Genomic DNA, 137,579 nt, shown 5'->3' on the forward strand with positions numbered 1-137,579 from the left:
GGCTTGCTGTAAGGCAGACATTGCAATACAGGATAATAATCCTGATTTTTTAAAAAAGTGTTCCATCTGTCTGGTTTCACCACCTCCGTCTGGTTTCACCATCTTATCTTGGTCCCAGCCTGTATATGCATAAAATACATATGACTGACAAAGACCCATGCTCTGTGCCTTTTGCTGTGCTAGAATGTAGCTTCAGGCCCTTTATAATCTGACACTACTCAGGAAGGAGGGACTAATATAAAGTTTAATTGTGGGTAAAGCCTATAGTAAATATTTGCAGTGTTCTTTAACTCCCTTCCCACAGCTCTGTACAACACACAAAATCTTGGCAACATCAAGTTTCAAACCAGAAAACAAAAGCACTGTTGCTGAGATAAGTTAAATGTTATGTGTACCTAACATAGTGTCACCAGGGTGAAATTCTCTGGTTTACAGAGAGATGGCAAATTTTCAATTTACTCTTCTGTTACCAGAATCAGAATTTGCTATCCCAGTGACCCTGAAGGAAGAAGGGTTCAGCTGCCCTGACTTGATTCTCTATTATCATGAGACCTGGCAAAACTGTTACCTCAAGTCCTCATATGAGATGCTTCAGTCTTTGAAGAAACTATTCAGCACCTTTGGGGGCAAACACAGGCATGGTTTTTGACAGCTAGGTGGAGAAGCAGCACATGTATTAGGAACATATGGCCTTGGCAGGTTCGTATTTAACCATTTTTACTTCCCAGAAATACAAGATTAACTGAGTTGGTAGAGCAGTGAGTTGTTCTCTCTCTTTTTTTATTTTGACAGACCAGGAGAGATCCATATTTTTTACTCTCTGGAGGTATTTTTAGTCACACTTAGAAGCCCCAAATAACACAGGAATCTCATTCTAGATCAAGATATACAGTTAAATGTGTGAAAGGATATTCACATCACAGTCAAGGCCTGCAGTCTTGTGCCCACAGTCTGGAAATGTCTGTGTGTGTGTCACCACACTGAAGTTAATGAGGCAGCTGCCCTAACAATGTTATGGACATGCATTTGAGCCTGACTCACCTCTCTGATAGAGTAGTAGGCAGGAAAAAATGTCCTGCGTAAATAACTCAAAAGGCTTTAGAGTCAAAGGCTGCGGGCCAGCCCATCCTGCAGGCCCTCCTTCTCTTTGGAAAGCTGTCATCATTAATTACAGAGGGGCACAAGGAGATTTGTCTGAACGGGCACAGCCCCTGATGAGAGAGGCTGGGACTGGTACCTGGCAGGGCAAAACAGGGATGTTGCAATTGCGTCAGTCATCGGGAGAGAATTGGTGAGTGGAGAAGAGAAGAGGCAGCGTGAAGGCTTTTTGTGCTGTTTTGGACACACACATGGCTCTTTCTCATCACTTAAACTCAGGCTCAGATTGGAATCTTATCTTTATAATTTCACCTTTATAATCTCACCTTTACAATCTCAAATACCTTTTAGGCTGAAACGTCCTACAATGCATTTCATTTAATAAAAGCCTCAATAAATATTAATTTCTTATTGTATTTTCTTGAGCCTTCCTAAATACAAGGAATGTGGTTGGAAATGCTCACAAAAAAAGTTTTACATCACATTTGCATAAAAGCTTCCTTTGTTCATCAAATATCATATGCCTTACTAAAAAAAACCCCAACATATTGTGTGGGATTTTTCAGGGGGAGATATTAAGTGATTGTTAAAGTCTGTTTATGAACCCCTAATTTTCCTTTAAGACAGCCAATTTATATACACCGTACAGGAACAGGAGATTCCTGTGTGTTTTGTAGTGAGCGGATTCTCATTTTGTGGGTGTTTCTATGGACACAATGCAGAAAACAAAGCTCTGGTGATTTATTAAATGTTTTCTGGGTATGAAGATCTCTTGCCACTCCCTTCCTCTGCTTCCTCTGGCCGGGCAAAGGTCAGGAGGAAAGCAGGCATGTAGTGGAAGAAGGAACTGTGGCAGTATTGGCGGGATCCTCAAACAATGGCAGAAACACTACAGTTGGCCTCAAAAGTCCAAAATAAAGTCAGCTCCCCCTCAGATACGCTTCCTCAGCACCCTCCATGCTAGTAGCATGAGGAGTGTCGTCCAGCCATGGCTCAAAGGGCAGAAAGGGTGCATATTTCATTAAGAAAAAGAAGTTTATTCACTTCCAAGAAAAAAGCTACCATTTTAAGCATTCCATTAGGACACCATTTTCCCACTGAGAGCGTGAGAATGCGTCATTCCCACACCCAGGTTGCCCAGGTACTTACTCATACTCATACAAGTTCATGTCTGTCCCATGATATTAGTAGATAATAGAAGGGTGAAAAAAACCAGACAGCCAGACAAATCCCAGTTTAGCAAGCAAGTGTTTAATGCTCAGGTGATTAAGCCATCAAAGCAAAACAGGTGATATAAACACCCTCCTGCAAGGCGCAAGGAAAAGATTTTGGTGAAAACTATTAATTTCAGTCAAAACCTATGTAATTCTTGGGATTAAAAACAAACATTAGACACTGATTCTAAAGTTGACTTATGGGAAATTTAAAAAGGGAGAACAACATGTTGCTTTCCCACAGTAGCAAGCAGTCCCTCCCACATTTGCTGTACTGGGAGGTCACACAGTGCTGCCAGAGGGGCAGAAATCTGTGCTAAAATGTGAAAGCTTTCAGGGATGGACATCTTCCATGCAGCAGTCGGTCCATGCGTGACTTTGGGGAGCTGATTTTGATGGGATACATGACAGAGTTCCTTCTCTGGCTGATAAGCTGCACACACCAACACAACTGGAAGCTCTCCTGAGCTGTCATTTTGAAGAAAAATGGAAAGGTCATCAATGGCCCAGAAATGCTTTCTGTGAGCCATTGTTGTTTATGTTGGGCTGTTCTCTCCAGGAGTTATTTTGGAATGTGTTTGCGCTGGGGTTTGAGGTTTTTCAGAAGAAAAATGCTGGTTTATATTTATGTTTAAAATATACTTCCAAGGAAGAAAAGGCAGAATCCTTTGTTTCATACATTTATCCAAGATGCACGTTATAGTTAAATTTTTAGTTCCTTATCCTTCTCTCCTGTATCTTTTTGTTGAAGTCTTTGACCTAAAACATAAGGTCCAAGCCACTGAAATATTCTCTTTGTCCTTTTCCTACCTCACCTTCTGCTGCCCTTTTGCCCCCTGCCAAATAAATAACAGAGAAGTTATTTTGTCTTGAGCAAAGTTCCTAATCTCAAGGAAACGATAAGATAGTATGATAAAGCCCCAGCCACCTACAGAATTTGTTTGGATCAAAATACTTTGGAAAACAGTGAAATCAAGAATCCAAACAAGTTTATTAGGTAAAGTTATTTTAAATTCCATGAAAATGTTTGTAACCTTTAAAATTGTAATGCCATTTACCCAAGAGTTTATACATCCCACTTCTCCAGCAGTAAGGGAGCTGTTTAACCCATGGGCTGCAGTGTTAAGTGTAGCTCTCTTAGTAAATAGTAATGGAATCAGTGGGCTGTGATTCAATAGAAATGTATGGTATTGTATATCAACAATAAGTAGAAGACTTTTTAGCCACTCTACAGCTTCTGATTCCCTATGAAATAATTTTATCCATATATAAATTCCATTTACTAATGGAAACAAAATTTTGACTCTAATACTCATGAATTAATATATCTAACGACCGTATGTAAAGGCTAACAGAATAATGAAAATAGTCTTAAGAATCTAAGTAATTACAGGAGACTTATAATGAAATAACATGTCTACCAAATGCTTCACTTTTCTACTTAAAACTGAGAAAATGCGAGGGTTAAATCTGCTATACTACAGCTTCTGTAGCATTTCTGGTGCTGCAAAGGAGCAAAATCCCAGACAAAGAAGAAGGAGCACAATACCTCTGTGCTGCCCACTCGAGAGACCCAGTATAGAAGGCCTGCAATGATGATGCTTATGGAAGGTCCAATGTATGGGAGATTCTTCTGCTTCAACATCTTCTGGAGAAAAAAAAAGTGAAGCAAAATTTTAGCAGAGTCCTGAATAAAGATATACTTACCTATACTATGGGCAAAATAAGGTGGATTAAGTAGACAAGAATATTCTTTCTTTCTAAATCCTCCTCCACTTTTAGACAAAAAATGGTTTGGCCAGAGCAAACCATCAGGGTTGGTGTGTGCTTCTATTTTGACACAAAACATCATGGCCCATTTAAGCTTAGGAAAAGATATTGCATTCAGATGGATTTTTAGCACAGACCACAGAGAGGCTATTCTGTACTTTAAATTAAAAAGAACATGCATTCCAAGTCATGCTCTGAAGGGGATCTGGCTTTGGTGGGGAGGAGAGGTTTGTTGCTCCCACAATAACGACTTATGAAACATTTTAATAAACAATAAGGCTTTGTCTGAAGAGAGAGCCTTGACATCCAGTTTGCAGTATATGCACAATACATCCAAACTGAACCCCTGTTGTATTCAGAGAACCATGGCAGACTAGTGGATGAAATCCTTATTTGCACAATCGTGCACTTATTGAAGTGGCCTTTCCCAAAGTACTTTCACAGGGGGTTTAACTCCATGCCAGTCATGTTTTCTCCTGTCTTCTATCCTGACGTGAGCATTTTTCACTCTCTGAGTAACAAGGGATCTTGTGTGGGAAAATGTTTTCCCTTTATACTTTACAAAGAAAAGTCCTTTCACTCCGAAAAATTATGTTGTTAATTGCGTTAATCCCATGTTCTGTGTGTATGCTTATTCCAAGGAATTCTCTCAAAATTTTATGGACCATAGTTTTTCTTTGTTCAGGTTACTGAAAAGCTACTTAGGAAACATTTAGAGTATAAAAACTATGATTTTTGCTTCTAGTTCTTTTTATACAAGAGAAATCAATGGAGGAAATTGTAGTTTTGCCAGACCTCTGCACAATTCTAGGCTTTGAACATCCACATCTCTGACCATACAGGAGAAACATGAGGCTCAAAAAGGCAGGAATGTAGACTCAGAGTTTTGGGTACAAGAGCTTGGGCCTTTGCTTAAGGGTTCACATATGTGAGTGTGCTACACAACTGCTCTCCATCTCAGCACTGCTGGAAAAGAAAGAATTCAGAAGTTCTGCTTTGTACATTTACATGGAGACTGAAGGATGTGGAGACTGCAGGAGCTTGATTCCAGATTTCATGACTCACTAATGGCAATGCTTTCATCTCGTTTTCCAAACTCTCGTTGTTTACTTCCAGTAAAATTACAGGCAACATTTCCATTGACTTCAGAGGAAGTTGGATGGCGCCAGTGAGGTTCTCATAGTTTTAGAAAGCTATCCAAATTTGTCACTAACTTCAAGAATTTGGTCTGAAAAGTCCTTTTATATGTGGCCTAATTACTGTGGGAATAGATACAGCCTCTGTATGTACCAAGATATTTTAGTTTCCCTTCATACTGTAATTATATGTATTATCTTACATCACTAATTAAGTTCAAATGTTCTTTTCTTAGCACTGTCATTAATAAATTGTAAAAAATATCTCCAGAACAAAACTAAATTAAAAATCCACTTTACAGACCACTTACAAGAGAGCAATCTGGTTGGGTTTTTTTAACCACTGGCTTTCAGATACAGCCTCAGGGACTCCATTTGGGTGGTCAAGTAATTCTGTCTGATGAGTAATAAACAAATAATTCTACACCCAATTCTGTTTTATTCCCACTGAGTGGTAGCTCCTTATGCAAGTAGTTCCCCTTCAGTATTTAGGCATGCACTTAATCCCAGCTATTTATATGGCTAAACACCACTCCCTGAAATAAGGGATACAGTATTAGGCCATGTGTAAAAAGCAGACGATTGCCCAATAAAATGCAAAAAATCATATATTGAAAAGAAAGACATTATATTCAGGACTCAGTCATCAAATTAATTATAATTTTCAGTTAAAAATAAAGCTTCTCAACACCATATCTTAATGGATATTTTTCCACAAATTTGAGATGAGCATTCACGAGATGAGCATTCATAAGTTTCACATACCTGGTTTTTGAGTGGCAGTGATTTTTTTAATAAGTGGAACATCCCTGCTCTCTTCATCTTTTACATAGTCAGTGCTAATGTTAACAATAGTTATTTTGGTACTAAGAATATTCCACTGAATGTTAAGTGTTGTTTTATACTATCTTTGAATAGCAGCTGTCAGGTTTTTCAGTTTCAAGGGAAGAAGACTGTTTATTTGAAAAAAAAAAGAGGGAAAAAAAGACATCACAGTACCTTCTGGGCACCCACACCAAAACTCTTGCATGGAAAATATAGAACTATTTTCTTTATTAAAGGTTTAACTGAAAACAGAATTTGGCAGCTAATCTTCTAAACATCTAAACCTCATCAATTACTTTCCTCTGTTGTTAGAGCAAAAGTATGCCATTCTTTGGAGAGCAATATTCAGGATGTGAAATATGTATGCATACATTTTTGTATATATGCCTACTCTGGCAAAGATTTTAATAGAAAAATGTCACCACAGCTCAAGCTCAATAAAGAACTGAGCAGTCCAGTCTATAGATTTTATGTTTTAGCCTTTAGGGGTGGGATTCTGACCCCTTTATTCAAGCTAATAATCAGAATTTTCAGTGAGGTTTATTGAGTATTGGTGAAAGCTGCAGCAGCCAACAGAGGCCTGTGAGTCAAAACACCATGGAATATAGGCAGCTATCGTGGTTTTTTACCCTTGTAAGTTTGTTGTGTTATAACTGCAGGTAGAAAACACAGTCAACCTCACTTTAAATTAATATTTAAGCATCATAGAAAGTGCTACACCTGAGGATTATTTCCAAACTCTTCTCCATTTCATAGCACAGGCAGGCATTAGCTCATACACAGCTACATGCCCGTGTGCAATGATACACAGCACAGACTCAAAGGGTCCTCCTGTAAATCTCCTTCTATCTACAAGAACACCTGTATTATTTGTTTTTCAGATTTCTGTTCAGTCGAATCAAAGAGAAATTATTTAAGGAACAAAGAGCCTTACTGACACTTCTGGCAGATTAGGGAACAGCATCTTAAACTCAGATTTCACAAACAGCATAAAGGCCTGATTCAGGCAGCTGCCTGTCTTACTGAACTTCAGCAACTACATTCTCCTCTGCCTATTCACAAGTCCTTTAAAAATTAAATTCAGAAAGGCTCATGAAGCTGTGCCTGGCGCAGTTTTGGCTCTGCACTGTAAGGGTGAGTGCTTGGGCATGTTGTCTTGGTTGCTTCAAATCAAAAAATTCCCAGAAGAAATCTCAAAAACTGACAGCAAGTACAATATAAAAACAAAATGTATAAAAGCAATGATATAAAAGGAAATGAAGTATGTTTTTCTATGCTTTAAGGTAACTTTCCATCAGTAAATTTTTTAATATTCTTCTATGTTTTAGGTTGGCAGAAACTTCTGAAAAATATATTATTTTTAATCTTAATAATTCATAACTATAATTTAAAAAATCTTACAAATAAAAATTAGAAATGACAATTTTAAGTCAAATAGGAGAAGGATAATTCCTAGGATGCAAATGTATTTGAGGACAACTGTAGTACCTGGCACCTCTGCAGTAGCTCTAGAGATGCCCTACTTGCCACAGAAAACACACATTAAAGAATTGATGAAGAACCTCTTAAATATTGCAATAATAAGAGAAGATAAAGTAAACCAGTGACTCTCCATTGCTTCTGGACAGGCACTCTCTTTCTGTAGCATAATTCTACAGAAAAACATTTTTTCATCTGACAAACTTAATGGGAGATGGGAGAGCACAGCTACCATGCTCTGACACACGCAAGACAAATTCCCTGGTTTGGGAATCTGGCCAACAGCACCTTAAACTCTTGTCCTGAGACTTCTGCAGTTAGCTTATCCAGTGTGATTTTTATTATATATTTAGTTGAAGCACAGATTATGAGTTATCTTGGGGAAATTTTTTGCTCTGGAGTGTGAGCTGAGAATGGGTGTGGGAAAAATCTTTTCTTCTCTGGTGCTCTGTTTTCTTTCTGAATTTACTGGGAACAGCAGAAGTTTAGAAACAGTGAAAAAAAGCCTCTGTTATTTATTCCACCTAAAGTGTTGCAACTCTGAATCTTGCTGTCAAAGTGCATTAATTCAAATTAACATAACAAATTATATGTTTTGTGGTTTGGATCAAAAGAGCCTTAAAGCCTATTTTGCCTATGGATTTCTCAGATGCTATTACAGTTTGCTTTCTGCTAAGCAGTCTATGAATAGAACAAGATTGAGAATTGTTTGACTATTAGCAGAAGAATATAATACAAAGCACTAAAAATGCTCACGTCCTCTCTCACCTCCACTAAGGGTTTCTTCTTTGTTTTTTCCCTCATTCAAGAAGGAAATACTCTGGAGCCAGCACCCACAGCCTGCCTGCAAATATATTTGCTGTTTCTTTTAAGAAACAGCAAATACATTTATAGGCAGGCTGTGGTGCTTTTTTACCAGATATAAGCATAAATCTCAGTAGAACATAAGAAAGACTTTTTACCCAGATATAAGCATAAATCTCAGTAGAACACATCTCTTCCAGCTCACTGTGACACAAGGCTGGTTTTTGAATTTCATTTGTTTCTTTGAAATCATCTGAGCAGGGAAGGGATTTGGACATAGCTGTGCCCTCTGATGTATCCCATTTTTTTAGAGCTCTGAAGGTTTCCTTGCAGAGTGTGAGAACCAGGCACAGCCCTCTTCTGTTCATTTCAGATGATGCTATTTCTTTTAAAGATGCTACTAACCTCTTGACCATCTATTATTTTTCCTAAAGGAAAAGGTACAAGGCATGAAATTATCTGAATTTTGATGCCCACACTTCTTATACAGTGCTGCTGCCCTTTCCAATAGGAATGTACCTGTTTTAACCACTCTATTCTACAAAAGACTGGCAGCTCTGCTTTGATGTCAAGATACAGGAACACAAAAGCATGGCTGTACTAAAGAAATAATGCCCCACAGTCAAATCAAACCAACACAGTTAAACAAGAGGTACCATGGAGCATTTTCTTCTTCTGGAAATTCACTTGAAGTTCCTCTGGAAAATAAAACATCTCATGATATGGGTACTAATGGAACAGGATGAATGAGACTTGGAGAGATGCACAGACCCTTGAACAAGCAGGGTAAAATCCATAATTAGGCACCCAGCAAGGCAGGTGATATGTCATAATGTTCTTCTTTAACAAACAGCAAAGAAACAATTTGCAGCACATTACTACAGACAGTCCTGCTGGGTTGCCTATCCAGGGAAGTGGAAATGTACAGTGTTAAAAGTTCACTTAACTATTACACACCTTCTTAACACAAAGTGTTATACTTACACAGAGGTGTCCAAAAACAAAGATGAAGGAAACATTTGTTCAGACACTCAGATGATCTGTATACTTGATAAGGAAGAATAATTTTCTATCCTTCATGTAAATAAATAAATAAATGAATAAGCATTACAATCCACCACCTAAAATTCTGTCAAAATTTTAAATATTTTATCCAAAAATATTTCAAAATGGGTGGTGTTGCATCTAAAAATACAAAACACATGGGATTTTATTTCAATGAGACATGGAAACATTATTAAAGACATTAAATTAAATGTAGAAAATAATTTTGGGAATCTGGTTCAGTTAGAAAAACATCAAAGCGCTTATTACTGTATCTTGAGTTAAGTAAGCATGTTGTCACTCTAACAGACTGGTTTTAATTTGTTCAAACCACTCTGTTGGGATGATTTATATCCCAATATTTCTGGCAAACACATTAAGGAGAGTTAATTATCTTTTCTGAAAGGCACAACAGGTTTTCGTTGACTCAACTGTGGTGCAGAATATCAACACACAAATTCAATAACTTTGAACAGGCTGTTAAAATTCAGTGTTCTAATTAAGCAACTCCAATTCAAATTAAACCATACTACTTTCAGTTTAAAAAAGGCTTTCTAACTTTCTTTTTTTATGATATTCTTAGTTCTGGGGACAATTTATGGGATGAAATTTATGGGATGAAATGAGAGCCGCGGTGACCCCAAAGGAACTCTGCAGTAGTTCACTACCCCTTCAGCCACACCAGAACAGCCCTTTACGGGAAGACGGATTTTGATTTGGGATTTTCTGGGGGTTGCTTGTTTTGTTTTGCTCATGTCAGTAATTCAGCTCACTGAGTAGCCCCATATGCTGCTATTCTTGTGCAATGGGGATGAGTTTTCTCAACAGCTAAAACCAACTTTGCCACCAACACCCCGTCTCTCCCTTGCCATCTCCACCCCTCTGCTGCTGGCACTGGCAGCTCCCAGTGGCTCAGAGCTGGATCAAAGGGCTTCACAGAAAGCTACCAGAAACTTCTGTGGGCTGGCACTCTGCTGCCAGGAGCAGTGCAAGAGAGGAGGGGAGGGACACAGAGCAAAGTGTGAAGATGGGACCATGATTGTGCTGACTCACCTTTGTTTAATTTGTCACAGAAGGGTGACCTGAGGGTATGGGTATATCACCAGCAAGGAGATAAAAAGGACCAGGGCAGAAGGAGTGACTGGAAACTTCCAAAACTAACCTTTCCAGCAATGCCAAAGTCTTGAGTAATTTCAGCCAGAGGGCTGAGATTGACACAGATGGATCCTGCGCTCACAGCATGCCCTGGCACAGCTGGCCCCACTTCAGTCCCTGTGCTGCTGACTACTGGAGGGGAGGGAGGGGTGGGAAGCAGAGAATCAGCAGATCTAACACAGCTAGGAGGCTGTTCCCTGAAGGAAGTGTCTACAGGCCATATTCAAACAGCTTTTCAATTCTTACCCTCTTTCAAGTAAAACAATTATTAAATGCACTGCCTGTTATATCACTTTGCAACTTGGGTTGATGTTTATCTTTTTACTCTTCCAGTCTTTGCATCTTCTGTATTAACAAGCATTAATAGTTTATGAGTGTAAACAAGCATTATAGCTAATTCTATTGCTTGGATTCTTTCTTTGGGTGATTTCTCACCAGGATCATTTTTGTGTCTTTTGTGAACAGAACTGCAGACCAGAGGGAATACTTGCAACCCACATTCCCTAGTAAAGTGAATTCATGTTGAAGAAGAGAAAACACAATCAGGTCTGCAAGGATAATGTCATGCCTGGTTAGAGGAGGAAGCCCATATGCTCCCCTTAAGCTCATAGCCCCATTAGAAGAGATGCACAATGAGGTTTCTAAATTTTCTTTTAAGCACAGCATGTAAAAACAGAGATTGCCCCATACACTGAATTTATGCCTTCAAGGGAGAGTGATTTGAGCATTTTAGTATTGGAAGGGATTCTCAAAAATTTTCTAGCCATCTCATCAGGGAGAAAATCAGCAGTATCACTGAGGGATTCAATTGTGTTCCATATAAATTAAAAGTATAGGGAAGAGAAAGAAAAAAAAATCTGGCACTTATAAGTTGTTTGTTTTGGCAAGCATCCTGCTCTATGCAATTCCATAGAAACTGCCAGAGAGTTTATGGAAGGTTCAACATTTTTATTTAAATCTTTTGGCGCATTTGAGAGGACAGTGACCTGTGGGAAAATTTATACATGCTTACTCAGAAAAATATCTGAAATACCGCTGTAGACTCCAGCTGTTCAAATGAGAAGGAAGAATGATTTAACTGCTGGCCATGACCAAACTTGGATGACAATAGTTAATGTGGGATTCCCATCTCAGTAGACATTTACTTCAGCATCTGCGACATTCAACAATAGCAGGAAACAGTGGGAACCAACAGCAGGATTTCCTTTGAAAATTCACTTTTATTCCTTCTTCCCTTAAATCCCTTTATTCTTGCCTAGTAAAAATTGTATACATAGTAGGAGCTGGAGGGAATGCAAGGTCAAGCCCACTTCAATCCATCAGCAGAGAGGTGTGGCAGCTGGTCAGCACTGCCTGGCAGGAAGGAAGCTGCAGCCTTCGCTTTGAGTCACGAGAAGCAGCCAAGGATGGAGGCATCCATGCTCAAATCGTGGATGTGCCTGGGTCAGGCTCTGGAGGAAAATTGTGCACAGAAAACACTGTCAAGCAAAGCTGCTCTGTCATCAGTTTACAGCACATGCCAAAGTATATCTATGTTCACAACAAGAAACTGGGATCTGTCTGTGTCTGCCTTGGCAGGTGATGGATTGTAATAGAAGCTGACCTTTAGAGAGACAAAGCTGTTCCTGAAGAGCCAGATTCTTCACTTTTACAGAGGATTTTACAGCAGGTTATTTCTAGTCTGGCCCAATTGGCCAGAAGGGTGTAAGCACACCAGGAGCCAGCTGGATCTCTTCTCAGTGAAAGCTCTCCAGTTTGGTCAAACCGTGTAATGTTGTCCTGGAGTGAACAAACTGCACAATGTGGGCATAACAGGGGACTTGTTTCAGAAGCAGCCTTACAGCAGCTGGTTTTCCTCTGCTTCACTAGTGAGTGAGTTTTGAGATCAACATCCTGATAGCAGAAAGGAGATGGACTGGAATTACCAGCAATGATCCTTGGAAGGACAGGCCCTATCACTCCCCCTGGGGTCACATCAGAGGGATGGCTTCTGGTCAGGAGCTCTGAGATCACAGCAGATCCACTGCTGGGAATACTCAAGCAGCTACAGCATAACACAAGCTCTCCATTACAACCGAAACCACCTGTGTGAGAGGGTATATAGTTTAACCACATGATAAATCTCCCTTGAAAGTCTCTCCTATCCATCACCTTTACAAGCTTTTTGAAGTTTCTTAAGAACAAAAGCTAAAAAAATTTTAGCCACACAAGAATATCATGTTTAGAGTTCGTGAGCACTCTTTCTGTTCCCTTTCTTTTTCAGACTTTTTATGGCACTGTGTAGTTGCACAAGCACAATGAACAATGCTTGGTGGCACAAGGTGGTTGAGGGAACTGAATCAGCTCTTGGTTGGCTGCCTGGCTTCCTCTGGGTTGGCAGCAGGCTCCCAAGGAAATGCCTTGAGGAGCTCAGAAAGACCACTCTGAAGAAAATTATTGTATGCAATAGTGTCTTCTAACCCCTGCTGCACAGCAATAAGCACAAACCTTTGGAAATGTACGTGGTTTATCTTCAGAAGATACAGGAGAAGCAGTGCTTTTTGGAAGATACATGGACAAACATGGGCTCTCATATTGGGCCCATTCTGCTGACAGATGCCATATATGAAACAAAAAGGAAGAGAAGCTGATCTCATTACACTCCGACTACTTGACTCAGATTGAGTTTTGACTATTTTTATCTTGAGTTTTGATTATTTGTATCTACTTTAACTCTTTGTGTCAGAGTACATTCTGGGTATTTGACTACATGCTGAACAAAACGTAGTCAAAGACAGAAAAGATACAAAACCCAATGTGAGTGTTCTTTCTTTTATACATACAGGCACTAGAAATCAAGAATTATGGCTGAAACTCCAGCATCAACTCATACTCAAAGACTTCTGTGAAAAGACAGGGATATTTATATATTTAGAAATATGTGGACCCAGTTAATGATAAGAAATCCATCTAAACCTGCTTTTCCCTATTGAGCAAACTCCTACAGTTGCAGGTGTTTTTAATTTAATTTTTGAGTGATTTTGCTCAGATTATCACCTGACTAACATCAGGGGATTTGCTACTGTTATGAGTTCTTCAATGAATGCATAAAAATACAGATTTAATTCTTCATACATTACACACTGGGGGTAAAAAGTAGAGAAAGAAAAATCCGAGGATCAACTGAATTAATGATTAATGTGAATTTATATGAAACCACATTGATTTTATCAGAGCTGAAATTATCCACTGGTCTAACAGCAGAGCAGGGAATGAGACCAGGTCTTTCTTTTAGTATTTTCTTTCCATCTTGTCATGCCAATATCTTGTTATTTGACAAGTGTTATCGACTGTTGTTAGTGTCTAATATTGTTTAACTAACATGACATTCATTATCATAAAATTAATAATTTTAAGAGATTTAAAAATATTTTATTTATTATTATTCTAACTATAAATTTAATGAAATATCCATTTTGCATTGTCTATTAAATTGTATCATGGTTCCCTGGCCCTTGGCAAAACTTGAATGACCATTCTCCCTAATTCTAAACAAGAAATCTTTCTCTGTAATGTCAAAGAGCTTGCTTTTGATCATTTCTACAAATGATGACTTCTGAAAATTTTCAAAGTAGGATTGAGAAACAAAAATCAGTGAACTTTTGGTTTCAATATCTACTAAAAGACAAGTCCTAATGTCTCATCAGCTTCAATCTTTAGAACAGAAGGAGATGTTCTTGGGTTGAGAGGAAAAGCACAGGGAAACACTGGGTCTGAAACAGGGGTGTGAGCACTGAGCACACGCTTCACTGCTAAGTCATCATCTGCATCCTAAATTTGAGTAAAGACAACTATTTTCTTCTATCAGTGATCAAAGCTTCCATTAAAACTGAGTGGCTTTGTGTAGGATTGGATGAAATCACAATTTGTAGCCTCAAAGGAAGCCTCCAAAGGCGTGTGTGTGTGCGCACATTCACACCTATCAGCACCTGCCAAAGCACTTCCAGCTCGCTGATTCCAGAGTGGATCTGAGGCTGCCTCAAATCTGATATGATTGCACTGAAATTGGACACTTCATAAAAGGGCTTAGAATGAGCAAATGGAAACATGTGGCCTAACTCTCCTCTCACACTCACATCAGGGCAAATTAAGGCTAACACTGGATTAGTCTTTTTGACAAGCTGCAGAAGCTGTATGAAAGCTTCTGGGAAACCCGAGGCTTTTGCAAATTTGTGTTTAGCCTGACCAAACATTTCTAATAAAAAAGGGGTTTTTTTGCATTTTGATGAGAAATTATTTTCATTTTGAAGCTAATTTTTTAACATAAAGTGTTAAATTAATCAAAAATAAAATGTATGGATTATTTCTTTGTATTTTCTGCAAATGGGAAAATCTCACGTGAAGTTGTAACTTCCATTCCTGTGGTGAAAAGAAGTGAAGGCAAACAGTTCAATATAGTGCACAAGTGAATTCATCATGTGACTACAAAAAGTAATAATGCACTCTCCTTCCATGGAAAAATTTCGCTCAAACACTAAAATCAATTAAAATTTTCAGACTGCTTCATTACAGAAAATTTGATCAATTCCTTAAATATTTCTCTCATTTAAACAGAGGAAATTTCAAGGAGCTTTACAGAAAAATTATACTCCTGAGTCTCAATTAAAGATAACAGATTCCCACTTGCAGAGAATACTCTTTTCACTGTTCGGAAAAAAGTAGCAATGTGAGGTGTACTCCGTTCACTCCAATCTATTTTCACTTTAATTTTCCATGTCCCTTAAGGAAAGGTTCTAAAGGATCTTAAAATAAACTTTAAATCTAAGTTATACTGACTTAAAACTTCTTTTGATATTATGGCAATGATAGTTTTGTAGCAGGTAGAGTTCAGAACACTTAGCCAGACCCTATTGGCTCCAGCTTTGACACCGCCTAGTGCTTCACATCTGGCCAAAAGGGTATGAAAATGACAATCCTTGCACTAACTCCTTGTGATTTGGAATGGCAGTGCCTCTTCTCTCCTCAAGAACAGAAGCAGATTCCTCTACTGAAAACTGTTGGCTATCAGGGCAGATTTTGTGATGAGTTCCTCTCTGCAACTACCTTACTACTTAAAATTCAGGTTTTTATTCAATGTTGACAGCTTCCAGAACTTTTCAGTCTAATCCTAATTTGAATTGTTAACAAAATTAAACTGCTGGGTATTTAGTTTTTTCCAACCAAGATTTTTTAAAACTTCACAAGACATGCATACATTTATGCCCAGTTTGCCTTGTGTAATCTTCAAAACTATTGTAAATATTTATCAGTATCACTTGACAGTCTAGACTGCAAGATGTGGCCAGAGGCCTGATCTAGTCTCCTCAACAGTCAAGAGAAATCTTCCCACTCTTTGAAGGTTAACTTCTTGATTTCTTTTTTTCTTTGTAAAGTATTTGGAACTTTATTTTCTGTTCTCAGTCTTCATTGAAAGACAGAATTCTAAAGGTTAAATACCCCCTTGAACTATAACATGGACTTCTGTCTGGGATGCTTTGAAGACTGCTAAAATAACTCCTTCAGTTTCTTAATTATATATCAATCTACATATCTAGGTGTTGCAGGGAAAGGGTTAAAAGCAGAAGATATGGCAAGAGAGGAAAGTAGAGCAATCTTCTTTCAAGATGACCTTGCAGCTGGGAGACACCAAGAATATCCAGTGTGGAAAATTTTGTGTATTGTGCTTGCTTTGGGTTGTTTTCTGTCTGTCTTGAGAGGTGGAGTTTTTGTAGAGGATTACAGAAAGCTGTCAAAGGCTTGGGGCACTCTTCACGGGCAGGCTTGGAGCAGAGATGAGGAGCTGGGGTTTATGGAAAGCATGCGGAGAGCACAGCACTGTGAGGTACAGCGCGTGCCCCGGGCCCTTGGGAATGCTGAGGGTGGGAATGTTCTCCCAGCTTTCTGCCCCTGCTAACACAGATTGAGCATTGCAGTGCATGTATTTCCTCTTGTTTTTGGGGTCATCCAGCCAGCAGGGTGGTGGAACAAATAAATCTACTCTGCACCTCAGCTGTGGGTCGTGGTGGCCTGGGTTACTTGCATCCATCAAAGCGCACACGAGGTTAGACTGATAGGTGATTATCCAGATTAGACAAGTACATGCCTAGGACAGAGGGAAGGAGAGGGTAAAATTAGCAGTCTAGATGGATGTAGTGCACTATATTTTTGGATAACTCTTTATTTGGGGCACAAAAAAACCCCTTCAAAACCGTCTCTGTGTTTTATGGGAAAATTGAAGAATGCACACAGCTTCAAGATGCTACTTGACTCTTATGAGGCAAAATGCCCTTTGAGTGTTGTTGTCACATAGATAAGGTGCTGGAGAAAAGCAGGAGTGAAGTCATAAGGATGAGTTATGGAGTGCCAGCCCTCACAGGAGAGAAAGGATATTGCCAGGCCAGCACCATGAACAAGTTCTCAGACCTTCCCTGCATGCTGTGAAGGACTAAGGCATTGTGTTGGGGCTGCAGTGCATTTCCTTCCCAAACCTGAGGCAGGAAATGGGAGTGCAAGGAAACAAAAGAAGAAAGAGAAGTCCAGAGATAGTTCCATTATAACCACATGTGACACTGCAAAATACTTCCTCTCTTCTATAAGAAAAAAAAAATCTAAATTAAACTGATCTATGAACCTGGACAATAAATGGTCTTCAGTCCTCCTCTTACACTCCCCATGTTCAAATTTTGTCGCATGAGTGGCATTACTTATTCTTTGCTTTCCTGCCCAGCAAAATGCTTTAAGTGCCTGACTAGTCAACCAGAAAAAAGACAGTAAGAGAGACCCCTAAGTTACCAGAAAACCCTCCTGATTACCCCCCTCTCAGTTTAAAAGGGATTGAATTATATTTTTTTGCTTAAAAATATAATCCTTTTTTTTAATTGCTTTTCTTTTCTTCCTTTTCCCTGAGCAAAGTATTACTGTTCACTTTTTCCTGGAAAGATATCTACTCTAGTCTAGCAACTGAAAATTAATAAGTCACTGTTATTGCTAAATCAAAAGCACTGGAGGAATGCTTGCTCTCCAAGCCTTCATTGACTCCAGGAAACTTTGTACTGAAACCTCTAGGGGAAACATAATATGAGACTAAACAGGTTTTCCAGTAATCGTATTTATTCATTCTTCCTAATGCAATAAGATACACCCAAAGTTACTCCATGTTAACCAAGAACATTTTTATACTTCCAAATATATTTTGCACTGTTAAATGCAAAGATAAACAGCTTGAGGATACAGTTTAATAGTTCCTCTCTGTATTAATCGTCAAAACACACACACACAAAAAATAGTATTCATACTTCCACTGAAATAGTTAAACGCTGAAATTTTAAAAAGATCTTTCTGTAACAGGATTGGGAATATTACCTCTGGGCTAATGTGCACAGTAAAGGAAATTAAAAGAGGCTGCAAAGCAAAAGTAAAAGTAGAGCTGGCCTTTACTGAAGTCAGTGACAAAATCCCTTTAAACTGCAGCAAGACAAGAACAAGCCCCAGCAGACTGGACTGACTACAAAGCCAAGGGAGATTTTAACACATGAGTAATAAGAAGAAGGAACAGTACAACAATTATTAATACTAAGAAATTAGGAATCATGCCTTTTAATATTTAAAACAGCTCTCCAAATACGCATTTTAATTCACCTTTGCGATTAGTACAATGTTGTCAATTAAAAAAAGAAAGGATCTATCGTCTTAGTCTAATTGGGTTGGTTTTCCCTTCACAGTATACATGCAGTGTAAATGCATTGATATTTCTGTATATCTTTACCATGTGTGCCTGCAGAGAGGGAAGGACCATAGTTACATGGGCAGGAAACAGAAAATGTTCCATTTTCCAAGCTTATCCTTGCCTTCAAATCATTACAATGCCAGATTTTATCAGGAACGCTGCTTTAAAAAAAATAAAGAGAATTTCAGTTCCAGATGGAGCCTACAGTGATGTTACAAAGATAATATAAGAAACAGAAAGTGGAAACAGATGTGTCATTTTTAAGGAGATGGATTCCATTAGTGTAAAACTCTCCAAATGTTCTGTGAGCTGTGACATCTGCAGCAGTATTTTCAAACCTGGGTAGTTCTCTCCCCTTCCCGCTATGAGTTTCCTGGTTTGGATGGTCCTTTCTTCCTTTATAACTTCATAGATTGTAAGGGACCATCTAGCCTGACCCTCTCAAAGGCTGCAGGACTTCCCACAATTAAGTCCTAAAAGAAAAAGTTGCCTTGAATAGCAGCAGGAGACAAACTATGACAATACTTGCCAGCTATACTAATGAATTTTTGTAGATAGAAAAGCAGAAACCAAATGTCTCAGGACAGCCATCCTCTAATCCTAATCACAGGATTGCCACCTCTTGCCCTCAGTTATTATCTCCTCTGTTGCATTGCTACTAATGTTTTATACTTTGATGAATAACCTTCCCATACAAAAATAAATTATTCTCTTTCTTTCTGCATTGACACATCATAGGACAGGAATCACCTGCCCTCTGACAGTTGCCAGAAATGGTTAAAATGTGAGCTATCCCAATGGGGTTTTAGTCTATGTTATATTACTAATTGCCCCTTTCATGTCTTAACCAGAATTCCAAATGAAGAACACTTCACTGTTGTCTTTAACAACCAAACATGTCAATTTATTCAAAACAAGATAGTAAAAGCTGTTTGCTTCAAACCTATGTGTCAATTGATGGTGACACTACGACCTTCCTTTCATTTTTTCTGTAGAAGTTCTGCAGCAGCTTCCCACAAATCCTCCACCAAGTGCAGTCGCTATCTTGTTCCTTTAAAGCACTGGTACAGTATTAATTTTCCCAGCTTTAGATTAGAATAAATGTTTACAGGGAGGCTTATCACACTAATTAAGTTTTAAAAATCTGACTTGAACAGTATGTGTTTGATGTCCTTAAATACTAGATGACATGGTTACTTACAGAGCAGTTCTGCCTCTCTGGGTTATTATAGACAATAATAGCACTTTCTTTTAGCAATGGAACAATATAATTGCAACTTTTCTTAGCATATTTTAAAACTTCCCTCTTACACTCTACATGTCCTGTCTCTGTGGGGCTTTTTTTCCCTTAACAACTGTTGAAAAATTCCCACCTTCTGTAAGGTCCCTTCCAGCCCAAACCATTCTGTGATTCTGCAATTCTGACCTGTACCACTATCAAATTTGCCTTTCTTCCATTTTTGTATAAGTTTTCATTCTTCCTGGGTTTATTATGTTTGTTTGTTTCATATCTGTTTCCACTTTCCCTTTGAGCCAGGGTTTCGCTTTGTTTTTGTTTTGTTTTGTTTTGTTTGGGTGGTATTATTTTTTTTAAACCAATATGGCCTTCTTCTCATTTGTGGTTTTTGAAGCGTTTGGTAAAATATTCCTAAGCAGTTCACAATTATCATTCACATTTTTCTGTTTAAAAGCTTTTTCCCCAAAGATTTCGCTCCTAATTGTTTTCAGCTTTATGAAGCTGCTCTTTCAAAGCAGAAAGAGAGGGGGAATGTGAAGTTGTTTTTGACATTTTTTGCTTGTTTGAACACTCTTTAGCTTTGATATGCCTAATATAATTTTGCTAAAGATGTATGGCTAAGCATTAACAGTGGCATTAACACTAAGTTTGAAATTCCCTTTTACCTAACAAGGTGGGTTCAGTAAAGGGCTGAGCATTCCAGAAACATTTTGTGATCCAACAAACAGGTAAGAAGAAATTCCTATAACTTTTTTAATGTTTATAATAGCTATTTAAAGGATCAATTGTCATGGTCTGTTCTGTTACTTTGTGCTGCAATATTCTTAGAAAAGCAAAGTTAAAAGCAGAATTTGATTCATCATTTGGTACTAGGTAAATAGAAAAATATTCTTCCTGCAAGACTGGTCAGATTTCAAGAGACACACTCACTACTGCACTTCAGATTTTCACCATTCCTCTTAAATGTTCCTCAAGTGTCTTGACTTTTGCTGAATTCTTGGTGAGGAGTGATACAGGCTTTTCAGTAGAAAAACCACTAGAGGACAGGGGAATGGGGTTTCAGAGAGAAACCATACATCTGTTTCTATATTAAAAAGCAATGAACTTTATATATTTGATTAAAAAAATGCAACTAAATTTTGAGTTTTTGAATGCACTAAGAACTGGACTACATCTATGAGCAGGTGAATAATTGCACTGTCATCCCTCTAAGTTAGCAGACCCTTCATTTGCTCAGAAGAATTACAACTGGGTGACAGTTTTTTTAGAACCCATCCAATCCAAAAATGTTTAACTAATTCAGAAGTGACATGGGCAAAAATGAGAATCAGTGACAGAGAATAACATCTTTCTTTATACTTGTATTCAAAGTTTAATACATATATTAATTAATATATTTATTAATATATTAATTAATAAATATATTAATTAATATATATTCATTGCTGACCCACTGAAATAATCACAGAAGTTTTTCTGCAGTGTTACAAAATTCAGTTATTGTTTAATGATTCAGAGCAGAATTTAGATAATTTTTTCCAATGAGCTCCTTAACTAAATAATCACTATTCTCTTCTTAACAGGATTAAAAGATATGTAGCAACTCTTATGAATTACAAGAGCATTAGTGGCGGTAGTCATTTGAAGAGATCCAGTGTGGAATAGGCAGAAGTAATTTGGATGCCAAGATCAATTTCCTTATTACTGTAAGAGAGCTTATGCTTCCAAAACCAATGAATTGAAAGTCAGTCAAGATCACACTGCAAAATCTTTTAAAAAATTTAGTTGGAAGGGATTAGGGGTGGTCAATTACAAGAGATTCAAAGACAAGTAGTCTTCAGGTTTAGTGATACATCAAAACTGTTTCCAGACAACATTTAGGTATGTAGTTTGACTTGTCCCTTTGGCATAATCAGCTCCATCTCTCAGTGCTGACTTTTCTGTGTCTGGTCAGTAAGGAAGATCCAGAAGGTACCTGGGTAGTTGGGGCAGGGAGAGTTTTATTTCCAGTGTAAACATAGAGACATTTATTCCTGAGTGGCAACACACATTGTCACATCAACCACAGTGCTGAATGTTCCCCTTTGAGAACTATTTAAAGAATAAGAGCAGACTTTGGTCTACTTGTGTACCAGAAGAAAGGACCAGGTTTTTTCAAAGCAGTCAGTCTTTGCTTCACTTACTATGTCCACAAAGTGAGTGATTTAAGCAGGTAATCAGAAAAGCTTGATAACTGGTTTGAATAAAATGGAACAGAATTATTAGAAATAAAAATACTGGTTTGGCTTTAAGAAAAAAACTTTTCAAAGAAGGTGTCATAGACTGAAAGAAAATTTTGATTTGGATAGTACACCCCCCAAAGTGTCTATAGTAAGAGTCTTTGAAACAAAACCTACATTTTAAAATGATTAAGTCTTTCTCTGAATAGTCAAAAATAAAATCAAAAAAAGTTTAAAGCTGTAGGGACTTTAGTTCCATTTTTTAAGGAGTTTTAAATCAACATAATCTAGTTCCTGAACAGGTTATAGACTGGTTTTGAGGGTACCCTCAAACTCCTATTGCTCTTCCTCACTTCGTATTAAAACTCAGGACAATAATTGGAAATAATCACAGGTTTGAAATTTGTTTTCCAATGTCCTAAGGCAAAGAAGAAAATTTTGAGGCTAGAAAGCAATTTTTTCTGTGCTCCAAAAAATATTCTGATAACTTGCATAAAGCAAAACTCCACTGATAAAATGGGTCTGGCTTTATCAGGATACTTAGACAAGATCGCTAGAGCACTCTTTTACGTCTGCAGTGCTGTTAAAAACCTCTTGAGTTGAAATAGAAATCTTCCACTTTCTGAAAATGTACTCTGCCTGTTATTCAAAAGGCTGCTCAGCACACACACAATGTATTATGATGAATCCTTTATGATCACTATGTATTAGGAGCCCCAGAAATCACACAACTAGAAACAAAACTTTCTGAGAACTAAGGCAAGAACAAGTCTAATTTCTTGACCCCAAACCTCATTAAGCAGAAGGCAGGCTACTGACAGGACTTTACTCAAACCAGATGAGCTTCTGGTGCACACTCCAGTCACCAGCTGAAGAGACTGAGATTGTCCTTCTCCAGTCTTTTCTGGGAGCTGTTGCATCAGGTATGCTCTTGGGAACTTCATCATATTTCCAGTTCTCCATCTTCTACACATGCACCAAAATGGCAGCTTTCCTTCTACTGCAAATCTTGCTCACCATGTACTTATTTACAGCTTTGGAGTTATCAAAGCAATCACCTGCATGCACAGATGGGCTCAGAAAGGCCCAGTAAAACCATTCAATACCCTTCCAGGCTCTGCTCAATTTCCATGCCCCAGGTGTCCACTGGAGTCCCACCTTATGCTGAGTCTCCCCTCTGAGGCCAAGTACAATGTTTGGTGGTCTTCTCATCCTCTGACGCTCACATTGTTCACACCAGCTCAGGAATTGTGCTTTACACTGTCCATTTCCATTCCATAGGTATTACTGTCTGGTGAATTACCTTCCTTCCATAGCAGCTGCATGATAGGTGGAGGTACTAAGGAACTCAGTTTTTTCCAAATGAAAGGAGTAAAATTATGACCTTAAACATATATTTGAGGTTCTAGTCACTTCCTCAGTATGAAGGAGCAGAAGCATGGACAAGCTCATAGGGGAGGGAAGGGAATGAAGACTTCCAATAATGGAGAGATTACAAAGAGCTAAAGAAAAAAACATATACACACATACAGATATACATAAGCAAATAGAAATGGAAACCACTATGAAGACAAAACAAACTACAATGGAAGGAGGATTCTAAGAAATGGTGGTGCAAAAGAGAAAAAAACCAACAAAGTATTTAAAAAACCCCCTCCAATCAACCATATTTTTATGAAATTAAATGTGAAAAAACCCAACATTTTCAATTAAAAATTCTGTTTAGAAAATGCTTGTATTGGGGAAAAAAAATTACATGACGAATCTTTATTTTTGTTGCACTTAAAAGAAATACGTGTTTCTTTTCCTTCTACCTTTATCAATGAGTATTACAGTATATCTGTTGGCACCAAAAAAATTTCTTAGCTCCACTGAAGTGAACAGGAAAACTGTGTATGACAATTTAAGTACAGAAATGGTATCCATGCTTTTACAAAAGATACAAGCACAACATTTCTAACCTGATCAGGCCACTAAACTTGAAAAGTTATAACCAAAAGGGAAAAAAATATGACTGCTTGAAAGAGTTTAATTAGGAGATCCTACTGAATTGTGTCAGCTTTCCTTCTATTCAGAATTTAATCTGGTGTAAATCTGAAGCTGACATGGATAGAGTAATAATGATTAGGGAGAAACATAAAGCAAAAGCCCTTCTCACTTAATTCTAATTCATGCATTGTTATGTTACTCAGCTGGCTCTCAAGCTGGGCAGAGGGAATGATTTAAGAGAAGTAGCAACTCATCTGAATGCCAGCAGTTTTCCAGAAGAAAGAGGAAAATGCATTATTTTTTTTTGCAAAAAGACTCAGCTGCTTCAACGTGGCAGAATATGTCTGCAAGAAAAAAACATCTATGGTGATTATAGATAGGAGACTGAAATTTTGCAGTTGAAAAAGGCTCCCTTCTAAATGGATGAGACGTATGGGAGATCTCTTTCCTGGGCTGGTAATGGGCACAGACAGCAGTGCAGCGTCACAGCTGCCCCTCTCCCCATGCCACTGACAGCACTGATGAAAATGAGATTTCCCTGGGTGCACACAGTGTCCGAAAACAAATAGGAAGAGACAGTGTCAATGAGTTTTTTTATTAATCATAGGAATGCTGAGGAGATTGTCAGTGAAATGAGGGTTATGAGGAGAAAGACTGCACTGAAAACTGAAGGTGATGTCTTGAAATTTTAGAGTGAAAGGCAAAACTTCTCCTGGCATCTAGGGCCAGGAGCTCATCTTCTGTGTGTAGAACAGTGAATGCAAAACTTTCTAAAGGGAATAAATCATTTCCACCTCAAAAACGTTCTGTTAGGGATTCACTCTCCCTGATGAACATACCATGATGGTTTAAAAGCAAATCTTTACATTGTCTACAAATGATGTTATAAATTAAGCTTAAAATGACCACGAGAAAGAAACTTCTAAAATTATTGTATGCTTGATACACCAGCATGTTAAGTTGAGACAAGATTCACAATACTTCTCCCAAGGCTGAAAAACTTTAATAAACTTCAGAGCACAGCAGAGGTATGTCAGTTCTGGTATATCAAGGGAGTTATTTTGAAAACCTCTGTACACACCCAGGCACCAGCACGATCTTCCTAAGATCCAACACAATTGAATAATGTGACTGTAGCCAGCCTTGGTCATAATACATGTATTAATCATCTTTTTTTTATCTAGAAACAGGAGAAATATTACTAATGAAATGAAACATTAGAAACACCAATAACCCAGAGGAGAATTAGCCTGGATGAGAAGCTTACATCCTGGTTTCCAAAATCTAAAATCTTCCCCAGCTCCTTCTCTCTCTGCTCATTTTCCTCTGCTGAAAAGTGACAGTGATTGATATCTTCTCCCACCCTAAGTATGCTGTGGTTATTTCTCCTTATGGTTGGAATTAAGCTAACAGCCCAGCTCAAACACTCACCCATTTAGATGAAGTATTTATTAGCCACGAATCCTTCTGTTCTTACACCACCTCAAAGTTCTTGTGTACGTCACTGAGGAGCACAAAGGGAAGGATTCTGGCATTCAGCACCAAACCCTCTAACAAGGCGAGCAGGCATGGAACGGCTCCCAAAGCCCAGATGTTTAAACCATATGAAGCTGCAGAAGAAAATAAAGAGCAGCTGAATTACAAAGGAGGGGAGGATACAATGTTTGTGTATGGTTAAACTACTGTAAACTTTGAAATCTGTATTATGGAATCCATTAGGAAACCCATAACTTTGATTTAAAAGTAATAGTCGTAAGATTCTTACTTTGCCATTATTTGTGGTATAATGAGAAGGTACGTTACTAGAATCCCACAAACTAAATAGATGGATTTCATTAAAACTGTCCTGATGAAGAGCAAAATCGAAGGAAAAAGGAAACAACAACTTTTATTTGATGCCAATTTATTTTCATAGGCTGCTTTGCACAGCAGAAACCTAGGAAGATAAAAAGACAAGGAAAACTTTTCCCTCTCTTCCATAACAGAGAGGAACTTTTTAATGGTATTTGAAGGGCGGAAATGACCTACTTCCAGTGGCTTCTATATTAAGAATCTGGCTACATATCCAAGAGTTGCCTGAAGAATCAAAGCAGTGTACAAATTCAAATCAGGATTTATTTGTCAACACATTGGTTAAATAGAAAATTTGTTGCTAAAGAATGTGCTGTAAAAATGAAAGCTTGAAAGTCTGCCCCAGTGGGGTCCTTCAGGGACATAACTCCAACATTTGCCTTGCCTCCCCTCCAGCTTTCTCCTGCTCTCCCTTCCTCTCTCCACTCTGATGACTGTCCTGGGGAAGCAGAAATCACAGGAACATCATGAGCTTTATGCCCACCTCTCAGGTCAGCTTTTTACTCCAAAGGACCCACAAACCAAGTCTGCACAAAGTGCAACCAGGACTGTTGTGGTATCCACTGGGGATTTTTTGCAGAGATCCCCTTCCCACTCAATGAAGCCCCAGGAGTTCACCAATCCCCCCCTGCCCCAAAACTGTTCCTGCTACAGGGTTTTTTCACAAGACAGAGCTCCTCCAGGAAAACTGCCAAGACCAAAGTTGCTGTCCTGTCTCATGGATTCCATTTTAAATAAGCAACTGGTGAAGGAGACTGGCAGAAGACTGGAGGGCTCATGCTGGTAAACCAGCACAGCACCGATATCTGTGCGGGGTGTGCACAGAAAGGCTGCTCTCCTCTTCCTCCTCCCCAAGAGCAGCCCACAAAGGTTTATGTTCGGGACGGTGTGAAACAGATGACAGGTCACAGAACATCACATCTGGGGCTGCACCCATCCCCTGCTGGGAGGAAGAGGAATGAATGATCCAGCATTTGCATATTATTATCTTGTGAGGAAGCAGGAAGGACAACACAGGCAACTCCAGAACTGTTACCTTTAGTCTTGAGTTATAATTATGGACATCATATAATCTACAGTCAATTTTACAGTATTCAAAGGGTATGTCCACAAAATCTATTTACTTGTCTACTTTACAGCTCAAAAGGCCACTATCCCCCAACCAGTCCGTGCTGCCACGTTCCCACACCCTGGGTTGTGTTTCTGGCTGCTGCAGTTGGCCCCCAGGCATGCCAGTGCTCTTTGCATTCCAGCCCACACTCACCACCTCCCAAGGCCAGGGACTAGAGCTGGGTGCAGCATTCTAGGTGAGCGCTCAGCCAGCCTCAGGTCAGAGGTGCTAAAGCTCCTCCAGCTTCACTGGAAACTCTTCCCCTTGATTCTACACCTGGACTATAGATATAGATATTCCAGTGTGACTTGAGCCTTCTTCTCATCTCTTCACTTGTAGCCTGCAGACAAACTTTTGGCTTGTTCTTCTTAAGTCTGAGCCTTTGCATTCCATTTTAATATATGTATCACCTTCAGATGGCTGGAGACCTCAGGTTCATTTACTCTTCTAGTGCTACCCTCCACTTCTTCTACCCACAACAGCATCCTTCCAGATCTGTATGGGTCCCAGGGTGTTGTTCTGAGCCCCCAAGATCAGTGGAAGCTGAAACCAGCAGGCAAACCACATCACTCAATACCTGGAAAAATAAATATTTTTGTTTCCAGCTTTTTTTTATGAAGTTATATCCACTGGTGTACACATGTGCTCCTCAGATGTACCCCTGTGTGCACACACATAATATGAACATTAAAAGAGCAGGCTTTAAAACTGCTCAGTCATTTTGGTACTTTTGCAATCTCAGCTATTGAACTAACAGCCTGAGCAGCTGAATTTTGTTTGGGATGATAAAAGAGACAGGTTGTAAATTCAAACTATGGAAACTTTGACACTCCCAATTTCTGTTCTTATTCTAATGTTTTAAACTATTCTTGTTGATTTATTAGGAGTTAAATAATAATCATTGCAAGAAAATCAGAGCCATTAAGTGCTTCTCACTCATTTAATTTTAAATATACACTTTTGACCATCACTGCCTTACAGTGACACCTTCTGGAAAATCTTGGAGGAGAGGGAAAACTGCTCCATAAAGAGAGAGTGTGTAGGGGACAGATGTGAATCAATGCAGATCAGCCTTGGAGCACTTATTTCTGACAGACTTTGGATGTTCAAATACATATATAGTGCTGTTACAGACACCCTACAGTTCAGCTCTTTCTAAGAAAACAAACCTATTGCTGTATCTTTAATCTGGTCGTGTTTGTTTTCTTCCATAAATGGTGTTAAAGTGTAGGGTAGTCATAGTATCATTCTTCTTAGCATCTCACAGTGATAAAAATATAAAACTAGAAGTACTTAATTTTGCTGGATTAGAATTTATTCCGTTTGAAACACTGTCTAAAAATACTTCTATATGCTAAAAGAGACATTTTTGTTAATACCAAGTCTTTAAGGGACAACAATAGCTGCAGCCCAGAGGTTCAGCTGATTAGGCAGCTTGCTTGATCAGGCAAGAAAAGCAGGGGGAAACCCCCTCAAAATTCACTAGAGAAGACTAGCAGAAGATGTGAAAACATAGTTTGCACTTCTAGAGAGCAGTTCAGCTGCTGGCAACTACTGTCATGGCAGAGCTTCCAGTTTCTGGGAAGCTCCCTCACTGTCTAACACACAAAGTTACACTGGCATCAGCAGTAGTTTCTGAGACCACTCTCAGTACACTGTCAAAAGAGTGGCTCTGTTGTGTCTCACCAGACTTAGAGAAAAGGAAGCCTTTGAGGCTGGCTGCCATTAAGCAAATGAAAGTTTTACAAGGAAGATCTGAGATCTGGGGATGGCCACGTTTGGTTCATTAGCAGAGTTACACTGATGAACAGCTTGTGCAAGAATGGTGTAGGAGTATAGACAGTTTATTATAAAAAGCTGAAATCTAACTGAAAACAGAGCTGCTAGGCCCCCACAAAAAGTATGGCAGGGTGATTTTCCAAATTTGCAACTCTTGACATCACAAGAACCAACTCCAAAATGTCTCAACATCCTTACTCACGTTGTCTCTGATGACCCTTGTGCCATGAGTCTCCATCCCTTTGTATAAGAGTGCTCGCTGTAAATTTCCAGCTCATTAGTTATATATGCAAGCATGAAATCAGCACAGCCATGATGATTTAAACCAGATGAGGGTTGACCTTTAGTTTGGACAGAGGACCATGTGGGAGAGGAAATTGTATTTCATGGGAAAGAGTCATTACAATGACCAAAATAATTCAGGTGAGCTCGGCTGTCCTCACAGGAGACAGACCCTTGTGCCCAAAGCCACCAGGGCTGGCTGGCACTGGCCCAGCCCAGAGCAAAGCACACCTGGGTGCTGCAGTTGGCCAAGCTCTCCTCTGAGGGATGGAGCAGCTGGAAGTGTGGTTGGACCTGCCACCCAGCAGACAGGCTGTACCTGAGGTACCTGACAGGGGCACATCCCACATTTCCTCCTCCAAAGCAACTCAGCCTGCACATTTCCTCTGTCTGGTCCCAACGGGATACCAGCATGTGGACAAAACCTGCATTCAGTCTCAAGAAACCGAAAATTGTCCCAGTGCTGCCAGCAAAGAGGACTTCAGTCTTCAGGAGTTGGAGGACTTTACAAGAGAGATCTTTCCAATGCAGATTAGCTCAATTTTTCATTTATTTCTAAAGATTTCTGTTATCCTTTGTCTACTGGTAGTTTCTTTATTTGATTACATCAGAAAGGGCAGTTAATGATTCCCAAATAAAAATATTGTATTTAACATCACAAAAAGGGGACTTTGTTATGGAGACACAGTTTCCAGAGGAGAAGAGGAGAAAAATCCACTGAGCAACAAAAAAAGTTATCATATATTCAGGACTGATCAATCCAAACAGATTTTGTTTAAAATCCATGAAGTTTCCAAATTTGTGTCTACCAAGCCCTAGAATTTATTTAGTTAAATCCTCCAGCTTCAACCAGGTGAGTTCTTTAGGCAGACAAACCTGCAGCAGCTGGGGCTTAGAAAATACCGCATACTGTAGGATTTTCAATAAAGCAAAGACTGAGTCAACCCTAATTGTATTTCTATATAAATGAAATCTCTTTTTGTCCATCTTGTTATTCCAAAGGCTGTGCTGTTTTGTAGCAACACACTACAAAGGAGGCCAGAAAGTGGTGCACAATAGGTGTAGTATGGAGAGAGCAAGATGGAAGGAAACAACAGCCAGACTCACTGGAATTCATGGGAGCAGAAAGGGAAAGGAGGATTATCTGCAGGTATGAGCTATACCCAGTGAAGAGACTTCACCACAGTAACATAATTTAAAGGGGCTTAGTACTGGAATGCAAACTGGTGGCTCTTAAAATTTAATTTCTTTTTTTAAAAAAAGGGGAGTCAAATTTGTCCCAATAAGCTCAGAACAGCTTACAATAGCTGCCCCCACTGAGGCTCTAGAAACACCACTGCAATAGAAGCATGAGAAGAAAAGGCTTTTGCAAGGAACAGCCTAAGACAGTGACTATGAGGTCTTTTTCCTCAAGACCTGCTGAATTATAAAGAAAAATTATTACAAGGTGCGCATGCATTTTTCATTGATAACTATGACAGTCACATAGCTATAACAAGGAGTTATTTCAGCCTGGATGCAAGCCACTGGTCTTGAAATTTCAATCATGAAATGAAGGAGAGAAAGAGAGAAGGAGACTGAGACACAGAAAGAAAAAGCCTGTGTTTTTACAAAAGGACACAATATGCTGCCAGGTAACCAGACAGGGAACCTTCTGTGCTGTCAATGTAGCTACTATAAACTGATCCTGAGAAAATATTTAAATGTACATTTCTTTTCAAGAAAAAACCTTCAAAAAGAGCACTTTTACTTTAATAGTAATCCATGTTAATTTACTGCAACAATAACCAGAAGTCAGTTTAGCAGTTGAAATTTTGCTTTTACTATAAAGCTTGAAATGGAAACTGTGGCCTTGATGAAAACTGTAAAATTCCAGTAAATGGGATTAGTCATCCTTTTGTGTGCCCCAGTTCCACATATCACATAACAAGCAGTGACACCCTCAGCTAGCAAGTGGAAGTAAATATACTTCAAAAAGGGGAAAAAAAGCCACAGAGAGGATGAGTAACATTTGACATTTTCATGTACGGAATTTCTGTAGATGTCTCTCTCCCAGAGGAGAAATCTCTTCCAAAATATTTAGTCCATTGTGGTATTTCTCCTTGATAGAGTACTATGAAATCCAGAGCATTGAAATCCTTAAAGAAAACATTGTAATATTTAACTCTTTGCAACCTGGGATCATTTAAGACTTTTCAAATCAAGATTAGTATAACAAGTGGCAAAGAGGAATGGATTTCAATCTTTGAGATTCCTGCAGATTGTGGAAAACTTCACTGCCAGATCTCTCTCCATCCAATGCTGTGAGCCTTTAATTCCACCTTCAAGAGAAGAATTCCATTGAAGAAATAACTACTCCATTGAGCAAGCAGATATTTCTCACACTAATACTGTATGTCTAATCACTTTGGTTTTGATGGAATATGGTTATTATTTCCCTCCCAGAGCTCACTGTCCTCAGCAGAAACCTCATATATTCACTTTCTGCTGCCCTTTGTTACACAGTGTGTTTTGTCAAAGCATGAAGCATGCTGCTGCTTGCACAAGTAAGGAAATCCCATTGGAAAAGTTGCATTTATTAAGTTTCTGGGTTAATTGACTGTTGCTATTGAGTAAAGCATCTGATTGTTATAAGAATTTAGCATACTGAATGGATCTTAAATAGATTTCCTGTCCAAACATGCTGTCAAGTGCATGGAATAATAGGTATAATTCTTTTGATCCATAGTCAAATTACAGGACAATAAAAATCCATTAAAGTTATCTATAAATTTCAGTAATTGACAAAAATTCAAAACAACTCTAGCAAACCCAAATTCTTGCAAGCGCTTACTGTTTTTGTCATTCTAACTTCATGTCATGGATCAGAAATTAAAGTCCTTACAGAATGCCTCACCAGCATTGCTTAAAAACTCACAATTCCTGGAAGCTGTGCAGCTTTGGAAACACCCTAAGTAATTTCTCTCCATCTTGCAAGAAAGCCATGCTCCACAGCAATCCCAGCCTTCAGCCCAATAGAAAAGGGTCTTTCTCCAGAAACTCAGGCCTGGATGTCTTCCCTTGTCAGGGTTAGTATGAAAGTCAGAGTGGGAGAGCTCCAACACCCAGGATATCCATGGCCCATCTCTAAATGGACAGGTGAAGGTCAGAGTGGAATCTCTTCTGCAGTGGCAGGATATCACAACAAAGGGCCACATCCCAGTCCTGTCACCCTGGCCAGCTGGCCTGTCAGTGGTGTACAGGTGAAGAAAGGACTGAAGTCATCAAAAAACCCACCTGCTTGGCTTCTCTTGGACACCTGCAGATTTACACCTCAAAATGCTTTGTTTTAAATAATAGTCCCAAAAAGGAAAGGATCTTTTGTTTATGGCTGTTATAAACATCATTTGTGTCACATTCCTATTTGAAAGAATGGAAATTTACCTTGCCTTTTAAAAAGGGGATAATCCGTACTGCACAACTGGGCAATTCTTTGCACATTGCATTTTGTGAACTTCAGTTTGGGATCTACAGTATTTCAGTGTTTAGTTTTCATAAGTTAATGTCTTGCCTTTGATAGCAGCTTTTTACCAAAGTTGAATGAAGACAAATATAGCACCTTTCACTACAATCACTGCAGGCCATGGCAAGCAATGCCTGTAGATAGATGAAAGAACAGCTGACACAGGCTGGCCAAGGAAGTTTATATAACAGTGGGAAAAGGCTGTGCTCTGCAGGCTCACAGGAATTGCAGCAGTTAGGGCACACATATGCTGCACAAAGCCCAGCAAACCCAAGTGGGGCTGCAGGCAGAGCTGGCCTTGATGCCAGCAGAAAATCACAAACGCCATCAAAATTCTCCTTTTAAGCTGCAGCTGGCTGCCAACTGTTTAGCAGCTGCAGAGGAAAGGAGGAGAAACAGGGAAATTTTACAGTTTAACAGCATATAGCTTTGGTACAAATAATTTCAAGGAAAAACAGAAGAAAAAAGCAAACACATTAAACATACATTCCCCCCTTGCCCCCACCATTTTAAAAGGAAGTAAGAGACTTGCAGGGAAATGACAGAGAAATTACATGGCCATTTACAGACACCAAATTTCTGTACCAGCTGAGAGATCAATGATAACAGAACAGAACAGATTATACCCTTAGTTAGATAGGAGAAAGGCTGGAGTTTAACTGCTCTACAAATATCTAAAGGAGACCCCTCTAAGTCTACAAAATACAAATTCACAAAATGCACAAATTTTGACATTAAAGAAAGCTAAGGAAGGTGAAGAGACGACTCAGGACCCTTGAATCAGAGCATGATTACCACGTGAGACACAAGGCACACCAGTGTACTGCTCCAGGCTCATAACATCCGCTGATGAGAAGATGCATCACCCACTTAGCTAAAAAAAGATGCACAAAGGAAGAGTGGCTTCTGGGAAAGAATTTCCAGTAAAGCCACCCCTGCATGAGTAGCACAGACCACATAGTCAAATACAGCAGACCCACCACAGAATAAAAATTAATGTCAGAGCTACATATTTCCTTAGGCTGCCTGTTAAAGAGGACCAGTAGGAGACCCTAGGGAGAAAATTCATAGAAAAGCAGCATAGGAGACCAATAGGAGACTACAGAGGAGAAAACTTGGAGTAACATGTTGCTGTTTTTCCAAACATATTGATATGGGAGATTTAAACTCGTATGCTAATTATGTTCTCATTAGAAGAGTGTGGTTGCACTATTTGCAGACTAAGTTACTAGTCAGAATGGGCATTTTGTCCCCAGTCTGTCCCTTAGTGGGGACATATTGATACACACTCCCTCATATGGAACACATTAGACATTAAGTATAAAAGCTGTTTTTGTTTTTATATAACTTCACACACAGAGAAAATAATATCCCACAGACTATATATTAATCATGTTTACTGATCTCTGCGGAGTATTAGTACACTTTGAAGTCAGCCTGCTGTGCCAAACCTCTGTCAGCTGAAGCCATAAATTTTCTGCTTTACTCCTTGTGTAACTTTTCCTTTCTCTCCCCACCCCAGCCCTCAATGAGGCAAGATTAGTTTTGAGCTAGATGCATTTCTATGTTAGCCAAATCATATGAGATGTGTGAATGGATGACTTCAATTTGAAGGTACATGTTCGAGTACCCAAGTCATCTTTTCCACCCAGTAAACTTCTCAAACAGTCATTCTACTTGAATTGTTCTGCAACAGAATGAAAGCTTTCCAAAAACTCTGCCCATCAGCCCACTGTTAGTTAACCACGTTTCAAACCTAATGCTGCAAGTTACCTTTAGAAAGCAGTGATTATAAATAAATCATCTGAGATATGGTTTCTCCCATATTGTGAACCATAGCAATAACACATCTTTAACTGAATAGGTATTTTGCATCAGAATACAAAAACACGTTCCATTTTGGAAAAAACCCCAAACCAACAACAACCACAAAACCAGATGCTAAAACAAAGTGAAAAGATGTGCTGATAAAACTAAGCACAGAGTTGTGCAGAGCTTTCTGCCCTAAGACACGAGGCTGTCTAGCAGGGGAAAAGGAGTTATCATCTTTCAGCCATCAGCAGTGTAGGCATGCACAGACATGCATCCACAGGATAAAGGAATGAGCCAGTGGCTGATGTTCCCAGCACCTCTCTGCAAATCCTGGTCCATTAGGAATAGCTCTTGAGAGCCTCTCAGCAAGAATCACTGACAATTATAATGAAGTGCAAGTGTATGTATCCAGGCACTTACTGGATGCCAAAGCAGAAGCATTACTTGATAAGAGCAGCTCAGGAAAATCAGGCTAATCTTTACATGTTTCCACCATTAGCACCAGCTTCAGCAGGGCAAACTGTACTGCAAAATGCAGTACTACAAAAATAATAATTCTGTTCCTTCACTAAGAATAGAAACACAGAGTGCATATAAACAAGAAAGACATACAGAAATCTTGGCTCTAGCTGGCATACAAGTCGAAGTTAAGGAAGCAAGACTAATGTTCCCTGGAGTCCCATCAGCACGGGTGATTGTTTGTGGCTATGCATTGTTAATATCTGTATCTATCTGCATTGCATTTGAAAGTCTAGGCTTCTGATTTTGACCCTCTGAGAGTATGAAGCAAGCTGCCTACAGTAGCCTGAAACCAGTGGTGAATATACATGATCTTCAGTATATTTTTCATAGTAAAAATTATTTCAGTCCCTAGTTGCCATTTGACTACAGATGTTAAGGACTAAAGAGAGCTATCTCAGCTGGCAAGGACAAAAATTAAATGGTCTTGAGATCTTATTGACAGTCTCCTTCTTTTTCTTCCAAAAACACAGACCTTACACAGCTAACCAAACAGAAGCTGACAAAGTACACAGAAAGCTGAGGTGCCTCTGAAACTACTGCTAGCATCAAAAGTAGCAAAACTAGTAAAATACAGCAGAGCACCTCAAACATATTAATTTACTTCATTTAGTAATTGATTGATATAGTGATTTTGGTGCTAAGTGGACTTAATGCAGGGCCAATGTTAAAAGCCAAGCTGCTGCTCTGGTGAGTGAACCTGTTCCTCCAGGATGGAGCCAGAGCAGCAAGCAGGGAAAGAAAAACGTGCCACCACTTTGGGTGGGGGAATCATGAAGGAACGTGTACTTGCCAAGTGATGTCTCTCTGCAGCCATGATGAGAAGCTGTTCAAACACCATTGTTCTTGATGGTTGACAGGGTAAGAATGGGAGCATGCAAAAGGTGTTTAGGAACAGGGATGCAACACAAGATTCTCTTGCTAGCTCTGGGAAATTGTCATTAATTCAACAACACCTGGAAAACCATGGGTTTGGCTCATCAATGGACAAGTGAATGTCCATTTTCTGACTATGCAGCCAAACAAATACAGTCTCACTGCGAATCTGAGCTGTGTAATCCCACACCAAGGCCTGTGCTGACTCTCAGTAAGAACAGGCTTGAAAGGAGTCTGTCTCCATCCCATTGGAGCTGCTTGTTCCATGCTTTGTGTATAAACATTAAGTGCCAGCACCTTTCCCCAGCCTGAGATCCTCACCATTTTCTACTTTGCTTGTTTCTGGTATTGTCTGGGGACAAGAACCTCAGAGTTTAGTAAAGCATTGCTAAAATATTAAAGAAAAATGTTACATTCACATTGAAACTCTCAAAAAAACCTTAAGAGCTTGAACCCACTGTCTTCCTTTTGCACCCTAAAAATACACAAGTTGAAGAAGAAAAATTACATGATGATTACAGTATCATCAAATATATTAGTAGGTGAGGCTAGTCAGTGTTACATGATTATGCCATGAAAGATTCTGACATTAAAACAAATGCACATTATTCACAAGGGAGTTATTCAAGAAACAATAAGACTCTAAATTCCCACTTTTTAGTTTTATATCTGAAATTTAACCTCATAGGAATTTGATTCAGTGCATTAAATAGGATGGCCTTCTTGAAAAAAAGTCCCTGCCAGCACACTCATTGCATCCCTGTTCATAGCATGCCCAGAGTGCACACACTCTTTTCACCACAGTATGGATAATGATAAAAGATCAGAGGTTCTTTTGAATGTTTTAGAATTTGCTTCTGCTCTGAAAGAGTTAGTTATCAGGGCTGTGATACAATTCAGAGGCAGTTTTCTGACAAAGCTGAAATGGCCACTCTCCAGGAATGGGAAAGGATGTTACTGCAAGGGTTCCATTAGTCACCAAAGCATTTTTCTCTTAAATGTGCCAGTTTTTGACCTTGGAGGTCAGCAAAAGACTGTGCATCTGTTGTCGGTTGGTTTTCCTGAAGACTCATATCTAAGAGCTCGGGCTGATGTTTCCCTAATTGCATTTCCTTTCCACAACAATTTGCCATGGCCCCATTCACAAAGGGATTCATCCAGCCTGGAAGTGCTTTTTGAGGCACCTGAGGACAGGGTTCCATCATTTCCAAGCAGAGCAATCACAAACCTTTACAACCTTGTAAAGTTAACCAAAGGGTTCTATTCAGAGCAGGGGAGAGGGAAAAACCAAAAATAATATACAACTAAATCCGAGCTATCCCACCACAGTGAGATACAAGGAAGCCAAAAAGGAACTTTTATTTGCAATCAGCTACAGGCAGGGAGCTCCTAGGATATGGACAACAGCATGAGGAGAAATGACAGCAAATTTTACCAAAATAAACAAAAAATGCAGGAATGAAATACAGACATTTTTTCCCCAAATAATGCAAACAAGTAGATGAAAACTACAAAAAACTTTTCTTCTTTAAGAATTTCTCTACTTGCAAAAGACAAATAGCTCAAAGCAGGAAACAAACACCGTGACACATCAACGTTATTGATGGCAAATGTTCTTGTTTCCAGTAAGAATTTAGTGTGTTTCAGATGGCTTAAATGGAATTTAAAAATTACGGAAAATACTTCTGCCAAATACAAAAGGCCATCTTTTTTCTTGCTTTTCTTTCCCTGTTACTTGAATTGCTTCCTTTTTTCTTTACATATTTTGAAGCAAACACCTTTTAAAATCTGTTTGCATTCACCCAAGTAGTGATATACAAGAAAGACCAAACACTAAGTATCCTAAGCATCCTTCCTATATGACTTCTCTCTGTGTAAGACCAAATATTTACAGCACATATCTCAGTGAAAAGTTCCACAAAGCAGAAAGCAATCACCATGGGATTGACAGGCATGAAAATATGGATTAATATTGCAAATCAAAATCTAACATCTGAGAGTTCCCCTTTCAAAAAAAAAAAATCCAAAGAAACAACCAAATCTGCAGCACAAAAAATAAATAAACAAGCAACCTAAAACAAAAAACAAACCCTCCCAATTAATTAAAGAGAAAACTAGTTATTCTGCTCTTGATTTCTTGATGTCATATCCTTAAATCCCAGTTAAAATGTCACTTAGGAACAATATTAAATGTTCAAGATACCCCTGTGACCAGGATTGAGCATAAAACAAGTTTACACAGACACAGCATGGGAAAACTTTCAAGAGGTCACCAAAAAAAAAAAAAAAAGCCAAACTAGCCCAGGCTTTCTGGGAAATCACATATCTGGGAAAAGTCCATTACATGATAAATATCACCTACTGGCAACACTTTATCAAGTAGGCAAATCTTTTCACAAGGCTAAATACAACGTGTATTTAATGTGCAAACATTTCAAGCTTGGAATTCAATGAAAGTGTATTTACTCTCAAAGCTGCTGTAACTTCATGACATATTTGTAAAAAATAAATGCATTTAGTAGAGGGTTGTATAAGGTGGCAAATTCTTCCCTGTTCACTAGGTGGCACTATAAGTCCACCAGATATTTTAAAGCCCATCAGTATTTTCTATTCTAGTTGTTGCAAATGTCTGTCTGAAAAAGCTATATTATCTTTTTAAGCCTTCTTTAAGAGCTCTTCTGGGGGTTAACTTGACATGTTTTGTCCTGTTAAGCAGGAAAGCAATTTTTCCATAAGATATTAAGGCCACAAAATGCACCATGTAAATCACTTTATATTTATATTGTTCTGAATGATGTTTAAACTTCATAAACTGAAAGATCCAGCAAGGAGGGAGGAAGAAACAAAAAAATTATGCCTTAGGCTTGACATTTCTAAATGTTTAGATAGAGAATTTGAGCTGCAATAATAGTAATAATAGATGGTGCTTATTTTGTTTTTATTTATTTACTTACTGATTACAAAAACTTAAACTAATAGTCCATGTAGTAGTCTTGCTGATTTTTATTGAGGAAAAAAAAGTGAAAATTATGGGAATTGAAGTTAGAGCCTGACTTTTCTTAACCTGAAGAACTAATAACTTGGGACACAACATCCAGTGCTTTCCAGTGGAGGTGACACATCTTCAGGGAGGATGGATGTGCCAGCCCAAGGGTTTGTCACAAAAGCCTGCAGCAGGACTGATGGCACAGGAAAACACACTGAAACCTGCTCTGGTCCCCAGCACTGGTTTGGCCAGCAGGCCAATGATTCGCTAGGCTGGTTAACAAGGGAAAGGGGGAAAGAAAAGCCAATTTTGTTGTGATAGCAAAGGAAAGCAGCAGGCCCTGCTGTGGGCCTGTGCTGTTTCTCCAGTGCTCTTGCTGGGTTACTTTTCCTGGATACCCACCCAGCCTGTCTGTCCATGGGCTGCGGATGCAGTGGGTGCAGCCAGGAGCTGGCATGGTCCGTGTCCAGCACCAGCCCATGGGGAGGAAAAGCAAAGAAAAAGCAAAGCCAAAATAAGGAGCAGCTGTGGCACTGCTCTGTCCAAGTGAAGACCCAGTGGTTGCCCATGGAAGGCCAGAGCCCACTTCCCTTGGGCTCTTCTCCCTGATGTAAAGGTCGTGTCCATCAGAGCAACACTTTCAAGCGGTCGTCTGTGGTCTAGCTACAGAACAGAGCTAATGGCAGCCATGGATGTGAGACAGGAAAGGAGGGGCCAGGATGCCAGGGCAGGTCTGGCAGGTGCCCAGGACACAGGGCAGAGGTGCACAGCCTCTTGCAAGGCCACTGCTCCTCTCTCAAGGCCACGGTTCCTGTCTCACTTGTGTGCCACAGAAAAGAAAGGCCCATTCACATGTGTGTCCCAGCCTTTCTACAGGACAAATTCCAGCCTTGCTCAGAGGGTAAATCATACACTGGGTTTCCAAATGACCAGGAGCCCTTTAGAATTATGTTTTCAAATACACTTACCAGTTTCACTACATCTGAAAATCTGGATCTCAGGTGATGAAATAAGGGATGGGGCAGATCTGACTCTTAGAAGGTGTCAAAACCATAAATAGGAAAGAAGAAAATCCCTCCCTCCTAAATCAACCCTTCTGTATTGAGCATATCTTCAATGTTCCCAAGGCAGGATATTTTTTAAAGATCTCATATATTACTATTCACAGGAACATGGGCATATGAGTAATTCCTGGGGTCCTTTAAAAGTATTTATTTGAATGGTTTTCTTCTTCCAGTTTGTCACTTGCTTGCATATCAAAAGTTCAGAAAAGGCACAGAGCACCACTGTGCTCCCAAGCAGCTCCCTGAATAGTCCTTTGGCAGCTGTAACTCAGCAGGAAAGCTCAGGGGCTTGGATGTGTTAATTAGCTGGCAGCTCTCCTCAAATTTTCAGCAGCAATGCTCAGTGCTGTAGCTCTGTCTCCAGGCATACACTTTCATTTTGCTGTTTCACCAAGCGAACCCTGAAAAAGGAAGAACAAGTGCTGAATTTAATAGGAGTTAATGCATTACTTTGCAAGTGCTTCGTGGCTGAGAGTCTCAAGTCTTCCTCCCAGCAATGTGACTGAGACAGCTGCAAATCTCCAAGGGATGACCTCTGCTAAGTGACTCAGTTCAGGCCAGCTCCCAGCAGATAAATGACACCCTATATCTCCCTTCAGCTCTTTACCCAGGCTTGGGGAGGGAGCAGGGCGTGTGAGCCCTGTGCTGCTGTGGCTGCACACAACCAGCTGTGAGGTTCACCCTGCAACTGGGACCTTGCAGCCACTCTGGGACTGGATGTTCCTGCCACACAAAACACCCAGGAGCATCAGCAGCCTCCAACACCCAGCTTAAACACATTTTAGAGCATTGTGCTCAGTTCCTCAACACCAAGGGTTCTGTCAGATAGCACATTACCTGGCACCTCACACACTGCAGGAGGATATTTCAATTTCCAGAAAAAAGTCCTGGACAAATCAGATTCACCTCTGAGCACTGGAAGGGCCCAGTTTTCAAAAGCTTGGGAATTCTTTTCTCCTCTGTTTCAGCAATAAGCAATAATAAGTAATTAGCACCCTCAGTATTACTTCAACATCCATTTTCTGGACCCCATTTAACAAAGTGCACACTGAAAAAGTTTCTCTCATGGGTAAGTTTTCTTCTGCAGCTTTTCCTTAGGCAACAATGTAAGATAATTTCAGTAGACTGTAGGGACTAGAGACAAGCTCAGTTAATCTGAAAAGAGGTATTGTAATCTACAGGCATATACCAAATTAAATACATGAGGTTAAAATAGAGCACAATATATTTAACATATTTAGAGGGGGGTAAAGGTAAATGGAGTTTACCTAGTTTTGTTTGGATAATAAAGCATTTAACCACTGTTCATACTCTTTGGATAAGTGGATTTATCCTTAGTTTGGATGCATGCCTATCCAACTTCCATACACTCTTCCTTCACAGTTGAGAAAAGGTCAAGGAAATAACTTCAGACTTCATAAATAATTTTAAATTATGGTGTTCTAGCAAATGTTCCATTTCAGATGCCATTTGTGAGGCAGAAATTTTGGCCCGTTGAGACGACAGGGCAAAAAGACAAGTTGTATTTTAATGAAAATGGTGGTGAAAAGAGCCACGAGTGCTGCTTGTCTCTGTTATTAGTGTCCAGACAGGGAGAACCAGTATCCAGGAGCCAGCACACACATCACTGGGCAGCTGGGGAGAGCACTGGCCACTGCCACCCCTGCACGGGGACAGGCAAAGGCACCTGCCAGGAGAGGGGACCCACAGCAGGGCTCTCCACCCACAGTGACCCCAGCCAGACAGTCCTGAAAAACACTCCCTTTGAAATCATTAGGGATATAGTTTGTTCATAAAATATTGTGTCTTAAGGTCCAGAGCTTCTGTTTGTTTAGACTGACTTAACCACAGTTAAATATATGTCTTTAAAAATAGTATGTGGAGTACGAATGTAAATGTAAGGTTACTTGTTCCACTAGAAAAATACCAGATCAGTGAAGTGATCAGTTTTGATATTGCAGTTCCTGCTTGTTAAGGAAACCATTCTTGGTTTGGAGCTCAATAAGCCTGCAAATGGTTATCCATACCATTGTAAATTAAATATGGAGATATTTAACAGTGATTAAAACAATATTTGTTAGCTTCATTTCCAGACATCAAATTGGGGAATTAGTAAAAAATTCTGAAAATAAAGTGCTACTTTGGTAAACATCCCACCACTGTTTGTTTCCAAGAGATAATTTAAAGAGGTCTAGTATTTAAATATTTGCCTTGTCTTGTCACCACAGGAATATCTCAGGCACTACAATTATTTTTCCATTTTTAATGCAGAAAAGACAGCTCTAACTGGTTGGATTCCCACAGCTATAATTACCTAATATCTCTAAATTTTTCATTTTTTGTTCCCCCCTGGATTCTGGGGCTTAAAAGGGGCCACGACTGACTAAAGGCAATAAACATGACTGTGGTGGTTTCCCTGTGTGACACCCTCTCCCAGGGATCCTGACTCATCACCGTCCTTGACCAGGCATGCAGTTAGCAGAAAAGCAGGCATTAATATTGTCACATTAAATCTGCTTAAATTTGTTGCCGTCCATCCAACTCAGCTCAGTTTCCAGCCAGGAGGTGGCAATCTTGTTTCATACTTGTGCTGTTTTCAGCCAGACTCCAGCATCAGGACTTGGACCTGTGTGTGCCTGAAGAATAAATAATGAAAACCAACTCAATTTTAAATTGGCAGCTACATATTATTATAGGCACAACCTCAAAAGAGAAAAAAACCCTGTGAAGATATATTAAAGTTGAGCATTCTAAAGGGAAATAACAATTTTTAAAAGTTGTTATTGGTAGGTAGAATAATTTTGCAACAAGTCTCTTATTTTTGATTATATTTAGGGTGGAGAAACTGATCATGGGCTTATTTCAGAGGCAGGACTCTTAGAGTGAAAGTAGATTCAATGGAAAACTCTTTCTTTACAGAGGGTGGGATTCACCTTCCTCACAAAATAGCAACAGATGAGCTCGGTATTGGAAAGATGTTGTAAATTTGGCTTCCTGGAAGAGCCTGGAGTAAAATAAAAAACTGATAGGTATCTGAACATACAAAAATTATATTTGAATAGATACTAAAAAAAAAAAAAAAGCATACACTACAAAGTAATTCAGCCCTGGTCTGCAGAAAAAAATGAAAACAATTTCCTATAAATAAAGATGATAAAGATGAAGGAGCTACTTCTTACACAGGGCCTGATCCCACCCACCAACACTTTACCTAGCAAACTCTGTGATCACTATTGAACGGGAGGAAATACAAGTCTGGGATGATTTTTTCACTCTCTGAGCTGTACGCTGCTGCCATAGCATTTCTGTCATTTTGGGAAAGTTTGGCCATTCCACCTTTTCAAGGTCCTGGGTGTAGACAGAGACACATCAAGAGACAGAGATGAATCATAGAGAACAATTTTGCTGGGAACTTGCACAGGCATCCGAGCTGGGCTTCTGCTCTCCAGAGGGATTGCTGTAACACAGGCAACATAACATAACCTGGTATTTTTCATTTCTTGAAACAGAAATGTTTCAAGTTCTGTGTTTGGAGAAAAGACCATCATCTTGCAAGCTGTGTGAAAAACCAAGAGATCAGCCTCTACAAAGGTCTACCATTAGTAACAAACCATTTCATTTCGTGCGTTGCAGATTACAAAACATCCAACACTAAGGGAAGAGCTTGTTCACAGAGAGCACTAGGAGCTGGGGCTTCTCAGCAGTGTCCCATGACATGCTCAATATCAGGATCCCCACCACTGCCAGGTCAGGTGCTTGGTGCACCAATGCATGGCTGCACCTCCCAGACCAGCACCTGAAATGGGCTCTTTCCTCTGGCACTCAGCTGTGCCTTGCAGCAGATGCTTTTTCATCATCACGTACATTTTTTCAAAGAACCATCCTGATAACTCTAAGCAGTCCTGTATTAGAAGAGCACACAAGAGTGGAATTAAAGAATTTCTGGTTCTTTGAGCCACCATCCATTCAAGCCATGCTGTGGCTGCAGAGGCCCAGGGCTCCTCATCCCTGCTTCCCATAGTTCATGGATTTGTGGGTCTGTGCCTGTTACAGCATCACCCACTCTGTCCTCTGCAAGAGGCTGCTGTTCTCTGTTCTGGGCACCAGCACAGCACAGTGACTGTAAAGGACAGAAAGCAAGAATTAGGTCAATAAATTATAAGTTTCAAAGCACCACAATCATTATGTTGTGCACAGGCATTTGCAGTTCATTTAATGAAATGAGAGTTGAGGCCCCAAGACCAGAGGGTGTGGAAACCTTCAATTCACAGACGTATACTAGCTGCATACCAATGCAACATCAGACCAAAATAAATCACTAAGATAAGAGAAGATTTTTCCTGGAGACTGAAAAACACTGTAACATCTGGAATGAAAAAAAATTTAGTTCAATATGTGTTTTGGATGCTTTGTAGGAAAAATATCTGCAAGAGACTGTCTTGTCTTTAAACAGTGAACACTGAGAGCCAGGATGTTTCCTGGGGATTAATGACTACCTAGGAGAGTTAATGACCCAGAGAAAAGCTGAGGGTCATTAAAACCAGTCAGTCACCAGGTCATTGGGAAATTCTCTCTGCTCAAGTTTGTTATGGTTGCTGACAGTGCTCCTCCTTCTTGGTAAATATAAGAAAAGAAAAAAGCAGCAGCATACTTCTTTCTGCAGCCATCTCCCTGTTGGGGGAAATGTTGGGAGGACACCACCACTGTGCTAAACCTTGTAAAAAACCAAATATAATTTCTCCCCTTGAATTTAGATAATATTGCTATATTACAGTGTGTTTAGATTAGGCATAGTTGCACATGAAAAATCTAGGTCACCTTTCAATAAATATATCCATCAGTTTGAGTATTACTTAAGAATTTTTTACTTAAAAGATTAACTTTTTTAATAAATACAGTAATTAGCTGCATTTTTATCTCAATAGATTTCTGCCTAAGACACCCAAATGTTACCAGTGATTAAATCCTGATTTGCCAATGAACGTTGGGAGAAACACACTGCTCTGAACATTTCATTAGTCTGAGAGCTTGTCAGTAACAAGAGAAGTACAAGACAGGCAACAACTACAGTCATGTATTTCCTGCCTTAGTTACACACCACGATACTGGCACAGGAGTCAGCAGCCAAAAGCAAAGTCACAATTACCCTGGAAAAGATGTTCTTTCAGGGAAACCTGCATCTGTGTTCATGTCAGGCTGGTCAGCCATAAAAACCAGAGGCAGGAAAGTTTCCTTTATTGAGTAAATTTGATAGTGAAGCACATCTAACCTAAAATGTGTGCTTACAAAACCCAAACAGAAAGAGGCAGGGGGGCACAATCAACAAAGGTAGCTTGAACAAACAGCAGCTCTCAATTATTAGGTACTGCCACCAAAAGATCTTAAACACCAATTTCAATGCAAAAGGATGCAGGTGAACACAGATGGCTGAATCAGTGAAATATTGCAGGCCTGGAGTCCTTCAGGCAGAAACCAATGAGGGAATGCCCAGGCCATGTCCCTCCAGATTTAGCAGAGAATCATGGAATCATTTAGATAGAAAAAGATTTTTAACATCACAGAGTTCAACCATTAACCAAGTTCACCACTAAACCATGTCCCTGTGTGCCACATCTACGCTTCATTTAAATACCCCCAGGAATGGCAGCTCCACCACTTCCCTGGGCAGCCTGTGTCAGTGCTTGACAACATGCTTGGGTAATACATTTTTCCTAATATCCATCTGAACCCCCTCTGGTGCAACTTGAGGTCATTGCCTCTTGTCCTGTCACTTGAAACAAAAGGCTGACCCTCACCTCACTGCAAGCTCCTTTCAGGCATTTGTTGTGAGCCCTAAGGTCTCTCTCCCCTGAGCCTCCTTTTCTCCAGGGTAAGCAATCCCAGCTCCCTCCTCATGAGACTTGTGCTGCAGACCCTTCCCCAGCTCTGTAGCTCTTCTTTTGCTACACAGCAGCAGGTTTACTGCCTTCTTCCCCACTGTGCAGGGCTGGGAGTGGAGCTGTATGTGGGCAATTTAAGAGACACAGGACAAGAGTTGTTCAGGTCTGACAGAAAAGTCATATAAACACTACAGTATCCATAAAACAGGGACCTTCTGAAACAGGTAATAATTTTAAAAGTCTAATTTCATCAATTTGAGTCAATTATTCAGAGCTGATAAAATAAATCTCTCTCTTTTCTTCTGTAGAGAATCTTGCTGCGCTTTCAGCCAGGAAACCTTCTCTTGACTGAACATCAGCTCCTTTCAAGAGAAGCCTCTTCCTCCTTGCAGGAAAAGGATGCACCACTTCTCCTTACAGACTTTGTTTTGTTGTTGCTCCTCATCACTTTTCAAGATGTGCTGGGCCTGAAATACTCAGAATAACAACTTTTACTGCAGGAAAAGTGGAATATTTAAGTGGTCCTACTTTAAAGCCAAGTGCCTTAGCCTTTGTTTTATTGTTAGGGAATTTCTCTGCACTTAGAAAAATAGAAGTTTACCAGAACCCAGAAGGATCTTAGGAAGTTCAATCCAGCCTTTTCCCACAAGGCATAATTAGGCAAATTCCCAGTGTTTACTTCTCTTCCAAGCTTCACTTTTTCCCTATCTCAGTGTGACAGTTTTAGGCAGCAGTAATCCTTCCTTAGAGAGAATGAAAGAGAAATTCAGCAGCTTCTACAGATTAACCTGAAAATGCTCAAGTTTAACCTGACATTTCTGCCATCAGCAACAGGCACAGCACACAAGTAATATTGTTTGCCATATCAGACCTATGATACCTACTTGAAAAGTCAGGGTTCAAATAAAGATGGAAAAGTGAGGCAAGAGAGAGGGAAGACTGCCAGCAAGTCAGAAATCTCTTCCAACATTTCATAAAAATCTTCTACTTTCTGAGTTTATCTGGAAATCTGTGAAAATCAGGTATTGCCATCTGCACGTTTTTTACTCAAAGCAGTGGCAATCAGCACAAAATAAAAGTAAATATAGGCAAAAAAAGGAGAGCCTAATAATTTTATTATGGCAAACCTGCAGACTGGGAGAGATGAAAAAGAAAGATGGAAATTCAAAACAGAGACACTTCCAATTTCTACGGCATAATTTTGCTGAATATCAGGCACAACAAGGAGAACAAACATCAGAAAAATCAAGAAAAATTAATCTCTGTCACTCAGTGGATGTCTCTATCTCATGCATTGCACCAGGGTGATTGGGAAGGTGACCCAGGTCTCCTACCAGTTGCAGAAGCAGCCACCACACTGGACCTGGGCATCAGACTCCTCACATATGCTCAAAGTTATTTGCTGTGCACAGGAAGCAGGTCTATGGGAACTATAAAGTAGTACAGCTGGGACAGTTTCTTGGGGAGGGAAAAGAAAGGACTATTACAAATCAAAATGGGCATGCGGAGGTTTTTAAAAATATAATTTGCCAAAAACTGCCAATGTGTACTACTCTGACTTTGTAATGGGATCTTCCTGCAGCTTAATTTTTCCTGTTGCTGCTCCTACAGGTTCTGGGGCACTAAAAGATCATGTACTCTGAAAACAGCTACAGCAGGAAAAGCAGAAAATTATAATAGCTCCTGTTAAAAATACAATCTTTGTGGCAGTCCTCTGGAGAGGTAAGATTGCCCTTGTCAAGGCTGGGGGACAAAGCAAGCTGCAATAACCTATATGATGATAGCCTCAACATGTGTTAAGTTTCAAGCTTCAAGCAGTCACCAGCTGTGACAAGAGTGACTTTTCCAAAAATTCCTCTTTAGTCATCATGTGCAAGCAGCGACTTACTAAAAATCAAAACCTGTAGACTGAAAGATTGTTTCTTCTCAAATATCCATCCCACATCCATGAAATACATGCAGAATGGGGGTAACATTTCAATAGATGTCAGACCCTTTGCCCACCAGGAGCTTTTACACAAAGCCAAGAAAATGATAGAGAAGGGCAACAGAGAATGACCTGCTGAAATGCAATTCAATATTGGGTCATCCTTAATACAATGCAATTATTTGGGGTTTGAGAAAATTGAAAGTACTTTCTAGAACCTCATTAAACAGTCTCTGTGAGCTGGCAGTGCTGACAACCACTCCCACCAAGGTCTTTGCCCACTCCACCTCCAGGACCATGTGTCTGATGCCTGCCCTGCCAATACCACCTGTAACCACAGCCTGTGCTGACCAAACTGCACCTAAATAAAAGATTTTCCAAATTTTTTTTCCATCCAAATCCACCAACCCCCTCCCCCCAAAATCAACAACAGACAAACTAAACAAACAAACAAAAACTGCCAACAAAAAACCCTTTACACATCTCTTCTGTTTAGAACCCATTTTCAGAAATACATTTTCAATCTGACTACTTATTCAAAGACAACTGCTAATGTTGGAACTCTGGAACAACATATGGAGATGAAAAGAAGCAGTATCATTTAATATAGGGACAACACTACTATACAAGACTTTCCCAAATTAAAATGGGAGAAATTGCTAAAAGTAGTCAGAGAAATTGTGTCAATGATTATTGGAAAAAAAAAAAAAGAAGAGCTTATCAGGATGGAAGTAACCTTAGCTAGCAGATTCCAGTGGTAGTCAGACTTGGTAACAGATTAGCATCTCTACAACAAATTAACAGCCCATTTAATAATATGCACTACAACATACACACACGATAATTTTTAGAAACTCAGAGTTGACAAAAGACAAGAAACATTTGCTCAGGGAGAACAGGGCTGGGCAATTTCCTTTTCTCTTGACCTGGAATGCCAAGATCTACACAAAGAGAAGCTCTGGCTTCTGTATCTTACAAATTCATCATCTCTCAGTCTGTCTGTTAATTTTGCAGACAGTCATGCATCTTATTTTTGAAGATAGCTGTTTTGGAGAGGAAGGATTAAGCTATCATAGCCTGAGGTCCAAGAAATTAAATTTGCTACTTCTCTGAACGTCACTCTGGGACTGCCTTAAACTTTTCTGGGGCTTGGGGGTGGGATGTTGGTTTTCTCCAGCCCTGCTGTTTTTCATGTGCTTTCACACGGGAGAGAAGGAGAATGCAGCCCTGACACGTGACACACTCAGAGTGCAACTGCCAGGCAGCCTACCCTTCTGCAAATGCCATTAGGAACCTTCCTCTTCAAAAAAAAACAAACTTAAATCAACATTAGCACCACAATTATTGCAAAGCTGATGAATGGGCCACTCTGTTACCTAAAGTCCATTTTAATCCCAAAACAACATAGTTAGGATGGGAAAGACTTTTTAAAGGTATTTGAAATATGCATATTCCATTTCAGGTCCAGGGAATCAAGTTACCAGCCTGTAAGTGAGATAAGGCAGCGAGAGAGCACCCAGGTCCTGGATGGCTGCGGGACTTGTGTGATTTGCTCAGCTCAGTCCTCAGGCTGAGCAAAGCCCCCGATAACACCAGCTGGAACGTGTGCCCTGCAGCCCTGGACAGCTGGAAGGAGAAAAGGCTAGCCACAAATTAAATTAAGAGGTGTAATATGGTGTGAGAAGAAAAACAAATTGAGATTGTGAAAACAGGTGCCAACTGACATTTACTCAATACTCAGTCACACTTTCCTTTCTCTCTCTGTGATTAGCAGCTAAGCTGAATTAGGATACATTTCATGCTTCTGTGACCTTCTAGAACCCCCTTAGAGAAAAAGAAAAACACCTGTAGCAAGAAAGTTTTTTTTCCTCACGGGTAAAAGTGCCAACTACTGTGAAGCTGGGCTGGCCAAGACCAATACACCAAAGCAAAAATATAGTGGTGTAACCAGTTAAATTCTATTTTTTAATAAAAGAGCATTAAAAACAGGGCTTTAAAGTAGTGATGCCTTTAGTTTTAGCTTTCATATTTTCCAGATTCCGTACTGCATTTGGATACAACTCTGAACTTCATATAAAGTGTTGGCAAGTTCTCTTCACAGTTTAGTTAGACAAATCCTTTTTCAGCCCAAGAACCAAGGACACTGTTGCAGCTTCAGGTCCAAAAAGTGCAAACAGGGAATTGAGGAGAGCAATCTGGGAGGACGGGACTTCATAACCTGAAGCTGTAATTGGACAATCAACCCCAGTATGTAAATGGATCAAAACTTATAAAAATGGGAGAACTCGTAACCTTGTACTGCCCAAGGTGTATCCTTTGAAGGCCTTTTTAATTAGTAACTACTCTATTCCTTTAACACTGTCTAGCCTCAGTTCTAGGCATGATGCATCTCAAGGCATCAGAAGCACCAGGCAGGAAAAGTCATGGATTTATTTATCTGCATTATTCAAGGCTACCCTACTAGTTATCATTCAGAGAATAAGCTGAAACCCATGAGCACCACCCTGAAGCTCCTGGGAAGACCTAAAATGAAAAGCAATGGACGCAATTTTTCCCTGCAGAGCCCTGTGTTCTTTCTGTGCCCCTGAAAGCAGAGCCATAATTTTGTATAGGCTCAATCTGGGGCTCCATGAAAGAAAGGCTTTACCTGTGAGGGTGCAGGATATCACCCCAATGCCACTGTACATGAATGACATTCCTCTGGTCACACCACATTTTGGGGTGCAAAACTCTTCTTCCACTGCCTGGGTAGTCTCTCCTGTTCAGACATGGAGGCTCCCATGGGCTCAGTGCTGAGCCTGGCCCATCTCAGCTGGCCGACTCTCCAGATGTTCCTCAAGGCTTCTGCTCAGTGCAGGCTCCATACAACACCTTCCTCAACTCTAAGTTTCTTTCCTAGGAAGGAAACTATGGCAGATTTTCATCAAATGGACCTGCAAGCACATGACTTAGATGCTAAGGAGATCCCTGACTTTTGGCTAGGCAAGGTGATATAGAAGATACGCCATATCCAACTGCTGAAGCCAGAACAACCCCCTTGCACACCCACAGCCCATATAATTTCAGAAACGCCTCTTCTGACACAAAAAGATCAGCAGGTCTGTGGGAACAGAGAACTTCAGAAGTGCAGCTTTCAAAGCAGACCTTTCCCTCTTCCCAAAAGCACCAGAATTATCAGAACAAAAGGTTTCAGTGGAACTTACCTCTGTCTGTGTGAGGCTGTGCCCATCTGGCACCACACCTGGCTGTAGCAAATATTCACCTCTATCCTGCAGGGCTCACAAACTCCTGTGCTCCTCAAACCAAAGTTCAAAGCATGATTGCACTCACAAACAATCCCAAATGTGGTACAATGCACAAAGACCAAGTGCTTTGGAAGAAAATACTTCAAATGACACCTTCCACTAATTTTTAAGATTACAGACTTTTGTGCAATAACATGAAGTTTTGGGACTCTATCAAAGACAGCAGCACTGAATTAACATTTTTTTCTAAAACCCTCCACAGCTGCACAGATGATGGCAAGCGTGTACCATAAGAACACTTTATGAAAATGTCAGGGGTCTTAGAAATAGTTGACATTCTCTGGCCTTCAGTTTCATGATCTTTATCATAGTAAAATGGTTTTCCTTACTCCTTGCACACCTGCTGTGTGTCAGTTTTCCCCCAGTGGAGCTCCCTTACTGCATGCACTGATCATACTGACATACATAACCATTTTCTTTATACCAAGAAGATCTCAGGCACTATTGGACCATCACACACTGGTAAAAACAGAAATAAAACTCATTGTGAAGAAAGAGGAATGTAGATCAGGAGCATGGCTCACGGTTAGAATAAATGAGAACAGAGGCCTGGAATGAGCTGCCATGAAGCTTTGGATGAAAATTCATAAATATTTCTGAAGTATTTATTTTCATCTCATACAACCAATTATTCTCATGAAATGTCAGCAGTAAATCAGGCCAGGAGACAAGCTTCTTGAATTTTGAAGCCATAAAGCATAACCAAAACACTGCAGGGAGTGGGAAGGGTGGACAAGAGGAAGGAATATAGATCCAAGAACTTCAGTGCCTGACCTCTTTTTAACCTCTACAGTTCAAGAGAGTTTCAGCTCCTCTACTCCACTTTTAACTGAGCTCAGTAACTTTGCTGCCTGCCCAAAAGTACCTTGTCACATGCATCATTCAGCTCTACATATGCACTGTGCAATCTCCGTCAAAATACATGTGCCTTTAGAAACATACTATCCCGTGCTTGTACTTTACAACAAAACAGCTTGAGGAACAGCAACAACAACAAAAATGGTGATTTTTGACTACAGAGTTGAAAAAGAACAAATTTTAAAAAGTGTTCTAGCAGGTTTAATTGTATTTGGAAATATTTTACAATTTTTGTGAGTTTACATTTGTTTAACAAAAACCAGTCTTTCAAACTTATTCTACAGTGAGTAAACAGTTGTTGATGTAAAGCCTACTGAGCACAAACAATATTAGAATTGTGTGGTTTACTTCAAATATAATTAAATTAAAAAATAAAGAGTAGAATATTTTTAACTTGATGTGTTAGGACAATACACTCTGGAAGTATGGAAAATCTCAGGTAATTATCCTTGCACAATTTTTTATTAGGACTTGTAAATTGAAATTACCTAAAAGGTGCAGTAGGCTGTTAAGAATGAAATTTAGCTTACATGCGGAATTGTTAATAGGAGAGAGAAGATTCATTTAAATGAAATTATTCCAGGCCCATAAAAAATAGGCACAGAAACAGAAGTCCTAACTGTGGTTTCTCTCTTATTTAATGTAGAGGAATGGCCACCATGTAGAAGGCAAAAGCATTGGTCAAAACATTGCTCATACAGCAATTAATGAATCATACAAAAAAAAAAGGCATTAAGATTGGCATATCTTATATTTGAATTTTAAAAAAGCATAATTTTTCATTTCCTCATATTTGATTTTAAAACTGCACAGTTCCCCCAAAAGGGTCAGGAGGGTGGGAGTTAGTTCTATACTTTGCAACACACAACATACACCTATGTATATATATATAACCTAATGTTAGACTACGTATCCTATATATAACCTACATGCTAGACTTCCTTGATTTAGGTTTCCTTGTAAGAAAGAACATGAGATTTGCTCATTGATAAAAAATATTCAGAAGTAACAAACATTATCTCTGGCAATTCCTAGTAGTAGCACTTAGTATTTTTTGTCTTTTAAAAAAAGAGAAGTATTTTCTAGCTGAAAAAATTTTGATGTATCTACCAAAGCAATTTGCAAAGGCTAGGCAGTTTATTTGGAGAGCGCTTCCCTTCATCTGTGACAAAACCCTACAAGCAGCTAATGGGAAAGAAAACAAGTGTTGCAGGTGTACTAATATTTTTCTGATGTGAAATGCTCAATACAAAATGTGTAAGTCTCAGAAGCACAAACGCACACAATATTAGAGATACACAAAACCCCAATTATGCTGCAAACTTCAATCAATTTCTGTCTAATTTGTATTACCAGTGTAAAAGCTTAAAATATTGGAATGAGATGTCAATAGAGGCTTTAAGTTTTCAAAATAAATCTGAAGTTGAAAGATCTTTCTGACCTACCAATCTTTCTTCTGCAGTGCTCTCTTCTCAGATTATTCAATTCTCTCTCAAGTTAATTAACTGAGAATATTGTACTGTTGCTAAATGACTACAAAATATTGCTGTTGCTAAATGAGTACAAAATTTTATTGTTTGTTTTCTAGGAAATGGGTGAGTAGACACACTACGAAAGCCACATCTTTCTCAGTTAGGTAAGTAATCACTTGACGTGGCATTGAGTAAATAAATAATCAGTAAAAAATTTTCCAGTTAAAATAATTTTAAGTTATTATTCTTAATAATTAATTGTATTTATCATTTTATTTATTTTTTATTACTGCTTCTTATGGATTCTTTTCAGCTGTAGTCCAAAATACTAGGAGAAAAGTATTATGACTGTCAAACCAAGAGTCCACCTACCCAAAGAGTCCTCTATCCAGTATTAGTACACCCTCTAGAGACACAATATTCTTGGCAACAGCAATACCATTGACTACCATTGGAAGTAAAAAAGGATGGATTTTACAGCAAGTAGAACAGCACAAATGTTTCTGTGTGGAATCACTCGGTATCACTCAGGTGCTTCAGCGAGTTCTCTCAGTGCTGACAGCCCCATGTGCTGGTTCTACAGAACTCCAGTCAGTTCTACAGATTTCTACAGGCTGCACTTCCCTCATGAGCAGAACAGTGAGGCTCCGACACATTCAGAGGCACTTACCTCACCACTAGCCTCAGCAACACTTAGAGCCCACATGCAACAAGAAGAAAACGAAAATACTTTTCCTTGACATCCACAGGAGAACCATGAGTCCATGTTTTCTTTACATGGCACTGTAAAGTCAGCAAAACTGGTGAATTTCCAAATGCATGACATCCCACTTTCACTTTTGCACTGATACAAGACAGAAGAACATTTCATGGAGGTCCTATCCCTTTTTTCCCCCCAGATGCCTGTGTTTTTACATTAGACATAAGCAGGTCTTGTTTCTTTGCAGAAATTATGTTTGGGATTAATGGGAAGCCAGTGTTTGAAATCAACATAGATAACATAAAATTGAGTAAGATGTGAAGCCAATTTTTTAAACAGACTATAAGGGAATGCTTTGTATGAAGTTCTTGATAACAAAACCATTGCCTTTGATAATCAAATTCCAACTTCACTGTCACATGGAAAAAAACAACAAACCTGTATGGGAGATATCTGCAAATTTTGTATTTACCCTAACACAGGCTGGCTGTTTTAAGAAAAAGAACAGAAAAAGTGAAAGTTCTGGCTATTCTGTGCAGGGAATTACCAGGTAACTTGCAGAACCATATTCCACATGCTCCAAATGAAGAAGAATGTTCCCAATTCAAACAATTTTTACAATCTCTTACCTAAAACTCCCAAAAGTCGGTAACAGAAAAATTTCATCATTATCTCTCATTTTAATTCAGAAGTAACATGTTTTCAGAGCTCAAGCTGAGAAAATTCCAGCACAAAAACCTCTAAAGACTACTTTGGACCTATGTTTAAAAGTGTTATGGTTAGAAACAAAAATACAGTTTTTGAAATCTACATTCCTTGTTTCCATTTAAGATGTCTTGATTGCCAAAAAATTCAATATAATCTTGTTCTTTAATTAAACCAAACCTCAGAATTAATTTGCAGACTAGTCCAATTTTAACGTGCCAAATGAGAATTCCAGTTAGCCCTTGCTGAACCAGGTTTTAAATTATTTAACTGACCCATGCAGATTATCCCAAGCCCAACATGCCATAGTAATTCAGAGACATGGCAAATATCTCAAATAACTGGGAAACAGTTATTTGAGACATCTGAATACAAAAGTAGTCAAACATATTTTGGGGAGGGATACACATGTAGTGGTGTACATGTTTCAAGTGTTTACTAAAGCTTAGTTTCCTTTGAAATACATAACAAAAGTGGACTAATTGTTTTCATGACATAATTTCCCTTCTTCCAAGGAAGAATTCCGAATTATGGAACTTGTAGTCATGTTTAGGAAAATTGACGCTGACTACTGAACTCCAAAAAAACTTTAGCAATCACACTGCATTAGACATCAAAACCAAAAATTAAATAATCTGATAGACTGAAGATTTAAATAAATCACAGAGACATGTAAGGCTCAGTTAGCAAAGGCCAAATAATTTTAAGATTTTTTCTAAAAATAAGCTTATTATGGAGTGTATTTTTGCCATGAAATTACCCTAGGATAACAGGTTCAACAAATAAGAACTTTCAATCAGCTAGTAAAATTCCTGATATGTGCCTATATCCTGCAGCAAAAGTGGTAAACACTTCACTCAAAGGTCAATGAACTAACATCTCTCTAGCTCAGGACATCTTTTTGATGAATGTGAAGCAGCTGGAATAAACAGATCAAGGGTAACAATTGTGATCCCATGGTAGACCCAGCTGCTGCAAAAATAAACCCAGGGGGAAAGAGCCGAAGATTTAAAAAACCTGCAATATAAACCCCTCTTACATCATACAATGCCATTGTTTCTGCTTCTTTTGAACACAGGACTCTCTGCAAACACTGGTCAAAAATGAATGTAGAGATTATTTTGTTGGAAGCAAACCCAGTTTATAAAACATTAAAAAAAATTCACAGAATGGTTGTTTTATTTAAACAGTAATAGTTTTATCTTTAGCGACCTTTCGTACCTGCTATGAGAAAGTTATTTGAAAAATAAATGGAGACTCACACTATTCCTGTTAATACTTTATTAGTGTAATTTTTTAGCTTTCTATTGGACAGAACATAAATGCAAACTCCAAAAAAAATTCAGAGTCCTCTGCCATTCAGTAGAAGTGACCATGGCAGTCCATTTCATGTTCATTCTTTGTTACAGAAACGAGAGGAGGGGGAGGGGAGGGGAAAAGCATCAATAGAACAATTAGGCACACAGCTGACACTTACTGTACAATGATATGCACAAGTAATTTATAACAGCTCTATGAGTTTATGAGATGTGTTCTTCAGATTCTTCCCTTGTAATACATGAGCTTTGCTCAGGAGAGCAAGGATCATTGAGAACAAAGGAATTAACAAAGGAGTAACAAGTAAGACTTTTAAAACAAGTCCTTAAATAAACTAAAGTAACAACAGAATGCAGAATTGTTCACCTGAGAAGACATTTTTAACCTAGACTTCAGAACATTAAAAATTCATTTATTTTACAGCTATTCAAATACACATGCATTAAATGAAAATATTGCACAAAATTAAAATTTAGATTGTGGAATTTATATAGTTTCATTTTGGTACACATTCTGGTAGCACTTAAAATTAACTGTTTTAGTTCTAGCAAACACCAGCAGCACAAGCTTGAGGATGAACCAAATGAAAAATTCAATTGCTTATTTTCTCTTAAAAATAATTAAGGCTAAAACAAGTGCATTTGTTGACAGTGGCACTATTTTCAGCGGCCAGTCACAGCACCTAAAGGCCAGAAGATACACCCAGACACTTAAGTGCTGTTTATTAACATTCAGTTTTGGAGACTTCCTAGGATAATAGGCTGCATGGGTTGACAGCGTGGGTACTTCAAATTGTCGACAGGAAAACCTTTTAAAGAAAGATACATACAAACTTGCTTTAATAAAAAGTGCTCATTTCTGATGGTTCTTGCCAGCCAACAGGCACCACTGAATTAGGAAGCCACATTCTGTAATTAAATACAGAAGACAAAACTTCAATACATATATACGTATGCACACATGCCTATATAAATGTGTGTATAGGTATATGTAATAAATTCATTAAATAAAACGTCTAGTAAGTATGGTGTATTATGTTTAGTTCACATTCCTAGAGATATTATTTTATTTTTGTACAGAGATGTACCAGATAATTAAATAATAACAAAAATCCAAATTTGTATATTATCACTATCCTGATGAAATTTTTCATGGTACCTACAGATAGATAAAAGGTTCCACAGATTTGACAAAACAGTATTTGAACTTCCCACTTTCATACTGCTTAACAAATTCAGTGACTTAAAAGACAGAAATTAAGAGTTGGTAGGATTAATGAGATATTTACTGTATCACCAAGAACAACTGCTGAATGATCTTTCATCAGTCAGATATCAGTTATGCATGAGCACCCTGACAGAGGAAGATACAGGCATGTAAACAATAGGAGCTGGCTATGTTGATTACTTCACACAGAACTCAAGAATTTTGTTAAATTCAAAAGCATTTAACCATCACACTTCCACAGAACCTGCAGAGAGGAAGGGAGAGGGGTTCTTCTATATTTACCAAGTTGTCTTCCTAAAGATTACAAAAGAAAGGGATTTAATTTACAGCATTTAGTTCTGCAATAAAGAAAAAAACAAGTGCACTTGAGCCCATGCATACTGTATGAGAATGTTAACAGTACAATATGATCATCATTAAGTAGTATGATAAAAGGCTACATTTCATTAATAGAGTCCGTGAGAAAAATCATCTATATAGAAGTGTCAGTCAATTTAACGAGGTCCTTTGAGAGCCTTCTATCTTGTCTCAGAACGCTTTCATCAAAGGTCTATGTTTCTCTCTTGCATAAAAGGACCATTTGCTCCCATTAAGACACAAATTACAACAAGGATCCTTGACCCATAACTGTGTTTACCCTGTGTTTAGTGTTCAGAAAAAAAAGGGACTCTAAAAGATTACCTTCTATTCACTCAAGATAGTGCTCAAACAGTCGGGGACTATGAAAAAGAAAACACAAACTGAGATATGCTGTGGCCAAACAGGATTATTCAAATGTTACTGTATTTTTAATCGGACAGAACTTCTTCCATGAAACTAAACAGATGGATGTGGGGCCTTGATGTCAAATTTTTATTAAAATTTTACACTATGCAAAAAATAAAAAAATTATTTAAAAAAATATTGTAGTTTTATTTCCTTTTTATTTTCATATATACACTGAGATGCATTCAGAGATTTCCAAGTGTTTGCATATGACTAATGAAATCTTTTACCTGTGAGGAACCAAGTAATTCTTAACATTTTTCCATACGAGGCTTACACACTAAAAGATAAGGAATCTTTCAATTAAGTAGGACATAGTTCTTTCACATCCCAAAAATGCTCCAGATTTTAGTGGGGAGTTGTGTGTAAACTGTGTCTTAGTGCAACTTCTCCTCTTCTAACACAATATCTATCCTCTTCGAAACATACACTCCTTTCCTTCTACAACTACCAACTGGACTTATGTTCCAATAGACCAATTGAACATAAATATGATGCTCCTTCTCCACTGAAGTTACATGCAAAATGTATGCCAGGTGCTGTAAGAGCAGCATATGGCCTTTAAACGCTACAGAATAATCAGAATAAAGGGTTTGTTTCTACTGCACCTCTGCTTTTACTAAAACTCCCATTAGGTATAAGGTTAGTTTAATTTTCAAAATATGAAAGGTGATGCAAATGTGGCATAAAAGCCACCTTACCTCCACTTTTATTCAATAAATGTACTTTTACGATGGGGCTCTAGCTATTCTCCCTGCTCCTACTAACCTGCTATTCCACAGACTGCTTTCCTGGTTAATTCAGCCTTTACAGGAATGTTAAGATAGCCCTACAGAGCCTCAACACTTGTAATGCCGAACAATTCCACCTGACTCTCACACATTGCACCATCTCCCAGTGCCAAAACACCCTTTTCTTCAATTGTATCACCATAGTTGTGCTTTACTTGAACAGTCTGGCACTTTGCATTGCTGGCAAAACATCGACTCAGGAACGGAAGGGATCAGCATTCTGATATACTGGGCCAGTTTTCTTCCCAATGTTGCATGAAGACGCACCAAATCATTTAAGACACACAAACCATTCTGGTCGTGGTTGAACTACAAGTGAAGATGAGAAGATCCACAGGTCTTACAGATGCATTAATAATCTATGTGACACTAAAAGACTGGTGCAGAAATGATGGCATGTGAGTTTGAAGCCCCAGAGAATCTGCCCAAGTAATTAATCCTGGACAAACAAACACCAGCTTAATGGATTTGAAGTGTCACCTTTTCTGTAAAGAAGGCGCTTGAGTAGAGTGTAGTCTCTGCTTATATCTCTGCATTTGCTTTGACCTTGAATGCAGTTTGTGGAACAGCTCAGGGAACTTATTTTGTGGAAATAAGGTTTCTAGGAATCTCTCCAGAAACACATACACCATTCTCTTATTCAGCTGGCTATGCTGGAACATTTCGAAGACCCGAAGAATGCCTTTCCGTGTAGTCTCAGCGCCTATGATGTGCTTCAGTTCATCTACAAAAACAGAAGTCACACAGAAGTTTAAGCTAAATTCTGCTTCCATGTTAACAACAAACTTAAACTGAATATTCAGTCTTTCAAACCATGCAGCCTGAAATTCGAGGTAACAGTACCTCTACACAACATGACTAAATGAGGAGCTCTCTTACAGAAGAGAGCATTTCTGAAAATGACTTCACTCTTACCCTATACATGTGGAAACCATGTTTGCAAGAAATCGTACTGGTTTGGAATATACCCACTTCAGGTACAACTTAATCCTCTAGAAACTTAATATTGGGGCAGCTCTAAGAGAATTATTGACAGTACACGTGAAAATGTCCGATGCTTTAATAATCAGAAACCTTTTTATTTAAATACAGTTCATATATCAAGGTTTCTTTACAGTACTTAAAACAACCAACAAGAATACTGACATTAATTTCAGTAACAATATATCATATGGATCATTAGGCTTTAATCCCAGAGTCACTTACCTGGCATTACCTCCAGCAATTTGGTTTTCCCTGCCACTCTTGTTCTCATTCTAATAGCTTTGTCCCTTCGTGGAACAGTTTCTGCTAAAATGCCGTTGGGCCAAAAAGCGTCTCTGTAATAAAAGCAAATCTGTCAAAATACATTAACATTATCAAGCGAAAAGCTCTTTTAAATCTCTCAAGGCTATCTCATAAAATAAATGTAAGAAAGTAATTTGCACAACCTAACACACACTTCAAATATCAGAAGAGAAAAAGAAAATGAAGACTGATAAAGACAATCAAGAAATCAAAAGCAAGTAGTACAATATACTCAACCTATCAGGAGGTACCATATACTTTTTTAGTATAGGGATCAGAAGAAATGACATTTTAATAAAACAATTCAAATCAAAACCGTTCAAAAACCACATAGTTCTAACATAAAATAAACCTAAGCCTTGCTTTTACCAGGCTTTATTGCTACTGAGATTCCAGGTCTATTAATTGCTTCATCAAAATTTTGACACCAGCAGTTAGCTTTTCAACAAGCTAAAGCTGAGAAGAAATAGTTTCAGTGTAGTCAAAAGTCCAATGCAAAAGACATGCCTCTGATAAGATATGCTGCCTTAGTGAAAGACATTTTCTTTTCTGAATAAAAAGTATGCATTACAGTTTAATCAAAGAATAACAGTACACTTTTAAAGTATGATCCTTTGGAGAATAAATTACCCTACTTTGACTTTCACCCCAGCAAAAAAAACCCCAAACTATACTGAAAGAAAAAAAAGTGTGTAACACTTTCTCAACACCAATTTAGAAGCCATTAAAACTTTTAGGAAATTGGTAGCTTCAAATTCAGACTTTAGTTCCATTGTATCTTTCCAAAGTGAAACATCATCTTGGAGCCAGGGCTCTTTTAGCACTAATTGTTTGCCTTTAAAAGCAAGGCACGTACATGCCTTCACTAAGGCAAATAAGACATTACATCACTACAGTGATAAATTATGAAATTTCTAAGCTCTTCCAGACGGGGTTGACAAATAAGTTTTTAAGGTAGATGAGAAGTCTTTAAAAGAGTTTTTAAGAAATGTCTTTTCCATGTGACAACTGCTTTCTCTCACTTTACATGTAAAAAGCAGTGTATGATCCAAATGCATTCTGAAGAATAATGATTTCCTCATGTAAGAGGAGAAGGAAGACATACAGATATTAGACATCAATTGGTGAGTGCTTTGTATTTAACATCTGGGATAAAAGACATACCTGAAGCGTTTTACTGCATCTGCTACTTGCTCAGGAGATGTCATCCAATCAACATGATCAACTATTTTTCTAAAACAAAAGCAACAAGTCTCTTGTTTAATTTTTAAAGCAGACAACCCATAAGTGAAGCATTTAATGAGCATTCTAGGGAAAACAAAGTATAATTTTAACTTTCTCCAACTCTGTAAGTAGGTTCTATAATACTGCACAATAGGAAGGCAAACACTGATTCTCAAGATAAAAATCTAAGCTCACTGATCACTCCCTAAAGCTAAAACTTTTTTCTTTTTTGGTAAATATACAATAATGAAGTTGGCTGCAAAGCTGCTGTTGCATCTCCCATCAGCCTTAGCTAACTGGTTTGCTTGGAGAGCACTCCACATTTTTCATGGAGTACTCTTAGGTTCTGCTTCCATAAGCAAAATCAGAATCTCAAAATACTTGCTGCAATATGTACTGTTACTTCACAATACTTAACAGGAAATACAGACTGATAATTCATCAGGCCTTCAGTCACCAACCCATGCTCTATATCCAAATCTAGGATGCTTACAGAAATGATATATGCATCTGTGTATCACCACAATCCCAGGACTTTTTCCCCAACCAAAATTTGAATTTAGTTTTCTAAGAAACAGAAAAAGATTATTTTTCTGCAGAATGCTACTAAATCCCAAGAACCTGCCAGGACAAGGTATGACTGCTGACCAGAAGAAGCCATGAGTACTGGAAATGGCTCTAAATGCAGAAGCAGACTAGTACTACACTACAGACATCTCTGCAATAAGGAAGCAGCAGCCTGTGCAGAAACTGTTGCTTATACTACAATCTGGAAAGAGTTGTTCAACAGGGCAGCATGTTCTTAGAAGTACAGTTCTCAAGACAGTTTTCAACTGGCCAAAAGGAATTACTTGAGAAAAACCCTGGGCTACTTTACCACATAGTTACCTCATTACTGCTACCACAAGTCTGTATGTTTAACAGTGATGATGAAAACATCACAAATATAATTGTGAAGGGTAAAAAGAAATGACACAGTGAGGAATGTCCTGAAAAAAAGTAATAGGAAGCTATTTCTCACCATCTAGAAATTAAATTTTTGATTCACGGTACTAAAGTAAAAGTAACAATGCAGTTCCAAACCTGTACCTAGAATTTGTTGTTGTTTATATTTTCTCACATTTCAGAAACAAATTATTAGGAGGCAAGCCTGGAAACTGTATATTTCTCAGCTGAGGGCAAGAAATATTACTTAATTAGCACCATTAACTGTCTTTGCATTTGCATGGATAAGTGTACATGTGAAGTACAAAGAACATGGAGCAGCCGAAACAGACTCCATAGGAATCCTTCTGCTTCCCCCCTTCCATCTTTTAAGTGTGAGAGCAAAAACTTTACACAGTAACTCAGTATGGTTCACATAATTTGAAAGTGTCAATGTATCATTTGTGGCATGAAAGAGATGTAAGCAGAAATAGTGCAAAAAGTAATAAATAATATTAATAAAAAAAGATATAGTGGTGAAACAGGGCAAAAAGCATAAATATTAAGTTACATTCACAGAAATATGAACTCCTACATGTGAAATCTGTTTTTTAAGTTCTCTGACTTTAAGAGTTACTGGAATTTTTCTTTCAATAATATTTTATGTTTATCTCCATTTTATATCACGTTTGCACTCAGTTAACTGATTTTCTCCAAGAAGAAATGCATGCAGATTTAAAGCACAATAGTTTAGTATTACCAAGAAGGATGTATAGACAGATACTGTACAGTCTCACATACATGATTGCTCTATAGAAGAAAAGCAGTACCTATTAATTGTGTCACCATATGTTGCTCTAATAAGTTGCTGAAGCAGATTTTTTATATTTCTTCTTAACCACTGATTTCTCTCCTTTAAATCAAAGACTTCATCCATAAGCAGAAGCATTACTCTCAGCGGAATATTGTCATCCACCTGATCGCCAAGTAAAAGAATAAACAGTAAACTTTTATTTCAGTTCAAGAAAGCTACAGTTTTAGAAGCTACTTCAGCTGTCAAACACTTCAGTATAAGCACAACAATGACAAACACTTTACTCTATATTTTACTGTAATATGAAATCTTCCCTAAATCCTCTGTAACATCATAGTAGCAAAGAAGGACTGAACATTAAATATAAAATCACATACACTGAATTTTTAAAATATGACAAGAAGCAGCTATATCAAAAGTCAACAGTTATTACAGAAGTTGAATAAAATTAGTATATGTAAGTATGTCCTAAAGAGAGACCTCATCCCTGATCTCTTCCTGGTTGCTGTGCTTCCAGCTGCCTTACACAAAAACTCAGGAAGGAGATTTTCTTGGGCACCATTTTCTTATGGATGCCAAAAACAGTGACATTTCACTGCAATGAACTGCTTTTTATTTAGACACCATTGTAACCGGCATCACTATCCTGTGCTTTTATGCTTGAAGATTAAGAAAAATATCATAATTTTACTTTTTTAGCAGATTATGTTACACAGATTGGTTTACAAAAAATATGTTGGAGGGAGAAGAGAAAAACGCCCAAAAAAATGAAACCCCCAGCCATAAAACACAGAAACAATAGCACATGCACTCTTCACAGTTATTCCAATGTTGTACAAACCATTCCAGTGCTAGCAAACATGGTAATTTTTAAGAGGAAGTGTGCAAATTTCTTTTTAAAAAGCTTAGAATTGCTTTGAAGTGCCTGGTATAGTGTCAGAAAAGAACAGAAGTGTAACTCAGTGCAGAATAAGTAACTCATTTGTTTGGTTTTAGAGGTGTCAGCTTTGAAAGGACAAATGTCAGACTCACGTTGTCATCAATTGGTGCTGCAACACGGCAATGGTCAGGATCTGAATAGGTTTTCTGCATCAGAGGTGGCACCTACAATAAAAAAGACTATGTTAATGAAAGAAAAAAATACTTTTGAGTATGAACAAATCAGAAAAAATTCATAAGCAGTCTGATTATGAAAATATAAAACAACAACATTTGGTCAAAAGTAACTGCAAACTAATATATACACAGCTGTGGATAAGTAACAGCAGCTCTTTCACCTTCCAAAACCAAAAACCAAGTCTGCATATATTTCTGTATAGCTACCAAAACTATCAACATCTTTAAGACTTTCACATCTAATTTGTCCAGTGCCTAGTGCTTCACCTGAAAAATACTTGAAAACTCTTATAAGAGACTGATATTTCTTTTGATATCTCTTCCTGATCTTAACTCCTGCCTAGTCACAGGATTCCCAGCAAGTACAGCTGCAACTCTTTTGCTAGTCACACACCAGGGAAGTTACTAGCAATGATCAAGTCCAGAGACAGTAATTTTGCCCTGCAAGTAATTAAGAAACCTCACATATCTCCCCAGGTCCCAATTTATTATTCCCTTTCATGATTTAAGGATTAATTCACCCATCTCAGTTGCAGTTCTACATCTGCCATATATAGCACAAGATGGAACAACCCCTGATCACAGACCCTACAGCTACACACAGAAAGAGGAACACCAGAGAAACGAAGGGAAGATGAACATGGTCTGAACATAACTATTTAACTATTTTCATAGGACTTCCAAACTGCACATCAAGGTACTCCTCACCCCTAAAGTATTATGTTTTATAAATGTAAGAAATAAGGGAAGATGGCAGTAAAGACAGGGAAAAAAAATTAATTCAAACCAGAATTCAGCAAGGAATAGGCAGAAAAGAGGCTATCTCCTTATTCTAAGCTTCAAAATATATGGGTTTTTTTTCCCTAGCAAAAACAGCAGATGCAGGAAATTAGCTGACTGAGAACAGTTAGTTAAAAAATAAGCCATGAATCTCATGTTCTTCTCAAGTTACTTCACTGAACTAAGTGGAGAACTGTAGCAGTCTGTAGATGCCATCTTAAAACATGTTACTTAATTGCAAAGACCTCCATTTTTGCAGTAAAATCACTGCTTAACCTTATTAAAAGGTGCAGGTACAAAACAGATTGGTCTTCTGTTTAATGACTTGATTCTATATAACATTAGTTTCAGCGAGCCAATAGTGACTCTTCTGTTAATTTACTAGTATGTATTAACCACCAGTATTTTCTTACCTTGAAAAATGATTGCTTTATGTCTTGTCCCAATCTCTCTGACATTTTACCCATGTTGTCTGACATTTTAGTCATTCCCTCTGCCAGGCTGTCAGGGATAGACTTGACTGCATTTGATACGTTTCTCATAGAGTTACGCAGTGGATTTACAAACGTATCCATCTGAAGGGGAAGATGTTTAACCAGAATTGTATAATCTATGAGGACACCAGCATATTATTAAACTATGAGAAACATGACACAGAGAGCAATAACATAATAGTTGTTCTTACAACTCAAATTACTTAGCTTCATTACAGAACGCAGAATACAGCTCTAATTTTACTTCCATTTCTATTTCTCATTTGTTACAGCCCTACTGCAGCTATTTACATCTTTCAACAGATGTGTTTTCCTGAGTCATTTTCATTTCCCATCCCTTGGCTTTTCTTAGCTTAAATTTATTTTCCTTTTCTTCTCCATTCAATACCATTTCTCCCTTCCAAGCTTTCTACTTCCAGATGTTTCAATTCTGCTTTCAACTCTTCATCTTTACAACATGCCTCTTCTAAACAGCACTGCAATAGTATGTATCATGGCAAGTATAATTAAAAACATAAAGTAGATTCACAGAAACTGTTACAATTTTTCTTTTGGTATATACTCTGAACTCAGTCCAAACAGAAGCACAAATACCAGAGTGATGCCCTTTAAAAAGTTATGCGTATAAAGAATCTTGTAAGCTGGAAAACACATCTTAGTCATTATAAAAACCTTGATAAATATTTAACTATTTCACTGTTAATTATTTAAAGAATATAGACAGGACAGTAACTTGAGGTGACAATAGAGTTGCAGATGCTTGTTATATCTAAATTGCTAAAACTTTAGAAATAGCTACATTTGCAAAGCAGATGCTCACACAAACTGGTCAATGGAACAAAGAACCACTTGTCTGAAGACAGTTCTGGTGGCTTAACAAAAAGGATGTTGAGCCCAGAGCTCTGAATTTGAGCAATGACTCTGGATGGTTACACCTAAATGCATAACAGGTGCTTTTGAAGGGAAATGCATAATTGTGTTTTGGGCTGAAGAGTGGAAAGCAGCAAATGGTAATAGCAGCAAATACAGAGTAAAGAACTGAAAAAAGAAATCAGAAGGAATAAGACCATAAAAAAAAAATCACAGATGTTTGACAGAAAGCAACTTGCAACAAACACACTTTTAGACTAGTAGAGCAGTCTCAGTGCAATTTACTGTGTCCAATTTCAAAAGTTTATTTTATTGTCATACAAACAGATTCACCTATTATAAAAATGGTAATTTCTTGGTTCTGTATGTCCTTAGATACTTTGCCACTGAAAGTTTTAAAACAAGCATCATTCGCAAGATTTTCAAAGTGCTGTATAGTTCTTTAATATCAGTTCAACGTGTCTATTTAATGCAATCATTGCATTAATGAATGCTCTAAAGTTCCCTTGACTGTACAAAACATTCTTACCTTCCGTGCAAAATCTCCCTTCCCTTTGCTGTAGGCTTTATTCTCCAGGAAGTCATACACATAATGGGCTAAAGCTGGAGAAGCTTTCATCATTTCAGGATTTAACAAGAGCTGAGTAAAATAATTTTTAAAATCTATTTTAATACATAACGAACAAGAGACAATCAAAGACATCACATGTAGCAATATATTTTTTCATTCCTAAATTATATTCCAACATTAAAGTAGTCTCAGGATGGAAACAATGGGCTTCTTAGTAATTACCATAATTTTAACCACTATGGTAATTATAGCAACTCACAGAAAAATATCATCAAACAGTCATTTTACAGTGTTTTACTCATCTTCATTTATTTACTGTTAACATGTTCATTGACTTGGCCAACAAATTTTAGTGCTAAATGACCAGAAAGTCCCTATGAAGGAAGACAGCTGAATTTGTTTGGGGTGATACAGGTCTTATCTGAGCAGAGGAACTGTGTGATTTGCTACGCTGCTGGAGTGGGTGCCACTGAAATCCTTACACAGCAGCACAAGAGAAAGTCATCACAAACATGTCAGCAGGAGAAGGTCAATGGCATAAAGCTCAAAACCAAAATATCTAGAACCTCATCAGCTCAGAAAAGCTGTGACAGAACTGGCTGAGAATAAACCAAAACACCAAAGAAAATGCAAACTTATGAGACAGTATCAAGTTCTTACGGTATATTATTTAGTTTTGTGTACCAACTACAACACAATCTTTTTTTTTTTTACAAAAGAAAAAACCACGAAGACAAGCCACCTCTGAAAAAACCATTCCAAGCACAGAGCTAGAAAAAACCCAGTAACAGCTTACCTGCAAATAAGCATTTAAGTCTTTTTTCCTCTTTTCCAAAAACTCTCTGTCCATATTGTTAAATGTTTTTTTGCCAGGAAGTTTTAGTATATTTGCAAGGTTTTCAAACTAGAAAAAAAAGAGAAGATTTTTTTTTCTGTTTTCAAGAGTTTCAAGTATGAAGATATAAGGACATTCTATTAACCTATTCTTATATATAATTTAACACCTGACAAAAAGAATTCTGCATCATGCCTGGAACTGAGAATTCTTGGAGAAGCCAAAGAGAGAGGTATGGTGTCAATAAAAAATGCATGAAAATTCCCAGGAGACTATCAAGGGTAAAATTTAATTTCTTGTGAAACTCTCTTTTGAAGTACACTTTTGAAATACAAACCAATAGAGTGTGCAAAATACTTGGGCTCAAAATTTACCATTATTATTATTTGTAATGAAGTTACTACAATTATAAGACTACATAAAGAGTAAAGATTTCCAAGAGAACTTGTAAATCTTTCTAAAATCTCCCTCCTTTCCTAACCAGATCAAGCCTATCAAGGAAATAATTAAGCTCTTCTCCCTGGAGAGATAGCAACACCCAGTTTACACACAGGTTATCACAACTTGCTCTCTATGTCATGATCTGTGCCTTTTCTCTAGATAATGACAGTGATTGCCACTGTACTCTTTGACACTACATGGTTGACATGCACCCTGATCTAGTTTTGCAGGAAGAATGGCAGTCTGAGGGAAGGAGAAGGGAAAGAAGAGGCCCTAACACTTAATAAGGCTGAATATATTTGGTAAAATGCACAAAAAATTAAAAAGTTACAAGAATAAAATTTGAAGAATCAGGACTATCTCCACACAGAATGCAGACTTCCTATAAATAATACCCTTAAGGTGGTAAAGAGAGAAACATACAGTATTCTAGGCTTTAAGAAACAATCTGGAAACAGGTTGCATCCTTTTCCTCTTTAGAAAAGACCACAACATTACAGATTTAAAGATATGGATTCCATTCAGTGCCTGCAAGATCTCCTCTTGCATCATTAAACTTCCGAAGGCCACAAAGCTCATATAAAATTTATAGTCTGCAGGAAGCACCAAAGAATAGCACTTTACAACTTTAGAAATCCCATTCCCTTGCAAGCAGGTCATATGGGAAAATAACTGAACAGAAGATGGTCTAGTTTTTATTTGGACTCTTAGATCTAACCAGAAGCAATATAAGCAACTAACAGCCTCTATTTTAAACATAGGTATCTACTTCAAATGGTATTTATTACATGACTCACTAAAGGAACTGGTGTGAATCTACTCAGTGCTCTAACAAAATCCCTTAGACACTTTGAACTGCTAACTTCAATTCCATTTTATATCAACTATCTATTTTCTCTGAAAAAAAGTCCCTGATCTTCTTACTAATTTTAAATCAGTGATTCTAACTTTTACCCTTAACATGTCAATAAGAATGTCTTAGACAACCACACAAGACAGTAAAAATGTCTATTTTCTTGTCAAGACTGAGCAAAACTGTTGGGAACATCTGAGATGCCACAGTGAATCACAGAAATCTGTTTACTTTTTGCAATCTTAGTGCTCTAGGTTAACATTTCTATCTCTGTAAATTCAATCAGACATAGCAACCAGAAATGTTGTGCTTTCATATTTTGAACAGCTTTGCTTTTGCTATTTATTTCTACTCATTTGAAGTTATGTTAGTTTTAAATGATTGTCCTGTATCAGCAGAATGTTCATTCACTCTAAGATCCAGAATTCTTCAAAACACTGAATTAATTTAAGAAAATCAATCTGAAGGAGTACAAAAATTGGTATTTCAAATTTATTGACAGCACACTAAGACTATCAGAAATTCGAAGGAAAGTCGGACTTCATTTCTAATTAATCCAAGTATTAAACATGTTTGCTTTTTTAATAAAGCCTTTTCAATTTTTATTGCTGTTGTAACTTTAAAATGCTAACTTACCTGCACAGGATTTGTTCTCTATGACTCTCAGAGACTCTCATGACTCAATAACAGAGTAAAGGGATATAATCTGACACTTCTGACTAGTTCAAAGGTTATGCAGTCAAATCTGACTTCTCCAAAGGCTTGGTTTAAAAGCACTTCAGCCTCCATTTAAAAGCACCAAGTTTTCATCCTTTTTTCATGTCAGTAGGTTTTACTTTGTACCAGCTGGTGAATTACAACTCTCTATTTCTTCCTTCTTTCATTTTAGGAGGGTTAAGAGTCTGAGAATACAAGTACAGCAGTAAAAGGCAGATTGCTAGTAGTATAGTGAAGTGCTACCAGCTCTTCCTTTTGCAACCCCACCAATTCTTAACATTCACCTAAAACCTAAATACCTATTTCCCAACCTCAGCTTTTATTTCTTAATCTCTGACAAATATAACTAACTCTCTTGGAGACCAACAGCACTTCCATACAAAGATTTAAAGTAAAATCAAGCCGTGTGGGAAGAGGGGAACTTTTTAAGTTCCATTTCGTTTTCAAAGAGCAATCATACAGTCACCAATTACAAAACTACAGAAAAGTGCACCTGTAAAGGTTTTCATGGGATGGCTTACCTGCTCAGTGATCCTCATGTGGAAGTCGTGGAAGTCACTGTAGCGCCGGTACGTCTTCCACATCTCCTCGTTGTTTGCGTTTCGCCGGTGGACGGTGATGGCGTACAGGGCGTACGTCTTGCCGTGGTCATTGCACACTCCTGCCACAGCATATGGGTCAGAGTCAGCATAGACTAGCAGTTTTAAAAACAAAAATAAAAAGGGAACAAACAGAAAGAAGGAAGACGAAAGGACACAAATGTGAAGTGAAAAAATGTCTGGAATGACAGACTTAAAAGACAAAAATGGACATGCAAGCAGAAGATTAAACTATCCCTTTAACTTAAACACTGTACAGTACCCTCCAAAACTTACTATGGAAACTTAAATAGAGATTAAGCAGCTTTAAAGCTAGGCAGGTTTCAATGACATGCAAAACATAAAAAGAAAAATTTTCAACTTTTAAATAGTAAATAGAACTTTTAAAAAAGGTATTTTAACTTAAAGAACTCAAGATGAGAGTGAAAGACAACTGTGAAACCAGAAGAAATTCCAGTCTGCAAAGTAGTCTAATCACATACAAGACAATGATTGCAAGCTGCAAGCATTCAGTTTTGTTATTGGCATCAGGAGTTTGTTATTAACTCAGTTATTAACTCTAGGATAAAACACACTCCCCATGCTATTTTAGTCAACTATATATATACAGACATGTGTACGTATATATGTAATGCATTCTCTGTGTGTGCACACACTCACACAGTATGGAAAAGTCAATTCATAAATAAAAAGAACACATATAGCTATCTGAAATAGAAGCAAACATCTTTTTGATCTCCATTAAATATTAAAGTTTTCTGGGACATTCCTCCCTCACAGAAATGTTCCCAGTACAGTGTTTCAAAACCTTCCATTTCATTTAGAGAATAACCTAGAACCACTATTGTTTACACTGCATACCATTTAAATTGGCAACATGCAGTATTTCCAATTATTGAGCCAATACCCAGTATGTACAGTTTTCCAGTGGCTAAATGAAAACATTTTTTAATCAAGGCCTCTGAACTTTTCTATGCACCCACACTGCATAAAATACAATCCTTCTGAGAAACCATCAATTCCATTCTCTGTAGTACTTTCAGTCTTGATTTCTCTGAAGTATAATACTTTTGTCTAAGCACCCAGAGAGCACCTCTAGGATAGTGGCAGCTGCTGCCAATGCAAGAATTACACACTAGAAAGGTGAAGAGTGGGCACAGAGCATCTTGTCTTTGCCATCCAGCCTCTAAAAGAAGCATGTTGAGTGCTGAATCCCTAGGGGAATGAGCAGCAATCAGGATGGAGCCAAAAGACTGCCCAGAGAGCAGAGCCAGGAATCCCCAGCACCACAGACTCTGCACAAGCCCTGTCCTCTACATGCACATTGACCACTTGGCCCTGCAGCCACCAGACCACATCCCAGGGGCACTGCCAAGTGGCACCTTCAGAACCACTTCAGGCAGAAAAAGAAAGAAGTTGTCCTGCTGCCCCTTATGTCACAGCCACTTAATTAGTATTTATTTTGCAACCCAAGACAGTGTGAATCCTGAAACACACTGAGATAATCCTGTCTGTATATAACCCTCGCACACAGGCAAGGCCAGTAACCGGGTGAGGAAAAGGACCTGCTCACAGATGCAATTTAATATCATCTTGCAATACAAACCTGTACTGAGCTCCTGCTACAACTGGAGCATTATGTATTCAAAGTCAGACTGGCAGTTATCAATACATGCTGCCCTCAAGATTATAAATGTTACAATTTATGTGGTTCTAAGTTTACCTTTTTTCCTTAGGTTAGAATGACGAAACTTCTAAGTTTAATTCAGAAAAAAGTACCACATGCCATTTTAATTAAAAAGCAGAATTTGGTTCTCAACTTTCAACTCATTTTCCCCTTTCCCTGAGGACTGACTACCATTACACTTGGATTGCATACTGCCCTCACACTGAGTTGGAATAGGTTTAATTAAAAACTAAAGTAGCTGAATGCTTGCTGACAGCATGTGTCCACTACATAAATGCAGAGATTTAAAAGCATATTGCATAGTAAAATCTACCAAAAAATATCTGAAAATCACAATTTAATTTCCCAATGTAATCTCATTTAATCAGAGCATTTGTACATAACAGATGAGATTTTTTTGTTATTTACCCTCATGTAATAAAGAAAAATAATTTCTTTCTAGGCAAAGTTTTTTAAAAGATAACCAAAAATGCCACCACAATAACAACAGAAGTTGCTTCCTGAAACTAAGTCAGTAAGGAAGCACAAAGAATAAGGGAAAAATATTGTACTAAGAGAATGAAACAGTCAAGAATTATAATTCTGTGACTAGAAAGAGAGATGTCTTTCAGAATTTCTTTAAGTAATTGCTAAAATAAATCCTATTCAATAGCAAGTTTAATGAATGATTCTCCAGAGATAAAAGTAGTAATAATAATAATACCATACAAAATAGAAATTAAATCACTTTTTAAGTACAGATATATAGTCTGTGACCTACAGAACAAATACTGGAAAGATTTCCAAAAAAGACTTAATGGAAAATATGAATTTAAATGTTTTATGAGGCCAAAAAATGAGACAATCAGGATTTCAAGGGCCTGTAATATTACAAAACTCAAAACAAATGGTGGCAAAAAAGTCAGCACACATCCTAAGAGATTCACTTACCAGTATCTGAGATGTATGCATGGAGCTGAACAGTCTCATCAGTGGGGACATTTGAAAGGTCATCTAAGGACTGCAGGGTGGCGAGATAATGTAAGAAGAAAAAACGTGGGAAAAAGAATAAGATCAGAAATACATCGTATTCGAGATGTGTTTTGATTTATCTATTTAATTTTCAAACTTTCAGTTCACTCTACTAAAAATTTAGTGCACTGTAACAACTCAGGTGTTTGTACTAGTTGGTTACCAAAGTCATTCTTTTGCACAGTATAGAGCATTTCATTTCCCCCATCATTTTCACACATAGTTTTGTGACCACTCATATTTGATCAAACACATTTGCCACTTCAGTTTGATCTCAATCCTAATGGAAGTATGGTCTTTTACTGAGCATTGGGGAAAAAACCAAAACAAAACCAGAACATCTCCCAAACAACTGGGGAAATACAGATGTTGTGTAACAGGTCTTCTGGCTTTTACCTTCATAGCATTCTGCTTTCTTTCAAATATCTTTATGCCCTACAAAAACGTTACACAGCAGTAGAAACTGAAAGTTTTTCTGCTGTATGTAAAAAAAAAAAACCAGCCAACATTCTTCTCAGGAATATTTTCTGTCGTAAAAAATGAACAGGTACATCCTCAGCTGGTTAATGCTCTGTCTGATATTTAATACTTACTGGGATCAAAAGAAGCCTAATGGGTCTTTTAGAGAAGCCTTTGTTTTTAAAATTAATGCATCTGATTACTAAGATTTAACATAATAAAGTTCTTCAAGACTGCTGAAAGACTTGCTTATGCAACTGACAGAAACAGAGGTTGGCCACTATGCATTCTAATCTTAAATTATCAGATTAAAAAAAAAAAAGGAGTTGGAGCCACCTAAGTAGCATTCGCAGACCCTCGGATCCCAGTTACTTTATGTATTTTACCCCATAATTGTAAAATTCTCCAAAAAAACATCTTCAGAATGAATATAGCTACTTGCTATCTTTTATAATTTAATCAAGCTAGTTTAATGGTGATTTATCATGAAAAGTTACCTACAATAGGACTTATTGGTTAGCAGTGCCATGCCCATATCAAATTAAAACCTCTACCTACATCAATTCAGTTTCTAAATCTCTGTTTCCTTAAACATAAAACAATATACAAGATTACAATCAAAAGACAGGCTGGACTTAAACATCAACTATTTAAAGACTCTGCTCTTGCCCCTTCTTCATCTGAATCTTTATCAACTCCACAATATCCCAACAGAATACTCCTTTCCTCCTCTAGTTCTCTTCAAGGAATGGCTCTTGTCTGCCTCAATGACCTCAATCAGTCTCTGCCTAAATGTCTACTACTGAAGGTAGTTTTTCTGTTATAAAGTCTAGACACTGAATAAAAGGCAGCTTAAAAGTGGCTGAATAACATGTGTTGCAGTAGGGAGTCTCCTGAACAATATGCTTGTAGACTTGTAGTACCAAGGTCCCAGACTGAGAAAAGGCAGAAGAAAGAAAAACCCTTCTGGGGAAATCTGTTTTGCCACAACATGCTATAGTGCTAGAAGCTTATGTCTGTCGAACGGTAGAACAGATGAATTTATGCAAAAATATTTTGACAGCAGACATCATCTTTACCTCAAGAATCTATAAGTTACTGGATGCTGGAGAGTTATTCTGGTTAAGTACCACCATAAGTGGGCTGTTCCTTTAATCTTTATGCTTGCTTTTAGTCATTGCTGGACACAACACTGTGACTTAGTCCATTCTTGAGCAAGTCCCTTGGACAGCCATGACCCTGTCAGGTGTGCTGCTCTACACTGCAGTGTTCAATTCAGGAGCACAGTATCACCTGAGACTGGCTAACAGAAGACTTTTGTGGAAACCTGGATAAAGTGCTTGATATTCTGAAAGCTCTAGGATTTGATTATCAATAAGATGGAGATGATGAGATGTTGTAAGAGAAGACAAGTAACTGTCAACTCAAATATTTTGTTTGCTACAAAATACTGGCATTAAGGTTATGTTGTACTGTTAAAGGCATAATTATTTCTTGTTTTCCTGCTTCCCTTCACTGTCACTCAAGTTCAGATTTCTTTGTGATTACTGAGTGGGGTTCAAGCTGACATATGCTAATGACTGCCAAAGTTCAACCCAGCCACTTCTGCTGTCCTTCAAGGTCTTGGAACACCTGTGTAAATCTTCTATTTACTCAATGCAAAGCTCCCATTAGGGATCCTTCAGAGGAAATCTGCAAGAGTCTATAAATATTTACAATAATTTTATACTTCCAAAATGTGACCCACTGATTTAATGTAGTAGATTAATGTATCAAAACAAAAGGCAGCAATTAAGATATTTCTGTAAAACAACTTTTCTTCAAAACAGTTTTGAGCCTCTCTTCCAAATTCTTACAGTGAAAGTTGGAATTGCAGACAATTTATTTTATAATAGAAACTTTAGGAAACACTCAACTACTGTGGCAAGGCACTATACAGCAACTATTAATACAAGTAAATTAAATGGTTGAAACCTGAACAGATAACACAACAGACAGACATTTAATATGAGCTAAGATCTCTACCATTAGATACATTCACAGGAACACAAGTTAATTAAAAACCTAAAAATATCACAACCAAATCTTATTTAATACATTGTCATTAGCTGCAAGTACAGAAATTCCCTGACCTTTGAAGTAACCTTTCCAAGGTCTATTTTTCTTATGTAACAGACTAACACAAGGGAGCTAAACTATGTGTACAGAAATTTACTCTTGACATGGAATTCAGCCAGCAAAAACAAGTCTACCAGTATCCAAACACCTGTAAAAGCACTGAACACCCTGAACAATATACAGAAAAGCAAAAGTAGTTCTGCATAAAGAGAAATTTACTTATGTATTTCTCCTAGAATGTTCCTAACTCTTTATAATAAATGCAGTATTCTATAAATACCTTTGTCACAACAAAAACAAAAATCAAGTCTTTGAAGAATCCCATGCAAATACCTATTTGCACTGCAACAGTGCTTGGTAAAGACTTTAGGACTTTTTAAGTTAGCTTGGAAAGTCACTTGAAATGAAGCAGGAGATAACCACTACCCAGATAAGCCAAGACAATGCCAAATCCTAATCCATAAAACATAACTCTGGTATGTCACAACATTGTTAGAAAGAGTACTTAAAAGACACTTGAAACATCCTTTAAAGAAATCAGTCAGTTAAAAGGCTCTTGTGAAAAAATATGGCTAAATTAAGTTTTTCTTCTGCATCTACCAGGAGTCTGCATAAATTGTATCAGCTAAACCTCTCCCCTTTTCTTTACATTTCAAAAAAACAACAGGAAAATAACAGGAAAGAAAATCCCAGTTTAAATTAAAAAAAAAACATCCAAAACTAACAAAAACCCAAACCCATAAACAACAAAACACACAGACATTAATGGTATGTGTATTCCTTTAGAAAACACTCACTCCTTTTGATGCAAGCATGACCTTACTGATGCAATGGAGCTGCTAAGGAGCTGCAGCACCTTCCAAGAACAAACTAGAAGGGCCCAGGCATCGCATAATCCATGAAACTGCATGCAGGCTGTGAATCTCTATGTAAACCTTCATGAAACTAAAAGGTTTGGAAACATACTCTTATATGCCAAACTGAATTTTGTGTATCTTTTGCCTCAGCTACACACTGTCTGCAGAAACATGGGGAGGGTATATACCAAACTTCTTATGATTTTTCCTTTTTAAATAAATATATTTGCATTTTTGGTTTAGGTACACTAATTTAACAAAGAAAAGGTTTTGACAAACTGACACAGGCCAAGAATAAAAAAAATAAAATTGATCTTGAAATTGGACAGATAAAAAAAACAAAGACTCATGGCTGAAATAAACTCCAGATACTTAAATGTTTCCAAATCAAGTCCTGATGAAATAAAAATCAACCAACAAAAATATAATTAAATGCACTTTGCAATCTATTTGAATTTAATCCTTGGAGATTTCTGTTTCAAAGGATTTGTTTTCACCTATTATTATGTAACTCCAAATTTCTATCTATTTATGAAAAGCAAGTAGGGGTAAGAAATTATGCTTTCCATAAATTAACTGTTTCTGTGAGAAACAATGCAGAATGTCATTAAACACAGAAAAACACAAAAAAGGTGAAGTTTTATCTTACAGAGTAATTAATAACTTGCGTGTTTCAATTTGATTCAAAAACTTTTTCAGAAATTCAACTGCAGTGAAGTGAAACCTGTAATGTACATTGTTAAACTATTTTATCATACTTTCTCTACTGTTGAGGGCAAAAAAAAAATACAAGCACTTACCAGATTTATGCTGCTAGTAGGAGACCCATTAAAAGATTCTGGGAGCAGGGAGGAAAATGAAAGGAAAAACCAGGTTAGAAGATTTTCCCCCATAGTAGGGCCACACATAAATAAAAATGCATCCACAAAACATTATGGAAAATGAAAGAGAACTGTGGCACTGGGCAAAATGCTGCAATATGCAAGTGTTTCAAATTTCCAGCAAAGACCCTTAAAAAAATGTAAGTTTATAAAGATTCTACATCAATACTTCAACATTTTTTTAAAATTTATATCCCCACATGGTACTCCTTAAGGAGTTAAGGAGCTAGTTAAACAGAGAAAACAATTTCCACTGGATTTGTACATCAGTTAACAAGAACAATGATTTTATTTGCTTTAAAAGCCACATTTCCTATGTACTTTCAATTTCTATTTCCAGAGAGGAGTATAGTTATGTATTAAAAGAACCCAATGCATCGAAGAGTTTTAAACATTTTCATGAAAAAAGTAGAATGGAAGAACTGCATATTTTTTTAGTGACAAACTAGTTACCAAGATCTGACAAGAATTTATGTAATATTAATAAACTTACTGCAGTGAAATCCCTATGTGAGTTTACACACAAAAGCATGAGGAGGGAAGTATGAGACACCACAGAAGTATTTAACTTCCTAAAAACAGTGTGGATAATTTTTTTTATTTTCATTTGAAAACAGAGAAAAGAATGGTCCCAGGAAACACCCCTTAGAGATACAGAGCTCACCTCCTTCACCATCATCTGATCCTCTGAAACTGGGATCCTTCAGCATGTCCAGCTCAGCTAACATACGCACATACAACACGTTCTGCTTGAACGAAGGGTAGAACCTCTCATCTCGCAGCATCAACTCATACACCTTATTGAAACAAAAGTGCCAACTTCAGAAATACTTACTAGATTTTTTAATTAATCAGATTAGTTTTCAAAAATTCTACTTGAACAAGAAGTACCTGTGCATATATGTCTCTGACTTACTCTTAATGGAAAGGTTATCAGAAAATAACTAACTAATCAGACATGCACATCTAGGAAGGGAAGTGGCGCAATAGAAGCAAACGCTTCTGTCCTCTGCTCTGAACCCTTCCAACTGCAGTATAAACCTATTTGGTCTTTATCCATTTCATAAAAGGTTATCTCAGTCCCTCCTTGTGGATAAACTATAAATGTAGACCTGCAAACACTTAGGGCAAGAGGTGAGAAGAGGGAAAGAAGGAGGGAAGACACCATATGTGACCCTTCTGACAATTTCTAGTTTAGCCAATACGATATAGCCACACCTCACAAAGATTTAACCACACCACCTTAAACAATTTACCTTCACAGCATATACACAAGTATCTATACATAGTAGGAATTAATTCATAATGTTTGGATACTCATGTCAATTGCAGAATATTTTAATTTTTTTTTTCATGGACCACTGTTCAAGTACTTTCATCTAGTAAGAATAGGAAAAAACTCAATCCATCCAGGTTTGAGGAAGTTCATTTATTTTGCAACATATGGGAAATTTATGCTCTTCAGCAGAATTCCCAAGAAAGGCCCAGATTTCCCAAGGTGCTTTAACTAGTCTTAAAGGAAAGTCCCATGTATGATAGTGTGATTCTAAATTCAACAGCTCATATCACTAATTTGTAGCATGAATGAGAATATCAAAGTAACAATCTAAAATAAAAATATTTCAGACTGGGTATGTAAGTTATTGCCAGAATATTAATCATTCACTTTTCCTTTTCAAATACATATACTAGACCTGAATAATAAAAGTCTACAGGTAGTAAATATAATGTTTTTTTCTTCAGTACTTGTTACTTCTGAGTGCTTCACTGTGCAAGTTTGCAGAAAAGGACGAGTCAAAATAATTTCTGAGAACAGCTATAGGATTTAAGATGGGACCATTACATTCACCTTTGAAAAAGAGAAGTAAAACTGAACAAAAACTGTATGTCTTAGTCTAGTCATGACGTATTTCTTAAATTGGTGCATTAACACAAATTAAAACATGAAAATTCTAAACTGTGTTTCATACTTAGATTCACACAGGAAGGACACCTACCCCTTCTGTCAACTGCTTTGAAAACCATGGGCTAACGAATGGAAAAGCAAAAGCTGATAATTTTAAAAGAGCATGATTTTCATAGGACAGAAAAATGGTTACACAGGTTTTAGAGTTTAGATATTTTACTTTTTTTCTAGGATCTAGAGTTATGTTTTATACTCTATAGCATTTACAGGTCTTATGAAATAAAGGATGAATAGAGTATACCTTTCTCTGAATGTCATCAAAGATTTCGGGTGTTGGATCCTCATGGTTCAGTGTTTCTGCAAGTTTTGCTACTAAGTTGTCATCAATATTAACTCTTGGAGATGCCTGTCATAGAGATCTAAATCAACTTTTGCAGCATAAAAATAAGAAAGTTCTACTTTATCAAATAAAATCCAATACAATGCTGCAACTCTCTAAGTAAACTAAATTTTCTATTCACAAGTATCTCTGTAGCTGTCTAGAACATATGACAGGAGTCAGATCCCATCCACCCCCAAAATTAAGTTCAGAGCTTGTACTAAAACCTGGAAGTTTCACTATTAAACACTAGGAATAGCCTCCAAAACAATTCATACATACATTGTGAGGCAGTACCTAAATCAGATTTACTCAGACTTATAAACAGCTTTTATTTATTCATGAAAAAGATCAAGATTCAGAAATCAAGAACAAGCCAATAAAAAAGTAATAGGATGAAGTTCTGAAATATCTGAGGAAAGGCTAACAGTTTGCCCATTTCTGAGTGAGCAGTGATTTTTATGCACACACAAATTCAAAAGAAAGATGCTTTGTCAATACAAGCTGATGAGTGGTTTCTTCCACAGAGGAATCCTTACTGCCTATTGAAAGTTACCCAATGGTGATGATATTTGAGCAATTTACACAGAAAATTGTAGAGAGGCACAGGAAGCTACTTCATTTGATAACCCAATTTAATCCAAGTTTGGACAAATACACAGTTCCATTTTTTAAATAACACTTCTTAAGGGGGCAGGCAAGTGTGGAGGACAGAGAAAAGGAAGGAAAAGGACAGCATATGTAGAGAGACTTTTTTATTCTGTCTTTACATTGTCTAGTTTGTGTATTCTAGAAAGCCAACTTCTGAGGAGCACAGTGCATCTGACAAGGCAGTCAGTGGCAACATGAGCCCTTATAAATGAGGGGGAGCACAAAAGAGGAAGACTTCCTTACTGCTTGACATGAGGGAGAGAAGATACACACACAACAGCTTAAATGTCAACATGTAAGCAACTTGTACTACATAACAACCGTTTTATATTAACTTAGCCATACCTATATCAAAGAAGTACCAGGACAAAGAATAAACAAGCTGCAGAATGAAGTTATTCCTACCTTTTCTGATAAATATTGCTCATAAACTCCAAATGCAGCTGCTCTTAATAGACCCTTGGTCTGATTAGTCTGATGCTTTCCATCTTTCTGCCGACTTTGAAGTACCTCCAGTTGCTGCTGTGCTGTAACCCTGTATCCTTCCACTGTCATCCAGAAAAACAGATGTGCTTGGCCACCAGTTTGCTGCATGTAATCTGCAGAAAACAGGCACCACATGACCTTAGTTACTGTTGTGCATCTTGGAATAGCAATTCTCTATGATGTTGACTACATATGGAATACCAGAATCTGGTTATACATCTGGAATACTTGCCATATAGAGTCAATTAAAAAAATACATATACATATTGGTGATAAGTATGTGTATATATGTATACATATATACATATTTGTGATAATCAGTATAAAGGAACCCGAGAGCAAAGTCTAGGAACTAAGCACTGAATCTTCAAATGCACATGTAAAAAGTGAATCCATTTTTACCGTGTGAATATAAGGCTTGTACACCATGATACAAATGGACACAAAGTTCAAACTGAATTTCTAAACAACACATTCATAGAATCATGGGATCATTTATATTGGAAAATATGTTCAAGAGTGCCAATCTAATACTTTCAAGTCCATCACTAAACCATGTTCCTAAGCACCACATTTACATGTCTTTGAAATACCTCTAGGGATGGTGACTCAGCAGCTTTCCTGGGCAGCCTGTCAAGCCAATGTTTCACCCTTTTGGTGAAGAACTATTTCCTAATACCCAATCTAAACCTCACCTGGCACATCTTGAGGTAATTTCCTCTCACCCTGCTGCTAGCTGCCTAGGAGAAGAGAGCAGCTCTCTCCTCACTACAGCCTCCATTCAGGCAGTTGTAGGGAGTGATAAGGTCCTCCCTGAGTGTCCTTTTCTCTAACCTAAGAAACCCCAGATTCCTGGGACACACACAAGACTTATGCTCCATACCTTTCCCCAGCTTCGTTGCCCTTCCCTGGACATGCTCCAGCACATTAATGTCTTTCTTGTAGTGAAAGTCAGGATTTGAGGTGTGACCTCACCAGTGCTGAGTACAGGGGAGCAATCACCTCCCTAATTCTGCTGGCCACACTACTGCTGATCCAAACAAGGATACCATTAGGCTTCTTGGTCACCTGGACTCACTCCTGGTTCATGTTCAGCTGCTGTCAACCAGCACCCCCAGGTGCTTTTCTGCCAGGCAGTTTTCTAGCCACTCTGCTCCCAGCCTGCAGCACTGCCTGGGGTTGACACAAGTGCAGGACTTGGCACTTTGCTTTATTGAATCCCATACAAATTATCTCAGAACATAAATTCAGCATTCTTTCCACTAGAGAGCCTTCCTGCCCTCCAGCAGATGAACACTCCTGCCCAATTTAGGTGTCATCTGGAAACCGACTGAGGGTGTTCATTTTACGCCCAAGATTATCACATCACCCTGTTTGCAAACAACAGGTTCAGACAGGTGCCTTTCTAGGCTGGCTGCCTCACTAACTGTGTCAGGAAGTACCTCCTACGCACTCCAGGAACTTCCTGGACTGTTTCCATCTACTGCATTAAAAGCATTATAACCATCAAGCAAACTGATGGATATTCTTAGTACTGACATTTAACCATTCCAAGTACACAGTCCTGTGAGTTAGCATATTCTTTATAAATAAAACAGATCAGATAAATTAACACTTACCCATAAAAAACTGTAGTGCAACATTGTCTACCAGAATGTGGTCCAGAGGGACTGTGCAAAGTTTTCCAAAGTTTGCTGCCAGTTTCACAGTATCTATTTCCTGTAAGACACAGTTCAGTGCGTTCACAGGCCTTTTTTAAACTAACTTTTAAAACTTCTACTTACTACAAAGCATATAGGTAAAAAAAAATTACATACAATAAAGTAGCAGCTCAATGATTAACTATTTTCATGATCACTAGTAAGTGAAGGTCTAGATTAGAAGGTCATGTTTTCTTAATTATTTGCCTTCAAAAATAGCTGCAGCTGTTCTGCTACATGATAAGCTGGATTTTAGTACTGCTGTTTATGTAATACTCTACAGGTCAAATTAACCCCAAATACCCCATCAGCAGTGACAGTAGCAGAAAATTAATTAACAAGAATTAATGTCAGCATTTGATGGGCTGCAGGTCACTACAACTTAAATTCATCTCTCACATTTTCTTCTGCCCATATGACACTTCTTGCTATTACAGCAATACCTTCAGGTCCAGCTAGAGAATGCTTAATTATTTTAATAGTCAGAATATTACACTATCTTGGAAACATATCTAGGTCAAATTAAGAGAGTCAAGAAACTAAGTAAAGTCAAACATACCAACTCTATCAACCCTTAATTACAAAACAAGCAAAAGTAACAACTCGTCAGTCATTTGTAACCTCACTCTTTTGAAATTAAAAAAAATTTAAAACACTTACTTTTCCTGACTGCAACCTCTGAATTCTTGAATCACATACTTTAATAACATATAATAAACTGTTTATTTGATTTTTTATAGTGTTGATATCTGCAAGCAAAAACAAAGACAATTAAGCAATGCAGATGACTAAATAAAGTCTAGGTTGGTTTTTTTTTTTTTTTCAGTTTAAATACCTTGCTAATGAAAGTGAACAAGAAATATCTTTCTTTTCCCTTTTTAAGATTAATGGTTAACTGACTACCATTAATACCTTAAATATTACTGAAATTCAGAACCACCAGTCAGGCAGTTTTGATTTAACAGAAACACACTTAGCTAACCAAATTCTCTGTCCTTACAAAAAGGCATTAAACACACACCAACCAGCAAAACAATTATGAAAATGAAAACTCGAGTTTTATCACTTTTTATGCAATTTTTTAAAAATAAAATACTTTGTACTGTGTTGCATCAGAGCTTTTATTTTTTAATTGTCGCAATATTCTACAGAGATCATGCTTCTAAGTGCCCTTCATATTTTGCAAAACAGTGCAGCACTAACCATCTCCTGCTGTATCTAGAGATCGAAGATATTGCAATTCTTCACTTGCTTTATCTTTCACAGCTTCCAACTCGCCTATATTATCACTTAATTTAATAATATTCATAAAGGCCTCATAGTTACAGTTGGAATCACGAATCTGAAACACAAAGTTTTACAGTGTAAGTAACATAAAACAGCTATAAGCACAAGACATGATTCTTCTTCAAATGAATTAGTTTGATACAGCACTGCAAAGTGACATTTTGAAAGTTCTTTGATACTTTTAAATTTTCCTTTTGGTACTGAAATTTTACATGGACTAAAACAGAAAAAGCATGCATAGTCAAAAACTATTTCACACCATCACTTTCTGTTTTCAAGAAGTACAACACAGATACATGGGAAGTCCATCAACCTCCTTAATGAAGATCTCCAAAATCCAATCCACCATCTTCTGCTATTATCTTCTTAGCTAAGTAGGCAGAAAATGGTGAGACCACTGAAAGGGTTCAGCTTTACTAAGATCCCCTGCAAGTACACATGCTCCCAGAGTAATGGCTTCTTAAGATACAGAATTACAAAAATAATTAAAACATTCTACCATGTAATCATAACCTACTGAGGGAAAAACAAATCTACATGACTCCCCTCTGGAACACTAATTCAGATACCCTGGCAAATACTATTAAGCTATTTAAATACATACAATTTTACCAGTATTGGCATAGAATGAACTGTATTGGCAATGAACCTGCTTTAGGGACTCAAAGGAATTTGTGCAAGTGAAAGAAGTCTGCTGTGATGCCAAGACCACTGGAAACTGTGCTGTGAATGCAGCATGGAGATCAGGGAAAGGTTGGCAGCTTTACAACATGTGCAAACAGGTGCTGAGGGTAAAGGCAGCATTAGAACTCAATCAGCTGAAGCTTAAAAAGTCACTTCACCCACATCTCTTATAAATGCTCACTTTGATATGGAAATGTAATACTTGGTCTGCACTGAAGAAGTGCATTGACATGAGCTGCACGAAGCAGAAAGAATGAAGACTGGATACCATTGATCAAAGTAAATGGGAAAATCTCCCTAAAAATCTGCTTTTAAAAGTAATCGTACAAGCAGGGCTTGAACTTAAAACATTTTGTAAATTTGTGAAGAGAGAAGTTTGAATTAACTTCTGATTTTGTATTGAATCTTTGTATTTTATTGCAACAGAACTAGTATTGGACTGTGGTACACCTGGAATTAAACTTCTCTTTTCCAGAAACTGATTGTTTCATTCAAGTGTGACTTTATGTCAAAGGTTCCAAAAGGAGCCAGGATTTATTTCAGTCATCTCTACTTCTGACCTTAATTTCTGCAACAATCTCCATTTCATATCACTTGTATTAAACTTTTTCCTTATCTTTTGCCCAGTACATTTGCTTTTTCATCTCAGAAAGCAATTTTGAAAATTAGTTATTTGGGACATCACTATCATAACAGCAAGCTTTATAAAAAGCTCAGAATCCTATCTCTGGACACAGCCGGGGGCAGTGTGCAGTAAATAAAGAACGAGGCCAAGTTACAAATAAAGAACACACGTAGGAGGAAAGGGGAATTGAAAATTGAAAATTCTGGTCCAGATGAGCACTATTTTTTTCTTACTAAAGCTAGGTTCCTGTAGAATGTGTGCAAACTTTTACATGAAATGAAGGAGGCTGCAGTGAAGGAAACACTGTACATATACCCTTAAAGCCATTCCATAATTCCATACATAAGAAGAACTTTGAAATGCAAGGGTGTTTTCATAGAACTTGAATGTACACTATAAGACTAAAATATATGAATAAAAAGAGACAACTTGGGGGGGGAAAAATTTAAACTTGATCTATGAACTATACAGGATAATAACGTATAAGAGTAAGTTTTAACTTGCTTTGCAAAGAATCAAGATTGTTAATTAAAGCACAAATATTCTATTTATGTTAGCTTTACTATACAATACTACTTTAAAAAGTTTGGGGGCTTTTCTCACAAGTGCATTGGAGAGTTATCAAGATTAAAAAATTGTTTCTGCCCATTCCATTGAATTATTTAGGGTTAACACAAACAGTCCTAGAATAACTGCCCTGAAATTCCTTAGCAGAAAATAATTTTTTCTTAGTTTTCATTCTTGAGGCATCTTAAGCTTGAAAGGCCAAACTGTAAACAGTCAGGGGAAAACACCTCCACGGGTACTGCCATGCTTCCCAAACAGCCAAGGAGAACAGTCAGAGGACTGAACTTTACATTTTGTGATACATTAGTCCTCAGTCAGGCAACTTCTGCTGAACAATCAAAATGAAGAGTGCAGATATATAGACTCCATGTGTATGTATGTATAAAATTAAATATAGCAGCCCTAAGTTCATTATCTCTGCCAACATATCCATTGGTAATGTTTATACCAGACACCTATCCATCATGATCATAGGGAATACAAGTAAAGCTTTATATGAAAATGTTCTGGAAATAGAAATTATTTAAATAATTTCGAATCTTACCATCCATATGACATACTGATTAATATAATCAGGATCACTGAGCTGGTTTATTAATGGAAGAAGAATTCCTCGAGAGAGGATTTCCTAAAAAACAAAGGATTTTTATATCATCATGTTATACATTTATTCATAAAGCCAGTATAACTGCAACAATTTAAACACCACTGTGTGGAGCTTAAAACACAAAAGTGTAATTACAGAAAACATTTAATAGGCACTACCATATTTTCCTCCAACTAACACTACAAATGTAATTTGCAACTGCAAGAAATTACAAGAAAAGCCTCCTCAAGAAAAAACAACCTCAAAATAAACAACATCCACTTTCTCATGCTTTTGTCATGATGGAGCTAAAATCACCTTCAAAAACATCTCAGACAAACTGTTCTCTGCTATTAAATACTTATCAAGACTCTACTGCTTTTAAATACATTAATATTAAATTAGATCAATTTTAGAAAATAAGACCAGCAGTTGAAACATTTTTTATGACATTAAACCAAAGATTTGGAATGGCTTTTAGAGTCTATACTTACCCTGACAAAGTATCGCATGATCTTATTCTGGAAGTCTCCAGGAGGTAGCAATATATACAGTAAAACCTCACACAGATCCCTTAGGAATCCTAGAGAAGGAAAACAAAAACCCTTCAGCACAATTTTACATTATGTTCCTTCACATCTTACCTGATATCACCAAATGCCATAGATAAATCCTTAATTCTGAGTTCAAACATACAATCATGTATCTCTTACATTCCAAGCATTACAGTAACACCTTTGAGATGGAATATAAGCAGCACTGATGAAAAACATCTGCCTCAAACCCAAGAGAACAAAAGCCAAATTGCAAGATTAAAAAGAACCCCAACAACCCAACTCAAATGCATTTTCCTTACTTAACATATTGTGGTTTTTCTTCCTCTCCTTCAACACTTTACCTAAAAATATAGTGCTTTTTGCAGGAAGACTACAAAATAGTGATAAGGAAGGCACATCTACCAAAAAGCAGTAAGAATCTGCAAAACCATCCCCTCCCTCCCAGGAAAAAATATTTTTATCTTCAAATTTTTCCAGTGAAAGGAGGAGGACTTACATAGCTACATGCTTCATTTTAGTTATCACATTAATATGTACAAATCAGAGGAAATATATATGTGTGGTAGATCGTCACACTTTGAAAGTCATATGCTAAGATTTTAATGCATTTCATATTGTGAACACAAATGTTAGTACTTTAATTTAGTTTCCCATACTAAAAGAATTACTCAGAAGATAATATTGAGAGACCTTCTTCATCTTTGGGAGAAGTGCAGACTAGATCACGACAGACTTCTTTTTCCATTTCAACTTCAACCTCAAAGAATGTATCTACAAGTTCCTCAGCTTGATCTATGCAAAAGAAAATTTAAAAAGCATGTTTTTGTCAAGACTAGAAACTTGAGAGAGAACTTGAATTATAAAATAAAGCTAACTATATTTCACACACATAAGATACCAGCCTACTTAGACTAAAATAAAAAAATACTTCAGATTACCTTTCATCTGATTGCCTTTCTCTGCTATCCTTTGCTGAGCTTTTCTGAAAACTCGAAGATGAGTGCCAAAGTCATCAACAAGTCGTGTAGTGAAATAAGGCTGCCAGTCTGTTTCCTTTGACCTATTAGTAAAGGACATCCATGGAAAGTAATTATTTTATTGTGAACACAAAGAACAATAATAAATTCCTACCTCTCATTCCTTCCTGCCAAGAACCACACTGACAGTAAACATGGAAAAGCAAAGAAATAAATCAGTCTCCTAATTGCCTATCCACTGAAAACCTAAATATTGTGAAATATCACTCTTACACCACATTAATATTTATGTTTGATTTAGTTGAAAGTCAACATTTGCATGTAGAATAGTGTTCTGATTTGTGACACTGTCAAATATCTGTGAGAAGTCCTGATATAAACAGTTCAAAACGCAAAACTAAAATAATCTCCAGATCTTTTTCAGCCATACTTTCTACCATTTTGGAAGGCATCTAATCAAAGCATTTTCTTCTGAACCTGTAGAATATGTACCAGTGAGAAAACACACACTTGAAACTAAACACAGTCTAATCAATCAACAATTGATTCCACAGCTTATATCAGGTTCTTAGCATATTCTTCTGACAACACAAATAGGTTTCGACCAGAAAATAGTCACTGTAAGATTTACATAAAACTACTTCCTTAGTGGTGTGAAAAGGATAGAGACATTTTTATGATATCTGTGCCTAAACAGGCAAGCTCACAATCTGATTGTGAATTTTAATGAACTTTGATGCCAGTAATAGCTCTTACACCACACTAAGTATTTTATTGCCTGAACTCTCAAGATGTTACAACAAGAATCCTTCTACAACACTTCCTTTTTTTGTCTTTGTTCCCTTACCTACTCTTTCTTTTCTCAAGGAGAAAGAGACAAGGAACTCTGGAAGAAAGGGAAGACTACTGCAAAATCTAGACATGTAAATAGGAAGCAGAGCCGTCCCAAAAGGCAAACAATCCAGATCCCCCATCCGCACAAGACAGAACCACACAAAACCTCTGGATGGCAGCCTTACCACAGGCTCCCAAAGCTGCAGCTCTCAGGGAATACTCAATTCCCACTGAATTCATTCTCCCCAGAAGCTGACAGGCTGTATGAAACTACAGGTGATGGTACTAACCTAAACTGCTTCAGCTATATCTAACTACAGGCATTATAAATACACTACATCATTTTTTCTGCGGAAGAACTGCTGCAGGCCTGTGAAATTGATTTGCTTTCTACAGCAGAACACAACTGCACAGGAAATGTGCCTATTTTTGAAGAGCTATAGTACCGTAGGAAAGAAAAATAAACCTGCAAGAATTTGACCTACTTTGACACAAACTCAGTGCTCAACACTGTCCAATGAAATGGACAGTGCCAAACAGACAAAAACACTGAAGCTGGGTAGTCAGGTCCATTTCATGCATAAGTTTGGTTGCTGTAACAGTTTATTTAGCATAATTTTCACCATTTCAATACTGTTTTCTAGGATTTTTATTATTTTACTATATTGTATATTATAATTATTTTTTGTAGTATTAAACTCAGCTCTCCATCTTTGACCCTCACTGTCAGAAAAGCACACTAACCTACAAGTCAACAGAAGAAGGTTACAACACCTTAAAATTGCAAGGAAGCTACTTATATTTAGGTGACCCACAAACTCTTTTGCAGAGAAAGCAAGTAACAATAAGCACAGTGGGATAAACAACAGAAATAAAAACTCAACAAACAAGTATATGGATATAAAGGCACAGGGCATCTGGATGAAGAAATCAGCCATACTCAAGAAGTGAATTTCCAAGACAAGCTGCTAATCAAGTAGCAGGAAATCAGGGATCAGCAGCAGAATAAGGGGTAATTAACAAACTATCCATTTTTCCTCAATCAATCCTGCTTTTAAAAAAAAGTTTGCATATGTGACATTCTATTTCACTTCCCAGACTAATATTTTTTCTAAAATACCCATTGTTCTTACATATGGAAGAGCCATACTGCTTCTAAAAATTATCTGAGGTGATACATATGTTGAATTCAGACTTTTGGACTGAATTCAGACTTACCTTGGGAGTGGCCCTACTCTTTACATGAAGAATACAAAGAAGTAATGATTCACAAACTTAATGCTTAAGTTGTAAAAAAGGAAAAAAAAAATAGCAGTTCAGTGATTTTAGACAATCTAAATTTTGAAATGGCCATTTTGCAAAAGATTATGACTTTAAACACTGCCATCTCCATTATTTCCCTAGGGGATCAACAAAGGATCATATTTCTTATATTAAAATCTTAAATTTTTTTATGTTCTTTCTGTAAAATGCAGTGAACTATTGTAGTAGATAAACCTAACCACTTACCTACTGCCATACAACCCACAGTATATTGATGTAAGTAAAAACAAATCTTACCTGGCAGAAAACTGAACAAGTGCATACTGAAGAGCCTGCCTAATTTCCAGAAGAAAGGATTCATCATCACTTAGTGTGTAATACCAATACTGCACATAGTCTCTCAGGGAAAACTGGATTACCTGATAATTAAAAAAAAAAGAACTAATGAAAAAGGACAAAAGAAATATATAACAGTTTTTTGTGCCTGATAACATGATAGCGGTTTTTCTAAAGGGTTACCAGAGTGAACAATACTCCTTTTCCATTATGAAACTAGGAGTGAAACCCTAAAATTCACACACAGAAACTTCTTTTCAGACTGGTTTGCAAACATTGTTTTTATCACCACTACATTGTGAAAATAAAATACACCAAAAACATATTAAATATTGCCCAATATCCTGGCCCATCTCCCATGGGTTTTTCATTTATCACTCTCATATATGGTAAAATTTTGAAATTCTATTTGTCAGTCAACTACTTCTGTATTACACAGTCAACACTTTCAAAGTAATAAAGTAAAAAATAATAAATAGTCCTGGTTAGAACTTACCTGTTGTAAAGGCTCATCAATTATATTTGCACCTGTCAGTCTTCTGTCAATCTTAATAGGTCTGGCTTCACGTTTCATTTCTTCTATGCACTTGAAAGAGATTGGGAAATGTAATTTTGTAGGGTTTAGCTCTAATTAAAAAACAGCTCTACTACTTATGATATATATGTATACACCCAGTAATGACTTTATATATTTTCTATATTATTATAATTTATAGAGAAGATATAATCATAGAATCAAACAATTAGTTGGGTTGGAAGGTCTAGTTCAACCCCCCCTGCAATGATCTGGGACATCTTGAGCGACATCAGGTTGCTCAGAGCCCTGTTCAACCTGACCTGGAATGTTTCCAGGGACGGGGCCACCACCTCTCTTGGCAGCAATATTTTCTGTATTTTTTTCTATATAGTACATAATGACAACAAACTCTTGAAAACCTACTTCTTGCTAAATTTAGCAAGTGTTCACTAAATTACTAAATCAGAAGGAAATAAAACTCAAAGGGTCAGGAAAGGAGGGAAAGGGGAGACACAACAACAGCACAAGGTAGTTTTTGTCCAAGGCTCTAGTTCCCCTCCTGCTTGTGAACTTGACTGTACAATCTCAGACAGATAATTTTCAGTTGGGTTTTTGGTTTCTTTACCCACCTCAGTTTATTCTATATGCCAGAAGAGAAATTACTTTACTTGTACCATTGCTACTCAACAGATGAGCCTTTGGAAAGTAATTGATGAAGAGGGAAAGAAATTACTTTATAGAAGGATTTGCATCTCAAAGCAGTTAAGTCCAAGAATGACCTCATCAGAGCTGACTTTTGGCAAGTGACATACTGAAGAAGAACTCCCTTTATCAGGGCTTCTCTCAAGTGGACTAATGCAGTGTCTTTCTACAAAATTTCAATGCAATCAGCAATAAACTCCTCTATTTTCACAGAAATAACAACCCAACAACTTACACTATAGTTCACATAAACCAGTAATTTCTTTGATCTAGAGAGAAAGTTATGACTATATTGGAAAAAAAAAAAAAGAAGAACTGCCAAAACCATAAATGAAGGAATTATAAACCATATATCCAAGGTTTTTTATTCTATGTGAATAAAACTCGCCTTAAGTATCTCTCATTCCAATCAGTTAACAGTGAATGGCAGTGAAATACCGGAGGCCAGAAAAAAAATCATCTTCCTATAAAAGCAACTCTGTATCACAATACAGATATACTTTGTTGCAAAGTTCTGTATATTTTTTAACTTTCAAGGCAAGCGAACCTCCAATGCTACTTTAATACAAATAAGAATGGGTCACATTCAAACAATTAGCATATTCCACCAATGAATTTGCACTAATCCACTAATGAATTTGAAATGTATTTTTGTGTTCATTGTGTCAAAACCACCAAAATTATACAGAGCCAAATAATTAAACATCTTTACTATGCACAGCATATTACAAATTACCAGACAAAACTGTTAATAAATAATCTTGAAGGACTGCATGCATAAACCACATTTGGAAAACAGAGAGGAAAACACAGCAGTAAAAACAGCAGCAGGCACAAGAAAGAGAGGGACACAGAGAATATTCAAGATTACTTGGTAAAAAATTTGAATGTTCGCATGCTCACAGGATCCAGGTTTTGACCTGGATTTCAGGAATTCATCTTGTCCAACCTTCTGTTCAAAGCAGAGCCAACTACAAGATTAGACCATTTTTCATATTCTTTAACTCCAGTGAAAGCTTTAAGTGTCTGCAGTATAATTTAATTTGCTTTTGATATGTCTGAAAATATCTAAACTTCAGAGTATGTGCTTTTATTCCCTTGTAGGTACAACAGCTGACTCTAGTCTCACTTGGAAAGCACTTTTGGTTTTACTTCTGCCTTGCAGATGCTGACACCGAAGACAGACTTAAAGGAAGGACCCAACTCACGTGACAACTGTCCCATTTGACTGTCACTTCACTCACAATTAGTCTGATGCACTCTACCAGTGTTAAATCATTGGTTAGGAAAAATGGGTATCACTTGTTATTATTCTATTTGACACCTCTCCTCGCTTAATTTTAAACAGGGAGGAATCACCTGGGTGGAACGCAAGAGACAGACTCCACAAAATGAGATGCAGCACAAACAAATCCAGGCTCCACAAGCATCTAACTGCACTAAGTTATTTCAGACTTCTGTTTCACTGCACTAATGGGTATTTTTGAAGTCCTCTTTGACACTGTTAGCTAACTGTCAAATATGAAATATGCCTCATTTAGACTGCCCTACTATTTCCTCAATTGCAGGGTTTCATGAGAGAACAAGACACAGGGCATTTACACATCTGCCTCAAATCTGTGACATAGGATATGACCCACTGACTCAAAGAGACCCCAAGACTATGTAGGGATCCAACATACAACTACTGCTTGTGAGTTGTTATCACTATTTTCTTACTGTACTTTGGCAACATTGCACCAAGCCTACTCTTGGTCTTTTGGGTAAAGCTTAGAGACATCAACTACCATAACCAAACATTTCATACTTCTGTTGAAGCTGGGGTGAAACTGTAATTTCAACTGAAAGTAGCATTCAAGTTAACAGTTCAGAAGGTTATAAATTTAACTTTCACTCAACATTGTTTTAAAACAAGCCTACAGACAACTGTATATCATGCAGAGCTAGTTCATTATTGCATCATCCTGTACATTCATGACACAGAAGTTATATGTGACTCGCAAAATGAAAAGCAAGTCTAAGCCTAATTTTTAAGCCTCTCTGTTTGTATGCAAACAAGCAAAACAAACAAATCATAGAAAGGTATACAATCTTCCATCAAATGTACCTTAAGTATTCTCCTTAATGTGAGGTATTCACTATATATTCGCTAGTAAGTATAATCTGCAGCAGTGAAGGAAACCTATCAGCATCAGAACTGGTGTTGCAATGTATGGTACATTCTACACATTACATCCATCCTCAACTTTGATGCTCTGTATTATTACTAATTTCTGTAAAATCAAGCATTTGAACATTTATCCTAGCCTAAAGAAAATCTCTAAGTACCAAAAATGCTCCAAAACTACCAACAAAACTCTGATGAAAAGAGCATCTTATAAAGAACCAATATCACCAGATTACTCCTCAGACTATCACAAAACAATTTCATGTTCAGGTGAATTCAGCTTGTAGTTGGTACATGGAAGAAATATAATCTATACACACCAACCACTAGAAAGAATATTCATTCTTCAAGACCACTTAGGTCCCAAATGACTTTAAACATAAAAAAAATTGAAGTTAAAATATTATTTTACATACAAGTCAGCAGCAATTTAATACAGAAATAGCAAACAGGAATCACAAAACAACATGTTGGGTTTTGGCTGGGACTCATCTCTACTAGCACTGCTACTGCAAAGCTTACCTACCCTTGTTAATGCTACTTTAGTGCAGTGGCAAAAGAGAAAACACGATTGTAGAAGACAAACACATTTTATTTGGTGAACAAATTCAAATAGCATTTCATAAGTCAGCTAAAAACAAATACCTTTGTATTACAAAATTTAAATCCAGAGATTAGCTGAGACAGGTCAGTTGAGGAAAGTGCTGTGTCAATAGTCCCTACTCAAATCAGATGTCAAACTACTGCATTTGCAAAGAGTACACAAAAAAGTCCACAAGATTTTATTCTTTGATAAAGCAACCAGTACATACATACTGAACCCAAAATACAACATTAACATAAAAAAAAGTTTCAGCATATAGAGGAAATTTAAAAAACAGAAAAACTTCTCTAAATCTGCTCTCAAAACACAGGACATTAAGTAACAACCTATGTAACAGAAGCACTAAAGTCTATATAGCACCAAGAATCTTAGCCATCCAAAATGAGGTTTCATTAACAGAACAGAAACATTAACTGACTGCTGACTTTTCTTTTTTCAGCCTTAACCTTTGTACTTTTCATCTGGAGCAGTGACCTTACTTTAAAGTTTAGAGTATACTTTCAGATTTATTTTAAAATATTAAAAGACTTAAGCAAAAAGGCCACTCACCAAACTTTTCATAACTTATTAAAAACTTGTATTTCATAAAGGAAAAATATGTCATTTAATTTACACATTGCAGCTGACTCAAAAGATAAAAGCAGTCTCCTTTACCTTGAGAAATGGGCATAATTCTTACATTAAAACTGATTATTTCTAACCAAGTTATAAAATCTCATCTGTAAGTTAAGACCAGAAAACCTTCCTTACCTTAGGGATTCCAACCGATGTACAAGGGAGAAATGAATGTTCACACTGCTCAAGGTATTTTTCTGAATTGCTTTTTCCAAATAAAAGAGTAACCACAAAACCCCTAGAATAGAAAAACAAAGACCAGGTACAACAATAGCCACATTTGCTACCTCTAGAAAATACTTAACAGAAAGCTATAAAATGACAAAACATGATAATCCTCACTGTTTACTCTTGTGCTTTTTCACACTGTAACATGCTGCTCAAAATAACTGACACAACCCTAAGTATGAAATTTCCCAGTCTTGTACTGTCTGTCTTGATATATTTACCACAGAGGAGATCTAAGTAGCACTGTCTATGCTACAGTGTGCCTGCTGGGATGGCACACTGCCTGTGCCCACAAATATCAGCACTTGGGAAAAGGGGTACATAGAGAAGTTGCTTTGGCTGCTTTTATATGAAGAGTCTCCAATACTATGGAGAAATAAACTCTGTAGGTTGCTCCACTGTAGTGTAAGCCACAAAATCACAGTCCAGGAATAAACTGATGCAGCAAGCACAACTAACCACTGCACATGTTTAGACATTGTGCTTACCCTTCTAGAACAGCAAGAATTTATGTACAGCACAAGAACACATGAACATCAAGCTGGCTTTACTAAGAAAGAGACGAAAATGTAGTGTCTGTCCCAATTCTAGCATAAGCACCTTTGAAATATCAAGCAAAGAAAAAAAGGAAATAGATTTATCTTGGGATGGCTAAACACACACAGTTTTTTACACAAATTTCAAAGCATTCCATTTAAAGGCCAGCTGACCAGCATTTGTGACCACAGCAACTTACAAAGCTATTCCAGGCCAGAAATGTGCTGAAGTTAAAGTTCTTTTAATATAGATTGCTGTTGATATATGATACTATCACTTAGAAGATTACAGAAAAAATCCTATCCAAGCTAAAATATGCCATTTAGAGGTTTTAATTCCCAAAATTAAAAAAAAAATTCTTTTTAAGCCCCCCAGAAGTCCAGTAATTCAGAAGCTGTGTCGTTAATTCCATGAAAGAGGGAAAGAAAAAAAAAGCTACTCAGATTATTATCAGTAACTTGACAATGTATAAAAGGAATTCACTGGATACTCTAATTCCATTACAGCCATCCTTGCCTGCCATATGACAGTAAGAAATAAAAGCAGGTTCAATTGCCCTCCTGCTCCCTGCAACTTTAAATTCATAACACCTATCAGAGTTCACAGACAAGAACTTGCTTAGAAAAATCACAGTATTAGTTTCACTATGTTTTGGTTTGTTTTTAATTATTTAAGTTTGGATATTCTTTTGATTATCTGTGCCTGCTATTAGAAACTTCAGTAGTATTTTAAAGAAAACAGTATACTCAAGTTTGGCATAAAATCAACTTTAACTTCAAACATCTATCAGCCACTTACTTCTTTTATTCAAAAAGAATGACGCCTTGGAAATAACTACCTATAGATTATATCTCAGTTTTCTCTCAAATATTTTAATACTTTTAAAGTTAATGACTCATTCAAAAATACTAATACCACCAATATGGTTTATAAAAGGCTACTCTTCTTAGATGCCTTGAAGTATTATCAGTTTTATGCTTGAAATGCTAGGAGCTGCTTCTTTTCTGGCAGAAACTAACACACTTTATTCTCTAATGTATAATCTTGTGAGCATTAGAGAAGGATACATAGTCTAAACATTCAGGACATCTGTTAGCAAACTTGAACCTTCTAGTGTAAATGCTTATTTAATTCATCAAGATAATTTTCAATACATGAATGAGAAATATTCCATAGTCTTTTGTAAATGAATAGACCAGAAAAAGGAAAAGATTGAATTTTGCTTCATTTAATTTTTTTTTCCAAAGATTACTGGATGGCCAGCTTTTTCAAGGGTAGATTAACAACAGAACAAAGGAAAAAGATTAAAAAAATGAAGACCACAGATTAATCACCTTCCCCTCAAGTCTGAAAAGTAACAGTCTCAGCTGAATGCTTTGTGAAAGTCAAAAAGCAGCTACAGAACCATTCCTGATTTGGTCAGCAGTTACAATCATTAATGGAGCCAGACAGTCACATATACATGGATGTAACTGAGTATCAATAATGATGGGATTTGATCACAGAGCAAATATTTTTAAATGGCAAAGCAATTGATTTCAAGAAATGTCAATTGAAATTTCCAAGAAATTTCAATTTTTATATTTGGCAAAACCACAATTCACATCATTTTTATTTCACCTCCTTAGGGCTGAAAGAGGGAAGGAAAAAGATAGTAAACACTCTTAGTAGGAAAGGCAGATGGTAACAGACAGGCTCAGCACTCAGTTAAAGGGGTCTACACCAGTACTTGAATGAGAAGAAAAAAGAATACCACTCTGTAATACTCTACACAGGTTAAGTAAAGAATATCTATCTTCAGCCTCCTGCTTTTGAGCTCAGTTCCCTAAGTGAATGATCACTGAATGGAAAAAGGCTAACATTTTATAAATCAGTCTTGAAACAAAACAAAATGAAATACAGAGAAATTGTGATTTTGAACTTTTATTCATATATACAAATGGTTTCAGTATTCTTCCATCTACACCAAAAACAATAGTACATTTACTACAAGTCATCTGTGCAATCACAGAGTTGAGTGCATATCAAAAAGAAATAACCAGCATATTTGTCATGGTTTGAGCCTGGCACAGAGCCAGTGCCCCCATGAAAAATGCCCTCACCCTGGTGTCTGCTGTGAGATGTGACCAGTAATAAGCAAAACAGGCTCCAACTTAAACATAAAGAACACTTTATTACCTAAACTACAGGAAAATAGGGAAAAAACTATAAGGAAAAGAAAAAAAATTGAAAACCTTACAAAAAACCACTTTCCTCCTCCCCACTACCTGACTTTCCCAATCCGATACATTCTCCCAAATCACCAACTGCCCAGCCTGGCACCACACTTTAGTAGACTCAAACTTCAGTTCATGAAGAGGAAAGGAGTCCTTCTTGTTCCACAGGCTTCCCCTGGAAACACACTGAAACCTCGTGTGCTTCCCTGTCACTTCGGCACCGCCCGGAAAAAGTCCTTTTGCTGCTTGTGACATCTTCCTTCCATGCCCAGTGCTCTCACCACTGTGCATGGCCAGAGCTGCTTTTAGGGTTGTCTTTCAAGGATGCCTTGTCTCACTCCAAAAAGGCACAGTCTCTGCTTTGGGACATCTGTCCCCCCCATATTTTTCCAACCCCCTGGGGCCGGGGGGTCCTCACAATGAACCCTCCTGGTTCTGAGCCACTGCTTCCCCCTAAGTGCAGTCTCTGTGTCACAGGAACAAACTGGGTCCATGGCCACAAGAAAAGTCCAGCCAAAAGGCCACTCCAAATCATCTCTCCCCATTCAATCATCTCCACGTTCTTTGGGCCAGGTCCTTGTCTCATCTCATCTCTTATCTCCCTTCTTATTCAGCTTCGAGGAGGATCAGCATTTTTTGCAAGGCCCCAATCATGAAAGAAAGGGGTTAAAACTTTCAGTCTCTGTCTGTCCCGGAGCTGCGGCACTCCCACACACGCTGCCCACACGCTGCCGCTCCGGCCGGGCACTCTTCCCCCCCTTTCTTCTCCTGGGCCAGCTGCTATCACATTCGGTGTCGCCGGCTCTCTCTCTCCCTCCTGGGGGGGGATGGCTGCCGAGGGCTGACTCCCTGGGATCTTCCACCCTTCCATCCTCGAGGGCCTCCTCACCTCCCATCTCTGTCCAGGCCCCGGGCCTACCACGTGGCTGCCCCTCCCCCGCCCAGCAGCAGCGGCTGGACAGGGGAGGGAGATCCGACTTCTTCTCCACGACGTCCCAAGAGAGCCTGCCAGGGGCAGAGCCCTGCTTTTTAACCCCTGTGTATTCTCGGAGGTGTGTCCAAACCCCACTGGCTACACCAGGTGTCAGTATCAAACTCCGAACATCCATTGGTTTGACCACAGCATCCCAGAATTCCCACTCCTTCCTGGTCAAACCACCACAATATTATAGGAGTTACACAGTATAAACAGATTGATTACATTGACACAGATACAGCATCACCATTGTCTTCCTGCACAGCTCACTGATATATTATTTAAGTGCTTAGGCCAATACTAAGACTGTGACCAGCTGTGATTCAGCATTTTCTTCTGTTGAACCTGCAAAATGGGACAAAAGCTGGACTTCTGGCTACTGGGAGTCAAAAAGCTTTGACACGTGCCACTTCTTTTTTGAACAAAATATAAAGACCTAGAAGACTGTGTGAAATTCAAGTTTCAATAAAAAAATTCAATCACAAAAAATCCATATCCAAAATAGCTATTTTACTCCAGAGAAGTGTACAGTAAATTTTATGTATTTATAATAATATATAAATATATAATTTATATATTATTATATAAATAATAATGTAAAAATTATGTATTTATATATTAAACCCATAACTTTAGTATGTTAGTCATACTAAAGTTAGTTGCAGGGTGAATGCTTACCACCCCTGACACAAAGAACAAACCACTATAATTATAAACGAAAACTAAAGTTTTGTTTTCTAAATGTAAATATATGATGACATATAATTGCTAATTGTAAGTGCAAAAATTATGGAGTAACAATTTCTGTTTGTTTCTAACAGAAGAATGACCAAGCATTTTGTGAAACTTCAGGGGAATTAATTAAACAAAAAACCCCAAAACAAACAAACAAACAAAAAAAAAAGCAGGCAAGAATAATTTAGATATAAACCCATTTGGCCTAGTTAGCACTCACAGTTCTGTGTGCTGAATGTTAAAGTAAGTGTGTCACTCTGAAAAAGATTAACAGTGTAAAAAAGGGCCAGATCACAGCCAAGATGTATATGAAGTAATGAAGTGATGACATTCTACTGTAAGGGCTTAGACTTCACATCTACATATGTAAGTAAACACTCTGCTCCAACAGATACACCACCACTAGATGAATTTATCCTTAACAAGATCAATGTTTACTGACTAGCTACAAAAATGAATCAAAGCAGCCCAATAACCACAGCAAAGAGATATGAGAGCTGACTTGGGAATGAATGGGCTCAGGCACCACATGCAGTTTAATGGTGCCAAACTGTGGCTGACTTCAGACATGCTCTGAGACCCTGCTTTGACTGTTAGCTTTGAAAAACCAAACAACTGAAACTGTGCAAGAATGGAGGATAATGTCTTAAGAAATTATTATACTCCATGTCATTTTCCATACTGCAAGTACTAAAGAAGTAGAAAGACAAAACAGCAAGCAGATGCACTCTTGCCCTTTGGATAAACTCTGACTTTTGCCCTGGACAAACAGGTAACAAAATATGCAAACCATACCTGTATAAAGACTTAAAAGTAGTTTTGCCTCAAGTTAGTTTTACCTTAACTAAATCCTTTTTCTAACAGACTGACTATTCTGATTTCTCAGAGATGAAATACCAAGCCTAATACAGTTGAAAACCAAGTGTAGCAGTTCTAATTCTAGCTACTACACTCTATTACATCTTTATGAGATATACAGGACTATACATACATTCTGTATAGTATCAAATAAGAAGGTAAAAAGAATATCTCACTAAGCCATTCTAACTTGCCATTAAAAATGTTTTAATGGTTACAAGGCAAACATCATAATATACAATGTAATAATGGTGCTAAACTTCACATTTGCTTCCTTCCTGCCTATATAGGTAACATGTGAAAAGTCCACAGCTGATGAACTGATCTACTTGTTCCAAGTGTAACATTATTTCCACACACAGAGGACAACATCCATTCCCATTAATCAAGTGCCTTAGATAGGAAAATGAGATTGTGATAGAAAAGGAAACATAAATACATAGAAGTACCTGGGAAAAGAACTGACACTAATAAAAAGTATGAACTGAATTTACCACTGTTTTTATGTAAGCATTTGTCCTCTAACATCCACTAAAAATGGCTAAATTGGGATTTCAATTACAAAAATTTCGCCCATAAAGAGGTGCTCAAATAGGGAAACATTAATTACATAAAGCCACTTCAGATGTTCAGAGCAAGCTCTTTGCTAACACACCCATTAAAATTTTACTTTCACAGCAAATTAAACAAAACACTAAGTAATATACTTACCCACCCACAAAGCAGAGGATATAAAATGCAAAGTAAAATATAGCGAAGGGTCCAAAAGTTACTAGAAAAAGCACAAGGCCAAGACTTCCCCATCCCCATATGGAAAGACTGGTCTGTAAACAAGAACATACAGAAAAGCAATAATTAATATTATATTCATACAATTTTAAGTCTCCAGAGCAATACTTGTACTTTCTATAATGTTTGATACATGTTAACCAGATACAGGCTCTGCTTGATGAAATAAAAAATTACCCTTGTTTTTAAGAGTATATTGCTATCAAATATGTCCCCCATTATATTGTGGGCCACTAATCCAGTTTAGCCAACATTAGAGTACTTTTCTTTCAAATACTGTTCCTCATCTCTTTTTTCAGATAAAACTATCATCCTTTAAGGTGCCACATTTTTCTTTTCTATTCTCCTTTAGTGCATTTTTTCTCTTGAGATCCCTTCTTCCCCTATCCCTACCGTGAGAAAAGTTCTCCACCATCTCCTAGGAAAAAGCAGACTTTGTGACAGAACAGGAAGAGACAATACAGCTTTGTTTTATACATCTAAACATGTTATTTTCTACAACCAAGCAATACTGTTTCCTCCCTAGATCAAACAAGGTGCAAGACTAAAAAGGCATCCCTTTCTCCAGTCAAGCCACAGGCGGGTCAATGAGTGCACCAAATAACTGGCACAAGTATACTTTTCCACATCAATCAAAGGGAGGGAAACCTCAGCAACTGATACCTGGGCAGTGGAAGGGAGGCAAGGGTTGTTTGAAAAGCCCATGAAGAAGTTAAAGTCAGAGCACATGTGGGACTGGTGGGATTTTGGGGGTTGATGTCTGGCATAAATGCAGCAGGCAAAACTCCACTTGCACTGGCAGCCACCAGGAGTACAAAAAAGCAGCGAGATTCCAGTTACAGGTTCCAGTGTGAGTGCATTTACATGTACCCATGTATACACATACATACTCGATCTATCTATCTGTATAGACAGATGTGTGCCTGTGCATACCTGTACACACGTGCATGGTCATCTAAAAAATCACAGCAGTGAAAAACTGACTGATCTGAGTGACAACAGTTTTTAGACCATCACAATGCTGCAATGCAGTCAACAAAGCTTATATAAATTTAATTCAATCTAGTCTCTAGTTCAATATGGAAAGCATGCTTCAGCCAAGACCCAAGAGTGTGAAACACAACGATGACAAGTATTTATAGGCCACCCAAACTGTTCCAGCTCTAAGGTTCTCAATATTTTTTTCTTGGTTGCTGCTGTTGTCTAATTTACACCTTTCCTAACAGTGATCAAATGACACCCTGATGGGAACTCAGAAAACTGTGTCAACAAGTAACACTAAGAAAGTATTTAAATAAACTCGTCTTGCAGTTTGACATTTAGAAAACAAACAGAGTTTGAACACCAGATTTGCAGAGAGCCCTTTTTTAGCTATTAATATGAAGGAGCTACAACTCATTTCTCTCAAGGAACTATTTAGATTTCATCTTTTAATTTTAGGCATAGGATTAAAAAAAATCAACTTTTTTTGAAAAACTTTTTAAAATCCTATAGAGAATGAAAAAGAATATAAATTAAGGCTCCTATATAAAGCAGCTTTGATTATTTTTTGAGAGCAAGATCATAAAGCAAAAGCACAGCTCTGAGGAGACTTTCACAGATCTAAACTGTAATAATCAGAATTATTTAATTCTTCCTAGTTGAAAGTTTAATGGAACCTTAAGATGAAATTCTATTTTCCTCCTAGTTGAACTTTCTTAGCAGGAGATATGAGTTGAACTGGCTTTGTTCTGAGTGTTTGAGGCTGGGAAAAATTAAACATACAAGTATGTAGATGAGTGTAATTAAATTGCAGCAATTAAAAAAAATGCATTGCAAGTTATTAAATTCTCTTTAAGCTGAGGAATTGCTTCAATAGATAATACAAACCACAAGATCCACACTACTAAAATCACAACCGAATAGAAGATTTTGCTGCTTTGTTGATTCATATTAAGTAAATGCAGTAGATAATTGTGGCCTTCCAGTTCATGAAGAGAGCCCATAAGAAAGAGAGAAACTATTCACAAGGCATGTAGTGACAGAACAAGGGGGAATGGCTTCAAACAGAGACTAAGTTTAGGTTAGCTATAAGGTGATGGTGAGCACAGCTGAGTGCACTCTGGGCTGAGGCTGCCCAGAGAAGCTGTGGATGCCCAACCCTGACAGTGCTCAAGGCCAGACTGCTTGGGGCTTTGGGCAACCTGGTCTAGCAGAAAGTATTCCTGCTACATGGAGGGGGTGTTGGAACTACATGATCTTTAAGGTCCTTCCCAACCCAAACCATTTTATGACACACCTTTTTCTAGTTGAAAAAAAGAAACAAAAAAACATGGCAAATGCAAGAATTAACTAAAAGATGAGATTCCATTGCACATCTACATTCAATACAAAAAGAAGATTCAGCATATTCATATCCTCAGAAATACATTTTAAAACTTCTGCAGAGCATTACAAGCATGATAAAGAAGATATGCACACAGAAGATAGCACTTAATGATGGTCTTTTTATGTCAAAAACCCATTATGCTTAATCACATCATTCAAAAAAGTTGAAGTTCTAAATATGGGATAAGCACTCTAAATGACTTAATTAAACTAGATGGATGTATAGTCAGGGTTGGATGAATGCATAATTAACAAAGAAAGCTCTATAACTCTAATAAATAAAACAGTGACCTTTTGTCCTATGCTCCAGTTTTGCAATTTAGCATATGGGTACAGAGATTCAAATCTCATTTGGTATTTTAATAGGATTTCTTAAAAATTGTACAACTTGGTACACTGCAGGAAGCACAACAGATACTGGCCCAATTCTTGTATATTCTAATGAGTGCTTTATAGTCTTAAGGATTTTGAGACATTCAAAGGGATTAAATCATCAGGATGGTACCCCTTCTGCTGACTATAAACAAAACTTTCCCTGACTCCACACTTCTTGAAGGGACTTCAGCAGTAAGACTCCTAGGGAAAAAAATGAAAACTTAAAAGTTCTTTATACATAAAACCCAACTGTTTTTGAATAAAATGGTACACCGACATGACTATACAGCTGGTCAGTATGAAAATAGTTGAGATATTCAAATTCAAATCTCACTTACAGCTTATTTCCAAGTTCTATTAATAATGTTAATTTTTAGAAGATTTACAGATTTATTGAAGCTTTGTTAGTCATACTAAAATTGGTTGCAGGGTAAATGCTTACCACCCCTGACACAAAGAACAAACCAGTCTTCTGAAGAAATGGTGTGATTGCTGGTGCTTCAGTCACAGCTATCCAGACCCTTTAGAAGCCGATCTGCCCTATATTGGCAGGGCAAACTTCCAAGCTGACCTGGCACAGTGCTGTTCACTGACTTCCAAGGAATTAGGGACAGTTACCTAAAGCCTGAAGAGATACACAGGCCTTAGTGCTGTGGTAGGCATGGTGGGTGTATACTGTGTGCATACACATGGGTAAAGGATGTTTATCCCATGTCAGCAGCTGCTCCACTTCACCAGTTTTAGCCACTTTTGCTTACCACCACTACAGATACTCTATGTTTGTCTCACCATCATCACTTCCTAGCTTTCAAGTTTAAGAATTTACAAAGACTTCTGCACAATATTACCAAGGCCATATATATATATATATATATATATATATAAAAATGGGTTAATGCAGCATTGTGGTCACACACAGTAACTTTCTTTCCACAGTTGGAGTTGTTTCAGCAAAATAAACTGCAGTTCAAGTACAGGGGTGTCTGTAAGCTCCAATAGTACACTGCAGAGGCTCATCAGGCGTCAGAAAACATAAAAAGGTGAAAATTCATATGTGCTTGATTCAGCTTTTACAGCTAAAAAACCAGCCACCTCAATGACATCTGCTTGTTGGTTTTTTTTTAACTAGGTTTTGTTCATTTTTCACATTGAATGTTTTTTCCACAGTATACAGCCAAGTACTAAAAGTAGTACATAAAGAATTTGCTTTCTTATGCATCTTTTCTTTTTCTTTCTTTAGTTTCTGCTTCCTAATCAAGGCAATATTTTGATAGTTAAAGCTGCATGCCATTATGGCCAGTAGTGCTGAGCTAAGACTGATTACATCACTTAACATGACTATTCAAACAGAAGTTTCTAGAAATTATTTATTCCAGAAACAAACAAAACTATGTCTTACTAAAAAGTGCCTTCAACAGGTTTCTTATTTGCTTAATCCATCTAACAATCTTTCAGACCTTTGCCCCTCACCCATTTTTAAGCGAGATCTTCGGTCTTGACACATCTTCCTCTAGAAATGATTCACCAAGGTAATGTAAATTTGTTGTTTGGATTTGAGCTAGCGCTGTCAACTTTAGCTTGCAAGTGGCAGTGCTACCTTAGGCTTAGGGCAAAACAAGTGTTACACTCCACAAGTTCAGATGACAGGTTCTTCCTAGCCCCCTGTGCCACTGAACAGAGGACAAGCATTTCCACTCATGCAGCTCTGGGTGCCACCACCCTCCTACTCCAGTGAGAAGCTTCTGTTGCAGGCACTTGTCTCTCTTCACAATTCCCACACACATTGGGTGGGAATTGTGGCTTCAGGTTTGGAGACACAGTTCGAATGCCATACAAGAAGGCAGGGCTCTGGAATCATCTGCTTGTCAATCTTGTTAAAGCTGAAGCAGAAGACAATTTAAATCTTAAATTAGCATCCAAAAGACTGATTCCACCTTGGAAGATTATAATTTGTTATTGTTTTCACATTTAATGGTCACAACAGAACAATGTGAGCTTTGAAAGAACAGCAACATTTAAAAACAAAAACATGTTTCTTTGCTCACAATTCTTTCACTCTTGTTGGTCAAATTACATTTTTCCATTAATATTTTAAAAGTTACAGTAACTGACCTGTTTCTAGCAGACACTGATAAACTATCTTTTGCCGTTTGGGTAGTTTAAATGATCTGGGGTTTGTTGTTTTTTTTTTTTTCATGCCTCTTCTGGGCTCACATTAAAAAAATTGTCATGGATTGCATTTACAGTAGATGTCAAGTTTAATTTTGTTAATTCCACACATCTGCCTTTTAATTTGACTTCCATTTTGAGTGCAAATGGAACATGTTCACATATAAACCTTTCTATAATTAAGGTGAGTGTCACTTTTGTCAAGTGATTAAAGATTATTTTAGGTTTCAAATTACTGTCTCTTTCACTAGCATGACAAGTAAAATTGGAAAGGTGTACCAACCAGAGTGCCAATTTCAGTGCAATGAAATTGTTACATTACACCACTCAGAGAAATATTTAACAATTTTGAAATAAACCATTAACAACTTTGTAGTTACATTCTCATATCTGCCAAAGTTAAAGAAATCATCTAAAATATATGTCAACACGGTTTTGACTTCTGCATATAATGATTTCCTAGCAGCACTAAAGGTCTTTTTTTAACCTTTTTCTTCTCATCCTTTTGCCCTTTTCCTTCCTTAGCCCAAAAAGGCAAAGGAAAAAAACACCCTAAACTCACTCCTACTGCATACTATGGAAAAATAACTGTTGTGAATCTATACAATAATTTACTGCAGTACTCCCAAAGAAACTCTTGGGATTTAAAAAAAAAAAAAAAATTAAAGGATTTTACATAGTCTATTTTGCTTTTATAGTTCTAAGTTTAGACTGTTTTGGGTTTTTTCCCAAAGAAAGCTTAAAATATACTTTAAAAATAAAGCATATAAATATACACTAAAATCTTTTAAATAAATAAAGAAGAAAATGTTAACTATTGTTAAGAAGTTTGGCCAATGCAGTTTTTTCTAGGTAGGTTTAGCATTCCCGCTGGTCCCTCATGGTTACAGAGGCTGGAAACTCTGCTGCAAGCAAGAGTCCATCTGTCCCCTCTCTACCTCACCTCCCCTTCACCCCTAACACACACTTTGGATGTCAAATGGCTTAATTACTTAACAGTTGCATTAATTCAAACACAATCATGTCTAACTGTTCTGAGTTTGGGTTTTCCCGCTGTTCCTCACACTGCATGAAACAGCAAAGCTTTTAGGATCATTTTCCCCTACTCTCCCCTAGGCTATTCAAGGCAGCCAACAGATTAGGCTCTAATACCCCGGATAGGTGGCAATTTTTCATCTGTATTCACTATTACTGCAGTTTTGCAGTTTTATTGCTGAAGCTCATTTTCAGAAGTGCAAACATTTAAATGAAAATACATGCTAACACTTTTGTTAAATATGCAACATTACAGTGTGTAACTAGAAAGATTAAAAGTTATTGTGCACATTACTTCAATTTTACTATTTATCCAGAGAACAACAAATTCCCTTACTAAAACTTTACTGTTTGCAATAATCAGAATATTACTATACAACTTGTAATATAATTAAAAATAAAAACATTATGTTTCATATTTTGATACAACTGGATTTTTTGCAAGAAAAAGACCAATTTTCTGTTTAACACTTAGAGTTCTATAAGAAATGATAAATATTTTCAGTGTCATATTTTCTTCTCAAGTGAACAGTCAAGAGTCAAGATTACTTTTTCCTCCTCTCTTACGCCTGGCTTTGCCACCATTGCTCATCATTACATGAAATTCGGAAGCAAAATGTTAAATTTGAAATGACCTTCATTTTACTACCCTTTATTTCCAGTGCTAACAGTTACTTTATTAAATAGCAGAAGTATCAGCAAGGGACAGAAAGTTTTGTTCATGTAACCTTTTTTTGAGCGGCCCAAGTACTTAACTTTCTGTGAAAAATACAGAGGCTACCTTCGCAGATACACACTCTTTCTGATAACATGTTTGCATCAAAACCCAGTCTGAATCATGTTCTAGTTAAAGGATATGGAATTTTGGTCACATTTAAAAGAAGCACTTGAGCATCTTGGATAGCAATGGGAAATAAGAGATGCAAGCCCCAATTTCTGCTACTTTCTTGAACATGAAAGTGACAAACTCATCTTTAATACAAATTCCAAGGAAGTGATCCTTTTCCTTTGTAACAATCCATATTGACTTGTATCCAAGCTAATTTATTTATTTGGACAGAAAGCAAGACAAAAAGATAAAAGCATTTTGGCTCCCCTTAGGTGACTGAAACAGGGCCAGGCTTGACAGGATTGCCTAAGGTGATGTAAAGTGAGAGAATAAAGTAATCCCTCTAACTCCATCTTGAATGCAAGCCAATGAGATAATCCAGACTGTTCTACATCCAGCCTCTGGATAAACAGATTATATCTACTTCAAGTTTTTCTGGTGCAAAATAGTGGCAAAGGGGAGAGAGGGGGAAGCCTCCAAAATCTTTAGCAGGTGAATAAAACAAAGGCCTGTTCTCCTATATGGCTCAAAATAATGAGGTCACATGTGCTAAATCAAGAAAATGTTATTGCGTATTTTATTTGTGACTACTGCTCAAGCAGCATCTCAAGCTTTTTACTTTCCTGCAGCAAGGAGTTATCTAAAAGTTCTTTTCACCTTTTTTTTCCACTGCTAAAGAAACCTGATTCCACTGAAAGAACTTTAAAAATCATAGCTTTGCTTTGAGAACAATTTCTACCACTCCAGCTTCTAATATTTATCTGTATGCAAATGTATCTGTATGCATTAAATGAGTCTCTCTCCACAAGAATCAGATCTAGTTATCTCTTTATGATTCTAATAAAAACATGCAGGCAGACCTCACAGATACAATTGTATGGGACACATTTTTAAAAAGGTTTCTTCATACCTTAAGATCTAAGCTTTTGGAAGGTAGAGAAGAAATTTCTTTAGTTCTAAGCTGTTCTTCCATAGCAGTGGTAATTTCAACTCAGCATCCCTTCTACCAAGCAATAAGCATCTGCCTACTCCTGGAACTTAAATCTCTGTAACACTTGCCCAATTTATACCATTACTGAAAACATTATATAAAGTTTACTTACATAAACACTACTTTGCACAGTCTTCTTTTCAAAGGCAATGCATTACTGTCTATGATCTTTACAGGGAGAACAAAGTGGAAAAGGTGGGCTATAAGAGGTCTGATGAACAATGATTACTTCTCCTAAAATAAATTCATTCTTTTTTTCTATAGAGATACCACACAATTTCATAGCAGTGGCTGTGTATAAAACAGTTTGTGCAGTCTTAAATTGATAGAATCAGCTCAAAAAAGAATAAATACAAAAAAGATACAGTTTCTGCTTTGGAAAATCTCGCTACCTTTAAACAACAATCCCACTATAACAGAAATGAAGTAAAAGCAGACAGTTTTTGCAAATACAGAAGTGTCAAGGACATGAAAGTACAAAATAAGACAAATTATATAAAATTTGGAACATTTTGGAACTGCACATTGCAGCAGCAGTCATTGAACTTTATTGTTTTGCTTTTTCCTAAACAATTCATCACATGCAAACAGCAGACAACACCTTCAAATTTTATACTCATAAAATTACTAAGATTTTTGTTTCTATCACTTGATGACTTGCTTGAAAGCAGCAATAAGCAAATAATTATTTTCAAGTAAATTCCTTAAAACCAGTAGTTTCTTCTAAACAGACTGATAAACCATACATTTCAATACATATCTGCAGGATGTGTGATTATTTTTTTTTATTGAGAGTTAAAATTTTTATATGTGTTTATACATATTTCACATATACACAAATATTACATATACAAACACAAAATCCAGTACTGTGGTAAGTTTACTGCAGAAAGATTTAGTAATTAATTTCTGATCGACCTTTTAGTACTCTGGCTTCATCAGGCTATAAAATTAGTCATCAAAGAGTTTTGTTAAGTTCTTTAACCCATTTGGTAATATTATGTTGCTATTTTCAGCAAAATTTTCAGCATTATTCCACTAAAGTTAACATGCAACCACTTTGGTCACAGTATTCTTTGACAGTACATGCCACAATTTAATACATCCCAAATACGCAACATTCCTCATCTAGATGAAAAAGTTACTTTAAAAATACTAAGCTAAAAACATAACTTTAGAATATTTTTATCAAGGACTGTACTAAATATAAAGATTGACTCTACTTGCCTTATTAGGTCAGGTTATAAATCTGAAAGAATACAAGTGGAAGAAGCCAATTCACATTATCTATCATAATTGCTAGTAATCCTCCAATAATAAACATACTCAACAAGATTAAAAATTTATTTCCACAGTTTCTCTAGTCATAAAGGCTGTTGTCTCTAAATACAGTCATACCACCTATCCTTGCAGAATTATTTTGGCAAATGAAATATTGCGGTTCCTATCCTTTTTACTACTCCTAAAAGTATTTTTGTTTCTCTTTTTTTTGAGTTTTCTTTTTGTTTTGAGTATTTTTGTTTCTTTTTCTAATTTACTAAAAAGGAGGAAAAAAGCTTTAAGTATTAATGCAGTGTTCATAAAGGAAAACCATGTTGAGTTTCTCACCTGTAATGCAAAATGTCACCTTTACTGAAGACAATTGCTATCATGGAATTCAAAAAAACAAAACTTAACAGAAAGGCACTATAAATGATTTCTCAGAGTGTACTGGCAGTCGAAGACCAGCAGCAACAATGAAGGTCCAGGCCAAGGAAAAAGGAAAAATATGTGGCAGGCAGCATCACCTCAGTCCCAACCAAAAGATTTACCAAGTGCAAATCATGCCTGACCAACCCAAGTGGTTTCTCTGCTGAAAGAAGTGGTTCTGAGGACAAGGGCAGGGCCTTAGATGACGTGCACTTTGCCTTTAGCACAATATCCCACAGGTCCCTTATCACTAAGTTGGTGAGGGACAGGCCAGATGAGTGCATTTAAAGGTGCATGAAAAATGCCAGATGCAAACACATGATCAGCAGTACAGAGTTCAGCGTGCAGCCAGTGACCAGTGGGAACTCTCACGAATCAAAAGGGAGCTGATGATGCCTGAGCAATGTGGGTGATGTGACACAGTGAACTCTCAGTAAAAGGGTGCACAGAATCCCTTAGTGGGGTGAGCACTCATTACACTGGAGAGTTCTGAGGTGTGTCAACAGGCTGGAGAAAGGGGCTGACAGGAACCTCATCAAGTTCAACAAGAACGAGCACAGGTTGGCATCCGGGGTGGACTAACCCTGGGCCACAGTACAGTCTGGGGCCCACTCTCTGTGAAGCAGCTCTGCACAGACACCCCAGGTGGGCTGTAAGGTGAACACAAGTCAGCAGCACGCCATTGTAGCAAAGGTGGCAACAGCATTCTATCCTCTGGCAGCACAAGTGTCACCAGCAGAGACAGCAAAGTGAACCTTCCTCTCCATTTGGAACCATTCCTCTCCATCCCTGGAGTACTGGGTCCAGGTTTGGTCTTCCTGTTACAATACAAATCCATTTGGAAACCAATGGACAAAATCCAATTCCATCACAAAGGATTTTGTGCTAAAATAAAATATATCTATATTATGAAGCCACACACTGGCTACACTTGCCACCAAGAGAAGGGTAGATTTAGAAAGCTTGTTGGTACACCTAATTAACATTCTGACCCCCTTTTATGTGACTGAGAAGTAACACCATTTTTAAAGTATTACCCCCCCCAACCCCCTCCCTGGTGCTCACCTTTGTCTTCAAACATAAACAAGTCGTCTCTAGACTCTTACCACCAAAATAATAAAGGGCATCTACTGCCTAAACACTGAATTCTGAAGAAACAGCTACCAACAACTGCATTCACAGATTTTACTACTTTGGCAGATTTGTTTTGTTCTTTTAATTCCAAGACCTCAGTCAGTGCCAGCATCGTGAACTATCATTTCAGTCTGGACTCCTGCTTGCAGTGATCACCCCTTCACTGTTACTGATTTCTTGTAAAAAATGTACTGATAGTTTCACAACAGTTCTTAAAACTACATAGTGCTTTTTAATCAGCATAATAATCTACAAGCTGGAAAATGAAATGGATACCAAGAATAGAACTCAAAAGATCAGAGTATGCACCACAAAGAATTTGTTGTCAGTACACAAATAACAAGTAGGATCCTAAGGTGTAAATACAGTCCATTTTTAAGAAACTTTAAACCACTGACAGAATACTAGCACCTTCCTTTGAAGATTGTGATGTTACTCTACTGTTTTCTTCAAAAGTTTAAATTTTATGCAGTTCTCTGAGTGCCACAGGTTTTGTCCAGTTACATAAACAAAATACAGAAACTCTGATACAACCACAATTTCACTACAAATTCCCAGAGGTCTCTCTGAGACTACATCTGAACTCCTACAGGGCCAAATTTTGTATGAAGCATGCTTGCTGGATGAAGACAAAATAACCATGGAAACAGCTGTTATACAAAGTGACGCAAACCTTTACGAGGCTAGAGTAAGCCTAAAAACTTACTGATCTTCTCAACTGTTTTTCTGGACAGAATATCACACAGTTAGACAAAGTAAAGCAAGAGAAAGAGATCAGTTCAGTGTCATCAAGTTTTCCAGTAGTTCACAGTATACAAAATTCTGCAACCTCTTTAATAAGCAGCTGATGCCTAACTCTTCACAGAACGGACAGTGCTAACACAGAAAATCAGCACTCCAATTTTGCTTTGAATCAGCAAAGGAGAAATTGTTTCAATATTACTGTCTTTTTCCAACGGGACAAGTGTAATGGGAATGTGACAGAAACAAAATCTTTCCCTTTCATGTATTTAATATCCTCCTTTTCCAATACCTCCTCCAGTCTTTATTGTTTGTGTGCTTTACCTGCTTGCTTTCCAAAGATGTTTGCCCCCCATCCCTTTCAGGAAGGCTTGCTCACTCCATGAATCTCTTTGACAGTCCTCTCTGCACCTTTGCCTTTCCCTTCACACTGTTACTGAGAAAACTGCTGTTTGCTGCCTGCAAACAACCTGAGCAACTCCACAGGTTTTATTCAGTGGTTTGCTACAGAACACTGCTGGCAGCACTGCAGGTAAGTGTAAGCAGAGTGAAGCCTCCTACAACTTCTTCCAAGACACTGCCCCATGACCTCTGTCCACCTGGCCCCTCTGTGGAACCAAAGAGCCTGTTCAATAGCCTAGATGAATCTTCTAGCCTCAAGTAGTCATCTTCTTCCTTGTGCAAAATCCGGGCCCAGAATCAGCATGTCAACTATTTCCTGATATCTCCCAGGTTCACATACTTCCTCTCCCACGAAGACACAGAACAGGGGAAGGGAAGTGTGAATACCTACAAATAACATCTATATAAAGGAACAGTTTTTTGAACTTGCTGGAATACTTCATTCTCATACATAAGAGCATGGAATATTTCCAACAAATTTCAGTGAATTCAGAGAGGAAAGGAAACCACAGAAATGGCACATCAACTCTTGCCACTTCAAGATTATAGACTGAAACTAATTATAGATCAAACTAATTGAGTCATTTGAATATTCAGCTCCCAGGGCAAGTTTAGAGAAGATATCTAAAAACTTCAATCATTGTCACATGGCCAAGAACAAATAAAGAAACCTAGCTGGAACTACCAAACTCTATTTGTAAATTTTTCTGGAGGCAGAGATGTGCTCAGAAGTCACAGAAGGGACATTCCCTGTTTTCAAAAGAACAGGAATTATTTTGGGTATTCACTCATTTTAGATCTACACAGAAGGAAAAGCAGACTGATACTATGCACTTCCTGAGCACCAAACCATGCAGCTGTTGATTTGGCAACTTATTCTGTGCTCCCACCCTCATATCCCTCCACAAGACTGGTTCACCAAGGCAAAGGAATTCTTCATGCAGTTGCTACTTAGCTGCTAGACCTGAAACAAGAAGCTGTCAGACCAGCTTGTGTCTGGTGGAGGGGAGAAAACCACTTTAGCAGCAGCCAAACTAGAGCCAGTGAAGTCAAACATGAAATGACACTCCTAGCATCTTAAATACCTTTATGCATGGACAACATCTAAAGAAAAAGATATGGCCATCCCAGTGACAGAAGCAGGAAAACACAAATATATATAAAGAAAATAATAAAGAAGAGGGAAATGCATGAGAAAAACAAAAGAACAAACAAAAGAAGAACGACACAGACAGCAAGGTGGAAGCATTCATAGACCAGCCCAGGGACGCAACTCTACACAGAAACAATGCAGCTCCTTTTATCACTGGAAAACAAAAAAACATTTGGTATAATGCATCAAAAAAACAGAAAATAAGGGAAATTAGAGTTTTGGGCAATTCTCTAGAAATCCAGAGAGAAAATAAGAAGACTGCAAGCATCATGTTATATTGAAATTGTTAGGAGAGAAAATATATTTCAAACAAAACAGGTGCCAGTAAAATAAAGTCCAATTAAAAGAAACAGTGATTGGCAACAGTCAATCATCATTAATTGGAGAATTCAATAAAGGAAAATATCCAATAAAATAATGTAAGAGCTTAGAAACATTCATAGACACATTGTTTGCTGTTGGTGTCACTATTGCTAATTCACAATCTTAAGAATTTTTAAGAAGCTGCAGTAGAGCAACTGCCAACTGAAAAACAGACCAGTACCATCTAAAGCCCAGACCTTAAAAACAACTTCAAGAAATAAACAAAATTTATTTCAAAGTTTTAAGCACACATGCAAGTCAAGCATGAAGCACTAATGAAGAAATTAAGTACATAGTCGTGAGACCATAAAGCAAGGTACCAGTATTAAGTCTTGTATACACAAAGCAAGGACAAATTATTTTTAACACACCTACTGCACTCTATTAAATTCAGGAAAAAAATGCTGACTGTGAAGAGAAAACCTTTGGTAAATGTGAAAATGTTAAATAAAACATTATTCTCCTAGCCTAATGTTATAAGTAAATAACTTCTTATCAAAACAATAAAAATTATATTCATGGAAACCAATTTGTTCTCCACAATATTTTTTAAATTTTATAGAAGAAATAAACAAGCATAAAAAGTAATTACCATTTCCTTATATGTACCATCAAATTAAATTTGTAATTCAGGCATTAAATGACAAGATTGAAACTTCCATAGTATATGATTTTGCTTTACTAAGTTAATGAAATTTCCATTTGTTAGTATTATAATACTAACACTCAAAAATACTAATTTGAGTATACAAACTATAAAGAAAAGTATTTTTCTTCCAAGTATGTTAAAAGAGGTTGGATACCTCAATCCCCAATAGGTTTCATTAAAAATTAAGCTATCTATCAGTAACAAATATATCAAGATATACTAGGGAGAGGGGAACAGAACTACAACCACTTGCACAGATTTTTAGAAAAAAATAAAAAGTAATCAAATACAGATAAATAGAGATGTGATCTGAAGCACAAAGAGGTCCTTCAGAATGAGGAATATATGTAATTTTTACTGATCCAATGATTTTCAAGATATCACATAAATCATTGCAAGGCTTCAGAAAAGTAAGCTGACAGAACAGTATGAAACACAACTTTTGGGGAAATCCAACCTAAATAAAGTTTTTATTTATTATAATGGACATGGAATGCAAAGGTTTGAGTGGGCCTCACAAAGGAGAAAAGACTCAAGACTCAGCCTGCATCAGCCATTGTTAGAACAGCAGCAACAAGCAAGGCGCCCTGATCTCTCCAAGTCAGGCAGCTCCAGGACCACTCTGACAATCAGCAAGACTTCAAAGCAATCACTCTTTCTACAGTAACACAGGTTGCACACTTGTTTCCCAACACATGTACATCACCAGATTTTCAATTCATCCGTGCAGACTGGAAATCCTGAATAAGGGGTGACTGGGAACACCATGAACATTTGTTCCCCATTGCTTTCAGTATCACTTAAGAGGTATGTGAGAAATCATTCCAAGTCTGAGGCATTGTTTCATAATCAGCTGGACAGCTGCTGCAAGAATTTTGCTATTCTAGATCATTTTCTACTTGGCCTTGTATAACAGCGCTGACAGAAGAGTGGAAATGCAGGGTGCCCTACAGGATATGTGGCAATTCAAACTTCCTGCTCAAGTTCATTCCCTCATATCACAAGAGATAACCTAACCTGCACTGCCTTAGAGGCACCAGCAGAAGTGTTGAGTAGGCATTCCCTAGAATTGCAAAAATATACTGATGAACAAGAATCTTACAATAATGACAGCTCTGAAATCAAAACATTCCAACACAAACACATGTGATTAAAATAGAACCAGGATCACCCCCTTCCTCTAAAAAGCATGAGATTAAGGGAAGAACTGGAAAGGAACAGACATAAAAGATTAAAAAATAACATTCTAACAAAAGCAAACTGCATTTAAGCAGTTAATACTCTTCAAAGAATGTTCCCAAACTTATGAATGCCCTTGGAAAGAAAATGCATGCAAAGCTCATCCTCCTACTCAGAACTCCAACCACAATGGGATACTGAATTAAGCATTTCAGACATCAGTGGTATCTGTGAACTTTTAATTAGGCCATATGAGCCCTCACATGAACAAACACAGTGACATTTCCACCTGAAATAAATAAAAAGTTCTTATAATTTAGTATTTCTAATTATCAAAAAATCCTCCCAAGTGAAGTTGAAGAAAGGACATCATACAAGCCATCTGATGCATGAAGGGATTTAATGGGATTCAAGCCAGCAGAGATGATTTTATTTTCATCTCCTGCTGGCAACTAGTGGACTGACAAACTGGTGAGGTTCAAATCAAATTAGTCTTGTGCTCACTGTCTGAGAAAATAGGTAAAACAGCAGGACTGAAAAGATTTCACTGTCACTGGTAAAAAAGCTTCAAAATAAACTACTGTACTAACCACTGTGGCCAAATTCCATATTCCATGCTAGGAAATCACGAATTTTTCATAACATCCCACTTAAAAAAAAAATAGTTAAAAATTGGTAGGACTTTTTAAATATTTGTAAAATGTCAATGTTAGAATATAGCAATAAATTTGGCTCACACTATTTTAACTGCAACACTGAGATCACATCTCATTCCACACAGAACACAAAGTCAATCAACACTGCAACTTCTTCAGAAATCCATCTCTACTCTCTCAGGATTTTACAGCCACTCGTGTTTTAGAGCAATAATGATCTTTAACAGATCCTCTACAACTGTGACAGAGTAGGAATTGACTTCTTGTCCACAACAAATGGTGGTTATAAAAGGAGTCCCCCTGGCTGAACATACCAATTATCTGTGCTTACTCACAGTACAAACAAACACACATCTCACCTCAAACTTGTAAATCACCATCATGCCATCATCATTTTGAGGTGTGATCCCACAGAAATTATGTAAACAAGGCTTGAGTGTTCTTATTCAAACTAGTCAATATGTTTACATCACAAAATAATGCCTTGTTTAATTAATTCAGAAATCAGAATATCAGGCCTAAGCTTACAATGCCTTGCACTTCTTGAAGCTTCTCGCTCACATAACTGCAAGTGCCAACTGCAATTGATTTTGCTATCATTCCAGCCTTGGTATTCCCAACCAAGCAATGAGGAAAATACCATTGCAAATAACTTAGATACAATATCAATGACTTCTCTTTTCTAATAATAGCAATTCTCCCAATGCCAGCTCAAAGCAAACATGCTTTGTCATCTTTGTAAGGGTGGGGAGAAGACCACAAACATATTTAAAAGAGAGATAATTCCCTAGAGTGCAACCAGACAGAGGAAATCATCACTTGGAGCTCCTTCAGCTATCTAACCCAACAAGCTATTACTATTTTTGTTGAATAAGGAACTTCATGCTTTTCTTCTTCCACACTCTTTTGGGGAACGGTCCAGACTGACATTTTAGGGTTGTTGCAGAACTCTGCACTCAGTGACAGCAGTTTAGGCCCAACTGTACACTCAGAATAGTCCTGAGTGTTTAGACACTGTTTTACTAGTAGCCAGCAAAATATTTAAAATCAAGTACTTAGGAATATATGATAACTGTTCTTGGCAAAAGGTTAGTTTTCTTTATATACTTTCAACTGACACTTCATCAATTATAGAGTTATTAAAAGAGCTCTAATAGGAACAATTAGGGACACAACACAGACCAGCTGTAGGGGAAACCTCATTGACAGAAAACACTGAAGGAGAAAGAGGCATTCTACCTCCCAAGGGCTTGCAGCTAATTCTCCAACTAGATCTCATCTAGCAAAACACTGGCACTAAAGAAAGCCCCAGCACACAAGTTCCACAAAAGGACAGAAAACTTATTTATATTTCAGCACCCTGGTAAATGTCTACACATTTGAAAATGGCTCTACCAGCGGAACACAGCTCAGACACGTAAAGCACTGGAGCAATCTGCCACCGACATGTATCAAGGAACAGAAAAAGTTAATGCTACAGTACATCAAGCAGTTAACTGTGTTCTGCCTCTTTCAGAGCTGTACTAATATACTTTACAATGTGCTACTGTTGCAGAAGGGCTAATTCACTATTATTCTGGAGCAAGTTAAGCTGCTGAGTCAACCTTTATTCTTAAAAATCAGGCAAATTTGCTTGGTTTTACTCAGAAACAGTTCTCAAAGGCTAGTAGTTAACAAAATTTAACCAAAAAAAAAAAGAAAAGGTTGTTAAATCTCTCTTAAAAACAAAATGTAGATTTTCTAATGGAAAGGAAATACTGCATGTAGTTAGTGAATTATCTTAATCAGTTGGAATAACAAGACACACCAACACGTCAGAGCTCATTTAGTATGGCTTGTTCTTAAGTATGGCTTCATTCTTTGAAAAAAAAAAGTCAAATTTCAAAAACCTTCTCAACTGTCACTAGTACTGCAACAAGTTACTCTTGCTAAGCTGAGAATTAAGTTGTCAAAAATTTAGCTGCTGATAAATTCTGAAGTCCTCCTTAAGCATCTCAAAGTATTTTAATGAGTAGCTGGGGAGGAAAAAAAAGGAACCTACTTCTCAGCTGAGATAAAGTGCCCTCTTCAGAGACAACACAGCCTGCCAATGCAGACAGCACAGACCATCAATTTGAAAAACATCTAAAACTTCTTGGAAATTAAGTCAAAATCCTACCGAATGTTTGGTCCATCAGAATTTAAGACACTACTGGCCACCAAGAGCCAGAGCTGTAAAACACCAACTGCTTCCCAAAAGCTTCTTGTCCAAAAAGACAAGAGAAAGACCATTGCAACTTGTGTCTGTCATGGCCTCTCCAGATGAGAAAGTGCTGAGGCAGTAAGTCACATGGGAACAGGCCACACGGGCCTGGAAAGCAGAGGAGACATCTGATGAACAAGAAAAGCGGAACAAGTGAAAAGGCATGGAACGGCCAACACAACAGACCAGGGAAATGATCGCCACAGCAGGACTCTAAACACATGTATCCAACAGAATGCATTCAACACTAAAATAAGTTTTATGGTGAAAAATTTGGAAATGCCACTTGCCAGTTAGGTAAATAAATGTATGTGCTTGGCATCCAACAGCATGAGTTTTGAATGCAACTAAGATGGGCAGAAAGGGCCAAATAAAAAACAGGCAGAGTATTTTTTCCTGACAGGAAGTGTGATCTTCCCCTGAAATTACTGATTACAAAGTCCTAATCCTAACTGCATTCAACAAAACTGAAACGAATCTGCTGGGGTCTGCACATACCAATACAGCCAAAGGATGTAGGAAACTGACCTTAAAAAACTCAACACTTTGTTACTGCATGATAATGATACATGTAAAACCCGATCCGCCCCTTCTTTCATTCTTAAACTTATTTAAGAAAAAATATTTTCTATATCAGTAAGTTATAAAACCAGCAGTTATAGTAGGGGAAGTGGATCTAAATTTTTAATGGCTAAAAACAAAATTACAGTGATTCTGGCCACTCTAGACAGTAACAGACTGGACAAGGCCATAAACATCCAGCACCAAAAACTAGTGCAGTTTGTGCTTCTAATGTCAGTTCACCATACAGTCAATCTCAATTTTCATATAAAAAGAAATCACATATCAGTAGACTTGAAACAATATGCATATTCCTCCAAAGAGTGGTAAGGGTTCATGGGTGCAACTGTGCACAGCTTCCCCAGGCTGTTTTAGCTACCAAGTCATCTTTGGAACACCCAGAAAAGCTCACAGGGAAAGAAAGGACTCCTCCGGTCCACCTTAGGTGGGCATTCCTGACAGCCTGAACAACTCCCCACAACTGCTTTTCAGGCAGACAAGGCCTGAACTTTTGCTAGACTCCCTTAAAATTTACTTTCATCTCAACACTGGAACACTTCACCTTGAAGCACCTACAACATATGTACAGGAACTAGAAGAAGAGAACATCAGAACCCTCTCCTCCTAACACCAAGGATAAGTGTCATAACTGGTCATCACACATGAAATCATTAAACTTTATCTCAAAAAGCCAATGGATTGTCATCCACATTGCTATTCACAGAATTTCAACACTGTTAAAAAAAAAGAAAATTCAGTTCCAAGATAACATGTCTTGGATGGGCACACACAGCCACCACCAGAAAGAACAAACAGTCCAGTAGGAGGCACTGACCCAGAACATTCTATGCTGCCCTTAAAATAATCTAAATTACTATGGCTAAGAGTCATAGCCATCACACTCACCAGCTCTCTTTAATGCAGCTTATTAATCCTGACCACCTACCAAATACTCTCAATTCAAAAATAGGTCATATATTTTTACAGGTTTAACTCATTCTGCAAATTTTACCCTCCTGGGGATATCTGGCTCTACAGAACTGCTTTCAGAATACCCTAAAACTTTGAACTGATGCAAATGAAAACATGGAAGACACTGTTTAATATCATTCAGGAAAGTAAAGCTGAAAAGTTCAGGTGTTCGAAAGCAAGCCTTTACCCTGCAAGATTTAAGACAACTCACTTTTGGATGAATAACCTCCACTGTAGAATAATATGACAAATTATACAACATGGGTATCACAGTCATTGTATAGCAGAAGTATCTGCACTCAGGACACCTTGCTGGCATTAAAAATAGAAAATCAATTGCTCTTTGTAGACAAAACAGAATACGGGTAAAGTCTAATTTCCAGTAGTAACTGGAAAGCACTGCCAGATTCCACCTTTCAGAATGCCTTTGGACACAGCAGACATTTATAGCCCACGCTGATCCTCAAATACCTGCCTGCCTCACAGCCCAGCTGCTTCAGGACAGAAACCCTCCACCAGGCAGAGGTGAAGCCAACTTCTAAGGATTACCTACTGACACAAACTCCGGCAAGCACAGCCGAACCGCTCCGCTTAAGTCCTCCAAGAAAACAAACACGGAGCCTTTACGAAGCCACCGCGGAGAAGGAGGCCAGAGGGGCTGAGCGGGGCCCAGGCGGGGGCACCTCCCCGGCGCGGCCCAGGGCCGAGGCGGGTTGCCCCTCACCAGGTGCGCTCCGCTGCGCTCCTCCAGACACGGGCCCGCCGCGGGGGCGCGGCCCCACGGGCCGTCTCCGGGCAGCGCAGCCCGGCCGTCTGCGGACAGCGTCGGAACGGGGACCGGGCCCAGCCGCCGCACGGAGAGGGCACGGCGGACCGGGCTCCGCCGCGGAGCCGGAGCGCCCCGCTCCCGTCCCACCCTGCCGGGAGAGAACGGAGGCTGATAAGAGGGGCCCGGCGCTGCCCTGGGCGAGCCGGCCAGCGGCTCTGCCCTCCGCGGCCAAGGGGAAAACTGCCAGCCGCCGAGACAACTCGGAGGCCCCGGCGGAGGGCTGAGCCACGGCGCTGAGCGCCCGGGCGGACAGCGAGCCGCTCCCCGCGCTCCCGCACCTCCTCGGCAGCGCTCTTACCTCTGTTAACATTATTACCCCGCTGCGCTGCGGCGGCGCCTCGGCGGCTCTAGCCCCGCAGCATGGTGAAGCCTGGCGGCCGCGCGGAAAGCTACCCCGCACCCCGCGAGGAGGCGAGGCGAGGCGAGCGCCGCCAGACCCCGCCGCCGCCCCGCTCAGCGCCCACCCGCCGGCCCCGGCCCCGCTGCCGCCCTCGCAGCCCGGTCCGGAGCAGCCGCCATCTTGGGACGGCTACGTGCGCCGCCGCCCCGCCCCGCCCCGCCCCGCCCGCCCAGCGGGGCCGCGGGACCGCCCCTGCCGGGGCCGGCGCTCCGCTCCGCGCCCGGTCCGGCTCGGCCCGGCCCGCGCTGCGCCTGCCCGGCGCCACCGGCACCGGCCCTTGGCGGGGTCCGGCCGCAAGGCACGGAGCTCGAAACTGCGGGTCGGGTTTTTTCCCCTCTCTCCCTTGGTGTGACCTGTCTTAGAGCTCTTCGGTGTCAGGCAACTGTGCTGCGGGCGCTAATCGAAATATTTTGTTAAATTTCTGACCAAGCAACGCATCTCTCATCCCTCAGTGACGTGCGCGGCGCTGCGCGTCTTTCCCTGTTCTAGATGCTAAGGAAGAGCGCATGTCCTATCTGGAGCACAAGTCCTTTGGGAAGCGGCTGAGGGAGCTGGGGTTGCTTAGCCTGGAGAAAAGGAAAGTCAGGGGTGACCTTATCGCTCTGTACAAGTGCCTGAAAGGAGGCTGTAACCCGGCGGGGGTCTCTTCTCCCGGGCACCCAGCGACAGGGTGAGAGGACACAGTCTTGAGCTGCACCAGAGGAGGTTTAGGTTGGATATTGGGAAGAATTTCTTCACGAAAGTGCACTTAGGCATTGGAGTGGGCCGCCCAGGGAGGTGGCGGAGTCGCTGTCCCTGGAGGTGTGTGAGGAAAGGCTGGATGTGGCACTCAGTGTCATGGGTCGTTTGGACTCGACGATCTCAGGTCTTTTCCAAGCTCAATGATTTTGTGAAAGAAATTTATATAGCCTGTTACCTACTCTATTGCTAAGTAATGGCATGAAGTATGGAACAGAAACATATCACCTCAGAAACAGAGCCATGTCCGCCTCAACTCAGAGAACCCTGGGGTGATGTGCCCCCTCAGTATTTGAATACACAGAAATATTCCTGTCTGAAACTTGTTCTTCCTTTTAGCACAGTTCTGTGGGCTTTTCTTTGTGTCCTTGCTTTTTCACTAGACTTTGGGTTACATGGTTAACCTTAGGTGCATTAGGAGAGTAGGAGAAAGATGGGATTTTTTCCCTGCATTGCCAGTAACAATATGCACACCAAAGAAGTAGTAATGGTTTGCAGGAAAGATGGAGGAAAAACAACAGTACTATTTTAATGTGAAGAAAACCAACTTTCTTCAATTGCAGGGTATTTTCTCCTGCAATAAAAGCAGAATGTGTTTTCTTGTAGAAATGTGAAGGGCATTAAGCAGTTCTTAAGGCTGATGGGTTTTGCAGAAGTTCTGTAATTTTCCCAGGTATTGTTAAATACTTAACATTTCAAGGTTGACCACTTCTTAGTTTTATTTGTGAGTATTACTGAGTTTCAGTTTTACTCATACAACTGTTTTTCCCCTGTTAGAGACCCATCTGTTAGTCATGTGAAGCAAAAAGAGCAAACTCTTGATACTAATAATTGTTTATTTGCCTTTTATAAATAATAAAAAATACTAAGTTTTCTAAGTGTCTAATAAGCTTTTTACTTCAGAGTCTATAATTTTGAATGTTTCATGTTAGCAGTACTCTTTCCCCTAAGCTGATCCCTCAGGGAAAATCCAAACCTTACAGCACAAACAACTCTACTTTAAACCATAGGCTTGGCAATAACAGCACCATGCAGAGGTCTTGCACATGTTATTTCACCACCTTGATAAATTAAAAATTGTTCAAAACCATTGAGAAATGGGAGTTGTGAAATACAAATTCCAGTGTATTTATTTAGTCCCCTAAAATTGTGTAGGTGCTTATTTGGCTGATGTATATGTACACAACTAGGATCCAGATTTGTGGCTTTTACTGTGCTTCAAGTCAAGCAAATGTCCTGTGCTCACATCTGTGCTACAGGAGATCCTGAAGGTACCCATAAAATAGCAGGGTGATCAGTAAATGATCAGTAGTGTGTAACTATGAAAAAACTTCAGTGCATACTTAAGTAGCAGGAAATAGAATGAAAATACTTAAGGCACCTACTGCTTGACATGTCATTGAGTCAATAAATATGTCCTTTGGGCAGGGCACAGTATCATAAACTGATAAGACAAATTGCCTATTTCATAAAATGTAAGGGTTAAGCAGGATGTAAAAAATCTCATTATATTGATGAATATATATAAATAATAGTGATTGAACCAAGGTAATAACCTAGACAAACAAACTTTCTCGGCGCTGTATCTCTTTACCTTGTGTTTTTAGGTATAGCAGTTAAGGTTTTCAAAATAAATAATCCCTTTTGAAAACTTACTGCAAAGATGTATATATCCTGAGTGCACTGATGGAAAAGAAAAGCAAATCTTACACAAATCTCCCAGCAAGATGAAGTCCTAATTAATACTTTTTACTTGAATTTGCCCCTACTTCTGCTTGGAATTTGGCCACCCAACAGCATAATATTCTGGGAAGCACTTTCTGTTCTTGAACTGCTGGAATAAACCTTCCAATACTTCTGCTGAAAACTGTTATCTGATTTAACAGCAATCAGCACAACCTTAATACTGTTCCAAATTGTTACTAATGCTAGGATCCAATTGTTACTAATGCTAGGATCCATTGTTCTAATTTTTGGTCAATACATCTCAACTTCAAAGGGAAAGGCAGTGTGTAATTGCAACAGCAAGGAGTGATGCTGTGAGGAAGGACTGAACCACATAGACTCAAGGCAGATGAAGAAGCAGCCTCATAAAGGAGAGGTGAGAAGGAGCAGCAGCTTGGGAACAGGATGATATCAGGGAATTCTTGAAAAACTGCTGGGAGGAAGAGAAAACAAACAAGCAGTTATGTTGCCAGTTCCCATTCTTATAATAAACTGAAAAAAATGTACAATTTGTTTTTTTTCCTTAGGAAGGAGGGTGTTTCTAAATTACTGTGAGCATGTCTAGAAATGAGGGTTCAACAGAGATGTAAAGAATTATCAGTGGTAGGCCAGAAGCACTAGAACACTTGTTTCCCTGAGCCCATATTCCAGTGACAATAATCCCAACAGACTTGATGAGTCATCCGTAAGAGAGTTTTATCCGTGTCATCCTTTTGTGTTTGTTACACACAGCTCAGGACAGGCACTGCAACAAGCCAGCATTTTACCAGCAGCAGGGCAGCCACGTTAGCACCACGCTCATCCAGGCAGAGCAGCACACACCTTATTTTTCATGTCACTTCCACAAACCCACAAGCACAGTGTGAAGTACTGTGTTAGGGCAAGTATTTATATCTGCAGTCAAAGGCAAACCTGGCAGAAAGTGTTTGCACTCAGTCCTTAAAATACTCACAGAGTTTTTCCCTTAGACCTAGGCAAATGCTTAGCTCATCTAGAAGGAGTACCTGAAAGCTGATGGCTGTGAATACCTTCATAGTTATAAAATAACTCTGACCTGTTGCCAAACATCTCAGTGTTCTTTGCACTCATTACAGTTTTCACTACAAGCTAAAGGAGGGGTCTGATGCTCTTGATCCACATTTTGAAATCCCACGGGGGACATTGGGAGCCATGGGGCTGTCTACTGAAATGATGATGAATGCAGCATTAAAATCTGAAATACAGAGATAGCACCTTCAGGCTCTGCATCCAGAAGTTTATGAAGATTTTGAAAAGTAAAGCATGGAAAGTGCACTAAGTAAAGAGACAAAAATATAGTCATGAGGGGGAGGACATGACATGCACAGAAGCAGGGGCATAAGCAGGATTTAGCAATAAAAGAGCAACTGTGCCAACTTGCAGCAAAGCACAAAGGAGTGCAAATTATTTTCCAGCCCTGAAAGGAGGGCAGTTCCACAACCTAAATAACTGTTAGCTCACCAGCTTATGAAAAATGAAATTCGTGACCTAATTGCCATCATGATAACCTCTGAAAGAGCAGTAGCCTGCATTTGGATAGTAAAAGGATATGTTGCCATGACCTGTACAAGAAAACAAGCGAAGACTAAGGAAAGGGGAAACTACAGGCAGGGTTGGGGGAGGGACAGACTGAGAGAACAACAGACAGATTTTGCTTTGCAAAGCAGTTTTATGGAAGTGGCTACAATACTATTTCCAACATCAGTAAGCCTGAACTTCTGTACCTTTTTTTAAAATCTAGAAAGATCTTTTACAGAATTATTTCTGAATGCTGTAATTAATTCTGATTGTCCATAACAACTGATGCAAACCAAAGTTTGGCTTCTGTTCACTTGTTTAAGTTGCTTGTAGCTCAGGCTGGCAGTATGGTTAGTTTGCATAGGGTTGTTCAGTTTGGGATTCACTCTTTTTGTTGGAGGAGAAGGTGAGGCAGAGAAGATCTGAAGAATTTGTAGTCATTAAATATTTCAAGTTTTAACTGTTTAAGTGCATTTCTCTATGATTGCATTCCATTCCATTTCAAATAAGGTCACATGACCCTGAAAGTCTACATAGCAACAGGATTGAAAGGGGAACTCAAAGTATCTTTTAAGTGTAAAATTTGAATATTCTGTTATTTCAGGACGTTGCCAATTCTAAGCTCTTTGGTCTGAGTGGCCTGATCAGAAGTTTTGTTTCTGGTCAGGATCACAACTGCATAATTTCCAATTAAATATCTCCTTCACTTTAAGCTTTTTCATCATTCACCTGAGATGTAGCACAGACAGAAGATGCAAGGGTGTATGTGAAAGGGCCACTTGAAGCAATATGATGTTGAGCATTGGATAAATAATTACTGAAGAAGCATCAGCTTTAATTCCTGCTTCATCCTTTGCAATAAGGATACAATATCTCCCCAATGTTCATGTTCTCAGAATTGTTTACGGGATGCTGAAATTTCTTTTCAAGCTTTTGCCAGCTTACATCTTTGCTATAGTGAATATTTTGTATTCAAGCAGCTTTCTGCAGCTAGACAGACTAGACAGACATTGTTTGCCTTAGCATCTTAATCCTAGTTGTCTAAGTAAGTATTAGAATAAAGATAAGCTATATTTTTAATACAAAGAGAACTTTCAAAATTATGGTGTCTCTTTCAGAAGTCTATCAGAAGTCTATCACAGCTAGAATCACTTCAGAATTATAACATAGATGTTAGTCATCAGCTGCATAGCTTCTGGCTGAGGATTTTTTTGCACACAAACAGAAGGCTTCCTATGCTATTTGTACGCTGCTGATACAAAGGCAAGCAAGGTAGAATGCAACAAAGTGTTTAGAAAAGTCACCTTAATTCTTAGAATTCCTTTGGAAACCATCAGTGCAATTCTTTATCTGACTGACACGATAATTTGTAGATTAAACTGTTACATGGAATTTTTATTGTATGTTATGATAAATGATCCCACTCCTTTCAAGTGGGTCAAGAGCCATGAAAGCATATTTGTGATTCAAAGATATTTCTATTGCTCTTCAGACTATTTGCCATTACCCAAGCTAGACCTGGAATCAAAAACTGCCCATAGAAAAGGGTTTGGATGGTTTCTCTTCAGGGATCTGAACCCATGAGTGTATCTGGCAGGTACATCAGCCTATGTGACTGTCTAAAAGGTATCAAAAGGATCCTTCAAAAAGTTACTTTTGGTATTCTCTCAAGCATACATATGCACAATTTTAGAATGTACTGCAAACAATTTTTTTACATAGATTCTAGTTTTGTTTGGTGGTGGTGTCACAGTGCACTCAGTTTACTTTTCTGGTAAGAAGAATTTGTTTGTATTATTCTATCATAATCATCCTTCCGGGCCTTAGGTGTAGGTCCCAAGCAGGAGTTTGGGTCTGAATTTTCAGGTTACAAATTGCTACAGTAATGATTACAGTAATACCGGTGCTGTAATTGTTACAACTATGCAGAATTTTGCCAGTGTCTTAAGAACAAAATTAGTATGTCCAAGGGCACAGAGAACACAAAGTAAGTTATATTTAAAACATTTTGGGAGCAAATGTCCACTTAATAAGATTAACAGCAATTAAAAAAAAAAAAAAGACAAATAGGAAGCAGAGTTATTCATTATGCATTAAAAAAATTAACATCATTTACCATATTTGTATTCTACAAAATGGTGTCTATTGTGTCCTCTTTACATAAATCCAGATGAAGATATCATCCAGAGAAATCTAAGAAGCCTGACTTACTGTACTGCAGTTAACACGTGGTACAAAAGGTTCTTGGTAAGGAAATGTATTTTTAAAAAAATCTGAGCAGAGGGGCATTAGAAATTATTCTAAAACTTCTTTTTTTTTTTTTTTTTTTTTTTTTTAAGCAGTGTTTTCCTCTGAGTTGTAAAAGTCTAATCCATAATCAATAAAATTTCTAGGACAGTTAATCTGCTTATAGGGGAGGGATGTGGGGGAGAAAAAGAGAAGAATCTAATAGCTATGAGTAAAATAAATATTTTGTCTGCAGTATCAGCAACCTCAGGTGTTCAGAGCCATTAGCCAGGCCCTAAGAATCATGACATTGGAACTGAAAGTTGTTTACATTTTCTTTATCTCCTGAACCTGTAAGAAATTTTCAAGTCATATTTTCATTAGGCCTTGCTTTGCAATCATGAACACTGCAAAATCTTTTAAAAGTGTATTTCCTCTGGCAATAAATTACTTGGCTCCAAAAACTGTAAGAAAGAAGCTAAATATTTTAAGTTATAGTAAACTTTTAGGATTTGGCAAAAACTGTGAGAATACTGGAGAGCTTATTATACTTTCTTCCCACTGTGCATCACTGATGTTTGCATCTTGTCTGTGTGTGAAGGACTTTATTAGTACTGTATGTGCTCCCAGACTGAAGCTTTAGACCTTTGAAGCCACTTTGGGGATTGTCTGAATTCTTCTGCTCGTTTGTTTTGCTGCCCACTTACAGCAGTTTGTTCTTAGCAAACACTGGTGCAACTACAAAATGAAGAGATTTAATTTAACCACTGGAAACAGCTATAGTATGTTCAAACACCTGAAACAAATATACTGCTTGTAGTGCATTAGGAGGAGGCAGCACAGAGGAGTGCAACAATCTTTGCTTATTTGTGTAACAACATTTCCTCTGGTTATCTGGGACGCTCACAGCACTCTCCCCTGGGGACTTTACCACAGAAATCTGTGTCTGCTCCCCTGAAGGAGCATTAAAAACTGCTCCTATGTCAATGCCAAATTGGTTTTCATGTATTAGAAGGACTACCAAGTTCTTCCTTCACCAGAAAAACCTGTTCCTCAGGCACTCCTCTTCCTCATTTTTGCACGCATAGTCAGAGCCATTACAAAGAATTTCATTTGGGTGGATTTTATGTACAAGATATATCCCTGAATAAAGATTTGATCCTCTAACTGTTTCCATGGTTTGTTTGCTTTAATTTTGATAGTCTGTTTTTTTACAAGTTTGGTTTTCTGGTTTTGGAGTTTTTTCCCTAATGTTATAGTTTGGGGAAAAAAAAAAAAAAAAAAAAGAGAAAAAAAACCCCTCTGATTGTGTATGTTCTTCCTTCACTTTTCCAGGAGGACTAAATGCCACTAGTCCTTTCTCATAATTAACATCCAGTTCCCAGAAAGACAGACCCTTTCTCCACAGTTTATTGTGAAAGAATTGGAACCATGTGTGCCACAATTGCTGACATGAGGACATCAGCAGTACATCTAAGGTCACAAAGGATCAGCAAGGGCGTCATCTTAGATAGGATTTTGCAGAGTGACTCACACGTCTGAGTATTAATCCTTGCAGCAAAGGCATATCCTAAAGTAGGACGGTGAAATTTTCCATGATAAATCCCATAATTTCCTGATAATTCCTGTTCTTTCTTAAAATAGTTCCTCTGGAAATACCAACTTGAAGAGGATTTGTAATCTTAAAATGCATGTTTAGTCTTTCCCTTTCTCCTTGATGTCAGTGGGTTTAACAAAGGATATCACTTTTTCTTCAGGCTGAGAACACAGTACTTCGGGCTTAGTTATGTCCCATATTACAAGCAGTACAGATGCTGCAGTCAAAACAGTCTCAAAGCAAAAGTACAATCACAGGGATTTTGTTTGCAAACAGTGAATATAAACATCAATTGAACCAGACAACTCTGGAGTGAAAGTTGATAATGCAAAGTAAAAAACTAAGCTAAAATGTCTGTAACAACTATGCACAGGAGTCTGCAATGTAGTTTTGAGTTGAAATTTAGATTTGCTTAGTCATCATAGTGATGAAGATTTTGGATTTACACAGATAACTGCCAGAAAAAGCCTGATTTACTCCAAACTCACCAGTGCTTTGAAGGTGAGAAAAGAGAAAAGATGTGTTCTGTCCAAGCCTAATACATGACTGATCTGAACATTGTTATTTTGAATTTTTATCCACCTATTAAAAACTTGCCAATTAGAAACAATTAGGTGCATCAAGTTCTTCCTCAATACATAATGCAATTAAAAACTTATGTAATGCCTTCAGATGTTGCCAGAGTTAAAAACCAAACAGCACTTCTAATTTAAGCTGCAAATTATCTGACAGAAGTGACGAAGATTAGGACTGGAACAAATATTTTCCAGTTACAAAACAGAAATCAGCTGCACTAGATCTTTTCTTGCTTTTTTCTGGAGCAGTGCAATGAACACACAGTTAGAAAGTATATCAGGAGAAAGAAACAAAACTAAGTTAGAATAAAATACTTGTTAAAAAAAATAAAGATTTAAAAAAATAAAAATAGAATTACCATTCCATTTACCTCCAGCCATGGAAAATGAACATCTTCCTTGCAAAGTCTAGTGTTCCTTGCAAAGTCTATCCATCTGTAACTTCTCTGCTCACTCAATGCCATTTTTATTTTTTCTTTTGTTCTTCACCCTTCAATATCTGGTTGTAATACTTTCTTAATTCTATTCTTCCATTTTCACAGGGGAAATATGCTTCCTGTCAGTTCCTAGGCCCCTGGTACAGCAACAACTCCATATTCCTTTCAGAAATGCCCCTCTTTCCCACAGCTCAGCATGAATGTGTCTTTTGCTTGCCACCTGGGCAAAGTGCCGTCCCAGGGGAGTGAGCAAGCTGCCAGGGTTCATCTGTCTTCTGCCCCTCAAACCAAAGAGCTTCTGCCTCTGAGAAGAAATGTGCTCTGGGATAAGCCTGATGGTAGCTACCAAAAGCATTTCTGGACAGAATGGTCTAAGGGGAAATGGGGAAAGGATATGTTTGCTCTGTAACTTTAAACTGTATAGCTTTTCAGTAAAGTGAAACAGCTTTAAATGGAAAAATCAAATAGAGTTCATCACTATAGCAGGTTCTGGGGTTGCTTTTGTTGCTTGACCTAAAGCTGCCATCTGTGAAGACATGTGCTTTAGCCATGTGATGATGAAAGATTCTGCTGTAGGCAAGCAAGTTTTTGTCCTTCCTCTTGGAACAGAAATGCCTACGGGGATCCTAAAGTCTTAGAAAACTGGGTAAGTAGAAAAAAAAATGCATTTCTAGTTTGTGATAGGGATACCACTGAATTCAAAACCCTACATTTTGGGTACTCATAATGCTTTAAATCCTCAAAAACTTTTGCATGTGTTAACATTGCTACTGGAATAACTTTTATAATCACTCAATGCACAGAACTTATATATATACTTTAACACAAATATGTTAAAGTGTCTATAGGACTGTAACCAAAGAACATTTAGGCATCTTCTGCCACCTGCTACTGACAGAGGTAACTGTATTCCAAATAGTGTTCAACAAGCAGATTAATATTTTAAAATATGTGATCAGTCTTCTTCTCCAAAATTTGGAGATTTCCAGGACACAGAAGACCTCTTTAGCAGTCCTTATCCAAAAATAACTATAAAGAGACGGAGCTGTGTTCCACAAGGACATTTATTTCTGTGAGGATAAGGAAAAATCGTTTCCTTACCTTAGGTGAGAGATGTGAATAGAATTCCATTTATTCATCCAGGTCCACATAGCTGGGCCTAGGCTGGCTGCACAGAACTTTGCAGAGCCTTTGTAAACAGTTTCTTAAACTTTTATGTTATATATAGATAAAGTCCAATTGTGGAATGAATTACAATGAATTGGAATGAATCTAGAGTGAATTGGAGCCCTGCATTCAAGCTAGAGAAAGCAAAACTGCATTTAGTTCTATGGAACATTTTCCTTTTTTTTTTCCTTTGACATTAACACACTCATCATGTATGTAAAGTACACAGCTGCTGATTAAAAGATTGCAAGAGAGATGCAAAAAACATCTTTTTAAACATACAGAATGAAATAGTTTGAGTGGCATTTTGTGATGTGTTTTCCAATTAGGAATGACATTTAATTTTAAGAGTTGAGCTGTTTTTAAGATAGCATTTTATTGGCTCAGGTGCATGTGCCAACTAGTGCGATTACTGATTGGAACTCCCAGGGTTCTAGGCATAGATACATGGTCCCTTACACCTTTTTCCACTAGTCTCAGTTTTAATGTGACTTAGTGTTGTGAATGACACAACCCCAAATTTATTTTTGCTTCCAGTTTTTATGTACTATGTATGTTTCTAAATTATTAAGGAAGCAGTAGGTTTAAGACTTTACAGACTTCACCAATATTGGTGGTATACCCTTCTCTTCAATAACAAGGTAAAATACAGCTTGTTATGCAGACCACAAACTCTCATAAGGTCAGTTTTGAGGTGTGTGGGCATTAGGACTGATTTGACAGTTTTCACATTAAAATCCTATGGTTGAACTCATAAATAACTAATAATGTCCTTTCTTAATAATAAATATTTTAAAGTTGTTTATCTAAAAATGGCAACATTTACAAGGAAAATTCACTTTTTTAAAGTACTCCAACTGTATGAGATGCTTCGTAGAAATAAGCAAAACTACATCTATGCCGATAGCTTGCAAATAAGAAGCCGCAGTGATGGGTCACACTCCCATTAACCTGACACAAATTGACTCTGTCTCCTCACATGCCCAGCTGCTCACTCGCAGCATCTTCCTTAGCGCTGCCACAAGCAGGGAGGCTTTTGAGCAGGCACAGTCAGGCAAGATAAAGAGCACATGCACCCATTTTTGCATGTAATCAGCAGGATTTAATCACATTAAACAGACTGTATAATCATGACCTGATTCTGCAAAACTGTGTGTTTAAGTTTTGCATCTTAAACGACTGCACATCTTAATCATGTTATAGCTTATATGATGCTAAGCACAAAGCTGGAGACCTGTGCTAAGGAAATCTATTTCCACTTCAATTGGGTGCAGGTGACAGCACTACTGAAGGAAAACTGCGATGAGGGAATTAGTAGGTTGGATATGGGCTTTTTATATAATATCAAAAATAGGTGTGCCACAAAATAAAATGAGGAAGGACAGAGAACCAGATTATTTCCTGTTTTGCCTTTAGACACTTGTTTTCTTTGAAATGCTTGCATGTCTTTAAAATTGCTTTAAGCAAACTGCCTGGATTAAATCAAAACAGTAATTATGATTTCATGAGTTATTCTTCATCTTTTAGGACTGAGGCTTTGATCTCTGACATGCTACGTTATATTAGTATTTATTACAGATCACCATGCTGTTACTTGACAAATAGGAAATCTTTCATTATGGTGGGACTTACATATAGTTAAAGTATCTTGCTGGGACTATAAAAATAATCTTTTTTTCCTATATAAGATTAATTCTATAGTTCAATTTTGGTTTTTATGAGCAATAGGGAAATTTTACTAACCAAACAAAATGTCAGCTGTTCTTAATGTATTTGTTGTCGTAAAACATGTAGATTACTGCTGAAGGGTGTGTTTTAAATTGTATTTTCAATTTGTTTTTTTATAAGATAACAAAAATGCCTGTGTGGGCTTAAATGTATGTGTGTGTATGTTGAATGTATGCACACATGCATCTTTATCTCTCTGTTTTCCATTAATGCCGTTGAGCCCTTTGGTTAATTCCAACCAAATTAACTTAGGACCATAGTTCTAAAAATAAATATGTTCCTACAAGGCTTGGAAAATGGCCAAGAGAAATAAGGAAATCTTATCAGTGTTCTTCTTAAAGGAAAAGTTGTTGTGCAAGTGCACACATGATTAGACACTAGGGAAGCTACCTTGAGGACACCCTGTATAATTTTCTCAGCTGAGGGACTTCTTGCCTGATACCTAAACTGGGTGATGCACGTTAAGATGTGTTCAAGATGCATAGCTGTCTGATTTTATGTCTTCTTTCTTTACCAGCTTTGGGAGTGTTTCCAAGTCTTTCATTCATGTGCAGCCTTTGATGTTACAGCTGTTAAAGTCCCTGGAATTCCCAGCTCCATGAAATTACTTGAAGAATTTTAAAGGGTACCTGTTTCCTGTGTAGGTGTTTGCTGTCTGCTGGCAGCAGCTCCTGTGTCCTTCAGGAGCACACATCCAGCCCTGCTGCCCTGTTTGCAACACTCTGGGATGCTCTGTAGTGCATGGCAGCCAGATAATTAACTGAAATATCTAAAGATAGATTTGCAGAAGCTTCTCAGCTCCTTTTCACCTCTGAAGTCATAGGCCAATCTCCACGGACTAGCAGAGACTCGGTGCTGCCAGCCACCTGCAAAGGTCTCCAGAGCACCAGATTTAATTGTTTAAGGAATCGAAAGTGCAAGAAACTCTGCCCCCTTTGATACTTTGCAACTGTTTTGTTGTTGGGTTTTTTCCCAATTTTTCTGATGCTTCCAATTCAAATACTGTATGGCAGAATAAAAGCTTCTCATTAGTATCACATCTGGCTATGGTACTTTTGTCAGACTTCTGGGACGTATATTATCTTGATTTTCTTGAAACCCCCACACTCACATAAAGTTTCTTTGTTAGTGATCAAAGAGAAAGCTTTAAGAAATAATGTAATAGCATAAAAGAAGATCAAAAAAGAAAAAGGCCCACAACTTCACATTTATAAAAATAATTTAGGAGTTTTTAAATTTTGATTAAGGAATTTGTATGTCCTTATATTGTCCTTGTATATTAATAATGTGTCTTAACTAGATAAAGATGTTAAGGAGGACATTCAGAACATCCATAGCAACAGCAGTACTACAATCACATACTACTTTTAGACTTTTTTTTTTGTTTGCATAGAAAAGATGCTCTCCATTTGGCATAGGCTATAACTACTATAAAAATGTGTTCTATGTTGAAATTTGGTCTTTTCTGGTTATTCTGTATGCAAATATATTCAAAACGCTTGATGAAGTACTAAAGCCTTCTTCTATATGCAACTGTGTTTAATATAGAAATTAGGAGAGAAAGAGATTGATTTATTCGTATACTTACTTGAATTGATGGAAATTTCATTTTGCAATAGATTTTCCAAGTTCTAAAATATTAAGAAATATAATGACAACTATTTACCTCTTTTAAAGTAATTATGGAGGACGTTTGGGAAAGTAATCTTCATCCATGCATGAAGCTATTGCTTTAAAGGCAAACATCAGTAGCTTTTTCATGTAATGGTGCATATTTGTAGCAAGAATTTGGAAGATTTTCTGGAGTTTATGATCTTTTATGGATCTTTTTAATGTAACTTTTGGGGAATGTTGGTATTTCTAAAATATTTTGCTATAGAAACTAGCATGGACGACCACTGATAGAAAAACCAGAGTCTAATTTAAAATTTTAAATATCTGTGGATGCATTCCATAGTTCAATCATAAAAATTTATTTATAGCCAAACTGTTTTATAACTCAATAAGTACTTACTTATATATTACAATCAAAACACACAATGGGGAAAAGTTATCTTATTAAAGATACAGTTTCTTCCTACTTCAGTTAAGGTATGAGATTTCAAAATAAAATGGTAGAAGCTCCTGTAATCTCTTCGTATAGGACCCAGAGTTACAAAACTTAACGTTCATGGTAATTTTAAGTTAAAAATTTATTTTTAAAGGCTAGTTATAAATCTTAAGGAGCAGAGTAAGTTGTCTTAAAAACTGAAAATTAACATTAAAGTTTGGTTTTCTGTGATTTATGATGTAGCCATGAACACTTGCAATAATCCCGTGTTGCCACAAGTCCATATAACACACCCACTGCAGAACTCCGATCTTCTCCAAGACCTTTATTGGCCTCATCCCTAACAGTGTCTCCAATGTCCACCACAATTTGCAAAAAAGAACCCAAATAGCCTAGCACTCAGCATATCCTAAATCTACTTTAATTCTATCTGCTGCCTTTATGGTATGGCTAGCTCAGTTACATCTGTGCTGGCTGGCTGGCCAGTGTAAGTACCCAGCCAAACAATTCTGTTAAATAGGATAGAAATGGTTCCATTTTATTCATTCTCTTTTTCCTCTAATGAACATTAGTAGCAGCTCTTTTCTCTCTATAGGTGTAATTTTCTTTTTCACTGAGTATGAGGATATATATCAACTGTGAAACCTTAGTGCTTTTTGTGGTCACTGGTGCTACCAGCTTCCAAGTTACCAGGAAGGGAGGTTGCATAAGGAGAACCATTTCTTGACTTCTTAGGGAAGTGCACAAAAAAAAAAAGCCAAATTCAAGTTTAAAAAAGTCGCATTATCTTTTGACTCTCTTTTGCATTTTTTTCAAGTGGCTTTAACGTCACCGCATGAACAATTATATAGAAGAAATTCTGATCGTGATCTTTTTGAAACCCGTGCAGTCAGTTTATTGCACAGGGTCCTAAAGTGATATTGGGTTAAGCGATTTTGAGGTGCAAAACAAGTGAGAAACAAACTAAAACTCAAGAAAAATGAGCCTCTAAATCAATATATGTCATGTGAAGCCACATCCTATTCCCTGGATATGTATTCAGGGATGACCCCTAACTCTGTGGCTCAAGTGTATAATGGACTCAGCCTGCCACTTCCACGTTGGTTTTGCCATCCCTGGATTGAGAGTACAGGGTGTCACTGACGAGCATTTCACTTGTAAAACTCGTTCTACATTGTCTGTCAATCCAATTAGAATTATGTTTATTCATGAAAATCTGTAGTAGTTTCTGATGTTCTCCCAAGCTTCTAACATTAGTTCAGGAATACCGTAAGATTCTTTATTTTGCCAGCTTCATAACAATCTGTCTGAATTTCCTTTTAATCGCATTTCTTTCCTTCTTTCTTCCCATATAGGCCCCAGGAGACCTAATTTAGTGCATTACATCTTCCACAACGATGGCTTCACATTTATGCTTAGCTGAAGAACTGAGCCAAAATTAAAAATAAAAACCTCTCCAATCAAAGGACAAAGCTACTGATAGGTATATGAATTCACAGAATTTTTTAAAAGTCAGAGCATATCTCTAATGCAGTTCCTATCTGTCAGACAGACAACCATGTCAAAAAACACATTTCTTATAAATTTGGGACAAACTGTTTTCAAGAATTACTGTATCTTTTTCTTCACAAGAATTGCTTAGTACAGAGTCTCTTGAAGATTAAAAATTGCATTCTCTGATGCAAAGCAGATCGTTGCTAATGGGTATTTTCCCAAGTCTTCCTCCCATCTGGTGTCATTAATATTTCTAAAGGTATACCTATATATAATGACCATTTTAGGATAATTGTCTTTCTGAGAGGATTTCAGACATGATCTGATTGTTTAATGTTAACAGTCGAGGCTCTCAAAGCAAAAGTTTGGAGTTACTTTTCTTCATCATGTTGATTCCAGAGGAATTCTCATGGTGAATGAAGTCATATGGTTCATGTCAGGGCCCTGAGTGCACAGAGAGGGTGCAATTGCTGTAAGAATCCTTACCTGAGACCTGGACACAGACAGCTTCTGCCCCTGCCCAAGACCTCCATTTAAGCTCTGTCTTGTCCTTCGTTTGAAAATTAAGTTCCTTACCATTGATTGTTATTGGGTACAGAACTTAGCTAGAACTCTCATTTTTCCATGTGTACTACAAACCTATTCCTTCTCAGGCCCCCTTGCTCAATATCTTGGAGTAGAGTTAATAAAACAAGTTCCCTGTCTAAAAGTCTGCAACTAATTTATTGCTTGATTTAAGTTTCCACAGTAGCATCTGAGAAAACAGAGGAAGGAGTGGTGGAGAAAGGAGTAGGAGTGAAAAAAGAAA

The 137,579-nt window shown here is 37.8% G+C and overlaps 1 protein-coding gene across 2 annotated transcripts; it reads right to left on the reverse strand.

Annotated features, from left to right (window-relative positions):
* Nucleotides 1-56,310: 56,310 nt before the first annotated feature.
* On the reverse strand, nucleotides 56,311-121,624 carry SNX13 (sorting nexin 13). Of its 2 annotated transcripts, none has more exons than XM_064704427.1 (26): nucleotides 121,397-121,624; nucleotides 100,685-100,797; nucleotides 94,559-94,661; nucleotides 90,315-90,404; nucleotides 89,780-89,901; nucleotides 87,347-87,468; nucleotides 87,099-87,200; nucleotides 86,346-86,434; nucleotides 85,810-85,893; nucleotides 83,306-83,444; nucleotides 82,763-82,851; nucleotides 82,022-82,121; nucleotides 80,322-80,515; nucleotides 79,188-79,292; nucleotides 77,645-77,777; nucleotides 76,900-76,937; nucleotides 72,585-72,654; nucleotides 69,890-70,062; nucleotides 67,319-67,426; nucleotides 66,481-66,591; nucleotides 65,001-65,162; nucleotides 63,724-63,795; nucleotides 62,708-62,853; nucleotides 60,894-60,962; nucleotides 59,649-59,761; nucleotides 56,311-59,166 (listed from the first exon to the last, which is right to left on the reverse strand). In XM_064704427.1, the coding sequence occupies exons 1-26, from the start codon at nucleotides 121,406-121,408 to the stop codon at nucleotides 58,919-58,921; spliced, it is 2,907 nt and encodes a 968-aa protein (XP_064560497.1). In that variant the 5' UTR covers nucleotides 121,409-121,624; the 3' UTR covers nucleotides 56,311-58,918. The 2 variants fall into 2 exon arrangements, with proteins under 2 accessions (XP_064560497.1, XP_064560498.1); XM_064704428.1 differs by having other exon boundaries at nucleotides 69,890-70,029; nucleotides 121,397-121,623.
* Nucleotides 121,625-137,579: the final 15,955 nt, after the last annotated feature.

The sequence above is a fragment of the Zonotrichia leucophrys genome, chromosome 2, assembly GCF_028769735.1.
Source record: "Zonotrichia leucophrys gambelii isolate GWCS_2022_RI chromosome 2, RI_Zleu_2.0, whole genome shotgun sequence".
In the NCBI taxonomy this organism is placed as follows: domain Eukaryota; kingdom Metazoa; phylum Chordata; class Aves; order Passeriformes; family Passerellidae; genus Zonotrichia; species Zonotrichia leucophrys.

Excerpts from the sequence above, each read along its gene's own strand:
- SNX13 (XM_064704427.1), bottom strand. Across the intron at positions 87,201-87,346 it reads GAAAGGCAATCAGATGAAAG|ATCAAGCTGAGGAACTTGTA; the intron begins GTAATCTGAAGT and ends TCTTTTGCATAG. Across the intron at positions 59,167-59,648 it reads ATTGCTGGAGGTAATGCCAG|ATGAACTGAAGCACATCATA; the intron begins GTAAGTGACTCT and ends CTGTTTTTGTAG.